The sequence below is a fragment of the Drosophila mojavensis genome, unplaced genomic scaffold, assembly GCF_018153725.1.
Source record: "Drosophila mojavensis isolate 15081-1352.22 unplaced genomic scaffold, ASM1815372v1 contig_136, whole genome shotgun sequence".
NCBI lineage: Eukaryota > Metazoa > Arthropoda > Insecta > Diptera > Drosophilidae > Drosophila > Drosophila mojavensis.
Genome location: NW_025318667.1, coordinates 825,569 through 952,500, shown reverse-complemented (window position 1 = coordinate 952,500; position 126,932 = coordinate 825,569). Strand labels below are relative to the sequence as shown.

Here is a 126,932-nt window from a genome sequence, read left to right as displayed (position 1 = left end):
ACCTCTCTTTCTCTCTCTCTCACTCTCTCTCTCTCTCTCTCTCTCTCTCTCTATCGTACTCTATGGCTTTGATATGCAAATGCGTATCGATTGAATCGTTTGATCCTGTGGTTTGACTTTCTTTAACCCTCGACGGCAATAAGAAACGTTTCAAGCCTCATTCGAAGCGGCTTTCAGGACGGTCGTGGGCGTCTTTTGTTCGAGTTCTTTCAGCACTTACTTCTGCTCTACTGAGTTGTCTTTGAATAAGCCACATCTGAGTTTTGTCTTGCATCGGTAGACTTTGTATTTGATTGATAGAAAATATGATCTCTCTCTCTCTCTGATGATTGGCATAGTTGTAAAATAGATCCTATTGTACCTCTATCCCTATGCTATGATTTCCTTTCTACGTATCCTACTCTTACTAAGATCATTATTCCTTATGCCATCCCGTTGCCAACTCGTAAGCCACGACATAGACAGCTACTCACACACCTTTCACACCGTTCTACACTAATTAGATCGCCTAATTCGATCTTGGGCAACTGCAGAGCAGCACAAAGGAGTTATCGATCGAGCACTGCGAAAAGGAAGTCTAGGCGAGGAGCTAAGCAACTTTGATAAGAATCGATCAGCTACAACAAAGGAACTCTTTGGCTAATATTTCAGCTAGCTCTGCCCAGTCGAAGGAGAAGGCAAAAGGTAAAGGTAAGCCAAAAACTGAATGAAAATCCAATTTCACACGTTGCGCTCGCATTTCGGACAGAAGCAGAGCGGCACAGGACAAAAACTCAATCAGGACGCAGCTCAGGTCTGCCGGGATATGTTCCCGCGCCAAAAATTACAAACCCCGAACTGTGTGCCCGCAAGGCAAGATGTCCCCTGGCAGCCGAAGAATGAAAACAAAACCGAGACGAGCCACAGCCGAAGTTGGCTGAGGCACGAAAAATGCGCACACGTCACCTTGATTAATCGTCTCGTCTTCCTCTCTCTCGCTCTCGCTCTCGCTCTCCCGCTCTCTCTCTCTCTCTCTCTCTCTCTCTCTTGACAAATACAAATAGTTGGCAAAATAGAAAATACCTTCAGCTGGGCGTCGTGAAACTTATCGCGCACGTCGCTTGGGATTAGTCAACTGGGCTCTGTCCCTTGCTCTCTCTCTCTCTCTCTCGCTCTCTGCCGAATCCTGCCCTGCGTCCTTCTGCTCCATTTATTGACAGGCGCAATTGCTGACATTGCCCCGTCTGACATTGATTGAGTTGCCCAACGCTATCTGCAGCGCCCCTTCAGGGCCGATCTCTATCAATTCCCATTTGCCCAGCTGCGTTCGCGCTCTTCTGCAGGATCTTCAGCGGGAATCTGTGCTGAAAAGCGCCTGAAGTGCTGCTCACACTGTGATCTCTTCATTGCGATCCTTATATTATGTTTCCTCTACTGCGATCTGCATGCAATGCCTCTTACACTAAGATATCTGTTATAAGATATCTATACTAAGATCTTTATACTATACTACAACAGCTCTTATGCTACAATGTCGATTCCATGATCCTTATAAAACAATCCTCAATACGATTTCCATATCATGAGCTTGTTCTAGATTCCTATGTCACTCTCTTTATACTAAGATCTCTATTCTAATAGTCTTATATAACGATTCTTATACTACGATCTCCATTGTACGATCTATCAAGTCTAAATCAGTTTCTAACTCAGGAATTCTGCTTTATACCAAGCTCTTAGTCTTGAGTATGATTATATACATATGTTTCCTTAGTTTCGTTTCGTTTCTTTCAAGTATTTAGACATAATACGTATATAGTTTAGTTTCTGTTGCATTTTTGCGCTTGGTCAGCTTCAATTTGGCTGCTGCTGCGGCTGTTGCTGCTGCTTCCGGCACTTAACCCATTTTTCGGTAGCACTTGAACCAATTGCCAGACACTTGAGAACTTGCAAACGCCTTGCCTTGCCACGTGCCACACACACAAAGCACACACACAATACACACACACACACACACACACACACGAACAGAGTGAGACTCCCTCACAAGCGACGACAGCTGTCCCCAGGGCTCGTTTTGTTATTTGCTTGCCCTGCAATACCCTGTACGTTGAGCGAGTGGGCAAGCGGGGTATTCTGCTACATTCTTGATTTTACCGTTCATTGTTTCAGTTATTGAAATCAAAATCGACGACTTATCGAATACCCTATCTCTAAGCAAGAGCAGTAGCTTCAACTATTTCTTATGGAGTCTAAGTAGCTTTAATTGTAAGACAACTAATTATAATCAAAGAGTTTCGCAGGGTATTTGCTAGTCGATCAATCTTCAACAGACGCTTGCTTTTCCTCTATTTTTTTTTGCTCGACTCTCAGTTGTTCCACCTTTTTGGCGCAATTGGTGCAAGGTGTGCGACGACGACGACGCCGACGCCGACGCAAGGATCTGAAGGATCTTTTGCGACTCTTTTATGTGACAAATCAGAGCAGAAGCAGCCGCAGCAGCAGCCGCAGCAGCAGCAGCAGCAGCAGCAGCAGAGGTAGAGGCAACGGCAGCTGCTGTGCCTTAAAGGAAACTCAATTGAGCAAGGCGAGGAGGCGAGGGAGGAAGACGACAACAATGGGCGCGGGCGCATTTGGCTTGAAGGCACATTTAATAGACGATTTAAGGCGAGTCAGCGAGAAGCTAACGACCCACGCATTGCATTGAATTGCATCCTTCAGGAGTCAGGATCTCAGCCAGCTGCCACGGCTGCCGTTCCATATTGCCTTTTGCATAAGTTGGTTCTGGTTGGCTGGCGCTCGAAATGCAGAGCGAGAGCTCGGAAAGTACAGCCGACAGCATGTATCCTGCTAGCGTATCCTGCGAGTCGCACACATTTGTAGCTGGTCGAATGCAAATTTATGCAAATCGTTCACCCACCCAGGCCCTGGCACTGGCACGGCACTACCGGGCCTCTACCTCGGCACAGGTGTGTGATAAACGCCATGTAAATGCCTTGGCAGGATACGAACAGGATATGCACTAGACGCATTCAACAACTGACGGCCCAGCGGAGGGTGGCTCAACGACTTCAACTTTCACGTACCTTACCGTACCTCTACCTCGATCTATGCGCTCGCCTCTACCTCCGCTTAGTCGCCCTTCCGTTTTATGTTTATGAACAAATTGTTGTAGCCTAGATTTCGGTTATGCTACAAATATTACAAATACAAAGGGTTCCCATGCTCCTTCACCTAGTGGCAAGCTGGGCGTATTGGCTTTACTCTATCTACTCTAACTCTGTGTTGGGCATTTTCAGCCCTTCTTCTTCTCCATATTTATCAAGCCGTCAATCAAGTTGCAACCAATCCGCCTCTCCCTTGGTCTACCCATTTATATATACATATATTTACCTCTGCCTGAGGCATGTTCGACTCTCGGTTGTCTATCCTAGACTGTTTGTTCATCCTTCCATTCGTCTTCAAGGCATTTATATTCTTGTTATTTCGAACGAGTATAATGCAGTCGGTTCCTCCTGATCGCATTGTTTCCAATTGTGTTTTATGCTTTTCACAAGTGTATAAATTAAATTGAGGTTAACATAACCTCAACAAGGGGCGAAAAAGCTGTACAGATACTTAAATATGCAAAGTAGGCTTACCCCGCTCTTAATATTCATGCTATATTATATTTATAGCTGCCTATGCGAACCCAGCACTCCATGAAGATATCCTGCCTATGCGAACTCAGCATTCGGTGATAACACCGTGATGAAATCAATATATATCATCTGTAGCATATGTTTGTTGTATAATATTCAGACATTGGAGATCCGAGAGATCTTCATATGAAGACTAACCTCATGTAAGCCCCTAGTTTTTCACGAGATTTGTTTGGGCTTTACGTCTTTTCCTTCGACAACAATTATGCCGCCATTTCAGCTCTTCTTTCACTCTCCCTCTCCCACTCTCTCCCATTTCGATTGACATAATTCACGTTGTTTTTGTTCTTGTTTTTACAATCTTGGCAATTTTATTACGATAAAAAAAAAAAGCATTTTTAATTAGAGATTAAAAGTCTTAGATTGGAATGTGAATTTGGAGAAGGCAATTGAAAGCTTTTAGCAACAATTTCGCTAAATTCAAAGAGCAAAAAAAACAACAGCAAAAAAAATGTGCTAAAATTATTTGAGACAGCCAAAGGTTCAGTTGAATGGAACCAGGTTCACTGCTCCACAAAGAGCTCCTCGTGGAAGGAGAAGCTGAGCCGCCGCTTGGTCGCCACCTCCAGGACGCAGTCACCAAACGGCACCCGCTTCGCCTTATGCTCCAGCTCCAGCTCCATCTCCAGCTCCAGCTCCAGCTCGCAGTCGCTGGTGGAGTTGTGTCCGCTGTCGGGGCTGATGTGCCTCTGGCCAGGAGCTCGGGAGTGCGAGTGTGCGTGGGCGTGGGGATGGGGCAGCTTGTGGGCAGATCGGGCCGCAGCTGCGAGTAGCTTCTGCGCCGAGTGGCGCACGCTGGACGAGATCTTCGTGGCGATCTTCCGTTTGCGCCTCACCACGCGCTGCCTGCGCAGCTGCTGCAGAGAGCGTCGCTTGCCCGCCAGAGACAGAGATGCATCTCCCGCTCCTCCTCCCCCTCCTGCTGCCTGCTGAGGAGAGCGTACTTCCCTCTCTTCGTACACATCCGGATGGGTGGGTGGCTGCCAATACTCGCTCAGGTCGCTGGCCGGATCGAAGGCGGGTCGATAGGTGGGCGAGTGGCTCGTGGAGATGGGCGGGAGTGGAGCGGGCCGGGGGCGAGAGATGTGGCGTAGGCGGGAACGAGGATGGGGATGGGGATGAGGACGGGCGCGAGCACGAGGCGCTGCAGATGGAGCTTTGCGCGTGCTCTCCAGGATGGCATCGATCATGCGCTCCAAGGTGACGTCGCCCATCTGAGTGGAGCTGAGCAACGTCTGGTCAGCAATGGGGGCAACTGCAGGAGCAGCAGCAGATGCAGCAGAAGGAGCAGGAGCAGGAGTAGAGGCAGCTGGCTGCAGGTAGCGCGGCTTCTCGAAGTAGCTGTCCGGGATGCCCATGCCACGGAGTGCGAGCAGCGCTCCTGGAATGATCCTGTTGTCCTGCGTGTCCCGCTGGCTGTCCGCCTGATCCTTGTTCTCCCGGTGGCCGGGCGAGTACTCCGCCTCGAAGGTGGGCAGCGTGCACGCATAGGCAGTCCGCTTCAGGGGGGGCGTGTGCAGGGGCGAGAGGATGTTGCTCAGGTCTCTCAGCAGAGGCGTGCAGCGCGGCGCAGGAGGGGCAGCAGCAGCCGAGGCAGCGGGCAGCGGCGTCGACGTCAATGTGGAGGTCAACTGATTCTCCTTGTCGCCCGCATCTACCTGCATCTGGATGTGGAGCAGCGATTGCCGCTTCGCGTTCAGCTTCATTCGCGAGGCGGCTATGGGGGTGGGCGTGGCAGTTGGCTGGAAATCGCTGTAGCTGCTTATGGCATGGCCTCCAGCTGCCTCTCCCTGGTCTGGCTGAGTCTCCAGGTAGGACAGACGCGGCTGGTTCACAGCCCACTTCAGCATTCTGGCAGCTGTGCGAAAAGTCTGCAAGAAGAAGGAGAAGAGGTAGATGGAACGGGTTAGAGATGCGCAGGAAGGATCAGGCTAGTTAGGCCTGAATTGCCATTGTCTATGAAAGGATGACAGTAGAACAGAAACCCGCTCGACTTGCGAAACAAGTTTCCTTTTTTTTGCAAGGATTCGCAAAAGCTGCAAAGCGGAAAGCGCGCAAAAAACGAACTAAATCGAATGAATGGAGGAAGTTGAGAAATTGGATAGATTCTGCTTCCAGCTGCGCCCCGAGCCGAGCCAGATTTGCTCTGCCCTCGGCCTGTTCTTTGCCATTTGCAATGCGATTCGAGTGGCCGCGCGAAAAGAGCCAAAAACACTTGAGAGTGCGCAAAAGCATTTTGCGCATTTGCCCGCCTCGATTTGCGCTCAAGCGCCCTTCAGATGGAACTCGATAAAAGTAATAAAAATAAAGGGAAAAGACTACAGCATTGCTGAAGCATAAATACCCTAGGCACATCAACTGCTCTAGGGATTACTTGGTGTTCAAATCTAGAAGTTGGGCTACCAATTAATTCGTGGGTTACCTTGAGCTTTAACTAACACGAATATCAAATTTCATCAGGATATCTTCAAGGAGAGCTGAACTGTTATAGGCAACTATATGTGGTATATATGTCGGAATCGATATATAATTTACTTTAAAGTGAAATGTTACACGATGTACCACCTGAATATGTATAGAGAAGTATCTGAAGAAGATTTGTCAACTTTGCATAACTTTGAAAAGTCACCTTTGTCAAATGATCTATATAACATGTTATACGGAGGATCTAACAATTCGAGATTAATGCGAATCGAATATGTGCGTTAGCTCGAGATATATGAAAATATAAACATAGACATTGTTTCGCTCAAAAGAGATCTGATAGACTTGGCTGTTGCTCAGGCATATTCATACCTTTTGATTGCACAAAAAGCACACATAGTCTAGGTGCGCAATATACCTCATTTATACCCTATACTATTGCGAGCCCAAACGAGACGCACGCGCACAATTTGAATGCATTTCGTATTGAAATGAATTAAAAATTGCGATGATTTTTTAATGGGGTGTTTTATAATTAAATTTCTCACAGAACACTTGAGCTGCCTTTTATTACTCTTTACGCTTTGCTCTTGGTCTACTTCATGGTCGAGATATTTAATGCATTTTTAATAGCTAATCACAATGCACTTGTCCTCGTATCTTTACCTTGCTTCAAATATTTTGTTGGTTTCGTAATGGGGGTAGCCCGTTTAGTCGTATATCCAAAATTATTTTCACACAGTCAAAAAAAATTTGTATAATCCGAAAAAAAAATCCGTAGAGTTACAAAAAAAAACTTATATGCCCGCGAAACGAAACGGAACGGAAAACGTTGCAATGCGGAGCAGAGCAAGACGTGCTGTCAGAGCCGCAGACGCAGTGTGACTGATTCTTGCTAAGCACGTCATGTTGCGTGCTCAGCTCTGTCCAGCCAATCAACCACCACCGCAACCCAGGCTCTCTTCATTTTGGAGAGCACTCACTCCCTCTCTCTCTCTCTCTGGCATTCATTTACTGCTGCATTGGCATGTTGGCTGTTGGAATTTGTGGGAGAGCGCGCCAGACGAAAATACACAAATGAACTCCGCTGCAAGGAGTCCAAGTATGAGTGAAGGAGCGAGCGAGAGAGGGAGAGTATTGGAGTGAATGCAGAGCTGCAGTTTGCATATGAAATCCTTAAGAAAACACGCAAATGAACTCGCTGCCCAGAAAGTGTGAGTGTGTGTGAGTGGGAATTGAAGGTGTGAGTGAAGTGCTGCAGTTAGCAATTGAAATTAATTCAATTTGTATGAAATGCCAATTGATTCCAATAACTGTAAAATCGAAGTTCACATTGAATTTTGTGTCTGCTTTGCTATGCCTGAACTTGTGAACATTCATTCATATGTAGAAAGTTGTCAGAGATTCGATTCGTTTTGAGCATTTATATACACAACAAAAATATATAGATTTTTAGTACCGTAATTTTTTACTTCCATAATGGTCTGGCGTCGATACAATCTAGTCTGCGGCCTTTGCCTATGCCTAGCCGAAGTAATAATCTTGCTATGCGTAGTCGTGAAGGACCAAGTCGATAAGCTCATGAGGGAACTGCTGGAGCACGTCCGCGTAAATTGGTGCCCTCCGGTGGTCAAGGAGAAGGAGGACTACTCAACCCAACTCTGGCTAAGCGCCATTGCTATCGGGCTGGCCACCGCTTGGTGGACTCGCAGGAAGCTGGCCGCCCAACTGGACGATGTGATCCAGCGTCAAGCCTTCAACGAGCACATGTACAAATTGCAATGCTATCTGTTGACCAAGTTGCGCAAGGATATCAATCGAATGAAGAAAACGGTAGGCAGGCGCCACAAGCTCACCTGTAAGTCATCAAATCAACCAAATGTCCGATTCACATTCAATTTCTATTTCTATTTCTATTTCAAGTCCGGCATCACAAATTGATCAACAAGTGCAAAGGGCCTTCTCCAGCAAACGCGTGAGCTTTTCAATTCCATCTATGACCTTCTGAAGAGACGACCTTCATTTTCATTTATTTGATCAACACATACAATCTAAATTTTAATCTCAAGTTTATTTCAAGAAAGTACACTACCTAGAGGGACAACGGCAACAATTCCAACAATGTATTATCCATTTCATTCAGCCCATTCGCATTGAATTTCAGCTAGACTCTAGTTTCAACCTATAAATGTTACTACTTAAAGCCATCATTGCGTACATTTCAAGCTAGTCCAACATATGTTACAATGTCAACTGTCACACACCCACTGAACCATCTAATATATTCAATACGAGCATCAAAGTGCATTTTCATTTCCAGCAATCGACTCGATCTATCGATCTATATACTCACATACCAAAGTCTTAGCTTCTAGTGTTTTATGTCTAGGTAATCCCTCCCCGTCTTTAGACCACGCCACTTCACTTCTGCTCGAGACCAAATCAATCAGAGTTCAGTTGCCTATGTAGGGGAGCTTCGATCTACTTCGATTTTTCGGGCTCTAATCCCTTACAGCTGTCCCAGGATCCAGCTAGAGCCATACAATAAACTGGCGCTATCTGACGACTTAAGATTAGCTAAGGAACTGCCCTAGCTCTGTGCCTTACCTACTTTATCGCAATGCCTCTTGCTCCCTCTCCCTCTCCCTCTCCCTCTGTCTATCGCGCTGTGTGAGGGATAAGGAAGAAAATACAAATAAGGAAAAAGGTAGTCAAAAGCGTGAAGCGATTTTTCCATTTTCGCAATTTTTCGGCTATGAGAAATTGCGCAATTGTTGGGCAATTTATTAGCGAACCGATTTGATCCTCTGTCCTAATTTATCTTCCCTGGCTATCTCCCTCCCTCTCTCCCTCTCTCACTCACTCGCAGCGCCTCTCGCTCTCTGAGCAGGGGCGTTTGGAGTGACCAATGCGTTAAATTGGCTTTGATTCAATGCCTGTCACAAGGACAGATTATTGTGAGGATCCTTTTGCTACTGCAGAATAAGAAGAAGAAGAAGCAGAAGAAGAAGAGGCAGCCGAAGCAGCTGCCCCTTGAGACGCGCGCGCGTTCTATGCTTAGAGTCCTGCTCCTACTCCTGCTTGATCATATTATTGATTTATTTCCATTAGCAGTCGCCTCTTTGTTTGTCTTTTCTCCTCTTCTTTTTTATACTCATTCACGAAAGTGAATCAGTATATTGGTTTTGTGCAATGTCCGTCTTGCTGTCCGTCCGTCTGTCCGTCTGTCCGTCTGTCCGTCTGTCCGTCCGTCCATCTGTCCGTCTGTCCGTCTGTCCGTATGAACGCAATCTATTTCGGCGCTATTGAAGCTAGAGACTTGAAATTTGGAACACATACTCGTGTATATCTCCGATTTATAAAGTGTTAAAATTTTCCCGATCCGCCCACTAGGGGCGTGGCAAATCGGAAAATGCATTTTCCGATATACCAGAAATCATGTTAGTTAAAGAGCTAGAAAGCTGAAATTTTGTATGTAGGTCCGCGTCGGCCACCCAAGATCACAAGCTATGGCGGATATATTTCCGCCCATTGAGGGCGTGGCAAATCGGATAAAACTGTATCTCCTAAAGTTGATGATTCCATAAAGTCTAAAAATAAAATTATAAGTCTACGCCCATTAGGGGCGTGGCAAATCGGACCTGAAGATATAGTGATTTTTCGAATTCTGCTATTTTTTTGACACTATTGGTGCCAGAGATCTCAAATTTGATATATATACTCGGGCTGATCACCCAAGACCAAAAAGCTTTGTCGGATATATGTCCGCCCACAGGGGGCGTGGCAAACCGCAAAAGTGTATATCTCCTCAAGTATAATAGCTAAAAGCTTCAAATTTGGATAGTTGAGTTACTGGTAGCCTCCTCTATCGATTCCCCAAAAAAATAATTTTTACGCCTATTTTAAGGGCGTGGCATATCGAAAAATACCCTGTAATTTTCACTTTTTTTTGAGAGTAAGCATTCAAACTTTGCAGATAGGGTACTGTTATCTCGTTCTAAAAACTGACAAAAAATGAGGTGTCTACGCCCAGTAGGGGCGTGGCAAATCGGAAAAGCCTGTATATTCTACAGTATTAGAGCGAAACTTAACTACTAAATTGTTGATGGGATGTGAATGAGTATTCCGCAATCGGTAACGCCCGACTGCAACGTTCTTACTTGTTTTTTTTTGTTATTGACCAATTGCTCAAAACGGGAGCAGCAGCTGCTCAGATTGGAAAAATGATCAAATGGAACAACACTTTGGATTATCGTAATACACGGCTAAGCTCCTCTAGAGGGTAGGTCTACAGCTGGGACAGCTAACGGACATTGAAGCTCCAATGCACTTTGAAGAGTATGCTCGACGAGCATATACCCTGGATTTGGCTGGGATCTGCTATTACACAAATTGCGTGGGCTATTGCTAGAGGTATGCAATGAAATATCATTATCGTTATTATTATTATCATATTTATACTCATAATTTGTATTGTTATTGTCATTGTCATTAGCATTTGTACTGCCACTTTTATTACTATTATCATCAACCTGAGCATTATCTTCAGCATTCCTTAGTCCCTGGAGAGCTCGTAGTTGATCTTTGAAATACTTGTCGCACAATTGAAACTGCAAATAGGAAGCAGTTTGTCGGGCACTTTCACTCGGAACTATTCAATCAACAATGCCTCCGTATGACATCTTCACACAGCACAAAGGAATGTTGACCAAACTGTAGTTTGAGTTGGCGAAAATGCAGAGAGAGGAACGCTTCTCATGGTGGTCTTCATACCGGATATAGATCTGAGATCTTAAGATGCTCAGACTCTACATTTTTCCGCTATCTTTTTTTTAGCTAAAATCCTTTGATGTCCATTCAAGACACAGGAAGAGCCAAGAGTTCTGCTACTAACGTATTTTCTTGATAGCTATCTCAGGCACATTCTCTCGCTCTCTCTTTCTCGCTCTCACTCTCTCTCTCTCTCTGTCACTTTCCTTTTGGGCTCGCACAGCTGTCGCCTTGGCCAATTCTCAGTGTGCTCGCAAAATCTCATAAATTTGCGCTTTTAACAAAAGTTGACGTTGGCGTCGCAGAGACGTCGCCGTCGACGTCGGCAGCGGCATATGCTGAGCCCCTTTGCAACCAATAAATTGCAAAACAATTGCACAATTTTCCACAACATTTTCCATTCCAGCCAGCCAGGCAGCGGCGTCGGCAGCGACGTGTCGACAGCGGCAGAGGCAGAGGCAGCGGCAGCGGCGCTTGTCCCATAAACAATAAACTAAATTGTACAAAGGTTTATACAGAGTGTGCGTCCGTATGTGTGTGTGTTTGTGTATGTGTGTGAGTCTCCGTGTGTGTTTGTTGTCCTTTTCTTGGCGAAAACTCAAAGGTGAAAGGAGCCACACGCTGCGAGAAAGGTAATTGAAAATTATGTTTTGTGGCGTAAGCAGCGCAAAGGAGCAGCAACAGCAGCAGCAGCAGCAGCGGCAGCTGGCTGACACACACACACACACACGAAGACACACATACACTTAGGCATACCTCGCTCGCATGTCTAGAGCCAACTGTGGTTTTCATTGCCAACTGTTTCTGACCACCGAATCGAAGCTGGGCTCTAGTTTAGAATGCCATACTTATAGCGAGTGCTCTATATAGGAAAATATGTATGTGTATGTAGATCATATACATATATGCATATTGCATACGGGATCGTATATTATAATACTACATTAGTATAGGAATTTAACATGTGCTAAATATAAACAAAGATAGATAGAGGAAGACTGACAGAGATAGTGATATTAGCTGTCTACAGAGTATATATGTATATACACCGTTTATATGCATAGGTCTAGTCCTTAATACATACTAATCTATATAATTTTCTATCTATAAGTATATTTTTACACTGATTTAGACCGATTTAAGACATAGTATGTTAAATATACTCATTTTCATATGTAGGTGGGACTATAGTTTTTACACAGATTACAGACCTATTCCAGTTACACTCCCCATACCAGTATATGCCAAAGGAATAACTATTTAATGTAACTAAATATCTCTTAAATTATAAGTTATCCTATGAGAATATAAGCATGGTCAAGAATCCATATATGATAATTAAATATTTATTAATAGCAATTGCTGAATATCTGAATGGGTATTGTTTTTATATTTACTACATTCATATGTATGTATATTATAAAGATCATGTTCCATATTATAGAATGTTCTTTACGAATTTTCTTATATTATTACGTAATTTGTATGTATTTCTGCTTATTTATTTTTATCCACATTTTAATAACAGTTCCCACATTTAAATAACATTCAGTTAAATCCTTGCCCAGAGTATGTCGTTTTTTGTTTGCCCACCCACCAGCTGCATACTTGGCTCGCTGTGAATGCAGTTGCAGCCTGATTGAATGCCTGCGCTCAGTCTGCTCTCAGCTCTGAGCTCTCTCAATAAATTCCTTAGCGCTAGATTCATGCATGCATGCTGCTCTGGTGCTGCGCTCTCTCTAAGCTGCCGGCGCAAGCGTACGCTTGCCTACTCACCCTCTCTCGCACACCCATACTCCTGTTCATTCGTGCTCTCTCTCTGTATGTATGAACGCAACACGTTTCTGTGCTTTGCTGCTTGCGGCGACTGAGTTCATTCAGTTAGTACGCAAACAAACGCCGGTTCGAGTGCACGTGTACGCTTCGATGCCGAGAAACGAAAGCAGAGACCAAATATATACGAAAATAGTGAAATATTTGATAGGCAAAGAATTCGAAATATTTTTTTCTAGTGCTGCAAAATTTCTTGTGAAAAAGGTAAATTGCAAGTGGCAAACAAAGCGAATTCCTCAATCTGAACAGATTTCGCATTCAATTGTGCATATCATAAGAATAAATATAAATTCATTTGCGAGAAGTGGGCGTGGCGCACGCCCCATGGCGCATTCAATTGTACGTGAAAAATGCGAAGGGGTGGGGGAAGTTCATTTTTGCTGCTTCACTGATTTCTTGATTTTTTTTTTGGTCAGCCAAAAAGCTCGCATAACTTGGCCCTTAAATGGGCATATCAATATATATTGTATATATGTACGTATAAATATATATTTCTACATATGTATGTGTATATGCGTATGGATATAACAAGATCGCGAAATTCTCCGCCGAAAAGCGCGCCAAAAAAGAACTCGCCGAACAACTTCGCAGGAGTCGCAAACAAAAGCTAAAAAGCTAAGAAAATAAAGAATGAAGCCCAAAGCGAAGCTGTGCGCTGTAGTCGACTTCCTTATACACTGTTTTACCCTCTTTAACCAATATTAAATACTTGGTACTGAAATGTTTGTTGTAAATCAGAGTTATATGAAATGTCATATAGTAAAATGAAATGAAAATTAAGGTTTAAGTCAAACTAACTGAAGAGAGAGATAAAATTATGATGTAAATCTTTACCCTGTTAGTGTGTTGCATGTAGCTCTATGCCCCACTTTCAGCTTTTGCATAGAGTATTAAAAGGCAGATAGGGTAAGGGCCAGTGGAAGATACAGATATTTATACATACATATATACAAATATATACATATACATATACGTTAATATACATCGATATATTCAGCAATACATACAAATATGTATGTGTATACATATGTGCATATGTATAAGCCTTTAACCAAAATACTAAACCAACAACTTTGTTCGCGCTCTTTACAGACACCCACAACAACAAGAACAACAACGGCATCGGCAACTAGCTGGAGAGCAACAACACCAATTGAAACACCATAAGACTAAGCAGAACCGAAGATGCTGAAGTGGGCTGTCAACCAGCCGCGTCTGTCCTACCTGGAGACTCAGCCAGACCAGGGAGAGGCAGCTGGAGGCCATGCCATAAGCAGCTACAGCGATTTCCAGCCAACTGCCACGCCCACTCCAATAGCCGCCTCGCGCATGAAGCTGAACGTGAACGTGAAGCGGCAATCGCTGCTCCACATCCAGATGCAGGCAGATGCGGGCGACAAGGAGAATCAGTTGACCTCCACATTGACGTCGACGCCGCTGCCCGCTGCCTCGGCTGCTGCTGCCCCTCCTGCGCCGCGCTGCACGCCTCTGCTGAGAGACCTGAGCAACATCCTCTCGCCCCTGCACACGCCCCCTCTGAAGAGGACTGCCTATGCGTGCACGCTGCCCACCTTCGAGGCGGAGTACTCGCCCGGCCACCGGGAGAACAAGGATCAGGCGGACAGCCAGCGGGACACGCAGGACAACAGGATCATTCCAGGAGCGCTGCTCGCACTGCGTGGCATGGGCATCCCGGACAGCTACTTCGAGAAGCCGCGCTACCTGCAGCCAGCTGCCTCTACTCCTGCTCCTGCTCCTTCTGCTGCAGCTGCTGCTGCTCCTGCAGTTGCGCCCATTGCTGACCAGACGTTGCTCAGCTCCACTCAGATGGGCGACGTCACCTTGGAACGCATGATCGATGCCATCCTGGAGAGCACGCGCAAAGCTCCATCTGCAGCGCCTCGTGCTCGCGCCCGTCCTCATCCCCATCCCCATCCTCGTTCCCGCCTACGCCACATCTCTCGCCCCCGCCCCACTCCACTCCCACCCATCTCCACGAGCCACTCGCCCACCTATCGACCCGCCTTCGATCCGGCCAGCGACCTGAGCGAGTATTGGCAGCCACCCACCCATCCGGATGTGTACGAAGAGAGGGAAGTGCGATCACCTCAGCAGGGAGTAGGAGGGGGAGGGGGATCTGGAGCGGGAGATGCATCTCTGTCTCTGGCGGGCAAGCGACGCTCTCTGCAGCAGCTGCGCAGGCAGCGCGTGGTGAGGCGCAAACGGAAGATCGCCACGAAGATCTCGTCCAGCGTGCGCCACTCGGCGCAGAAGCTACTCGCAGCTGCGGCCCGATCTGCCCACAAGCTGCCCCATCCCCACGCCCACGCACACTCGCACTCCCGAGCTCCTGGCCAGAGGCACATCAGCCCCGACAGCGGACACAACTCCACCAGCGACTGCGAGCTGGAGCTGGAGATGGGCGAGGAGCTGGAGGCCTCTTGCCAGCTGGATGGCATTTGGCTGCAGCAGGAGGTGAGAGATACGACCAAGCGGCGTCTGAGCTTCTCGCTGAATGAGCAAAGCTGAGGGAGATATATCTATAGATGGATGGATATATCTGAAATAGAATTCCACTTTTTTTTTTTTTTTTCATAATTTAAGAATTTTTTTTATTAGAAAAATAAATAATTGAATTATCAAAATTTATATAAAAATTCGTTTCGTTTTTAATGAGGCTCTTCCTCCTCTCCGCTTCTTCGTGAATTCCCACGAGTGGAAGGGGCCCATCATAATTTTTATGATCTGGAATTTTGACCACAGGAGAGTCTTGAGCTGAAACCAGCATTAAATGCATAAGTAAACTCTTCAAATGCAGCCAAGCGTAGCGTCTGGCTCTACACGAGTTCCAGTTCCTTGGATGAGGGAGAAGACGAAACCCAGAGACTCGAACCACGGAATTACGAACGGTGAGCCACGGAACCACCAGACACGATTCGAAGTGCAAGTGTTTCCCACAACGTAGTTTCTTTTTGGGTTAATGGGCGTTTTTATGCTTTGATAGCTACTAAGAAATGAGTGGGCTAATAAAGAGAGAGAGTGAGAGTGAGAGAGAGGCAAACAGAGAGAGAGAAAGGGACCCCTATGTCAACCCCATCTAAGCTATCTTTAAAGACAACACAAAATATCAGAATGATATAAGAAAGTGCTCTAGAAGGGCGTATTTGACTTAAAGATACCCTGTACCCAGCGCTATATAAGTCGGATATAGTTGAATAATGGATACCCCGCACCTGCGTCGTCTGTATTTGACTGGAATCTTGCCCGTAGAATGCGTAACAGTGCACAAGTTGAGTATGCCTGACGAGAAGATACCCTATACTCTGCACTTAAGGTACACAGATATTACAGGTTTTCTGTACGCTAGTACAAATACGTGGCGCCATCTATTGCACGTTTTATGCAGCTATTTCATTTGCTCATTCCACATTGATTGTGGAATGTCCAGTTAATGCCATTCCATGGCAGTAGTACGTTTAAGATCCATGCAATGCAAACCCAGAACTGTTCCAAGTTTACGCCGGAACGCATTTAAGGCTCTAAGTCTCTTCTTGCTGTGCGCCAACTCCCGCTGAGCCTGCGGCTACAATTAGGTTCTAATAGAAGAGGAAGAAACTCAGTAAACCCTTTATTGGGCATTTGCATAACTATACGAGAGCTGGTCAAGATCTACTTTGTGGCTATGGCTCATTAGCTGGTCAAGTCCATTGAGCAAAGGGCGTTAAATGAGCTGTCATAACATATGCAAATGCTTAGATAGTTTAGAGAGAGAGAGAGAGAAGGAGATAGGCACAGTCTGTAATCTCCCTTTGCTTAGACTAAGCCAAGACGTTAACACTTTTTTTTTTAACGAAGAAAACTCGCTGAGCTTCCCAGCCTAAGGCGCAGCGAAGCGTATTAAAGAGAGCAGGAGATACAGAAGGAGAGCGAGAGAGAGAATTACAGGTATTTACATGTATTGTTGCTTTGTGCGTTTTGACAGACGCAGAGACAACAAATATGATATGATATGTCTGGGTAGGCTGCCCAAAGGTCAAGCTCTATCGAGAGAGCAGCAGAGATAATGAGTGCGAAAGAGAGAGCGAGAGAGAACGAGCGAGCGAGTGAGAGGGCTACTTACATGTGTTGTTTCTTTGTGCGCTTTGACAGTGCGAACGGACTTCAATAGAGGTCAAGCACAACGAGATATGTAGAGCAGGTATTGCCATCCCTACCTCTCTCTCTCTCTCTCTCTCGCACCCTGTCGCTCTCGTTCTTTCATATCTTAAAGACCTGGCATACCCCTTTCCGGGACAGTGCACCGTTTTAAGGGCCTCGAGTGACCAGCGGACAGTATTTCTTTTTTGCCCCCTTTTGTCGCGGCCAAAATCAGTGAGACTTGACATAAAAAGGTTAGCCATCAAGGGCTTTACGCCTTGTCTTCCGTTTCTTCCAGTGCTCTAATGATGCGCCGTTGTTTTTCCTGTCCTTGTTACAATTTCCCATTTCCCACTTACCCGCTTTTCCGTGCCGTCTCATTTAACAAGCAGCTCTTTAATTTTGTTTTGATTGAATGTGAAATGGAGTCCATCTAGCACAACAGCTCAAAGTCTCTCACAGCACATTGCAGACATAGGTATTGCCCACTCTGAAATCTAGTTCTAGCCTGTGCTCTCATATGTATATATGCCTCCTTTCTAATACTTTAAATTCTGAATTTGAAAAGGGGTTCAAATGTTGTTCCACTTGCTGTAGTCCTACTTTATGGAAGTCTCTCACTCTTTGAATTTGCAGACCTATTCCAGATCTATTCAGAATCTTTAAGCTTCCATTCGAATTGGCTGACATTGTCATTTCCACATCCAAATGAAGCTCAATCTCAACATATTTAGTCTGAAACTCTGATCATTGTCTAAGTCTATGCTGCAGTTCGCATTTCCGCTTGTCTGCTGCCTTTACAGTTAATTGAAACATTTGAGAGTTGAATTGAATTTGAAACGCCCCTACACTTCACACACAACTCCATATATATAGAGAGAGCGTGCAGTTAATAGAGTTCGCATTTGTCTTTGCTAACAATGGAGCGTCTGATCTCTTTGTTGCTCTGCTTGATTTGAAACCAGTTCACAGCTTCATTGAAAAGCCATTTGATGGCACACTTCGATTGTGCGCCAAATGAAAAGTGTAAAATGCGCTGGAAAAGTGGAAATCCAAGTGTATATAGCTGTATATAGGCTCGCCTGTGGGACGGCATAATGGGCCCGCTTAAATGCTGCGCTAAAGTGAGAAAAGTCGATTGACACAGTCGAACGCACCTTTCGACCCGCACTTTTTTTGCACACTTCACTCGGTCCCTGCCCGCTGGCTCCTGGCTTCTGCCTCCTACCTTCTGCTTCCCCTGCCATTTGCTCTTACCCCGGTCTGGACTTGCGTCCTGCGTCCTGCGCGTGCCTCGACGGCGAAACAGTTGCAAAAAATTGTAGTCAAACAATGGACGCTGATCGAGGCGGGCGAGAATACGAACGCAGCACTGAGAGGACTCGGCACTCGGGACTCTGGGGAGCGGGCGTGCTGCGTGTCCTGCATGTCCTGTCAGGAAGTCGAATGTCAGACAAATGTGTAAACATGTGCAAAAAACAACAGCGGAAGAGAGAGGGGAAGAGGGGAAGAGAGGTGTGCTAGACTAATAGTTACCCTATGATGGGTGGATAGAATAAATGAGAAATGAGAGATTTATACTTATATATACCTATATAATACCACCTAAGGTTAACAGAAGCAGCATAGACTGATAGCTAGCTAACAAATACCCTGTAAATACTAAATATGTACAATGTGAAAAAGAAATACATATGCCTATAAACGCATATACAATATATCTGGTTTATCTATCATATTACTCGTAGAATATCGGAAAACTGGTATTGCCAAAGACATGGCTAGAGTATAGCTCAAGAGTAAAAGTAGTACTTCCAAGCGCCAAATACCCTGTAATTTACTACACGTTATGGAATATGCATATAACAGCTATTCAAGTAAAGAATTCTTCAGCTGTGCAATATACCCGCTTGCGCCTGCGATAGCTCTACGGGGCATCTGACAGCAAGCACTCGCAGCCACAAAGACACCTTGACACCGTCGACACGTCGCGTCGCCTCTAGGCTGGCATGTCCTGCGGGTCCTTCCAAGCCATTAGAAGCAGGCGCTAAATATGCATATCCCAATCGCCTCTCTCTTTCTCTCTCTCTCACTCCTTGACTCCCACTGCCTATTTTGAGCCGATCTCTCACGCTCTGCTATACAAGGCTCTAACTAGGCGTATCCTACAAGATGCAAAACTCACCTGTTGGCCGTCCGAGCATGTCCTTTGCCATCAATTTGGAACTGCTAACAACTCAAAAGAGAGAGCGAGAGGCGGGGGAAGGAACAGAAAGAGAAAGAGAGGGCGAGAGAGAGCTGTGCTCTATATAACGTGTTATTTGCAGTGTGCCAGGCCATTCATTAGAACCAATTTTCAATTTCCAATTGCACGACAGCAGGTGCTCAAGACGCATCCACCAACTGAGCCCGAAAAGAAAATTGAACTGAAGCTAAGGAACTGAAATTTTAGCTCAATTACAGCTGAAGTCGATGATAACTTGATATAGAGTCTATAGCGGAGGAGTAATCGAGGCAGTTGAATAGTTTGGCAGAGAGTAACTGTTGTAACTGGTTCAGCATTCAAAGCAACTAGTCAAATGAAGAAGAGCAAATGAGCAAAGATCTTCAAAGGATTTGAGATCAACGAACGAAACGAAACTCATAGCCCATTGCTTTATTGAAATACTCAGTCAGCTCGATTCAGTTTAATATATAATCGAGTTTGTTCCATTAAGTATGGTTCAGCGGAACAAGTTACTTTGACGAACTAGTGAACCAATTTCGAGATCAGTGGACGATAGAATATAAGTATTAACCTTAAGTTCATCAACTCTTCCTCTCTCTATCTTTTACTTCTTGTCTCTACCACACTTTCTCGCTCTATATATATTTATTTAAATCAATCGATCTCTTTCTTTCTTCCTTTTTCTAACCTTCCTATTCTTTTGCTAACTCTCTCTATTAACTCTCTCTCTCTCTCTCTCTTTCTATTTCTCTCTCTCTCTCTCTTTCTGCCATCATTCAAATTTGACATCTTAAACCTTCTATTAAGTATGCACTTCTCTTTCTGTCGTTCACTCTCTCCAGAATATCGTAACTCTTTCCATGGACAAAGGGTCTTTCGGCACAAAGTGTTTCATCTCGCGGAAGATCAATTTGTTGCCTTTGTATTTCAATTTTTTTTTGGTGTTGCGATGCTTTCTTTCCAGGCGTTGGCAATTCCCCCGCCTTCTTCATTTTCCTCTGCTGCTGCTGCATTTCGCGTAAATGCGGAAAATTGCAAATGATTGAAATCTAATCCGATCGCAGCTCATCGAACTCGTCGAACTCGTCGAGCTCATCTTCTCATCCACCTTGACATCATTTAAATTTTTGCGCACTTCAAGAAAGGAAACGAGAAAAGGGTTGCGCAGGGTGTGGGGATGAGATAAGCAGAGCGAGAGGTCGACAAGGGGTGGGGGTACGATTCTGAAGTTGAGTTTAAGCTGTTTTCTTTTCTCTCACGACCCAGGCCGCAAAATCCGAAAGCAAAGGGTTTCTCCAATTTACCTTTTTTGCATTTTCTCTCAATCGCTGTCAAGTGAGCCGCACTTAATGAACCAGACAATGCATATTATTGTCTCGCTCTCTCTCTCTCTCTCTCTTTCTCTATTTATGTCAGTGCCTGTCTTTGATCAGTTTTGCAACTGTTATAATAATATTTGTCACCGACATGACAGCTAAGGGTAGTGCGAAAAAAAGGAGTAGCGGATCAGACATTTCTCCCATCTCCCAGATTTGCATTAATGATATGCAACATTTGTTAGATCATTTCCATCACTCTACAGCTCTTTCATCTCTCGGAAATCCTGTGATGCATGATGATCTAGTAGCGTATGAGAAATGCAATTCGCATTGCATATGCATGAATCAGACGTGGATACCCTGTGGATAAATCTATTTATCATTTGGCACGTCTCAAATTTATGTGAAATTGGAAGAATTCAATCGAATCTGAATATTGCCAGATTAAAATGTATGTGTAGAGTATAAGATATATAAATATAAGTCTGATTAGTTAGGACTAAAAGCTTCTTATATAGCTAGCTTTGATATCTAGAGATCAACTTCAAGATCCACTGGAAAGGAGATATAACGTATGTTATATGAAAATTTTGGAGAATGTTTGACAGACTGATTGACTGCCTATGACTGACCGATTGAAGGACTATCCTAGCTACTAGCTAGCTTTGCTCTTGCCCTCATGGCCTCAGGGAAGAGAATGTCACTTGGAACTAATATTTTGCATGTAGAATCTGAGGCAGCTGTCGGCTCGAGAGGGTGTACGCAGTTAATTTGGGAAAGTTGAAAATCAAATATCATATATATCAACTTACATATCACAACAAAATATATACAGCCAAACAAAAACAAAAACAAAAAGAAAATCAGAATTCTTTTCTTTCTCAATTTCCATTCGCATTTGCATTTTGGATTTCGGATTTGCATTTGGCATCTTGCGTCTTGCATGTCTATTACATGCGCTCACACCTTTCGAGAGCCGAGGGTACAAAGTCAGCCAGGGGCGGGACAGAGCGACAGCTGTCGAACGCAACCAAAGACAGAAGAAATGTGTGTGCGAGATAGAGACAGAGGCAGAGGCAGAGAGAGACAGAGAGTCAGATTCCGTTTTCGACTTCGCTTTTCAGGCACCAGCCCCGAAGACATATGCAAATGTCAATTTATGCAAATTATTCAGGACACACGATCGGGGTAGCGACTCCGTCTTGACTCTACCATCACTCTACCCCCTCTCTCTGTGTCTCTCGAGATCTATTTTTATTATGAATTATTGAGCTATCGACAGTCCAAGCAAAAAGTAAATAAGCTATGGGGTTGACTTGAGATTGAAGGAAGCCCGACTCCCTTTGTCTTATCCGAGCTTGTGTTCTTCCTTGACTTTAGCTCTCTTCTGTCCTAACTTTTCCCATCTCAAATCTACCTCTGTCTTTACCAAGCACTCGCCTTCACGATCTCTCTTTCTCTCTCACACACACACTGTCGTCTCTCCTTTTTCTTTCTCTGCCATTCTTCCTCTTTGTGCCTCTCTCTCTTACAGTTTCTCTCTCTCTTTCTCCGTGTCTCTCTGCCATGCAATATTCAACTGTAGTACTAGTACCCTCTCTCTCCCTCTCTCTCTCTCTCTCTCTCTCCCTCACTACCCTTTATGAATTATTGTAAACCTAAGCGCAAATATAAATTGAACACTGAATTAGCTCGCACAATGTGATTGCGGAAGGCTGCGTAGATATCGATACGCGTGAGGCTTTTTTCTCTTCCGTAGCTTTCTCTCAACTCCCATCGCAAGTGGCTCGGGCGCTGTGACATGTGACATGAGACATGTGACATGACACAGTCGAATGTGCTCACTCGCGATGCAATTACGATAAGTGCGAGAGATAAGGCTTAAAGAGTGGCCTGCACCGCTTAGTGGTAGCGGCCATCGACTACCGGTTGCCAATTAGATGAGTTAGTCGCCCGTTTGATGGGCCCGAAAAATTGAGGAGGACGCCGGTTAAACGTCCACGTGCCAGCTGACAGCCGAGCACGACAACAACAATGAAACACTCGACTAACTTAAATTAACTTACTCTACTCGCTCTTTCTCTCTCCCTCTCTCCTTATTTGACTCTCTTTTACTGTCGCTCTCTTCCCCTTTCTCTCAGATTGTACTCCTCACATTTTACTCCAATCGGCTCTCTCTCTCTCCCTCTTTCTGGGCGTCCATTTCGGGAGATCTCTTGTGAGTGATCAGAAGTTTAGCCTGGTTAGCTCTTTTCCGCGTCTTGAGTCATAATATGGTATACTCGTTTATACATATATCTAGATACTGTGTGCAGCCAGTGGTCTTGCTCGTGCTACTTTTTGAACGAATCCTCCATATATTGATAATATGACGTCGAAGTATGCTCCGTTAGTGAGACCACCGGACGGCATGACTGCTTAACGACTAGAAACCTACGCTCCCTTGGGCGCTTTTCTGAATCTAGTTTTTGCATTCATGTTTTGTATTTTACTTACCTGATGAGCGTTTTGCTTGAGCTGGGATTAGTAAACGGTAAACAACGGCTGCATTAGAACTCGTGTCCTAAATACTGATCTGCATCTATAGATCCAGTATCTAGACACCAAAGGAAAACACCCGCACAGCTGCTTGGGTAGGGGAGGAGATAGGAGAAAGGATTTCCGACACCTTCTTGCACCTTTCATCAGATATAATGCAACATTTGTCGCAATATGAAAGCAAAGGAGGATGAACAAAAAGGAGAAGTTGCTTAGGCAAGGATTAGAATTAGAATATGCCTAGATCAAGATAGAGAGATATGAATGAAAGATGGGCTCATTGAATAGGCGAGGAGTTGAGTCGGGTCAGGTAAGCAAGGTATGCTAATGAGCAGGTAGTTCGGTTCAATAGAGCTCGTAGGCGTTGTTAATCCTTTCGACACCTAATTAGTGCTAGCCACACCTGAAAACGTCTCCCGAGACCCTGTAAATCGGCATTTGTCACAGGCTGCGAGGTTCACAGTTGACAACAATTTAATTTAGATTAAGATCTTCCTTTCAATCTGGTTCATGTGGCATATGACTATGTGTCTCTATAGGGGAACAGACTTAAGATCTAGCTCAAGCTTAGCTGTAAACTGGAACCATTTCCGGAACTGCTGCAACACGAAAAAAAGATGAATCTATTCATAGGTAGAAATTGAGTCAGCAATGGAACAAAACTGGACTCAGTAATAAGTAATAACAATACTGAAAAAAAAAAATTAGTTCTTTAATTATACATATTTATATTCTTTATTGATATAATTTTGGTAGATTACAGCTTATTAATTTTCTGAATGATTGAATTGAGTTTGCGTCGCAAAAGTGGGTTGCTAATATCATTCAATTCCGGACTATCGATTTCCTCCTCGGAACTTGATTCGGAACTATCCTCCCTTTCGAAGCCATATATCTTAATCTTCTTCTTCTTGTTGACCTTGGGCTTTTCCGACTGCTCCTCGTTCGCCTGCTCACTTGGTTGCTTATCATTGCCTTCGGTCTCTTCCTTCTTCTTCTGGGCCAGCGATTCGAGTAGCGCCTTCTTTGCCTCGCGTCGCATCGCCTTGCGCTCCATTCTCGAGAGTCTCGGGCTTTTCTTTTTTAACGTACTCCTTTGCTGCACGCCAAAAGGCTGTACCTCCGCATCAGCTTCATCTTTGTCTGGCTCGCCTGGATTGGCGTTTACCACGTCCCCCTCATTCGCTGCTATTGTACTTTCTGAATTTTCCGAACTTTTTGTTTGATCCCTATTGACATCTATTTTCGATTCGGTTTCACTTACATTGAGCTCTAACCCTGGTTCGCCTGAGCTGGCCTGACTGACTGCATTGTTCTCCATCTGGTTTGCATCCTCCAAAGCCAATTCTATGTCACTGTGAGTGAGCAGCATATTGATTTCAGCATGCTTCGAGGCTGACCCTGGACTGTTCTCATTGATTTCAGTTAATGTAACTCCTTCTGATTGAGATTCCTTCAGCTCTACCGATGTGGCACCCTCTAAGCCTTGCTCCTCGTCGCGTTGCTCTACCTCTACCGACGTAGTACCCTCTGAAGTCGAGCTCAACAGATTTCTCTCTTCCAGCACCTCCTCGCTTTTCTCTAGCTCCTCGTTCTCATCACTGGGTGTTGATTGGTTTGTATTTGAATCCACCTCCTGGCTATGAAACAATGTATGCTCCACTGTCTGTATGAGCTCCATAATTAACGTCTTTACGTTTGAATCCAGGTCCACCACTAGCTCATTGTTTGTGGAGAAGAACGATTGAATTGTCCCAGAATCTACCTCCTCGTTAGCTACCTGATTGGACTCCATCTCTTCAGGATGTGGTTGCATTACTTTCGATTCGTCTTTCGCTAACTCTTCCCAGCTATCAGGGCATGGCACTAAGTTCGATTGAGTTTTCATTGAATCCACCTCCCCGTCCTTGAATCCTTTCTGTAGCTCTACCGATATAGCACCCTCCGTTTCAGCACCTGCTTCAGATACTTCAGTTTTATTCTGCTCCAATTCTAGCGACTGATCGCCACTTTCATCCGGCTTCAAGTCACTTTTCTTGACCTCAGCCGCAGCCGAATCTTCTGTAGATAGGATAGCTTGATTTTTCATAACGTCTTTGGAATCCTTTCCAGCAGCTTCTGTAGCTATTGGCTTTAGGTCCTCAGCTGCTGATTTTCTTTGATTGTATGTCTTATCTGGCTGCCTGATGATCTCTACCGACTGTATAATAATAGGTTCTTTTACTTTTGGGAGAACCTTCGTTGCTTGCTGTGCGCCAACTGTTTTCGATGACTTATTCAATGGAGCAGATTCGGATGATTTCTTTTTCGTCGTCTGACCCTTTTGTTTGGCTTGAGCTTTTGAGTTAGGAGCCTTTGATGCGTTATTACGAGCATGTGCCGCTCGCCCAGATCGATTTTGCTTGGCCGGTGCCAAAACTGGGTTACTCGCTCTGGCTGGAGTAACGCACTTTGAACTCAAATCATCAATTTGATCTTTGACCTGAGCCAACTTGGACTGAACCTTTGTAGAAGATGTCGCCTCGTTTGCTGTTTGTTCTAAATTGCGATGATCAACCTTTGGACTAGGGGGCTGGTACGTCTTTTCTGGAACTACAGGCTTGGGCTCTCTTGGGCTTACTTGCGGCGTACTCTCTGAGGATTTATTGCATGCCGAGGATGACTTTGGAGCATCCCTCGAAATCACTGAAGATGCCCTTAGTAAATCTGTCTTGATAGTCTCTCCATTTACATTCGGGCTGCTCTGACTTGATTTCGCTAATGAGTTTTCGGCTGCGCTCTTCACATTTACAGCAGACTTCTGTTGAGTAGACGACCCTTCGCGCAGACCCTCCGGACCTGATAGATTATAGATGAGTGGAGCAAAGGTCGCTCTTGATTGCGGTTTCTTCGGGCTTGATCTTTCAGCTTGCAGCTGGAATGGCCTTTGGTTCCTACGTGCCAAGAGGTTAGCTTGCTTCTTGGAAATCCTTGGTATGCCCTTTGGCTTCTGAATCTGTTTAGAATTGTCTTGTTTTGCTGTTTTTGAAGCTGGCGAATCTACAGGGCTTTTCTTTGGTTCTGTCTTTCGATTCGGTTGGATCGATGGTTCCTGGGGAGGGCCTTGAGCTGGTTTCGGACTCTCTGGTGTAATGGACTCAGTCTTTGGTTTCACAGCCTGAGACTGAGATACGCTGACTTCAGTGAGTGGCTGTATTAAACTTGAGTCCTGAACAGTTTGGATGTTGTTTCCATTTCCCGGAGCTATGTTAACTATCAAATTATCGGAGTTTTGCGACAACTGTTGCCTGTTGTTTGAGTTGACTTGATTTGAATTTGATGTAGCCTTAGTTGCTTTCACGTTATTTACAGTCAAGGTCTGCTCAGTCTTCAAATGGGAATCGTTTTTTGGAACCCAGGTCTGCTTCGTCTTTGAATGGGAATAGTTTTTTGGAGCCCAGGTCTGCTTAGTCTTTGAATGGAAATCGTTTTTTGGAACCCAGGTTTTCTTAGTCTTTGGATGAAAATCGTTCTTTGGAGCCAAAGTTTGCTCAGTCTTTGAATGGGAATCGTTCTTTGGAGCCAAGGTCTGTTCAGTCTTTGATTGGGAATCGTTCTTTGGAGCCAAAGTTTGCTCAGTCTTTGAATGGGAATCGTTCTTTGGAGTCAAGGTCTGCTCAGTCTTTAGTTGGTGATCATTTTTTGCAGCCAAAGTCTGCTCAGTCTTTGAATGGAAATCGTTCTTTGCAGCCAAAGTCTGCTCAGTCTTTGAATGAAAATCGTTCTTTGGAGCCAAAGTCTGCTCAGTCTTTGAATGGGAATCGTTCTTTGGAGCCAAAGTCTGCTCCGCCTGCAAATGAGAGCCGTTCATTGGAATTTTATCAGCTTTCGCATTATTGTTGGATAGCTGCTGTATTTGCTTGGTGGATTTAAGAATTTCCTTGACGACAAATTCCGGCTTCTCGCGCAATGAACTCTGACCGTGTTTATAACCTGAAAAGTTAGTCCTATAATGTTTTGGTTCGTCTCTCGGTGGCCTAGCTATCGGCATTGGATTGATGGGTTGCATAATGCGACGCGGTGCTCGAAACTGTTCGTACGGACCTTCCGTAGAATTTTCGGTATTATTTTCCATTTTAGGTTCCATTTTGAGCTGCAATTGATTTTCTAGTGTTTGTTCTATTTCCTTGTCCAGCTGATTGTCCATTTTATCCCGTATCTCCTGATGCCAGCGTGTTTCCATGTCGTTGCATTCAGAGAAACGCGATTGACCATTCTCATCGAAAGGCAGAATGCGCGGTTTGAATTGCTCCATTTCGTTTGCTTGAGCAATCTTGGGCTCCGGCTGCAAAGCGAGAAAAGTTTTTAGAGATCGTAATATAACCTATGTATATACTCTAGTCGTACGAATTGGCCGACAAGCTATAAAATAGGCTAAGAATTATGCGAAAAACAGTCACAGCTCAACGATATTTATCGATTAACGTGCGTGATTCATATATATATATATATATAAATCAGCTTAGCAAAAAATCAGCTTAGGCCAGACTTATGTATAGGTATTTGTGCATATACATATATACATATATGGTGCTTCCACTTGAAAAATTTCATAAAAATTTAGTTTATTCACTGCTCTCTGAGTCCATAAATCGCATAATTCTTATAGTATACATGTCTCATGTCTCAAGAAATATCGATATTTATTGGAATATATAAGGAGTTGCAAAAGAAGCATATATACTGTAGATATAACATGTCATACATTTATATATGAATGCGCTTTAACGTATAGTAGACCTCCTGAATCGATATTTATCGATTGAAGAAACGGCTATTGGTAGCCTCTTCTTCAAGCTATGAGTGGTTACGGGGCATACAGGGTGTCCATATATTTACCTGCTCCCGGGCACAAAGATTAGTAGGCTCCATTTGGGCCAGGGGTGGTGCTTGATTGGCAGCCGCTTCATGAGGGACCTTGAGAAAGTGGAAGAGATTTTAAAGAGAGCGGGACAGACACAGATATAGAATGCGAACTCACCTCAGACGGTGGTGCAGCAATGTAGCCGACCGGGTTCGCTGGCTGACTGGCAGGAACAGAGGCCCCGTTGCTGTCCGGTTCAGCCTGCACGTGGGCCTCAGGTGGCGGACCCCCATTTATATAGACATTCTGGGAGAATTCAGATTTGGTCGACTTCTTCTGCTTGTAAATGGTGACCATTAGCTTCTCGTTCGTACGGGTTATGTAGACGTCGCTGGCCACAGCTATGTCGATCTCGAGCAGCTCCGACTCGGCCTCAGCTGGCTGCTTGGCGGACGGTGCGCCCACCACCGGATTGGTGCAGCACGGGTAGCAGCATTGCATGCAGAATCCTGGCTGCTGCTCCACCGACTGGGCTGCTGCTTGTGGTGCTGCCAATTGCGGTGGTGCAGGCGGTGGCGGTAGTGGTGGCAGTGCCGGTGCTGCTTGCCTCGGTTGGCCAGTCCCATCCTGATAGTTGTAGATCTTATAAGGATAATTTGGCTCCACTGGTGGCGCGAGCGCTAAAGCTGGTGCAGCTGCACCTGAATCCTGCGGCATTCGCTGCTGAATTTGTGGATCCATTGGCTGCCGCATCTGCACCTGCAGCGGCTGCTGCATCTGCACCTGCATCGGTGCCTCCTTTAAGGCCTGCACTGCATGTTGGATTGCTGGATCCATTGCCTGTTGCATCCGCATGGACGCCTGCATCGGCGCCTCCTTTAAAGCCTGCTGCTGCATCTGCACCTGCATCGGCGCCTGCATTAGCTGATGCATCGGTGCCTGCATCGGCGACTCCATTGGCGCCTGCCTTGGCTGCGGCATCTGCATCTGCATTTGCTGCTGCATTTGCATATGCATTTGCTGCGGCACCTGCATTGGGTGCTGCATCTGCACCTGCATCGCCTGCTGCACATTGGCAGCTCCAAGCAACTGGCCCCCATTCTGTGGCACTCCATTCGCCTGTGCTCGATTGCCTTGCGGTGCGTTCGGTGGTGCAACGACCAGCTGCATGGGCTGAAAAGTTTGATTGTACGGCTGATAGATGTAGGCCGACTGATTGTCCGGCTGATTGGTCGCTGCAGTTGGCACCATCTGCATCGGCTGCATCGCCTGCATCGGCTGCACCATCTGGCACGGCTGCTGATAGACGACCGGCGGCTGCACCTGAGCCTGTGCCTCCACAGCACCTTCGGCGGAAGCGGCACCTGCATTGCCCTGGTCCGGATTCTCCAGCAACTGAGTTGGCTGACAGAAAAATGACTGCCCTTCATACGTCGCTTGGGGTACCACCGGCACTTGCACGGACACAGGCCCGCCCTCCGCCGGCTGGTACGAGTTGAACGGCTGCGTGGTGTTATTATACCAGACGCCATTATGATACAACCCGTTTGGTGGAAGATTTTGCATATTCATTGCTTCCACTTCCTGCTGCAGAGGCAGCGGCTGCGGCTGCGGTTGCGACTGCGGCTGCGACTGCGGCTGCGGCTGCGGCTGCGACTGCGGCTGCGGCTGCGGTACCACGTGTCCGTGGTAGAGAGCTTGCGATTGCTGTTCCAATTGGTATTTTTGCATGATATTCACGATAAAAACTGAAGAACTGAAGAAATAACCGAATTCTGTAGAAAGCAAAAATTGAGCTACGTTGATTAGACAATTTTTTTTAAATGCTAAGCTTGTTGAAAACTGCAAATGAAAAGCAGAGAACTGACAGCTCTAAAATGAAAATGAATATCGAATGTGCCGTTAACCAGCACTGCAAGCAAAAGTGTTGTCGTGTCCAGGCAAAATCAGCTCCAAGTCATGCATAAAATTACATAACAGATTAACATTGACATTAACCAACACTGGCAAGCAAAGGCATCCGAATATTATTTATAGAAATTCCCAATATAATTTCTTTTGATTTTATATGCACATATCTACATATATATTTATTGAGATCGATAAAATTTTATTTTGGATGTACATAGTTTTAATATTCTAGAATTATTATTCATTAAGCTGAGTTAACATAACATAATACGATACCTGTTCCCCTCCCATTACAGAAGCGCAGCTAACTTCAATTTGCATGCTCACTCTCTGGCCCGCTCACTCCCACTAACGATGCCCATCAAGCTTCTGCTCCGCACGTCATCTGTCTTCCTCACTCACATTGAAGCATTGAGTGATCCAATTAGAATTTTATTTTGCGTGACGCTCTCTCTCATTTAGTCAGAATTGTTAGCGCATTAGCTTTCAATAGTGGCCGTTTTTAGCGGAACTCATGCCGATGCCTACATCGTTGAGACCCAAGCGAACTATTATGCCATATTAATGCACTACAAATCACTTTCTGCCCGTTTTGATGTGAAAGAAATTTGAACAAAGAATCAAGTAAATCTTAGCTCTAAATTAGTTTTTTTTTATCTTTTTTATTTGTTTGCTTCGGGTCAGGACGAAATACGATAAATGTACAAAGCACCAGGACCAGGACCCGGGGCAGGGTCTCGGGCCAGGGGCTAAACGTTTAGTCACATTTGCATATTTAATTGTCAAGAAAATTACAAGAATTTCGAAAAGAAAATCCAAAAGTTTAGACACAAAAATGCGCATTTAGAGCGAAATGAAGGGAAACTATAGAATATTGTTATTGTTGTTGCTGTTGCTGTTCATAAATCTAACCTCGCGACCGCAAAAGCCATTGGCCAAACGAATAAGAAAGGGAGGCCGCTGCAAGGAGGGTTGGCTCCGTCTTCCCTATGCAAATGAGTTTCATAAACGGGACAGCAAATCTTTCTCACTCACACTCGCAGTCTCAGTGCCTGTGGTGTGCGCGTCTCAGCTGGAAGAGTCTGTCAAGCATTTGACAGTTGCTTAGGATCAGGTTCCGATGCAAAACATTAAAATTAATGCATGGCTGCAATTAAATTTGAATAAAATGTTAAGTTTATTGAATCTTACTCGCTCGCTCGCTCTCTGTCATACCCAAACATTAACCCCTTTGCCTTAGGTTTTTTTTCTTATGTAATTCTTAATTGATTGGCCCAAGGCAAAACCTGGCAGGCAGGCAAATAAATTTCCATACTTACATTTTTCCACATGAGGAAACGTACTGCAACACACACATGCACCTATGCCTGTGCCCTACATTTAACACTGATTCTCATTTAGCTGCGCCGCAGCTTTCCCCTTTTACATTCCTTTATCTGCACAGCAAACTTTACTCATGCGCGCTAACGCTCTCTTTAACTCACTCCCACTCACGATGCGCAGCTAGCCTCTCCTTCTCTCCCGATTCGCGCGTAGTTTTCGACTTCCCCTTCAGTTTAGCTTGACAGAAAGATGCTTAGTTGCGCACGCTTTTACTCTCTTCAGCTCGCTCTCACTAACGATGCGCAGCATGCTTCTACTCGCACACTAGCTATCTCCTCTTCACTCCCACTTACGCAGTCCTTCTCTATTCGCCCGCTAATTGGCAACTACGCAGGCAGGCAAGTATTTTAGCAGCTAGTTTCTTATTGATACATTCAGTCGCTCATTCACATGTTCACTTACCACATTAAGCTTCTTCCCACTCATAGCCTCACTCCAATTGGAAGCTCAACTTTTCAATTGGAAAACAGACCGCTAGCTAATCAGAATTTTATTTTGCATTTCTGGTACGTATTTTTCAGACTTTCAATTTGACTTTGATTTGTATGTTACCTCTGCCGAATGGTCGGAATCGCAGGATTTGTCGCAATCACTAGTTGCTGCAACTAAGATTATTCAAAGCAAACAACAGAAAGAAAAGAAAATTTATTATGATTGCAAATATTTTTTGCCATGAGCTACGCAGTGTCGACCGGCAGCTGATCAGCTGATCAGCAGCAGCTGATGACAGATTCAACATAATACATGCATACATAGACGGGCAATGACTTCTGTCCCGATTCTCAACGCCACCAACATTTCTAATGCTCTCAGCATTTGTAGGAGGATAGTGCAACGATCTCTCTCAATCTCATTTGCTTTCTCTCTCTTTTTGTTCATCTATGTACATGTATTTCTCTGTTTTGTTTTTGATCTCTCCCTCTCTCCCACCCTCCCTCTCCGCCCCTCTGCCGCTCTGGTCAGTGAGTGCGTACATTAATCATAAGAACAGGAGCAGTTAGTGGTTGGGTTTATCGCTGTTCAAGGATCTGCTAATGACTCCGTTGTCCGAGTGCAGAAAATCAATTAAATTTATGAAAACCCCTCAACTGTTTACCATGCATCTAATGGGGGGGCAGGAGAGACGTCATTATGCTGCCTGAAGGACCTTCGACAACCCTCAGCCTAATGATAAACTGTCAAAGGCTAGCGTCGAGCACGATGCATATCGCACCACCAGCACCACCAGCAACCACCACCTCGATCAACGACCCACGCGCCCAACACATTAGCACAAAAGTCGATCTGCAAGTTTATGATGGCATATGAAAAATTTGTTTGGCTCTTTTACAGATGTTTTACCGTCGGGTTAATTTCTAATTTTATGACTCTGACATTTCCCTGCTGCCACCCGCGCCACCCCCGTTGACAACTGTCAATTAGGGCTCAGCCAGGAAGTCGAAGCACTTGCAACACGCTCTCAACAGTTATCTGAATGTAATTACAACTGTTCTATTAGAGCGCCTTGCTGCCAGGATCGGCGGATAACGAACACATAGATTTCCATAAGAGTGTATGTATGTGTGCACGTGGTGCCGTTTGCCGTGCGGAATGTGTTCCGGGTACATCGTAGTGCAGTACTTGAACCGACTTTGGGTGTATCACAGTTGTCAAGATTAAATAGCCGTTGCTCTATATAACTAGAGTGTATAACTGGACATCATCATCGAAGGGTCTGCAGTTGCAGGAGCTCCAACTGTAGTCAACTTTATATGGATGATTCTATATACATATCTACTCCTCTAGCTCGACCTTTGACCTCGATCGCACTGCTCGTTCTCACGTCTCTCATTTGCTTTGTACAAAGTCTTCTTTGTTGTTGTTGTTGTTGTTGTTGTTGTTTTCCCGCTCGCTGCACAACACGCCAAAAGTTTTCGCACACTTAAAAAAAAAAAAAAACAAAGATTTATTGGCAAACACACTCACACACACACACACACACACACACACACACACACAGACGCACTCGCACATAAATCTCAATCTGTCTCGAGGAATGCGAATTGTGAAATCGCGCCAAATTTTTAACCACAAATTAGTCAATAAACAATGGCTAAAGCGGTCATGGGTTAATACGTTTCAAATCAATTGCAATCGGGGCAAAGGTTCGCCTGCCTGTTCCCAGCTACATAGACCTCAGCATTGGACCAAAAAGGGTTGCACACACACACACATAGCGTGTTTAAAGCCTTAACCTGAAAATTGCACAGATTTCAAATGGCAAATGCAACGAAGGGAGGAAGGGGGAGGGGATGCCTAAGTCCAAATCAAACTGAAAATGAGCTCAAAGTGAATGAATAATTCGACTATATATCAAATATGTACGCATCTCCTTGTTATAGGCCTCAAAAGGGTTTATTTATAAATTTGTATATTATTTATTGCCGATATAGTAAGGTGTAGCTTCCTATGGGGTGAATAGATAATAGATAACGTTGCAATCTGCAATTGAAACTGATTTCCTGAATGATCTGTATATGTATAAGGAAGATATGATGGATCGATATTGATAAGAATTAGATTTAAATATAGATAGAAAATGCCAATAAGAATATGCTAATGGTAATGCTAATGCTAATGCTAATGCTAATGAAGTTGGCTATGCCAAATCTGTTGCTAAAGCTAATGCTAATCCTAATGCTAATGCTAATGCCACTGCTAACAGCAATGCCAATGGCAATGATACTGGCAATGATAAACGATCAAATTATTTACAACAACAATGATAATGATGGCGATAATGATGATGCCGATGACAACAATTACAGCAATAAATAACAGCTAGCCTTAGCTACCAAATAAATGCAATCCCAACGGAAAGATCTATTTTCCCAGGCTTCAGTGCTTGGGCTACTTTTCGCACAGCCAACGGCAATTAGCGCACACACACATACACATGGACATATTCTAGCAGGCCCTTGGCGAATGTCCGTCCGGCGGCTGAGATTTATGTGACAACTCAATCGCGGGGCCAGGGCTGACCGTAAGGCTGTTTACATCAGAATTTATGTCACGGAATCAATTGTCCGACACGGGGGCAATAAAAACAAGCGCAAGCGAAAAAGGCAAATTCCGGCTCGGTGCTGATCCGCCCTAGGGCCGCTCGACATTTCGACATCTTGCAAGGCGTCCTTAATCCCGGGCACATCGCGCGCTTGCATAATTTTCCAGTTCAGCGGGCCGCTGGCACTGACTGATCGTCGTCCTGTCCGATTGTCCTGCGACGTTGACAATGCATAATGAAGAGGTCAGCGGCGTTTGTTTTGGTTGATCCTGCACGCCAGTCAAAGGATTAACTGGCCCGCAACATGGGCGCGAACTTGCGGTCGCTTCCAGACAGCTGCCGCTGCTACCGCCGCTGCTGCTGCTGCTGTTGTGATATCCTGCTCATCGCTTCGTGCATATAGCATATCCTTTGATTGGGCAACAGGATGCGCAGTGGCTGGCCACAACAATCGTTTGTGCCCAGTCACATCCTGTCGCCCCACATCCTGCGCACGAATGATAAATGAATCGATTTTCCCCTTCACAGCCCACAACATTTCCCACACTGTTGACACAAATCGGGAGCAACTGAGCACAAAGACATTTCTCAGGCATGAAGAATTGACGAAATCCCGAAAATCCTGCAGGACGGGCGAGCAAGGACGCTCTCATACGAAGAGTTTGCCTGGGAGGCAGGAAAGTCAATATCTTACCTTTCGGGAGAGAGTTGGCTAGAAATGTAATATGTATATCTAAGTGATAGTCATATATATACTTCGGAGAGCGATGAGCTAACGAGAGAACGAACATGAACTCTACCCGAACTACCTAGAAGATAGAATGGAAATTGAATCAAAATCTATAAGCAATTTGATAAACTTACAAGTCAAGCCAAAGATGTACATTCCAGCATAGGCGAAGAGACAGATATAGGGCGATATATACATTGACTACGATATGGTATTCAGGTCCTGGTCAACGTTTGCCTCGCCTCACTGGTGAGAGAGCGCGCGCAAGAGAGCAGCTCAGACAGCTTCCAAAGGGTTCTCCAGTCAGTCAAACACAATTAAATCCAATTGTGAAAGGGTCGCAGCGGCTACTTCCGATCTGAGCAGAACAAAAAATATGGAAACCTTTTAATGTTGTTGTTTTTTTTTTTCTGTGATGTGCATTCATGTGCATGTAAATAACTTACATGCAATAAAAATCAACCTTCGTTATGGTACGGGACAGGGGCCAAGGCCAGGCAACAGGGCTAAAGCTAGGGGTTGGGGCAGGAGTAGGGGTAGGGGCAGAGGCAGGGGCAGGGACAGGGGCCAAGACTGCCCGCGGGCTGGTTTCTTCGGTTTGACGGACAGCCTCAACGCACATCGCGATGCAATGTTTTCTTAATTAATTTCCGTTGTTTTCCTTGGCAGTAGCATCCCAAAAATTGACACTCGCTCTACCGCTGCCGAAGTGGATATACTCTAACAGCCTTTAAGCTTGGTATTAAGTGATATATAGTAATTGGACTTTACATACCGAATTCCAAAATGATATTTCTGCGGAGAGCTGCGGTGCCTAGTTGACAGATTTGATTAAATTTGATATATTATATTATATATTTAATAAGTAGCAGGTGCACGTTCTTCCGCATCCGTGTAGGCAGCTGTGATATAGTTGACCCTCCAATGAGTTCGCATAGGTCAGGTCAGCATAAATCGAGCACTCCTTAATAAGGAGTCCTTATGAATGCTATGACACACTTGCTCACATAGCTAACATGCTCACTTGGCAAGGGTATTTGTCCACATGCATATGTATAAAAAAAAAGGGGTCCCGCTATTTTCTCGATTAGCTTACGCGCTGCAGCGGGTCAATGCTCAGGGTAGCGCCTGGCCTAATCCAATTACCGATTGACCGCGCGCTGCTATCGCTGCAAGGGCAGCGAACGCGCCTGCAATGCGTAAGACATCACTGCCGGCGTCGCAGTCGCAGTCGCAGCCGCTGGCTGGCTCTCTGGCTGATGATGACGTCTTCGCTGCAGCCAGACAGCTGTCCTTTGGGTGTTATTTGCTGCCGAGATTTTTCCGCTTTTGGCATTGTTTAGCCGCGCCGCCTGCCTCAACTGTCTCCGTCTCTGTCTCTGCTGCTTCTTCCAGACATTTCTTTAGTTCCGTTTTGTTTTGTTTTCTTTTTTTTTTTGCAGCAGCAACAGCATTTTGGCATGTGCCGTCCTTTGTCTAGCTCTGCAGCTGCTGTCGCCGACGCCTTTGCTGCTGCTGCTGCATTGTTGCGCATTCCGTCTTTTTGTTCAATTTGTGTAAAATGTGCCAATTATGCTGCTTATTACCGTTAGCAATAGAAAACGAAAAACGAAAAACGAACGAGCGACGAGCGAGTGCACCGAAAAATCAAATACAGCTGCGCAACGGCTCGCCCACTCTCTCTCACACACACACATACGCTTGCGCACGCTCATCTTTGCCTGTGAAGCGAACGAGTGTGGAAAGAGAGCGAGAGCGCAGAAAAGCGCAAGCGCAAGCACAGCACTGCCAGCTCACAAAAAAGCTTGCCAAAAACTGTCATGTGCGGCAGCTTGGCAACCCTGGCAGCCACTTTTATTCCGATTGCACACTTTCGGCAAGTATTTAATTATTATGAATTAAAAGCATATCAAATTGTTGGCCAACCTGTACAGTGTGACTAAATGCAGCGGTAAGTACATGAATTGGTTCATGTATAGTTTGTTTAGGCATACAAATGTCAAATGTTGATTAAGCTTCAAAGTACAGATGCAGATGTATGTATATATGTGTGTACTTGCATACATATGTATATTTCGTATGTATGTATGTATGTGTGCATGGCTGTATACACAATATATGTATGTATGTATTTCAGTAATGATTGAACAAATTCTACCTTCCAGTCAGGATCTTAATATTCCATATCTAAAATATTTGACCTTCTGGGTATTCCAGCTGATTTAGTGTATTTATATTTACATATATATATATATATATATACATACATACATATATGCTAGATGACTTCCATATGGCTTGTCTCTGTTTGTTAAGCTCATTCCCATTGCATTTACCCTATTTACAGGTAATCATTAGCTACTTTAAGCAAATTATGTAAATATTTTGTCTTATTTACTCTGCATAACGCCCGAATTGGACAGATCTTAGCAATGGATTATACTAGGAGAAATGATCGCCCAATTTTCTTGAACTTGCACATTTTTTCGATAAGGAAAACTCCCTAATTACAAACAAAAGGGGTATTACGTGTCAGCCCCTCCCCTGCCACCGCCACTCTCGCGCTGCCTTCCCCCTCCTCTTATAATATCGAAGTCTGAAATAAATATTTGAACGGGAGTTTTCATATTTACGCTTGAATTTTCATTGAATTTTCACTGGATTTCCTATTCAACCCCTAGCGGAAAATTTGTTTAAACAACTGTGTAAATACTTTCTCTGCTTTCTCTCTCCATTTGCAGGGGCACAATCAGTTTTTTCATTATTTTGTTCCCAAAATAAAAAAAAAAAATAATGCTAAGCTGGCAATCAAAATACAAACAAAAATTTTAATTCCACCAAAAAAAATGGGAATTTTTTGTGTGAAAGTTTTCTATAGTTTCATTGTTCCGTTTGAAGCACCTGAATGGGCAGTTGCCCCCACCCCCGACACCCTCCCCTACCACATCCCTCACCCCACCTCCTTCTCTTCGATTTGACTTTGTTAAATTGTGCATTTTGCAACACTGTTTTAATCCCTTTTGATTTTCCTCTTTTGTTTTCTCGTTTTAATTTTTTTTTTTTTTTTCAGTTAACGGCAACAGGATTTTGCTTGTTCGCAGTTTGTTGCTCCAAATGACATTTTCCATATCACTGAACAGCTAATTTTCCGATTAGTGTAGAGAAGAGGGGGGAAGAGAAGTAAAGAGAGAGAGAGAGAGAGAGATAGAGAAAGGGGACGAGATGAGTATACAATACAAAAGAGACAAGGAGAAACAGGGAAGAGAGATGAGAGCAGACTGAGAAAGGAAGATAAATAATAGATGAAAGAAGATAAAAGGGAGAATAGAGAAGAAAGAAGGGAGAGAGATGAGGGAGAAGCTAAGATAAGACAGAAGAGACTGTGGAATGAACAGAGAACGCAGACAGGAGAGACAAAAGGGAAGAGAAATGAAATAAGACAAATGAGAGAGAAGAACGAGAACAAATGAGGGAAAAGACTTTAAAGAATTTTGTCGAGTGCTTTTCGTATCGCAGCAGGCGTCTCGTGCGACTGGATTGATGTATTGTGAAATATAAAGATGTGTGAATCGTTTTAGTACTCCGTTAAAATTGTAGCATGTGTATAGTATATATAGAACACTCACATAAAATTTTCAAACTCGATATATGTATATATTTATATTTATATACATTATTTATATTTTGTATCCTGAACCATTTATATTGATAGCGTTATAGCAAGAAGAGTAAGAAGGGGAGAAGCGTGGTGAGGACATGTCCCACAAGACGATGAGGTCCAAGCAGGAGGCCGAGGAGGATGACGCCGACGAGGAGGCCGAGGAAACCAACGGGGAAACCGAAACGGACGTGGATACGGAGACCAAGCCGGAAACCGAATCCGAAGTCTGTTCCATATCCTCCTCCTGTTGCTCCTTTAGGGTCGAAGGCTCCTCGAGCTCCGGCTGCCAGCAGCCGTCTGCTGCTTCCACTGATCTCAGCCTGTTGCTGCGGCTCGAACGGATGACCCAACAGAAGATGACCCTGGAGGAAATAAGAGACCAAAAAATAGAACAAGCCGATGATATTGAGCAATTCGCAGTTGGCGAAACAAATAACTTTAAGTATCGCTGCTACCGCAGTCGATCGGAAATCCCGCTGAGCTACGAGGAGCGGGAGCAGGCACTGGAACTGGAGCGCAAGCAGCTGGTCAAACTGGAGCTGGACAGGAAGCGGGAATGGGATAGGCTGCGGGAGAGGGAGCGAGACCAGGAGCGAATGCGGGGACTGGTGGCGTTGCAGGAGAAGGAGGAGCTGAAACACGATCAGCAATGGGGGCGGGAGAATGACCTGAAAGGGGAGAAAGAGCAAGGACAAAAGGAACAGCACCTGATGCGCAAGCTCGCCGAGGAGCAGGAACAATTGCTGCAGCTGGACCAGTCGGACTATCTATTCCTGGACCTGGAGCAGGAGTCCCAGCAGCAGCTATTCAAACGAAAGCTAGAGCGAAAACAGGATCAATACGAGAGCATGGAACTGAAGGAGCAACTCGATTTGTGGGTAAGAGAATCCGTTGAAGATGTCCAAGAGGCAAAGCAACAGGCTCCACACGTTGACTCCTACCCAAGCGACGATCAGACAGAGAGCAACAATGCTGAAGCTCAGGATGACGATGGAAGTGAGAGTGACAGGGATGAGGATGAGGCTACTGAGATCAGCAGAGATGACGGGGAGACACTGCCCACCACACCATACACCTACGTGAACGAGAGTCCAAGCGACTACCGACCGGGAGGCTACCATCCGGTAAGTGTGGGCGACTCGTTCCAGCAGCGCTACTTCGCCATCAGCAAGCTGGGCTGGGGCCACTACTCGACGGTGTGGCTCTGCTACGACACGGTGCGCAGCTGCTACTGCGCCATCAAGCTGGTGAAGTCGGCGGAGCTGTACGCGGAGTCGGCGCGCCATGAGATTCGCCTGCTCCGGCACATCTCGCAGCTCAGCTGGCACCCGCTGCGCGACCGCCTGGTCAACATGACGGACAACTTCAGCACGAGCGGCGTCAATGGGACGCACCAGTGCCTGGTCTTCGACGTGCTGGGCGACAACATGCTGATGCTCATCCAGCGCAGCTGCTACCAGGGACTGCCGCTATACAACGTCAAGCAGATCGCCTACCAGGTGCTGCAGGGGCTGTACCTGCTGCACGACCAGGGCCAGCTCATCCACACCGACCTCAAGCCGGAGAACGTGCTGCTCGTGGCCGACGAGCTGTCGCTGCGCAGCCAGGCCACGGCGGAGTCCAAGAAGTACCTGGACACACACCAGCGGCAGCTCAGCCTGGCCGACGCGAAGCTGAGCAAGACGGCCAAGCGCCGCCTGCGCACCAAGACCAAGCAGAGCATCAGCTTCTTCCAGGCACATCGCAAGTGGCTGCGCGAGCGCGGCATTGACGACCTGCTGCTGCTGGCCAAGCACGGCCTGCTGACGACCAAGATGGCCCTGGACGCCGTCACAAACCAGCTGCCCTACCTTGCCTACGACGGACCCGTCATATTCTCTGCCGCAGAAGTGCGCCAGCTGCGGCTCAGCCAGGAGCGCTCGAGCGAGGAGCAGGTGGGCGACACCCAAACGTCGAGTCGGGGCAGGAAGCGCCGCTCGAGAATGGCCGAATCTGAGCGCGGCCACAATTCCGGCTCCGGCTCCGCCTCCTCCTACTCCTCTTCGAAGGCAGCCAAGATGCTGCAGAGCAGCACCGAGAAGTTCATGCGCTACGTCCAGAAGTGCATTGAGAACGACGAGAAGGACGAGAAGGAGAAGAGCAACGAATCGCACCACCTGCACAACAAGCGCATGAAGAGCAAGAAGGGCGCCAAGAAGGCAGCGGCTCGGCGCCCAGCCGACCTGCCCGCTGCCACCTCGAGCAGCGGCAAGCTCAACATGGCTATGATCGAGCGCAAGGACCCCGCCTTGGAGCCCTGCAAAGTGAGGGTGGCCATCGCCGACGTGGGCAACGCCTGCTTCGTGGACCAGCATGTCACCGAGGACATACAGACGCGCGAGTACCGCGCCGTCGAGGTCATACTGGGCGCTGGCTACGACACCTCGGCCGATCTCTGGAGCGCCGCCTGCCTCTTCTGGGAGCTGGCCACGGGCGAGTACCTCTTCGAGCCGAACAAGTGGCGCGGCGATGCCAGCCCGGACGAGGTGCACATCGCTAACATAATTGAGACATGCGGGCCCATACCCAGGGAGCTGATTGCCCGTGGCGAATACTCGGCGGAAATCTTCAACTCCAAGGGGGAGCTCTTGAATATTAAGAACTTGGAGCCGCATCCTTTGCATCAGGTCCTGATGGAGCGGTACAACTGGTCGCCGCGCGATGCTCACGAATTTGCCGACTTTTTGAAGCCGATGCTCTGCACAAGTCCCCAACGCCGCATCACGGCCTTTTCGGCCATCAATCATCCTTGGCTGTTGCTCAACGAGGAGGACGAGGCGGAGCAGCAGGACCCAAACGAGAGCCACGCATAGTGCGAAGCAGGGAGGGTGGGCCAAAGGCAAACATACGTTCGTTTCGAAATTCATTGAAAGCTAAATTCAACTTTATACAAGTATAGGGTATATAAGATGTTCATATCATTTTTATTTATTTTTTATACTTTACAAATCAATAATGTTAATTTGAGTCTCAAATTTGAGTGTCCCTTAGTAATTAGGTTAATATCTAAATCATCAGACTTATGCACACACTCAGACCCCCATGCGTTTCTAACTAATTGCATACAAATAAGCCAACAACTTGCAAAATACTATATAATTAGATATGTATTCATTTGTTAGCTTCGAATTTAAATAATAAACAAGAAATGCGCGTCTACGATATGTGAAATCGACTAAGTCTATTGTTATCGATATCGATGTGCTGCATTGCACGATCAGGGTGACCAAAATTATCAAAGAACAAATTTCATGTACTGCACTGCATGATCTGGGCAGCCATATTCTGAAATTATGGACATGGAAACAAACAGATTTACACATTCACACGCTGCACCTAATTTTGGCAGCGCTTAATTCTATTTTTATACATATTTTATACAAGTTGGAGCTTGTTGGTATGATACTTTGTTATTGTTCAGTATTTTTCACGTAATTGAAGTATTTTGCATGCATAAGAATGTGGTCACACTGCGTGTAAAGCTGTGAACTTTGTAACGCTAAATTAGGCGCGAAATGTAAGTGTAAATAAATAAAACATTTAGGATACAAATTCACCAAACAGCTATAATACATGTTACGATATTATAACTTAACAAAAGGGATGTGAATGAATAACTTGTTCTGCGTGTATGTGTGCATTACATAAACCTCATTTTGATAACGCCCAATAAACAACAACAGAGCAGACAACTAATACGAAAATATTTACCGACATGCACACGCACACATACATTCGCAGTCATTGTCATTCAAGGTTGGATTACAACAGGCAGACGGGGCTATGCGCCAAATTTGAACGGAACGGCAGACGGGTGTCGACTGGCTGTTGCGCTTATCACATCAGCTAATACAGATAATATTCTATGAGTGGAAACACTCAGGAATAATAATATTTACAATTGATTAAAATTGCCTGCGTGTGTGTGTGACTTTGCCGCTGATATAAGGCTTTTTGTCAGCAATTAATTCCGGTCTCTATAAAGACTGAGCCGAGCTTTAAGGCAGGTACGCTGCTAAACGCTGAAAAAGAATATTTAAATGCTGTGATGTTGGCTGCTACCGAATTTTTTACAAAAACAAAATATTCATCTACGTTTTGTCATATTATTCGTGTTTCCAAATTTATTTGTAGATAGCTGCTCGCACTGTTTTGCATATGCAACGGCCAAGCGCAATACTGCGCTTTATCGCAACTTGGTCACATTGTTATTAAATGTCGTTAGTCATATTGCTAAACCGCAGCAATTCTTTAACGAGCGCGTTAAGTACATGGCGCAAATTAGTCATTTCAGCAGGAGCAATTACAACAGCAACAGTTGCCCACGGATACCACAACAACCGAGTTCGTGGCTGGCCACAAGTATATAAGCGCTCATATCAGGGGTAAGTGCATTCCCAGCTCATAAATGTGTCAATATACATGTGTAGCAGGTGAAATTTAAATGTATTCAATAATGACAGATTCCGAACAATGGACACACCGCCGGATGTATTTCAAGGGGTGAAGGACCGTTACCTGGGTGTAACGGTCGATGGCAACCAACAGGACATTGCTGACAAAGCACAATTTTGCGAAAAGCTGCACAGTAAATTCTATAAGAGAACTATTCTTCATTCACATTATATATACACTATTTGCAGAATCTTTGGCCTTTTGGCGAGAAAACAAAAATCGTACAATATGGTTTCGCGTTTACAAGAAGCAGGCCGATTGGGTGCCCATTTTGGCTGAAGCAGGCTTCGATTTCCACCACGCCCGCTCAGGTGTCGTCACCATGTACCTGTGGCTACCCAAGGACGAGCCCAGCAACTTGCCCAGCTATGCACATACATTGCTTGGCGTTGGTGGGCTGGTGATAAACGAAAATAACGAAGTGCTGGTCGTTTCCGATAAGCATGCGATAGCAAAGGACATATGGAAGTTGCCTGGCGGCTATGTGGAGCCGAAGGAAAATCTGGTTGACTCCGCCGTGCGTGAAGTCATGGAAGAGACGGGTATACGGACCACATTCCGCTCGATGGTTTGCCTGCGACACTCGCATGGCGGCAATTTTGGATGCTCCGATATTTATGTGATCATTGCCCTGAATCCGCTGAATCTGGAAACCACGCCATGTGAGCGTGAGATCGCTCGTGTCAAGTGGATGCCGCTGGATGAGTACTTTTGCCATCCCCAAGTGCTAGAGGCCAATCGATTGTTCGTGCGTACCTATCTGGATTACCAAAAGCGGGGCCTCGACTTTACCTGCTCTAGCATGGTGCATAGCCTGCTCAAAAAGGAATACAAATTGTATTATGTTGCTCCAGAAAAGGATAGTAACGAGGAAGTGCCAAAACTGTAGTGAAATTATTTCAAAAGTGTTTTTTATTTGTACATAGTTAAATGTATAGATAAATGTAAACCCATTTAGAATTTTAATTAGCTAAACATCGGACTATCGCTTGTGCAGCTAATCGATACATGTGTATGTGCAATGGGCCAAAGGACATTTGGCTTATCACTGCTTCGATACATCGATAACGGTTTGTACCCTAGGAGTTAATGGCAGTGTGTAAAGGAAAAATTAAAGCCATTCATCAATAACATTTTTATCTTATTTATACTGGTCGTTAATTTACAATAAAATTAGAGATAACTATAAATTTGTCTCTTGCCGTAGGTGGTGATCAGAGGCCTGTTAGTTCTGAGAGTGGCCATATGCGGCAGACGACTCGGCTACGTATTAGACCGAGCGGTATGGGTCCATAATAGCGCGAATCCGAGCTATTACTTTTATTATCGCCTTCGATCCAAACACAACCATGAGGCACATAATCTGTGACCATTTTAACTTCAGTCGGCTGCTTTGCCGCCGTTTCGGCCTCTATTGGAGTGGGCTTAAGGGTAGTTATCTTCTCACCAGACACGGCCACAATTCTCTTGCATATATATTGGCTAGCATTAACGGGCGAAACGGCAATTATAATATCGCCAGATTGATACTTGCGCCAATATTTTGACAAACGTTCCGTTAGCAGTACATTATCGGAAAACAGCGTTGGCTCCATCGAAGGACCTTTGCACTAGAACACAATCATGCGTTGATACATACATATGTAAATATATAACATTAGGGATAGATCAGTATTAACTTACCAAAACGAAGTCCCCCACATACTCAAACGTACAATGAGTTATACAAGCATAGGCGATTGTGTAGCGTGCCAGGGTTCGCAACCGCGAGAGTACTGTGTAGCCCATGCCCATCTTCATGATGGCTCCGCTGCACCGCGGTCTCCCTTATTTAATGTAAAATTGTATCAGCTGAGTTTCCGTTGCACCAAAGCATATTTAAAATAAATAAGTAAATATATTTTAAAGTTTTGTGTAACAAATAAAAAATAACAACAAATTGTGGTTGGCTGCTTGCATTACCAGGGCTACACAGCACTGTTCGCCAGCTGTGCCGTGCTCGAACTCTATCGATAGTTTCTACCAGGGCTGCACCTCTTTTGTACCTGCAGCTCTTCTTCCCACTAGGTGTCAAAATTCAAAAATTTATACACATTCGCAATATCGTACGAGTTGAAACAAAAAATGTAAACTCTAAATTTTGCACACACACACAAAACAATAAAAATTCTATTTATTAATCATGTTCAACCACTGACAATCTGTTTCAACTACTGTTTTTTTTTTTTTAATTTCTGTTTTTTTCGATTGTTTTTGACTAATAACGCAGAGAATTTCTACGGATAGTTTATGTAAATATAAATCTACATATATATATATGTATATATAACCAGGTCTCGGTTTGTATTGTAGTTAACCCTTACACATTATATAGTTAAATACATATAGATTAAGATCAAGAGAATTCATTTTAAAAATGGATGACATCAAATTCCAATCATTAACAATATAGGATATAAATACATATATATATATATATATATATATATATATATATATATATATATATATATATATATATATATATATATATATATATATATATATTATATGTATATGTTTTATAACATTAAATTTAACTTAGGCAAATAAATACATATATATAATAAAAATTACAATTCTTGAATCACCGCACGAATTAAAAATGTAAATATATATATGTATATTATATATATGTACATTAAAATAAATATTAGTGCAAATTAAAAAGATTAAATAAAAGCGTCAAATAAAAATTCATCTAGAAATAATTAAATTTTGTTTAGTTATTTGGAATTAACAGTTGTTGCTTCGTACTTTTTAATGGTTTTCTCTTTCGCTGTTTCATTCTTTAGCTTTGGCTGTTTCCCTTTTTGGTTTTTACTCCAACTTTTTGCCAGAGTTTTGGATTTCCGGACTGTGACGTTTCTCTTGGCGCTCGCGAACATCCACAGCTGCCAAATCGATGCCAGCTACGTAGGCGTGCATCACAGAGATCAGAGCCTTCAGTATAGCGAAGGGGCCCGTGAGAAAGGCCAAAATCTTATACAACGAAGCGCCTAATACTGGTGAGAAAAAAATACATGAAAAATCAACGAATAATGAGTTATATAGTCGGGAGTGCCTGACTATATTATTATTATAGAATTACTCAAAGGTCCACTAGTAAAATGCAATAGATAGAGGCAGACGTAGAACAGCTCATTCACGCAGCACATAAAGGTGAGCACATCCTTCTGGTAGTAGATGCGCATCACAAAGTTGTCGTTCACCTTGTGCGAGACGCGTCCAACGACAACGCTCCTGAAATGTCAATGTCATATTATAGTTATAAGAGGATCGCAACTGAATCTACTTCATTTACGTTTGCATATAGAGCCAGTGACAGGCAACATCGATGGCGATTGACAACTGGAACCAGAACATATACTCCGGGTAGAAATTGGCCAGGGTAACAAGCAGGCCCATTGTACCGCATCGATCCGTCAACTGATCCAGCATAGCGCCGAAGCGAGTGCCTGAAAAGAGTAGAAAATTAACCAACGCTTTAGATGAGGCTGAGGTACTGGCGGCTCAGCATGTTGCCTGACTAGGGAATACCTCGCAGTGTTTATTCCTTCATTTCCAAATGATCTCACAAGAAATGAGCGTGAAAGTTAGACAAGCCTATTGAGACTGTATGACTATCAAATCTGTTGTCCGACTTTAAAGGTTAATTCCTTAGATTTAGCAGGTACATTTTATTGAAATAATTCTTCTAAATAGAATATGTATATATTTGCTACCTATACATAGTATATATTTACCGCTAACTTGTTACATACATATACATGTACATGTACTGAGAAGCATACGACAATCTACACATACCCTCTGAGTGGGTAATCGCATTTAACCGTGAAGCACTGTTTCATATCGCTAAGTTAAAAAACTTAAAATGTGGCACCATCCGATATCAAGTTTGGACACGTATGCGGATAAATTGCACAAACAACAACTGGATAAATACATAAATACGTGTCTGAACACTTTGCCGGTCAGTGTCTGAGTCATAAATTCTGTTTGTCTGCTTGATTATTGATGAGGAGTCGAAAGAGATATTGAAGATGCTTTCAGGAACTTACTCTGATTCAAGGCCCGAGCGGCATGTCCATCAACGGCGTCCAGTAGTGCACTAATTATATAACACCAGCCGGCGACCACATAGTTTGTGGACATAAACCAAAACGCAATAATAGCCAAAACGATGCGTGCATAACCTGTAAGAGACAATTTAAGGCAAAACAATGCGAATTACATACACACCCACACACCCACACGCACGCACACACGCACAGACGTAAACAAACAAGTGCAGTCAATTTCCAATCGATAATGTGTCGGTGCGCATGTAGATGGCGCTGTAGGTGACATTGCTGATTGGCCGAGGATGGAAGGGGGCAGGAGGGGGCGTTTAGTGTGTTGCATTTCACAGGCTGCAGCGCCACCAATGCTTGCTAATTGAATTAAACCAACAATAACAAATCTATGCACACATATTTGTTATTGTCTGCTATCTACACACTCACACACACAGACACATCAGCACCCAATGCGTCGCACAGTGGGCACGCAATAAAAATAATTAATTTAAAAAAATGTACATAAAAAATCACTCCAAGAACAGCAAAGTTGTATGCTTCGTGATGCATTTAGCAAAACATCTTCTGCTCAGCTACAATAGCCAGCTTTTTAATTCAATAATTTGTCTATTTGTAAAATGAAATTAAGATTTTGTAAGCGGATAATTGATTACGGCCCATTATACACGACGTCACATTTGTTTACTAAACGGCAACTTACCAATCAGATTTGGTACGAATATAAAAACGTTATCGTGCTCGGCAATGGCCATTGTAGAGACCGTTTAGTCAATATTACTGATAAAATGTTTTATCAAATATATATGCTTTAATTAAATGCGTTGCGGCGCGGTAACGTGGCTTGCGCTGCAATATTTTTCTACGTTCTGTTCTACGACTGTGCAAAAAATGGCGCTGTATGCATGGGCGCAAATCAGCTGGCGGAGCAGTGCTGGCTAATGCTCAACAGCAATGGCACAGAGCAAATGGACAGGTAACACCGCTTAGTGCACAAATTGTATCTTGCGTAGCTTGCGACAGAATTCACGCTTGGATTGTGAACGAACATTGAATTCCGAAATGTACTCATAAAGTCGTTGCGTGGTTACTAATAAATACGATTCCTGGGCATATCAAATGAAATAATCAACAAGTTGTGACGCCACACACGTGTGATAAAAGTCAACCTGTGCCTGCTTTCCATTCTGCATAATTTATCAACGCTTGCTATGTACCATTGTACAGCACTTGCAAGGCTGTTACTATTTTTTGTTTTTCTTTTGACAAGTTAATTTGATACAAAGATCAGAATGTATAATGTATAAGCACTTGAATAATATCTAAAAATCATGGAGAAACTACGCAACAATAACACTGCCAACGCACAGCCGGCAGAGCAACAACAACATCATCATCACCACCACCATCATCACCATCACCATCAACACCAACAACAGCTACAGCTCGACCAATACCCAAAGAATCCAATTGAACAATATCTTCGCGCCTCAACAAAAATAAAGAAAATCGAACGTGTAGTATTCTTCAAGTAAGTGAAACGATGTGAATCCATATGAGCAATTTATAGCGAATAATATGACTTTCACATTTTGGCAGGCGCTTTGCACCAAACGTGGCCGATGTCCAGGCAGACTTCCAGCGTTTGGCCTACAACTTCGAGGAGTCGGGTATCATGCAATATGCGGCCATGTGTCACATTGGCTATGCCAAATGTGAGTCATACGGCGGATCACCTCAGCGCGAGGCTGAGGCATATGTACGTGCCGCACGTGCCTTTCTCTTAGCACACAACGAATTCCGGCAGCTGCACCTGCGAAGCGGTCAGAATGGTTTCCGCGAGGGCGCGCTCCATTGCTACAACAAGGCAGCCGAGCATGTGGCCGACAGTGGAGTCTTCAAAGCAGGAGTGCTGCGCGAGCTGAAGCATCTCAAACGCAAATTGGAACGCACAAGCAGCTTTGCCTCGCCTACTCATCAGATCAACGATCTGGAGATTAGCGCCGAGATGAGTATGCAGCGTGAGGACTACCGCGGCGCTTTGCTTCACTTGGATGACATTGTGGACAACATCTATGAGCGGCGCAAGGCCTCGATGTACGGCGAACTGTTGCGACGCGTCGAAGTGCTGCGTCTTCTATTGCTAGTCCATCTCAACTTGCCGCCAGCACGCCAATCCCCCGCACACATCAAACTGATTGAATACTACTACACACTCGCCCAGTATGAGACTCCATCGCAGCTGATTCACGCCGCCAATCAGCCGACTGAGCGTGCCGGCGCCTCGGTGCCAATACAGCAACAGTATGGCCTGGCGGAGATCGTCTGTGCCTGGGTCGAGCGAAACATGTGTGATCTCAAGCATCTGCTGCGTGACTTTGGCGCCGACAACATTTCGATTAGTCAACAGGAGCGCCAGCTCCTTAAGACTATTTATTCCGAGCTATCAAAGATCTACTAGACCTACCTACCTTTTTCCTACATTCCTTCGTTCATCCGTTCATTATCCTTTCTCTTCCTGCCAGCACACGGACAAAAGCAGCGACAGCTGGTGCATTTATCTCTTCCGTATTATCAGCTGTTCGATCTTATTTGCACATCACATTTTACATTCTTAACTTTTCCAGTTCCTCTTAGCCGTTCCAGAACCGCACTAGTTCGATTTGTTAAGGATCAGCGAGAGCAGCGAGATGTACTAAACAATAGATTTTCAGTTGCGAATTGTTAAAGATCGTTTGTGTTTGAGCAGCCTCCCCTCAAATCTCACCTCACATCACTTCATCTTTTATTACCCATACACTTAGCTATCAGTCAACTCCAACGTTCAACGCCTGGAGCGAACGACGACACACACACTCTCACACACACACAAACAAATTTGTAACATACGAAACGAACAGAAAAATGCAAGTGCAAATTTATAATATATATGTGTGTATATGCATATATATGAATGTGAATATAGATGTATCAAAATATGTATGTATGTATATTAATATAAATATATAGTGTGTAGCATATGCAATATCGAGAGTCTACCAATAAAACTTGTCAACGTGCCTACACGAATAACGCGAACGTATAAACGATATTAGCTTATAGTAGTAATATAATAAATTAATTGTAATATGCATAAAAACAAATAACTATGTATACAACTCTCGAGTACAATAAAGCGAAAGAAAACAGAACATATGGATGTATATTATAACTTTTGTTGTACCTAATATAGAGCTCGTATTTCATTCATTCAAGCGCCATCTATGGCAAAGGTGGGACTGCATACATACAGTAAGCCCCACTGAACTCTGCAATGCGATGAGTTATTGGAAAAAGAGATAAGCCTTTTGTTGAGTATAGTGAGCAGTAAAGTCGTATACCAAATTCCAGTTGTATGGCTTTTCCAGTTCTCAAGATCGCTGAGCTCAAATGGAGGGACGAGGTCACTTTGCTGTTATATATGCTTTATACATTTATACTTTACCGGCTCCACTACATCTGCATGAGCATGAAATGCGCTAAATTCTCTACGTATATCACTTTTATTTTAAACCAATTTTGAGGTTAGAGTTGAATTCGTTTCTCTGTTTTAATTCAAATAAAGATAAATTGGTTGTCTATTGAAAAAAAACACACTTTATTGCTTTATCTGTTTGTTCCATGTTTTGTTTTTATTGAATTTAAATATTTTAGTTGACTTAAATTTTCTGTTTCGCATTGTATTGTATATATGTTTATTGTATATCAATTTATTTTCATTGAACAATTTAGTAAGTTACCTTTTCTTTTTATAGTTATTATGTAGTTATTTTTCACTTTAAATTACTCCTTTAAAAACGCTTCGTTTTATTTTCGTATATATATAAAAAAAAAAACATTTACTGCATTTTAATTCTCTAGCAATTTCCAATTTTATAAACTATCAAAAAAGTTTGATATATATATATATATATATATATATATGTATATATACTTATTTTTAGTTTCAACTTTTGATTTTGGGAAGGGCAGCGGGCAGTAGCAATTTTATTATTGTTTAACTGGTCTTGCAATTTGTTCATAATTATCCAATACATGCACATTATATATATGTATATACATGTGCCTATACATATATATGTATGTTAATGTATGTATATTTTAATATTGTTTACTATATGTTCTTTATTTCTATTTAGTTTAAGCGCTTCAAACAATTTGAAACCTAGCAAAGAAATCGTTTTCAAAATACAAAATAATATATAAATAAAAAAAAAATAAACACTTAAGCCACAGCTTGTTGTGCACAACATGCCAGAGTGAGTGTGGGTGTGTGTGTGTGTGTGTGGCTTAAGATTAAGATCACAAGCATTTGTTGTTGTTTCTATGTTTGTTTTTACTTTCCTTTTGACTCACATTTTATTTAAATTTAAATTGACACAAAAAAACGGAAAAAATTCACCTAAAAATTTGTATGTGTATGTGTAGTGCGTGTGTGTGTCCTGTGTAAACTCAAAAACTAATTTCGCACACAAATTAGGAGATAAAGAGCGAGAGGCGCAGCTGCTGCGAGAGCGAGAACAACGTTTTTCCAGAAGAGTTTTCAAGCTGTATTTCAGAGTGTACGAGTGTGTGTGTTGCATATATATGTATACATATATATGTATGCGTGTGTGGGTGTATGTGTAGCTAACTATTTATTTGCCACCTTGGCCTTCTTCTCGTTCTCGGAGGTAATCTTGTTCTTCAAGTGATCCTTGTAGTCCAAAATGCCACCCTTCCACTTGGTCACCGTCTCCTTCTCACAAACCCAAATCTCTTCAGCAACCTAGAGGAAAGTGGACAAAGAAGCATTAGCATGCTCCTGCTTGCAGTAATCACCATATTGGTATATATACCTGATTGATCAGACGGAAATCGTGACTAACTAGCACCATGCCACCATCGAAATCATTGATAGCATCTGCCAGAGCATCGATGGTCTCCATATCTAAATGATTTGTAGGTTCGTCGAGTAGCAGCAGATGAGGCACCTGCCAGGCCAGCCAGGCAAAGACAACGCGACAACGTTGCCCATCCGAGAGCTGACGTATGGGGCACACCTGCTGCCGTCCAGTCAAGCCATATCGTCCAATTATCTTGCGCATCTCCTCCTTCTCCTTGACATCGGGAAAGGCGCGCATCATATACTCCAATGGACTAGCATCCAGGTCGAGCAGCTCGTGCAGATGCTGATGATAGCGAGCGATGCGTAAATGTGAATTTTTACGTATCATGCCAGATGTGGGCACCAGATCGCCGTAGAGTAGCTTCAGCAGCGTCGACTTGCCAGCTCCGTTGGGGCCTACCAGAGCGAGACGCGTGTCCAAATCAATGCCAAACTCAAGGTTCTTATAGATCCAGGGAGTTTCATCGTTGTATCGGAAGCTGACATTCTAAGGAAGGGGAGAGCATTCAGTACAGAGATCACAAATATATTGCCAATTGACTCACCTGAACCATAATCACAGGTGGCGGCACCTTGCCACATGATGGGAAATAGAAATTGAGCACCTTGTCGTCGGTCACCTTCTCGGTTAAACCTTGGGCAACCATCTTGGCCAGTGTCTTCTCCTTGGATTGTGCTTGCCTCGCCAATTTGGCCGAGCCGTGGCCGAAGCGCGCTATGTAGTTCTTCATGTGTGCAATCTGATCCTGCTCCCAGTTGTATTGCTTCATCTGGTTCTCCAGCAGCTCCATGCGGGTGCGCACAAAAGCCTCATAGTTGCCCGTATAGTATTTCAAGCGTTTGCCCGTCAAGTGAATGATGTTCGTACAGACGCCATTAAGAAAGTCCTGCGAGTGTGAGATGAGCACCAGGATGCGCTTATACGTCTTCAGCTCCTCCTCCAGCCACACGCACGCGTCCAAATCCAAATGGTTTGTCGGCTCGTCCAGCAGCAGCAGATGCGGCTTGACAAATAGAGCGCGCGCCAGCGCAATTCGCATACGCCAACCACCTGAACGAGGGGGAAAAACACAGAGAGAATTAGACATCTTTGCTTCCCTTGGGAGTTGTAGTGACCAAGTGGAAGTGCTATTGTCTAGCCTCATTTCGTCTAGGCGGCAACGTTACAATGGGAAATTTGGCAACATTAGGTTAAATTTAATGATAGATAGGCCGGAATGATTGATGGCTTGGTGAGAACTTAAGCCATAGACTTGAATGAACAACAATCTAGATTGCTTTCTATATGACAGCTCTTGATATATATTGAGGAATAGGAGTCACCTATTAGATCATGCTAAAGTTACTATCACAGCTATGCTGCGATCCTATTACTAATCTATGTATTGTTATATCAAATAAATGCACCAAGTTTAACAAAAATAGCCAAAACAGAAGCTGAGTTCACATGGAAAGTTTCTCTAGAATAGGAGAACTAGTAAAAGATTGAACCATGAATCATCTAGAAGGAATATGCAGAGCTAAGATAACAAATGGATTATAAGTTACAGTAGAATCCGATTATAGCGATAAAATAAAAGTTTGTCTGGACGCTATAAGCGGAGTCGTTATGGCCGGATTCTACTGTATATGTATATTGTCACGAGCAGTTCTTACCAGAGAAATCCTTGGCTTGCTTCTGTTGCATGGCCTTATCGAATCCGAGACCGTGGAGAATGCGAGCTGCCTTGGCCTCGGCCTGATCGGCGGACATATCGTCGAGGCGCTCATAGATATCGATCAACTGCTCTTGGGCATCATCCTCGTCGCTCATGGCCAGCTCCTCGGCCAGTTTCTCCAGCTTGATGCGCTCCTCATCCACCTCCATGACGCACTGCAGCGCACTTTTCGTGCTGGCCGGTATCTCACGCGTCAAATGGAATATATCAATGTGTGGCGGTATGGGCACCTCGCGCCTGCCGAGGACGGCGAGCAGCGATGACTTGCCGCAGCCATTCAGACCGATTAGGCCATAGCGACGACCACAGTTCAGCTCCAACATTGTGTCCTGCAGCAGCTCCGAGCCGAAGAACGTAATTGAAAAGTTGGCAATCTTCACGTCACGTGATCTTGGGTGCACGGCCAGGGAGCCAGTGCAGGATCTAGCCTCGGCACTGATTCTAGCCTCCTCCTCGAGCTTGGCGCACAGTTTCTCCTCCTCGGTCATTTCACGATCGAGGCCGTTGGCATTGCCATTCATCTTCTTTGTGGATGGTATCTGTTGGATTTTCTTGTTGCGCGCATCCTTTTTGCGTTGCGCATCCCGTTTCTTAGCGTCCGACGGCATTTTGATTCTTTTGAAATTTTATCTGTATTTTTTAAGGTTATGTTTACTTTGAATACTTTGAAGTTGCCGAATCGAAATTTGTGTGCGTGTGTGTGTGTGTTGCCTGTATGCCTAAAATGTATTTTATATATCTGTAAATATATATGTGAATGTATATATATTTCCTGTTTGAGCGTGCCTGCGCTCGTGTGTGTGTATGTGAGTGCTGTGAATGACAACAAAAGAAAAACACAGTTGAAACAGCAAAAGTATGAACAACGAATGATTCAATACGCCGATCAGGAACAAGAGCAGCAGATACACAAATGCAATCATATTTCAAATTGAGCGAACTTTGTATATCTATACTTTGTGTAGTATTTAATGCTTCTTGACGACTGTGGAAGTGAAATGACAGTTAGACCTGAATTACGAATTACTTCCACACTGGAACTGGAATGAGTTTCCCACGTAGTGTTGCTAAATGTCATGTCATTAGTGTCAATTATTATCTTCGATAGAGTTGAGGTCTTTGGAATATCTAGATCTTGCGGCAATTCCATCTTTGCCACGCTCCGTGCCTCTTAAGTGTATACGAATTAGAAAGAAAGCCGCCCAGTAAGATTACTTAAATCATAATCGCATATAATAAGGAAACATATTTGTATCATTCCTATTGCGCGTCCCATATCCAGTTTCAATAATATTGAAGAAGAACATGTGAGAAAAGATACAGCGCAAATTTACTGTGCATGCGATTGTGGATGTGGAAAGTATGTAGATGGTACGCTGTCTGGGCTGCAGATGGCGCCACATGCGCACCTTCGGCAGCAACTGTTTCAACAAAGCGCCGAAAAACGGTTCAACAGAAAAAACTTGAAAGCGCAATACGCATCACGATTTGTTCTTATATCTACGTATTAACAAATGACTGATGCTTTTGGATTTTCGTTCTAGCTGTCGCTGAACCACATTTCACCTACATTGCCGCATTTTTTTTTCGCAATGAATCACTTTTGGTCAATGGGAGACGCTGCGCACTCACTCTACAAAATGTGCACAAAGGAATTTCACTGCAGCTGATGATAGTCTGCAGGTGTGCAGTGAAAAGTAGGGGAAAGGAATGAAATTGCAACACACACACGCGCTAGACACTTCTCCTAAACTATTACAGCACACACGCGTACTCACACATACACAAATTATATATGTACATGCGTGTGTATATATCCATATACTGACACATGTGCACATTTATATATGTGTGATGTGCCATTATTGAGTTTTTCACGGTTGGCGTTATATAGCACATCTCACCTTTAAATTTGTTGATAGAAAAATAAAAACTGAACGTGTCACGCAAAAGAATCCAAGCCAATTCGCATTTGTCGGGCTGTTAACGCTGGTCCGGGCTTTTGGGGGCTGCTGCTAGACGACGGGCTGCTGCTTTACAACGGAACAGGAACACACCGAGCACTCACACACCAACAGCAGCTGCGAAAAATGCTGCTACTTTTGCCTTTTACCGTTTTGACCACCGCACACGTGTTACGTTGAAATAATCGAGCACCGTATATCGATGTTTGATTAATAAATATACATATTTTTTTTGTGCGATTCTGTCGAACGAACTATTTTATTTAAATAAATAATAATTTTGATTAACTAGGAAAAGTATCATATAGATTTTTGTACGCCTTTCGAATATATAACAATACATCGATATTCGAAATATCGATATCTTTTAGCATATATGTTAAAATTAATGTTTTTTTATTAATTATCATACGACTGGCTCGCGTGGATGAGCCTTTAACTTTACTATAATTTTTATTCTTAGGAAAAATTAAATATCAGCCGATATATTCAAATTACATTATGGCGGCAAACGATGCGCACTTCTTCTTTAAGATGTGCCATTCACATCACAAGTACGTATTCTTTAAGCGATAGTCCAGGGCTACACATTTATTGTCCATAATTGTGCAGCACTGTTTCTATTTTATGAATTCAAAATGGCGCGCATTGTTTGAGGCGTACAATTGGCTTTGTGTACATTTGTTATTTTGCTCCTTGTAGAACTTCGTGAAACAGTTTTAAACGTTTCGGTTGGCTATAAAAAAAATTCTGTTTAAAATGCTGGAAACCAAGAGCATCGCTGCCTTGGCCTTCAATGAGACGCCACGCAAACGCAAACGTGAAACCAATTGCGCAGCCGCCACCCTTAAATCCGAAGGCGCCGCTGCAGCTGCAGCTGCTGCACCTGGTGTTACAGGAAATGCGTCGTCATGCTTCACCAACGCCGCCTTCAGCTCGACGCCGAAGAAATTGATAGGCCGTCGTCGTTTGGTCAAAGAGAACGAACAACCAAATCCCTTTGCTGCGCATCCGGGACTAGAAATTAAATCTATTGCGGATTTGGCTGCAGTGCAGCAACAGCAAAAAGAGCAGCAGGGACAGCTCTCACTGAATCCCTTTGAGGTAGTGCGTCAGCCCTCAAAGAAGACGAAGCGTGCGCACGCTTGCTTTGAGAATCCGGCTTTGAATCTTGAGTTGCCGGAGCGTCAGTTTAATCCATATGAGGCAAGTGACAGAGCTTTCATACTCTCTTATTTTCCATATTAACCTGAACTCTATTTAAGGTCGTTCGTGCAACTGCCACGCCCACCAAAGGGTTCGTAAACGAGGCCTTGAATTTACGAGGCAACGATGCACCCGCCTCGCTGAATCCCTTTGAGATTCATCGTCGCAGCGACATCTCCAACGCAGCTGGGAATCCAACGGGTGTAGAGAATCCGGCCTTGGTCGAGGAGCCATTGCCCACCAACTTGAAGATAGGTTTGCCATTTACACCGCGACTCAATTGTCGCATCGATTTCCATGGCCTATCGCTGGCTCAGCTCACGCCCAGCAAGCTGCTCGCCGAGAAACTGGTGTTCTCGCCAGTTCCCAAGCAATTGGAGGCGCCAGCCAAACGTTCGCTGGGCGCCATCAGCGAGGAGAGCAGCAGCATGGACATTGGCAAGGAATTGGACCGCTACCAGCTGGAGCTGGAGAATAGCATCAATGAGGCGAAGTTGCGCAAGAATGGATTGCTGCTGGAGACGGAGCAGACAGAGCTGGAACTGGTTTCCAGTGTCGAACAGGGCAGCGAGGAGCGACGCTACGTGTGCACCACACGCAGGCAGACCTTAACAGAGATACTGGAGGCGAATGAGGAGGAGCGTGAGACGGAGCAGCAGTCGAAGGAGAAGCAGCTGGAGCTGCCTCAGCTGGCAGGTGAAGATGTGGCGTATGCTTCTGAGGATTCGGAGGAAGAGCAGGAGCCGGAGGCAGCTGCTGTCGCCGATTTTAAGCCTCCTCCACGCTTCGTACGCTCTTATCGACCCGGTGGAGCAGCTGCAGCCATAGCTGGCAGCAAGGAGTCGCTGCACTCCATAACATCTGCCAGATCCACCAAATCCTTAGAGCTGGACATTCAAAGCAATATACGCAAATCCATCAGGAAGCCGAAACAGCAGGCAGAGCTGCTAGAACAGGAGTCGGAAAAGCAGACACAACTCGAGGGCGATGATGTGGCCTATGCCTCCGAATCGGAGCCAGAGGAAGAGGAGCAGGCTGAGCTTAACTTCAAGGCTCCCACACGCTTCGTACGCTCCTATCGTCCAGCCGCTACGCCTGCAGTTGCAGCTGTAAATGTGGCAGGCAGCAAGGAGTCCTTGCACTCCATTGCATCCAGCAAATCTGCCAAGTCCGAGGAGCTGCATGGTGCGCACGGCGTGCGCAATATGATAAGGAAATCCATTAGAAAGCTTATGCCCAAGCCGCAGGCGGAGCACAAGCAACAATCGGAGCAGGAATCGGACTCATCGGAGAAACCTCATCATAACATCTTAACTAGCATACGCCACAGTCTGCGCCGGCGGCCACAGAAGCCGCAGCCGCAGGCGCCAAATTGCGGCCCACTGGACGTTTCCATTGTGGACAGCAGCGAGCGAACCATGAAGCTACGTTCCACAATTCCCCAAATCGAGTACATGACCATCGATCAGCTAACGAATGAGAAGAAGCACACCCTGCGCAACAGCATCAGGCGCTCTACACGGGATGTGCTGCGACATGTGTTCCACAAGAGTCACGATGCCTACGCGACGGCCAAGTGAGCAGCGGTTGGCGAGAGAGAGCGAGTGGGGAGGGAGCGATAGTGAGAGAGAGATAGATTCCACAAATTCTGGGGAGCTCCCCATAAGGCACAATTGCCAAAGAAGAGATGGAGAGAGAGAGAGAGAGAGAGAGAGACAGGCCACACAAGTATGACTAGTAAGAGAGGGAGAGAGACAGATGGATAGGTTCCACTCGCTTACATACGTAACAAGTTCTACAAGTTCTTTAGCATCCAAAGATTGTCCACAAATGTTTTTTTTTTTTTTTAAATCTATTTTAGTATTAAGTTTTTACTTGAAGCGATCTGGCAACGATGTTTGAAGTGTTTGGTATATGTAAAAAATGCTGACATCAGAGTTTATATATACATATATATTGAGCTAGATGCCTCTGATATTCGTAGATATATTCTTCTTCACTTCTTTCACTATCTGGCAACGCTGTCCCGCTGTAAAACAAGAAATAGCTCTGAAGCACAGTTACAAAGAACTGGCAAGCATCTAGCTGTACTTACACACAGATAAAACACTAAATGCGCTTTTCTGAGATCCACATAAAGTGAGGTTATAAATGATTGATTGATGGAGCTCCTAAGTATTTTTAAAAACAATTCTCGATGTTTTGAATGTTCAAGCAGCGTGTGTTTATTGATCAGCTATAACCAGAAATTCTTATAATTTATATCAAGTGTTCCGTATAATATACATTTATTATATGGTATTTTTTTTAATGATATATATTTCTTTTATATATCTGAGCTTGCCTCTCTTGATATAAACGTATTTCATGCAATTTATTTAAGCAATTTATTATTGACAAATTTTTACAAATCTTGTTCCAGTTTTTATTGGGTAAACCCCTCTTTATAGATAGATATAGATGTTAATTCTACTCTCAATTTAAATGCACGTTTTTTTCTAATATTAAATTTAAGATTTGTTTTTAAATATTTATATATTGCACTTCAATAAAATATGATATTTATTTAATATTTGTGAGGTTATGTATTTCTATCTAATATTGACTTTCTAGTTGGAGCCAATATTGTGAAAAAAAAAACGTTGATTTATTTGTATTCCAGGAATTCGATTTGTTCATTTTTATAGTTTAAGGCGATTACGATTCCATATGACGAAACTATGGTCTAATTTAATGTCTGTTCCTAACTTTGCTAGACTTTTAAAACTCATCGATTCGGTTATTGGTCCTCATATGCAAAAGCCCATGATCGTAATGGCCTTTTAGTGTAAAGTCTGGTAACACCAAGCTCAGGTAAAGCTCCTGAGTTTCTAGTTCAAAGAGCTAAGGATATCTATCTTTGAATTGGAACAGGAAGTACTTTCAATAGGCCTCTTTTGAATCTCAGATGAAATAACATGAATTGTTGAATAGTAGCTTCTCCTAATGTAAGGCGGTATTCCCTAATATTCCCAATATATCTTAAGCAATATTTATCTTTTAAGAGATCCCTTTTCCATCTGAAACAATGAGTAGAGAGTTAACCTATTTTCATATTCTTCCTTTCAAGGGATATCTCGCTTTTAAGGCATGGATTTTAATCTAAAAAGAAGAGATAGGCATATCCTAACCTAATTTAAAGAAATTCGAATATCCTTAAGGAATTCCTCTAGAGCTGGTGTAGAAGGGATCCTATTTGGACAGAGCCATCTCCTTGTCCTTCCTTCATGGCCCCAGAAGAGATCTCTACTGAAGAACCGACGGATCTCTTAGCAAGCTGCAGCTCTACTTGTAGACAGTCTGCAGCAGGGGTCTCCTGCGCTGCTCGGGCGGCTTGTAGGCGTGCTGATAGACGCTGGCCAGCCTCCAGTGCTCCGGATAGCCGCCTTGTCCGGCGCCGCCGCCTTGACTGCGAAACGGCGGCACTAGCGTGTCGATGTCGTAGTTCTTTTTCGCATACGGCTGTCGGGGGCGTGGCACGACCAAAACACGTGCAGCCCCACCCGAGGCAGCTCCGCAGCTCGGCGGGATGCCCACGAAATCGCCGGAGGCATTCAGCTTGGGCATGCCGGCACGAAAGGCCGCCTTGCTCGACAGGCAATGGCCGTGAGCCGAGGGACAGCATCGGGGAGCCGGTGCCACTTTGTGGCACAGGCGACGCGTCGGCCGCCGAGCTGGCTGATCTCGCCTGCAAGCCGGACCCGGGATTTGCGGACAGCCCGTGTGGCAATCGCTGGTGTCCGGTCCGAGATACTTCTCTCGCAGCGCTTGATAGGCTTTATCGCCCAGCATGGGCGAGGACTGATACTGCTTGGCTAGGCGATTCGTTGGCAGTCCAAAGCTAACGCCGCCGGAGTGCCCGCTGGAGTCGAGTAAATTTGGAGCTCGACGACAATGCGAAGCGCTGGACTCCCGCGAGACACTGCGTGCACGCGCAGGCGGTGCGTAGTCGCAGCCGCAGTTCTCCTCCCGAGCCATTGATCGGCCGGCAAAGTCCGTTTTCCGCCGTAGTATGTCCTTGTCGAAAAAGTCCGGTTCACCCATGGTGCTTGTAAATACGCCCGCAGAGCGACCCAGCTCTATGTTGGGCTGCTCTTCTCTAGGCGTTTTGACGCACGTGAACACGGCCGGTCCAGCGGAATCGTTGGAGCCATCTATGTGCCTTGCCAGACGAGGCTCGTCCGCCGGATTGGCAGGCTTGAAGTCCCACCCAATGGCCAGGTCCATGGCGCCCATCTTTTTCGGTGGCGCCGAACCGATTCCACGGAACGGATCTCCGTTCAAGGCTTTGGGTAGAACGCCTCCCGTCTTTGGTCGATAGACTTTCATCTTGGTGCAGTGCGTCGGGCCGGCGTTGTGGGTCTTCACACCAACGCCCGTGGCAATCGGATCGATGTCGAGGGCTAGGCCGCCGTGACCTCCTGTTATTTGGGCCTTGCGAAAGGCCAAGTCAGCGACGCAATCGGGCAACGGCTGATGGTCGAGGTTATCCTGATGCATTCGCTTGGCCAGCTCGAAGTTCGCATACGCTGGCACTACGGGCGACGGACAACGTTCATTCGGCTTCTCCGTAATCGAGTGCAATGGCATCTTACGGCTCAAGTCTGTCTCAGCTGGAGCGGGAGTGGGAGCGGGCACTGGTCTACTTGAGATCAGATCCCTGCCGGGCGAGAAGTCCAACTCGGACGGACCTAGACTCGAGTTCTGGTTCAGTTGACCAGTGTATTTGGCCTGGGCGGCGGCTAGAGCTGGAAATTGTCTGCTCACCTCCTTCGCTCCGGCTCGGTCAAATCGGTCCGCCTCCTCGTCCAAATAGAGACGGCTTAGGGGTAGCTCCCGTTCGGGCGCATTTTGTGGCTTGAGTTTCGCGTCCAGCAGCTGCTGGTGCGAGGGCAGACGATATTCCGGCTCGGTGAGATCTCCGGGCGTATAGCTCAGATCCGGCAGCTTGTAGTTCACACTGCTGCTGGCAACGGCTGCTTGCGACATGATTGAACAAGAGATTCACGTCGGATTTGTACTCTCAATCGATATCAATCAACTAATGTGATGATGAGTGATTGATGAGGGATTATTGGATTACCGATGTGGATGTGGATGAATCATGATAAATGAAATAAGATTGAAGATGATTGATGAATGATTTGATTGAAGGTTGATTATGATGATTGATGATGATTGAATATCTGTCAATGTTTGTACTTTATCAATCGTATTAGGAATGGGTAAATGAGACTGAATAGGCGATTGACGATCGATTGATATCTGATTGATAACCTTAGTTTATTGTTGTAAAGTATAACTATTAATGATTGATGATACTTTATGCTTATTGGCTATCAATCATCGATGATGTATGATTGATATTTTCAATGTGCTAAGTGCTTATCTATACCTGTCTGATTGAATAAGCGGCGGAACTAAGTGCAAGACTAATTAATTGATTGATTGATTGATTAGCCTGTCTGATTTATTGACAAGCTTGTAATCTGATTGATTGACCGATTGACTACGAGCATTGAATTGAAGATGCAAATTTAAAAAATTTATTAAAAGATTTCACGTTCGAATTTGTATGTCAACCAGTTCATCGATTGGAAAGAGAGGAGGATTACTTGGAATGCTTCTTTGATTTTGGCGCCTTGGTGGTGGACTTGGCTGTTGTCTTGTTTTGATTTGGAGCTGAGACAGCGACCTTGGCGTCCTTGGATGCCTCTTTGCTAATGTCCTTGCCGGGCTCCTTAGAATGATCCTTGACAGTTTCTTTAGAAGCTTTATTTGCCTTTGCGTCTTCGGCCCGGTGATTGTTTCGATTGTATTCGAAGGCGGTGACTGGACGCTTCTTTAGCTTCTTTCGATTCCTGGACGAGGCATCGCCAACGCGCGGAATCAACTTTTCATTGGACTATGGGCGTGGATGAGGGTGTGCGGGTGCGTGTGTAGGTGTGCGTTGCAGCTGTGAGCTGATTGATGGTGATTGAGTTAAGCGAGACTCACCTTTGGCACGCACTTGGCGCGTCGGCACTTCATGTGCTGCTTGTTGATTTCAAGTATTTGCTTCAAGCCTTGGCACTTGGTCTGGCACGTGGGCCGCTGCCAGAGCGGATCGTCCTTGAGGCCCAGCGTTTCCCGGTAGCCGCACTGGCGCTTCAGCGCTCGCTGGCAGTTGCACAGATCTCTGGGGTACTTCCAATACTTGTACCTGTTGCTCAGGCAGTTGTTGTAGAGCGTCGCAAAGCTGCGCGTAATGCGCAGAGGCAAATGATACGTGCCGCGGTAGTTGCCCAGGAAATTGCCGTCCCTGCAAGGATGAGAGCTTGAGCATGCTTCCATATTCGATAAATGGACAATTTCGGGTTCGATCTTACCGGGGCGCTGTGGGCAGCAGATGCCCGTCGTTCCCTGCTATGGGCGTCGAGTTGCCCCTCAGATTGCGTGGCAGAGGCGGCGAGAAACGTGGATACTCCCAATTGCAGACGCTCTTTGCTTGAAAGCCGCGCTCGTACTGCTCGAGCGGCAGGGGTAGGGGCAGGGTAAATAGAGCAGAAGATAAAGGTAAAGTAATAATAGGAAAAAGGTTTCATTGAATCGTATAAGTCAGAGGGGGGGGAGATAAAAATAGGAAGTGAGAGAGCCAGAGAGATGAAAAGAAATAGGGAAAAGAGAAATGCAGAAGGAGACGGAGAGAGAGAGAGAATGAACCAATCAATTTACATTCTTGAGTCGAGCTCTATAAGAAATTGCACAGTTCACGAACTCTAGACCTACAAGGATATAAAATGCTTTTGCAAGAGGCCAAGACACCAAAATATGATAAGGTACAATATATACGGACGGACAGATGTCAAGTTCCTTCAATAGAACTGGCATGATGTCCGTCTGTGCGTCACACCCTCCCCTCTTCGTTTCGAAGGTAAGAAGAGACAGCGAGCGATAGAGACAGAGAGAGGGGAGCGGCGTTGCAGTTGGCTCTAAGCCAGTTGAACCTGTCAGCCACCTGTTTCAATTGCCAAGTCCTAAAGCTGTTATTTATGGCCGCTAAGCAAACCAATTGATAAAAAGCCAAAGACCGGACCGGACTGAACTGAGTCGCGCCCTCCCTCCCCTGGCCATGCCCATGCCCGCCCCAGTGGGCGTGTCCCAACCCCCGTGCAACGATTACACGGCGTAATCGTAATCTCCGTGTTGCAACATGTGTAAAAAAGGCATTTCGCCTAATGCCACTTAATGCGTTGTTTGTGCTTCTGTTTCAGTTTCAGTTGCCCTCTCCCACTCGCCCCTTCTCGCTCTCGCTCACGCTCTCTGTTTGTGTTTGCCTTTTTAAACAGACGGCAAACAGAAGCGATAAAAAATGGCTTGGGCTCGGCAAAATTACACGACTACGATATACCCCTCAATAGGATGCAAGCGTAATCTACTCAAGAATGCGAGACAGAGAGAGAGAGAGAGAGAGGGAGAGGGAAAGGGAGAGAGAGAGAGAGGGAGAAAGAGAAGAGTAAAAGAGCTGTTACTTTGTTCAATTATTCATATTATATTATTGACTCCATCTTCCTTTGAACTCATAGTCCGCTCATGCACTTGAATTGCACATACCCCATGTGCCAGCCAGTTGCTAGGGTATCAAGAGACAGCAAATATAGAACCGGAACTGGCAATTGCTGTCGGAGTCAGAGCTAAGACCTACAGCTCTGCCGTGAGCCATGGATCACAGTTGCTGGCGCAATCATTTATCAGCTCAGCTCAGATATCTCGCTCTCGCTCCCGCTCTCGCTCTCTATTTCGGTCTCGCTCTTTTCATCTTTCAGTGAGCAGCTGTTGCTGAGCATGGAGCAAGTGGAGCAGCTGTGGGAGCAGCCATCCAGTTCGTCCTGCTTCCCACGCCAGCTTCATTTCAATCAAGCCGAGGTGGCAAATGCAAATTGCGAATGGTAACACAATACACAAGGCCACGCCCAGCAGCTGCAGCCGCAGCCGCAGCACGTGGCACGCTGTCAACACTTGATGACGGAATGCGACAGGGGCGGGGGGCGGGGGGGCGGGGGCAGGCCTTGATTGAGTGCGTGCGAACCAGAGGGAGATCCACAAACAAAGGAGCTGCACAAAGGTCTCTCATCTTGTTGCGAGGCGTTGCTACTGTAATTAAATTTGCACGGCAATTACACAACACTGGCGTCGCTAGAGGTGGGTGGAGTGGGCAGGGCTGGTCTGGTATGGGGCTATCGATAACAGGACGCAGGACGAAGCGTAAAATACAAATTGATTTTAAACTCAATTAGCAACAATAGGACGAGAGGCGCGACAAAAGACCTCAAGAGCTTAGCTCATTCAGACAGATAACGGGACAATTGAGGCCCACCCCTTTTCACGAGGCAGCCGGAAACCCTTAGCGATGATTTTCATGTGCAGCCCTCTGGGGTGCAATTTATCACATGCCGGATTAGACAGTCAAAAAGCTAGCGAGCTGCACGTGCAGCGTCTGGTGTTTGTGTGGTTCCAACACCAACCAACCAACCACCCACCCACCCACACACACACGCACACACACGCGCACACGTACGAGGCGTGCCTGATGTAACGGCAGGGGGGAGACGGAGAGTGTCTGTAGTGGGCAACACTTAAGCTAATTTCACGCACTGCAGCAATGGCAGCAGCAACAACAGCAGCTTCTCAGCGCACAGTTTTCACAGCCATTTCCACTTTTCCGCAATTTCCCAATCAATTTCAGCCTCGGCTGCTCGTCCAAAACAGCTGTCCACATGTAATTGCAATTGAAATGCCATTAAATACGATTCCCCATAAGAGGGCGCTGCAGATGCAAAAAAAAAAGAAATGTGGACACACACACACGCACACGTATGCACACACACACACACACACACACTAGCAAAAATACTTGTCACTTCGGCTTGACCGTCGCCTGAGCCTTGCGAGTCACACAAATTCCGTTAGACTATTTTGAGCGCGTCTTCTTTGTGCACAGCACAAAAACAAAAGTATTGCAAGAGAATTGGAAAAAATAACTGTAAACAAGTTGCATGGCAATCGGCAATGGTAACCAAGTAAATAAAACTGTCGCTATTTTGGCATAGCTGTCGGCTGCCTGGAAGAGGGAGAGGGAACAGAAGGAGAATATGGGAAAATATGCAAAAGTTGCGTACGCATCACACACACACACACACACTTGCCAACACATGCACATACACATGCATATGCCTGTATGTATGCTACAGCTCAGCTCAGCTGCCAGCCGACAAAGGCGTCGAAAGCGTTTTACTAATCGAGCTGCAGCTCAGGTAGAATTTAATTGATTTTCAACTATTTAAAGTATTTGGAATTGAAAGCTCTCTATATTCAAGCAATACTAAATTAAAAGCTATTTCGCAACTCTTTGCCATATCTAAAATGTTATTTTGATTTTTTTGATTACTTTCGAAATAGTTTTATTCACATGAAGCTGATACTGGAATTTATTAACTATTGTCGCCCTTTATGCCTATGCTCACTATTTATAGAGCCTGGTACTGGGGTGGGGGTACTCTATTGGTATTTTGATTTCTGTGCGGGCTAAACATAGCCCAGATTGAGGACACGCTCACCCGGTTGCCATGTCTATGTCTATGTTGTTATTGTTGGCCTTGTGAAACAGACAAGCCATAAAGCCAGCTACATGTACATACATACATAACTGTATGCAGGACTGGAGTAAACTTAATGCTAGCACATGAAACTACTAGCGAACGTTTGATAGAACATTTCTTGAGAATTTGATAGATCAATTCAAACGTATGCGAGAATGGAGGGCTACAGCTGTAGTCAGATGGCTCACAGGGTATAGACTAGTCGTCATTGCTGAGCCCTCTTGGGGTAACATTAAGCCTAATACCAAAGGAAACTAGATATTCAAGAAACAGGTAAGCAACAACTGTTTTACAGGGTATATACAAGTTACTTCACACTCTTAGCAAAGGAATGAAAGCAAAGATTTGCTGTAAACAAGAGGCAGACTGTCTTCCTTTGACTGGCAACAATTGCCGTACAGGGTATACAATAGTCGTGCACTTCAACTACCCTATTGCCAACTTCATGAATAGCTATCGAGATGAGGGACAGCGGCTTTACAGGGTATATGCTAGTCGAGCTAGCAGTAGCTTTGTCGCTTCCTTCTGTGACTCGTACCAAGCGAATTTCAGTTACGGTCACGGAAATGCAGAAACAGTTAGATGACGTCTGCAATTGGGTCGCTGCCACGCCAGACGAATTTGATAGGTGGCAACGCCGGCGCAACTAAATTGAGGTTAGGCTCGGCTGGCTCACCTGCATCGCACTGAAATTGAACGCCATTTTCGATCTCCTCCCTGCTCTCCTCTTTGTACGGCTTATGAATTTCGAATTTCGAATGCGAACGAAAAGCGGGAAACAAAAATAACGAATCTTCAATGGCTCTAGTTCGAGCTGATGTTAAACTGGAATGAATATATGTTTTTTCTGTTACTTCAAATAATGTGTTGAGCCCAACATACACAAACAAAACCAGACAAATACTCGTATATGTAAACACACACACACACACACACACACGCACACTCGGGCAACGCACACTGCGATTGACAATATATATTTGGGGGAGATTTTATAGATTTTCGGGGGCGTGGCCTGCACTGCGCACAGCAGCCACAGGCACGCGAAGTGGGGCAGCGTGAGAGCGAGAGATGAAGAGTGTGTATGCGCGAGAAAAAGAGATGGAGATGCTGGGGAGTTTGGTTCTGGATTGGGGCTTGGCGCATCTGGCGTATTGCGCGCAGACAGCAAAACAAATGAAAAACTTGACAACGCCAGCTGAGCCACGCAACTTTCCCAAACGGAGTGACTGACTGACCCTGGGATACCCTGTGAATGATGAATTTCGACTTACAATGAGATATTACAAGTGATTTACTGTATGATACCCTGTAATAAGAGGACATCCATATCTCGGATTACATAAGAACTATTCCCATTGATTAGATATGCTTTAAATAGTAGTTAAAGCAAGGAAGCGAATGATTGGATCAGAGATACCCTGTAATGCGTTATATAAACACAAGAAGGTAAATAGATAGAGGAAGGGAGAAGATGTCCATACAAATGTATGTATAGGAGAGAGAGTAAGAGAGCCAGGGTAAGAGAGACAGAGACAGAGGGAGAGAGAGACAGAGAGGGAGAGATAAATAAAAACAGAAGGAAAGAATGAAAGAGTTAGATGAAGATCATGCTGAAATGAAGCGATAGGAATAGGAAAGCAGAGGAGAGAGTAAGCAAAGAACTGGGAGACGGGTGCAGAGGAGCAATATATAGTTTCCAATCCGTTTCGTGAGTAGCCCCCAAAAGTAAACTCGTATGAATGCTGTACAATATATACATAGATACATATAGATAAATTTATTGCTGGACTTGGATATATAAGCAAATATCACGTATTACACATATAGCTATAATCTATGAAAAAAAAACACGAATTTACACTTTGCCTAAGATCGAGTTGAGTCGATGGACTAGAATAGATATACATATTTATATATATAGATAGATAGTGGTAGGTATATGCATGTCGGAACTCTGGTTAGTTAGTTGTATGGGTAGGAGGTGGGAGAAGAGGAGGAGGAGGAGGCGGAGGCGGAGCTGGGGGAGTAGGTGGAGCTGTTGTTGAGAAACATGGCGCCTGGCAACTGGCTGCAGCTGGAGGCGTTGGCGGTATCTCAGGGCGTCTCGAGCACATGATTCAGATACGCTATGTAGCAGATGGCCAGCTTGAGGATCTCGATCTTGGACAGCTTCTTGTCCGGCGGCAGCGTGGGCAGCAGCTTGCGCAGCTCCGCGAAGGACACGTTGAAGGCCTCCACCCGTATCCTTTCGCGCGTCGCATGCGCCGTTCGATACTTGAGCGTGGCGCGGCGTCGCCGACGACGCTCCTCCCTGGACAGGCCCACCAGCTCGGAGGGATCCAGGTGGGTGATGGGCGTGGTGCGACGCCGCGGCGCCGGCGTTGGCGGCGGCCCGGGCAGCGCCGGCTGTGCCGCCGTCTCGCACGCAATCCGCGCCTGATACCGCTGGTCGATGTCCAGCGTCGTGCTCGCCGCGTAGTCCTCGCTAGCGACATGCCCCAGCCCATGGCCGTTCGATATGTTCGCACTGCTGTTGCCCGACGCCAAGTCGTCGTCCTGATCCATATAGTAGCGACTCAGTGAGATGCTCTGCGGCGGCCCGGGTGCCAAGTGTGCCATATCGTAAACCATATTTAGACGATGCTCCTAATCCCAATCCCGATGCTGCTGCACCTCGGCTGACCACTGTTTGGGGTTAAGAGAAAGATCACATGCTGTCAAGTTCAAGTTCAAATTTCGATGGTATAGAGAGGAAGGCATATAAAGAGTGAACTATTCCCTAGAGAGCTATTGGCTCTCGATATAAGCACCAAGCTCCAATAGTAGTTAAGCGTCTCGAGGGTAACTATAATCCTATAATGCATATGTCTTTCGAGAGTCCAAATACCAGCTATGATGTCTTTGGCGTTTTTAGTTTTCGAGTTAACTCAGGAAAACCAAGTCTGAAGGGCTTTGAAAAGACTTCTCTTGAGAAGGTGTGCTCCTAGCCGATTGAAATATGTAATTTTTCGAAAAAGGAATTATTCTTTACATCAAGCGCCCACATACCAAGTGTGATATCTCTAGGTCTACAACTTCTCGAGTTAACTCAAAAGAGCTGTACTAAAAGTAGGTTATTTCCAATTGATATAAGCCCCAGTAGAGCCTAATGCCTATCTGAATTTTCTAGCTCCAATAGTTCTTGATTTGCGCTTGGAGACGTCAATCTCAAAATCGATTTTTATCGATGTTAAGCAAATGATAATCGATAGCAATAGACGGTATTTGTATTCCAGAAGAAGAGCTTTGGTCTCAAAATCCAGAACTACTAATCGATAAATAAAGCGATAAATACAAACATCTGAATCTCGATGAGTCTGATGATGATGCACAGGAATATGTCTTATATATAGTTAGATGAAACGCTGCTTAAATCGAATCAGGTGTACAGATATATGCACATATATACCTATACACGTACACATACATATATGTATATGTATTTGTTGGCGCTATCTCAAGCACTGCTTGATTAAGAATGTTTGCATTGGCTCTCCGCCCACAGACACGCCCACGTAGCAAATAACAGTTGCATTATTTATAGAATTATGCTGTGGGCGTCCGAAGGGTGTGTGTGCATCAGTCAACCCCTTTAGGGAACCCTTTCTGGTCACGTGTTTTGTTTGCGTTTGCTATTATATTATATTTATTGTGAATATTATTATGTTTACTTATTATCGACATTGTTGCTGCTGCTCTTCGGGTTTTTATTTGCGACATATTTTCACACCTACACAAATAACGACGGAACAATTGTCACGTTTGCATTTATTGTGGCCCGCGGGAGTTGAGGCGGTGTTCGGAGTTCGAGCTTCGAACCCCTTTTTGATTTTGCTGTTTAATGCGCTTTGCGAATCCTAAGAACTCGTTTAGGGCGGCAATTGTACTCCAGAGATCAAAACACGCACTTAAAAATAATATTTAACTAGAACAAAAACCAGCTTGGACACTAATTCGAAGTGGATCAACTTTTACTTACAAGATTCGCAATCAGACACACGAACTGAATTCGAGATTTGTGTTTCAGTTTTTATGCCGATGTCCTGCGCCCGCAAAGCTTTCGATACGAACTGAGTCGCTGTGCGGATGCTGCAGCATCCTTTATAGTCAGCAGCCGTTTGAGCCAAGCAACCCCCGTTTGTATGGCCGGGCGGCAGCCAATGGCAAGCGCTGCATACAAAGCCACTAGCCAATCAGCGTAACAAAATGGCGACGATTATGCTAATCATATAACTGTAACTCCCCATTAAAATGCAGCCCGAAACAATATAAGAGATATGTATGTATATATATAAGGAAAATGTCACAAAAAGTTGTCATACAAAAATCATTTTATATTTTTTATAGTTATGTAAAATATATAATTTCATTAACATTTCATATTCATTTACACTTCATTTGAAGGCTAGCGAGAAGAGCAGAAAGCTGAAGCTGAACTTTTCCTATAATATTGTTTACCTAACACAAGAAAGAATAGCTCAACAAAATGCTCAACTGTGCAATTTTGAAGGAAAGAATAACCGTTACAGATAGTCAATATATCAATCGGTGCCTGAATAGCTTTATTATCGAAACGTCTAGTGATATACTTAACTATCGCCTGAATTCTTACAGCACTGTTTGGCATCTAACTATCGATAGCTTCAAATGAAATTGCGTGTATGTGTGAATGGCGATATTGCGCGGCAGCCCTGGCAGGCTTTCATAACCAAGCAGCTGCTGTTTTCTTTAATTTATTTGATAATTAACAAATTTGTTAAATAAAATGAACACATTGCGCCTATTACAGCCGGTGCAGCTCAGCCTGAGGCTTGAGCGCAGCTATGGCAAGCACAACAAAAAGTTCCTGTACAAAGATGGCAAAAAATACGAGAATATTATTTACTATCCCAGGTGAGCTGCGAAACCCGGCCCGATAAAAAGTATTCTTAAAATGAAATGCTAAACTTTGTATAGAACGCCCGACCATCAAGATCCACCAATCGAACCGGCCAAGCTATTTCGCGTGCAGCGCATCAAGCCCGTCAAGGGTAATCCCTACTGGGAGAAGCGCCTACTCAAAGACTTGGGCTTGGACGGCAAGCAAAGCGATTTCACCGTGGTTAAAAATATTCCCGAAAATAATGCCCGGCTATGGAAGATAAAGCACTTGATCAAAGTCTCCCCAGTGACATTCCCCTACGGCGAACCAACTAAACAGGACATCAAGCACACGATACTCAAAGAGAACGGCGAGTGTCTGGTGACCAAGCAAATCGGAGCAGTGGAACAGCGCAGCGAGGCACGCGCGGAATTCGACCAACAGCCCAAACGATTGGACACGGACCTGCTGCGAAAGGATGCGCGACTCAAGTGGCTAAATCCCTGGTAACAATAGGTTCATTTAAATGTAATAATATGTAAAAGATGAAAGTTATTAAACGCGCGGGAAGTAAGTAGAGCTCAGAACAGTCTTTCAATGCTAGCGTTTCACATGCCTGTCTATTTCACTGCCCCTAGCTCGTGCTGGGAGTGCTCAGGAAACCAAGTGTACGTTGCAGGTATTCAAGTAAAATATTCCTAGCTTTATATATCGTACGCTTTCGAGCAGTGCTCAGGCTACCAAACCTACAAACCTACAAAATAGATACCCATGAAGTGAGATGTTTCCAAGCGCTATAACGAATTTGATGCACGGGATCTCTGGTCGTATTCAAAATACCCACCCTAAGGAGAAGTTATCCAAGATAATCGTAATCGTTAAAACTCTCGAGTTGGTGAGTTTTACAGGATTCCATCCCTTTTAATATATATATATATATATATAAAATAAAATAAAAGTACTTTCAAGTCCTGTTGTCATAGACAACAATGGCGACCTTCTTCTCGATCGTCTTGCAACCGGATGTGACGAACATGCTATGCTTGGGATCGTAGGTAACGGCATTATTGACAACTAGTTGAATATCTTTCAGTGTGGGTTTATATCTGTGGCGTTGAAACTCGGCCTCCACGCACTGGATGATGTGGGCCTTCTCGAGGGCCAAGAAGGGAACATAGTGATCGATGACATGCGCCTCGATCATGTTCGTCTTCTTCAAGCCGCCCTCCATGTTGTACGCAGACAGCTCTAGCATCTTCTCGAAATCGGAGAGTTTCGTATCCTCGCGGCGTTTGCCACTCTTCATAAGCCGGACCAAGTGGTCGGAGATTTCGATGCCCGCCGTATTTGATAGGAATATAAATATGGCTTTCGTATAATCGGCATCGCCCTTATTGGCTGCATAGTCAATGAAGGATGTGAGCGTGTCGAAAACGCCAATCGGCATCTTGTCCACCTCATCGAATATGAAGAGTGAGCGCGGGCATTGCTTGATGCTTTGCCGTACCTCATTATTGATGCGCTCCTTGTACTCGTTCAGGCGACCCGGATGTGCAAAATCCGCCCGGCCCAAAAATTTGTGCACATATTTGCTCTTGGTTCCCTCTAGGTAAAGAGCTTCTGCTATCTTATCAGCCACAAAGCTCTTTCCCGTGCCCGGCGTTCCATGGAAGCTCATAACTAACGGCTTCCGGGACGGATTCGTCGATTGTAAATGGCCCGAAAGGGCAGAAACAACATATTGCTGCACTATATGTTGGCCATAGAGCGTGCGAGACAATGACTGCTTTAATTCTGAAAATGCATCTGTTATCCACAAAGTTACATTTCCAATCAATCGACTTACTCTCTATATCGCCCGGCACGCTGCGTTCGTCACAGCACTCGGCAAACTTGCAATAAAAAAAATTGCTCGCGCCAAAAATGCCGGTAACTATTGCGGTGCCTGTAATCGCTGATATTGGCTCAATGCCATTAACTGTGCCGCTTCCAGTTATTGCAATAATTAGCAATATGTATATACATTTTGTACATTTATTTGCTTTGTGTGCAGTCATTGAACGCTATTAGACTTTAGACTTGGGTAGCTCATGAGTGAGTGAGCCAAAATGAATGGCTCACTAAACTGAGCCACTGAGCTAGCTCCTTCAATATGGCTCATTTTGGCGCACTAGCTCGTTTTGGTTCACCCGCTCATTTTGGCTCACTAGCTCGTTTTGGCTCACTCGCTCATTTTGGTTAATTTTGCTTGCGATCACTATCGGCTCATGAGCTATCAGCAAGTGAGCCAGTGAGCCAAATGAGTGAGTTGGCTCACTTCACAAAAAAGAGCGAGTGAGCCGGTTCACCTCTATGAGCTTTCACCCAAGTATAAACGCTATTATATTCTAATTTGCATAGATCACAATACCGATTACAACAGCTACGATATCGATATACATCACGACTTTTTATAAATAAAGAATTTATTTTATTGGCAATATATAAAGAGTATATACTAAGTTGTGTTTTTTGCTTTCAATTAAAATCATATTTAATTAAGTAATAATCATTTAGTCAATTTGTACTGTTTAATAAAAATTTAAAATTTAGGACAAACTTGCTGATGTGCCTTGTTGCAGTAAGTACTAAAATTTTTTTAAAAGTTCACATACAACTATCGATACTATTATGATTAATGCCCGGCTATCGAAAATCTAATAGTTCGACTACTTCATTTTCAAATTGCAATCGATAAGTGCAAAGAAAAAAGTAAACAAGCGTCGTCGTTGCAGTTTGTATTAGCATCACATAGAATTTAAACATTTTTCCAGCAACTTGCCGTTGGTAAATAACGCTTTTAAAAATGATGGCGCAAAAGCAGGTGCTGCAGGAGTCCTTCCAAGGCCAGGGCCAGAGCATTGAGACAACAAAATCGGCAATTACGAAAATGTTGGTTCGCACCGAAAGATTTCAAACGCGCGTACGCAAGCATATTGATGAGAATTATACAGAATTCATGCCCAATCATACATCGCCCGATATCTTTCTGGAGAAAGCGACCATACTAGGCGACGAAATCAACGAGCTGCTGGCCACCGTTGGTGAGGAGGGTCTAGCCGCCTTAAACGACGCCAGCGCTGAGCTGGCAAAGAGCAGCAAAGATCTGCGGGAAATATTGCTGGAGCTGCGTGTCAGCGAGCATATATTGAAGCTGGACGATCTATTTCAGTGTGTCGAAGAGGCGAAGGCCAATAAAGACTGCCTAGTCGTGTTCGACCTGATGGGCAAACTGCGCAGCCTGATCTACAGCGACTCCACAGACTCTGCCGATGTAGCGCCCGAGGTGGAGCGACTGTTCCAGACATTGGATTGCTACGAATCCATTAAAGTCAAGTACCATGTGCAGGCGCATTTGCTGCAGCAGAACCTGCAGGAGCGGTTCGATCACCTGGTGCAACTGAATTGCAAAACGTTTCCCAATTCGAAATGCGTTACTCTGCTCATTAGCAAGGACGAGGCGCAGCTGCAGGACATTGTGAGTGCCTTGTTCCAGGAACGCTACAATCCCGCCAAGCTGTGCAATTTTCTGCTGGAGCACTGTATAGAGCCGCTGATACTAAAGCCCGTTTCGGTTGAATACAACGAAGCGGCCAAGGATGACAGTCACATACAACTAACGCTCTCGTATTCCATCAAGGATCAGGACGCCGCGTCGGCTCTGCTGCGGCCCAATTACAAGGACGTCTTTGATCATTTCCGCCTGCTGCTGCAGACACTGAGTGGCATCAATAGCAACCTCAACGGCACTCAGCATGTCTTCACTGTTATCGGCGATCAGGTTAAGGACCGCATGCTCCAGCTGCTCGTCGAGGAGTGCCTGATACCCGCTGTCCCGGAAACAATGGATGAATACAATAGCTCCACTCTATGCGCAGATGTTTTACAGTTCGAACATCTCCTGGCGGATTCATATCTCATCAATCCAGAGGTGGACTGTGCTCTGACCGAGTTCACCAAGGAGTTCGATACATACTATCGGAATCGCCTCTCAGCCCGTGTCCTGGCCACAGCTCGCGAGATAATACAGCGTGATCTGCAGGATATGGTGCTGGTGGCTCCGAACAATCTATCTGCTAATGTGGCCAGTGATCCGTTTCTGTTCCCTCGCTGCATGATCTCCAAGAGCGCCCAGGTAAGCATCAACCAACTTTCCGTACATCTGTAATCCGTTGGCTGCCCATTCTCTAATTAAGCTCTGCCTCCCGTTCATTAGCTCGCTCCTTCCCCTGTGCCTGCTTCACTTCAACTATCCCTCGCTCCGTCCATCCGTCCGTCTCTCTCTGAGTGCATCTACCAGCCCATTTTGCTCCTTATCCGCACGCCCGTTTCTCTTTCGGCTGTCATTCTCATTCATCTATCCTATGTCCTTCATCCGTCAATCTTCCACTTATGCTATCAATCTGTCTATCTATCCGTATTCCCCCCAACCCATCCATCCATCACCCTAACTCCCGTTCGTTCGGTTATCTTTCTGACTCTTCGTCGTCCGTCCCTCTCTTCCGTCTGTCTAAAGCCATTGGGAAGATCGTGCTAAGGCTGTAATTCTGCAGTTCTAGACCTAGGATGCCGTATTGTAGAGCTTTCACTGAAGTAGTTCAATAATTAAGTCGAGCTCGTATTCCTAATTATTCGCGTATAATGAAAGCAAATCTCTTTCCCATTGATAGGATTTTGTGAAGCTGATGGATCGCGTGCTGCGCCAGCCAACGGATAAGACAGCAGAATCGACGCCCGATCCATTGGCCGGAGTTGTTGCCCAGCTGCTGGAGACGTACATCGACGAGGTGCCCAAGGTGCATAAGAAGCTGCTGCAGAGCATTCCCCAGCAATCGGCGCTGTTCCACAACAATTGCCAATACCTGACGCATTGGGTGGCGCAGCACGCCAACAACGGCATCGAAAGCTATCCCTCGCTGGTCAAGATGCTTCAGTCCACGGCCACCAAGCACTTGCGGGTTCAGCTCAACTATCAGCAGTCTATATTGATGGATATCATGAGCGGATTCGGTGGGTCTTCATATTGTTTCTCCTACGTAGACTGTACATATGGGAAAAGGCAGTTAGGAGGCGTGCCAGAACATATATAGAATATATAGAAGTCCTATTCTGACCTCAGCGATCTCGAAGTCAGAAACTTGAAATATTGATGAGACGATTAGACAGAGACAAGAAATCTACCCATATCTATGCAGATACTCCAAGCGATTTCCTAGAGTAAAGAGAACATTTGTAGTGCATGAATGCATGGAGTAGGGGGCTGTAAAGAGAGGGTGGCGCATGTGCTCTGGATTGGGGTGAGGGGATTTGCGAGTCGGTCACACTCCTACTAATTAATGCCTCTTCTCGCCCTTTGACAGAATTTGAGAATCCGCATACCCTGGGCTCGACGCCGTTGCGACTGGTGCGCCAGTGCCTGCGCCAGCTGGAGCTGCTGAAGAACGTGTGGCAGCAGGTGCTGCCGGAGAACGTCTACAACAGCAGCTTCTGCGAGCTGCTGAATGCGTTTGTCAACGAGCTGGTGCAGCGGGTGTTTACGCTACGCGACATTTCGGCGACGATGGCCAGCGAGCTGAGCGACCTGATCGACGTGGTGCTGGAGAAGGGGCCGCTGCTGTACCAGGATAAGCATGAGGTGCTGCAGGTGCGCAGCTGGCAGAAGCTGCAGCAGCTGAAGACCATGATGAACGCCTCGCTCAAGGAGTTTACCGAACTCTGGTGCGATGGCGCCGGCCCGCTGACGGCCAATTACCAGGCGAATGAGATCAAGCACTTGATACGCGCCCTCTTCCAGGACACGGACCGGCGCGCCAAGGCCATCACGCAGATCGTTTAACGCCATTTGCAAATATATATATATACATTTCAAATTGCTTTACACTTAATTAAACTCTTTATTACCAAACCGTAGTCTATCTCTTAGCCGATCTGAGCTCATCGCATTTCGTGCTTGGCCTGCAGCATGAGCGGACGCAGCTGCTCCAGCAACAGTCGATGATCTCGGCCATGTGTTACGTTCAGGATGCGCTGCGCCTCCTGCAGGTGCTGCAAGGCCTGCTTGTAGTTGCGCTCGTACAGCTCGATCTTGCCCAGCTTTAGCTGGAGCAGGCCCAGCAAGGGATTCCATTCCCCGTGGTATTTAGCAAAGCCTGGCAGCAGCTGCCTTCCATAGTCCAATGCCTCTGTCCACTTGCCCACCTGGATCGATGCCTCGAAGGCGGCATCGAGTGTCTTCACGTGCCAAACGTTTAAGGGATGCAGGATGCCACGATGCTTGGCCAGGCATACCTTGCAGACGTCCAGATCTGGAAGGGAACAGAGTGTGCATAGTATGAGGAGTGTATATAGCGCATAGTCCGGCCGCTTCGTCCACTTACAGGCCACCTCCTTCATGGAGTCCAAGCTGGACTGCGTCAGCGCCATCACCTCGCTGTAGTCGGTGCGAAGCTGTTCCGACACGGGCGTTCCGCAGCTCTCACATTTATCCAATTGTATATTGACGCTAGCGTCGCAGCTGCCATTCGGACAAACGGCTGCGGTCATTTCGTGCATCTCCTGCGGATCGATGCACTTGCTGCACACGCAGAGGAAATAGTAATGCTCCTTTAGATCTGCCCGCCGCTGCTCGGGCGTGTTGAGCAGATCGATGTAGCTTATGTAGATCTTGGACCAATCCAAGCACGGCAGGTCCTCAATGGCGTGCACGTGCAGCTCGTTGCCCTCGAACGTGGCCACCGCATTCGGCTGGCAGCTGTGATCTGTTATGGAGACGCCCAGATAAATGCCAGTCGCTATCGAATTCATCTCTGCATCCAGGATGTTGAAGCCGTTCGTGATGAGCTGTACGATGAATGAGAGAGCAAATAATATCACAATAAGTTTACTAAACTTGACGTCACATTTCAAATCAGCCTTAGCATGAGATAGAGGGGGACGCACATATTGTTTAGAGCAGTGCAGCCATATGAGTAGCTGAGTAGCTTTTGCTGCTGCCGCTCACTCACACTTACACGACCATAAATACTCATCAGCTCATTCATGTTGGGCACCAGACTTCCAGTTAGACTTCCTTTTCCGCTCTCCGCCATCATATCCGTGAGCACAGCATGCAACGATTCCAAATGCTCAATGCGCTTCGGGTCGTTCTTAATCTCCGCATAGTCTGCAAATCGGAAAATATTAAACGAAGCCTATATACAAATATGTATTCTATATGAATTGCCACTCACGTGACATTAGATCGCGGAATTTGCGAGATCCGTGCTCCGTGTAGTAGCCTCTTTCCAGATCGCCGCCGTGCTCCAGACGCAATATAAGCCGGCAGAGCATCCTCGCCGCGTCGGGCACAATGCGCGGCAGCGCACGCTTGAGGAACAGGCACTCGTGCTTGTGGATGGACCAAGCCTGTTGCTGGCAGCTGCGATTGCAGTAGGAGACATAACGGCAGTTGGAGCACTTCAGCACCTTTGTCCTGTGCAAGCAGTATTATATTCTATTTCATTATTCCACTCTAAAATCCCATTACAACTCACGCTTCCAGGCAATTATCGCAGCGTTCCAGTCGATATTTCGACTTGAGCACGTACGCAAATGGCTTTTCAGTCAAAATTCGCGTGCCGCGTTTTATGGCCAGTTTCGACGAGGACTCCATAGTGAACACACCTGTGGACCTGCCAGCAAGCAGCAGATCAAAAATATTGCATTTTGCTATATTCAAATTTGAAATGCTTTAGCGGCACCTATTTTCTAAATTTAGCGCACGGCACAAACAAAACACAATTTACGCAAGCAGAACAGAATGCTGCTCGCTATTAGTCGACCCAGCGATACCCTGCAGAGCGAGCAACACGATATGCGCTCCATGGAGTGCAGCGCTCTTTTTCTGTGAGATATGCTCGCCCTCTTGTCTGCGATCAAGGGTAATTGACATACTGTATATGCATATTCTTAAAAAACATCATTAGTAATATGTATTGCCATAAATCCGAGAATAGCATCAAATGGCATATGCGCACCTTTGCCTAAATGCGACTTAAAATAAACATAGTTTATATTAAAAATAAACGTGGGGCGTACACATTTACATGCCAATCAAGCCAACACGAAAATATTGTTTATGAGAGAGTGCGTGCTGGAGTGCCGTTATTGATGTCCTCGGCCGTGCCACTCTCTGAGCGCGTTGCTCACATATTTGTGACGTCACATCTGTTGCTCTTAGGCTCTCACTCTCTCTTTCTCAGCGAGCTGCGGCATAAAAACATTCTCTGGTAACACTGTTCGCAGTATTCGTGACGTTAAACCCGCGCATGTAAATAAACGACCTGCATAGCATAAAAATATATTCATTTCAATTTCCTTTTCAATTTTTGTTTATTTTTTTGTGTTTTTAGCAAACTTATAGCTTAGATACCATGTACTATTTATTTGTAACACATGCGGTATGCTCCAGGGTCTCTATAAGTGGTAGTTATTCAAAATATAAAAAAAGCAAATTACAGTATTCTTCACGTTTCTGCTTAACTTTCCCGGCAGCCTTGCCCTTTCACACACATACACACGTCGCACACACGCACACATCGTCGTCTTGCCCCCTTTTAGTTGTTCTGTGGCTTTGACCACTCCACACTCAGGATCAAGTGATCGTAGCCGTGACCGTTCAGGATTTCGATGGCCGCTGCCGCATCCTTGCGCTGTTTGAAGTGAACGTAGGCGAAACCTTTGCAGAGGCCGGTGTTCTTATCGCGGGCCAGGTACATCTTGCTCTGTGGACCGATCTTCTTGACCAGCTCCTCGAGATCCGCTTCGGTCATGGACTCGGATAAGTTAGAAATGCGAATGGCAGCCGTATCGTCGCGTCCACGCATACCCATACCGCCCTTTTGGCTATCCTTGAGGAATGGTGGCACGTACTTTCCAGATTTGGGGGCATCCACGGCTGCCGATGCAGCAGCTGCCGCCTTCTTCTCCATGAGATTGGTGTCCATAGCGGTGCCTTTGTAGGGACAGTTGACGGACCAATGCTCGCCATTGCAAATACGACATTTGGCAATGTTCTTGGTGGGGTCGAGCAACGGATCGTTGGCCTTCTCATCCTCCTTGGAGTTGAGGAACTGCATTATAATCTCTTCAGAAACCATTGTTGTTTGAGAATTGGGGCCGGGTTTGTCGTTCTTCGAATCACCAAATTTCGTCCAGGTGCGACGCTTGGCGACAGTTTTCGGCACGACCTGTTTGGATATTTTGTAAGTGCGCACCACTTTCGTTTTCTTATCGTCCTTATTGTATTTGTATTCGGTCACGTATTTATGGCCATTCTCAATCGTTTCGGTTGTTGGTGGCAAGCCTCCATAGTCGAGCTCCACCTCATCGGCCCAACTGGATTTGATTGTTTCAACGCCCGGCATCTGTAAGTATTAACATTAATATACGTTTCTATGTCTTAGCCAGCATCGTTCTGTGTCAATTAACCTTGTTTTGCTATGCAATTGGACAACGAAAATTTAATACAAAATTTCGCCACGAGTTTGCAGATTGCGTCCGCACCACGAAAAGAGCCAGTTAGGGATGCAAGTTGATTGTCGATGAGTATTTATCGCACAGCAAGCTGACTTGCAACAATTCATCGTCAAACCGCACGGCTGTGATGTCATCGCGCTGGCTGCTCAGTTGCTCAATTACGAAGATATGATTATTTATGCGACAAATGAAATAATAATTGATTATTGTAAAATGCCAATCTCATATAATAAACTAGTCCGGCTGCGCAGATACCGATAAGTGGTAACTAAAGTAACGAATACATTAATATCGATATACAAGTAATTTGAAATGAAATAAACTTGCGATATTAGCCAGCGATATGTGATGAGTAACCAATTTCATTTCACGAAGATGGCGCTAAATTTGAAATACAAACAACTTACGATATTCGCCGCTGAGTAAGAGAAACATATACATATATAGTTTTGTAGTATAATCTTTATTGACAATAGAATTTAGAGCTCATCAATGGAGTTACTCGTAGGTATAAAGCACAGTATACATATATATAGATATATATGTCTATATTTCTTTTATGTTTATGAATGTAAGTATTGTATATAAATATATATTGTATATTTGTTTGTGTATCGTGTATGTATATATATATAGAATATATATATATGAATATTTATGCGTATTATTTTTAATTGCTTAGCTTAAAGCACAGATAATTTTGATATGAGAATATGATTGAGCCACGCAATCAAGTGGAGCAATGGTGAGAGAGAGAGAGAGGGAGACATTGAGAGAGAGAAAGAAAGTCTGGATAATGTTTGATAAAAAAGGCTAAAAAAGTATTGAAGACTGAAAGATATAGATGAAAGTATACAATGACGCCTACGAATTTGACTGATATCGATGAATCCTAATTAAAAAGAAAAATAGTCCTTACTAGCTGCAATATCGACAAAATGGGCGCTGAATTTAAAGAAATAAAATATATGACTAGAATGGGGGATGGAGCGAGGGATGGGATGCGGTTGGGACTATCTAATGAAAGACATCCATAAAGGGAAAATAAGCTTGCTCCGGCTCCAGGAGATCAACTAGGAAGCATACTGTGCCAGCGACTCCCTCGTAAAGGCTGTGCGGTCGATCAGGAACGCGCGCACGTTGCTTAAATTCCGCATTAGTTAAGAGTTCCATAAATTTGTGAGCACGGTACAGGTACTTCATTTCGTTGGTCAAGCGGAAGAGGAGAAGGAAGACGTAGCCATTGCCGGCTACGCCATGGCAAATGCCCGGTCCCTTGCGCAAAAATCCCTTCTTCCATACCAAATCCGCGGCGCGACGCAGTGATATAATATATTTGTCCTCTTTGAAGATTAGATAGGCTTTGGCTATCACGTAGACAGCACCGGGTGCACCATGACACCAATGCACGAGACGCTTATCCCGGCCCGAACGCAAGTCCTCCAGAGCCACCGGGAAGTTGCCTTCAGCATCCTGCAATTCCAGGAAGAAGTCAATCGAGCGCTTGATGTCCCGCAGTTCGGCGGCGGGCGCCGATATGGGAACCGTACGGAACCACGGACTATCCAAGAGCATGTGCAAAATGGCGCAAAGGCCATGAGCAGCGCCCAGATACTCTGTGCCATGGTATTGATACATCAATGGTAACGGAGAGTTATTCAGCTTGCTATACTCCCGCCCGCTGTGGATGATCAGCTGGCAAATGGAGATGAGGTCATCATCCGTAATTTTCTTCTCCGGCAGCACGTCGTTGAGCCAGTAGCAGCCAGATAGATAGCCAGCGCGTCCAACTAGCACCTCATCACAACCATATTTTGTATGCATGAACTCCTTGCTCGATGGGATGCCAGACTTAAAGTTGGCCAAGTCCATGGAGAGTTCCTCCGTATTCTTTGTCTCCTGGGATATGGCAGCGGAGACGGCATAGATGCCGGCGTTGCCACAGAGAAACGAATATCGCTCGGCTGATCTTTTCTTGTAGCGTTGGGCGTTCACTTTGGCATTGCGTATGAAGGCAGCCGCATGCTCCAAAGCCGGATAGAGATCACGGGTCTGCTCACAGCTATTCAACTTCCAGAACATGTAGGCAATGCCAGCATTGCCCACATACAAGTCGCCGCGATTGTCCTCTTCGTCGCTATTGGGATGACAATGCTCCAATATGGCATCCACATAGGTGCATATCAATGTCTTAATGTGCTCCTCATCAGTGGCAAAGGGCGTATTTTCACCGCCGGCGAAATCAGCAAACGGATTCTTCAGATAACGCCGCTCCATTTCAAGACTCAAGTTATCGTCGGTCTCCACTTTGTCTTCTACTTTTCCCTTTTGCGTTATTTTCAGTTCGGCGACTGCTGCTGCTGCTGCTGTCGCGGCTGCAAAAGCAGAGAAGAAAAGCAAAACACTTTTGTTATCGTAAATCGATTTGCCGTTTGCCGGCTGCTGCGTACCTGACGCAGGGCGCGGCCCCCGCCGGCTGCCGGCGTTTGCTTTGTCTAGGACTCGTACTTACCCGTTGTGTCTTTAGCTTTGCCCCTGTTCCAAGCGGTTGTATTATAGCATCGACGGGAACGTACCTGAAACACGTTTATGCACTTAATGAAACGCAATAAATGTATATAATATTTATATATATATGTATATACAAATATATATATTTAGTTTTTAGATGTATTATCGCGTAAAAAATGATTTGTGTTTTGTTTAATTATTAGTTTGCAAGTGCTCACATATATATCCTATTTAAATAATAAAGTTTTGTCACACATTTGACACTGTTGCCAAAGCCAAGCAGTTTGTAAGCTCTTAAATCCTTTTTAATTGTCTTCTGTACAGGTTTGTTATCGTATTATCCTGCCGACGTATATATATCGTTTAATATACAATTCATGCGATAGTTAATCGTTGTGCGATATGTTATGTGTCTACATAATTTAAAAAAAGTTAAACTGCAGTCACATATATCATATATATGTATTATATAGACGTTTTTAAAGTAGTAAATAATAATGTTAAGCAATTATTAAAATAATAACAAATAGTTATGCTGCTGTACCACTGGCATCAGTTTAATCGATAGGCAATGCACTAACATCGATTGTGACACTGTCGCCCGGTCGCGCACATCACTACTTATTTACCAATTTATAGAAATTAACATAGGTATTTACTTTTTCTAGGCTTTGTAGCCTGTAAGCTTTATTTATTTGTTTACATATATATCATTATTATATCACAACTGTATTTGCTTGAAATTATTTACGATGGTTAAGTCCCATGATGGTCGCAATTCTTATGAATATATTCAAAACATCCATATAGATAGACATAGAGCTGAAATGTAGAATGAAATGAATCTCGAGCATCACAGGAAACTAAAGGATTTATACTTACGCATTAATCGGATCGAAGGGTGCATATGCATACTCTGGGTACACCTCAGCCCTGCGCACCAACAGCTGCGTATCGTAGAGCAGGAAGCCGCTGAAGAGAATCAGTCCGCCGTATAGCGACATCGAGGCCAAGCCTGGAAGCAAATCGAGCAGAAGGATTAGCATAAGCTTTATATCATATATATGTACATATATATGATTTAATAAAACTCAATTACTTACCAGCGCCTAGCATGGTCGTTGGCGGCAGCCACATTGATGCCAAGGATGAGGCGAAGACAAGGCCCAAGCCAATGGCCAATGGACCACCCATATACAAGAATTTATCATTCGGTGCACAAGTTGCGATCGTCGACAAGCCACCGGCAATGCCGCCCGTGTAGAGAGCTGCGCGCGTTAGTATCGGTCCACCGAGGAAACATAATGGGGCTATCATAGCACCCAATAGAGCGCAATGCACGGCCCAGGCCAAGTGCTTTGGCCCCAACCCCTTCTCATACTGAATGGAGCGTGTGACAGCTCCACTGCCAATGACCAAAGCAAACGAAGCTAGTGTCCACTACGGTAAACATATACATACATATAGATATCTGTGTGTGTGTGTATGAGTGGGTGTGTGTACGGTGTTTGACTTACCACAAAGCCACCGCGCGAGGCCAGTGAGAGGAGACGAGGCGAGCGGAAGACTGCAGCAGCAGAGGCTGCAGTTAGCAAGCAGGAGCCACCAAAGAAAGCGTATGTCGATTGTATGCGCTCCTTCACATATTGCGGCCACATTCTACACATGAAGGGAGAGAGAAAGAGAAGTCATAAGTTCGCAAAACCTTAATTAATATGTAACAATGCACAGCTCTCTCAGAAGAGAAGAAACGGGACATTCGCATCACACATGCACAACTTTGAGAGAGCAGTGCGATTGCTCGAGCGGTAAAGAGAAAATGAGAGAGAGTGATCATCTTGGCTTATAATCTGTGAAGTACCGTTCCTCGCTGAGAGCGCAATGGAATGAGAGCGTGGGGGTGGGTGGGCTTTGTTCTAGATTGTGCTTTAATGATTTAGAGGAGGTCTAGATCTTTCTCGCTCTCTCTCTCTCTCTCGCTCTCTCTGTTTTGTAAGATGCACTATATTAGATCAGGTAATCATTGACAATGCCTCCAGCAGAGAAGCATAAATATGTATGTACATGTATGTATGCATACGTATGTATATTTTAATGTATTTTAAGGAATGCCTACTCACATGGCGTTGTCCGCAATGCTTGTGTGCTTGCCCATGCCGATGCCGTAGTAGCAAAGGGCGCCCAGGCCGACAGCAGCGGCTCCCGCAGCTGCTCCCTTGCCCAATGAAAAAGCTGGAAGAAAACACAGTTTAGTTACAGCGGTAATTGGTAGGCAAGCACTTACCATTGGCACTTGGTGGGCCCATTAGCTTCTCCTTGAGCGTCGGTTGACTGCGTACTGGAGCCCGCTCCACAATTACGGGATTGCGTGGGGGGCGCACTGGACCCCGTGCATAGTTGCGAACTAAACTAAGATTCAGTTTCGAGGATTTGGCCAGCAATTGGCAGCTCGATGGAGCTTTCGACAATGCAAGTCGCAGCAACATTTTCTTGTTGTGATGAAATTCGCAGTTGATTGTTAAAGTTGAATTCGCTTGTGCCAAAAATTAATTTACACACGTTTTTGCTGTTTTTCGATGAAACAAATTTAGTTAGCGAGCGTAACTGACGCAAAACTTCTATGTATTTTGAAATATTTCTAGAATTTCCTACTTACGAACAATAGTCACTTCGATAATTTACAATGTTGACTTGTTGCTATCGATATAAGCACGATGATCAGCTGTGTGTTACAATATATATCGTTTAAAATGCATACTCTAGTTGGCAACGCGATATTTTAAATTTCAAATTAATAATAATCGTCGTAATCATTAAATATATATATAGTATGTATTTAGGTTTTTATTCTTAATTTTTACCATATCTGCTTATTAGTGGCTGAAGTGTAAATAATAATGTAACATGTTTTGACTGGTCGTTGCAACAATCGATAGGCAAATCGTTGGTGGAAAAGTATAACAGCACCGTCTTATAAAAAATGCCGCCATTGCAGTTGAATTCAAATTTCAGTTAATGCAATTTCGTTATGCTCAAGACATATATATTTGGAACACGTAACAATACAATGCGACACAGATAATTTTTAACGACTAACTACGGCCTAATTGATCACACTACAAATTCACACTATAAACACGCATATGCATATATACATAGATATGTATATACATATATAGATATATAACGTTTGCTCATACTGAATATTTTCGAACAGTTGGCTGAACGGTTGGCCTCTCTGGTAAATTGGGTGCTAGACGATCCTTGTTTATGATAATCACCTCGGTCAGATGCGATTTGCGCAAATTGCCAGCATGATCATACGTGTTCGTTTGCTCCAGCTCCCCCTCGGGATTCGATGTGAACGTTTTGCATTCGTATAGGGGACAACATTTCGGATAGACCGAATCGGTTTCAGTGGGCGGCAGCTCATGACAGTCCCCCTTCAAGCCGACCGGCACTTTACAGCTGTAACGGTTAATAAAGAATGACAGTGAAAATGATGTACAGAATATCAGTGCATGTGATTGGTCAGCCAATCGCCACTCTCTCTGAGTCTCGTTCTCTCTATCGCTTACTCACGTATCCTCCCATACCCGAAGTGTGCCCAGACATTGCACTCGCACACATTGCCCCGGACGTGTGAACACTTCTCCCACATACAGCTGCCTGCCTGTCAGCGTATCCCGGCAGTACTGTTGACTGTAACGGTAACTAGCTGCCAGAGGCACCAAAATGGAATGAGTGAAGAGCACAGCTATATACACGGATCATCCGTCCATACTTACATGGATACTGCGGCATTGCCCGGCTGCCGGCTACGAAGATGAATCCTATTAACAACAATTTAGCAGACTCCATTTTTTTTTCTCGATTATTTTTGTTTGCCTGATTCGTTGCGACGTTTGCAAAGTTTAGTGCGCAACTGATTCCAAGCAAATGTATTTAATCTCTATCAATGGTTCCTCCACATGGATTGTCTCTATCTTCATATGTATCTGTGTGTGTGTGTGTGTGTGTAATCACATTTACTCAGAGCATTTACGCGCTTTCTCTACTGGGAATTTAACAATATTTTGTATGTATATGGAATGTGTTGATGCTTTTCTATATGGCATGCTTATCGCTCAGTCCGCAGCGCAGAAAAGATCGAAATTCAAATGTTGATGGCATGACCAGGCGCTACCCTGTAGAGCGTCACAAAGATATGGTGTTAATGAGTTGGGACTGTGAGGTGGTTGCACAAGTCTTTATATATACATTGGCATATCTCTAAGATGGGCGTGTCTTCCTACAATTCCCGAATGGGTTCCTCAATGAATCTCTCTAAGATGACCAAATCTCTCTGCTTTCCCAATGAGTCCCTCTTAATCTCAGTCGGCTCTGCTCCGCGTGGCCATAATTTTCTGTCCCTCCCTCTCCCTCTCTCTCTATCTCTGTGTATGTCTGTCTTTTTGTCTATTTGTGTGTCTCTTTGTCTATCTCTTTCCCTTTATCTTAATTTTTCCGTTCTTTGACTTTGTGTCTGTGTCTGTCTCTTGATTTTTTCTTTTTATCGCACATTTGTTCTATCCCTTTCTCTATATCTATTGGTCTTTCCGATTCCCCCTTTTTCTATCCCTATGCCCTATATATATATTTTTTTCTATTTTTTCTCAGTCTCTCTCTCTCTCTCTGTCTGTCTCTCCATACCATAGGACCTGCTCAGACCAATGTCGTCAGCAGTCGATATACCTTTCATGCTTTTTCACGAAAAATGGCAAACTAATTGATGTTTACGAAAACGTACCTATATATGTACATACATACATAGAATACACATGTGCATGGGCAAACGCATGCGTATGTGTGTGCTCTTTGATGTTAAATTTTAAGACATTGTTTATAAATAATTTGTTTCACTTTGTAGACTGCGCCTGACCAATACCAAGCGAGCTGTGTGGGGCACTGGGCCACAGCAGATGAATCATGCTTTCATGCTTATACAACCAAGTGAGGGAGAAAGAGGGGGCAAGGGAGAGAGAGAGAAAGAGAGAGAGAGATACGCGCTGAAGAAGATAGTGAAAGAGAGAAAGAGAGAGTGAGAGATGATGCGAATTTTATCCTAAGATTTACTATGATTGCTCCATCAACGATTAGGCTTGACTCTTCCTCAATCACCTCGCTACGATCCTTTCAGTCGATGCCTTCAGTGTTCTAGATAGAACACCGGATAGTTAGCCCTAAACTATTGCTTGATGGATGGAACCTACCTATCTTCCAAACTGATTGAGTGATGTATGTTGATTGATGGTGATGATATATGGCCCGATTGATTTAATTATTTGATTAAGCTAAAGTTGAGCTGTGAGGACGTGATTGATTGACTGACCAATAGTCTGACCAACTGACCGACTTATTGATTGACTGCAGTAGAAATAGAATCAGCTGAAAATCAGTTCAGGTATTTCGCTTCCACTCGCTATTCGAGTGAGTCCCCTATTTCGAGCACAATTGACAATTTGAACCTTTCACACAAATCCATTCGGCGATTAGCTGTTGCTGCTGCTGTTGCTCAATCTAATCAATTGCCCAGACAGATAACCTTTGACACGGCAAAGCGAAAAAAAAAACGCTCGAAATTTCCGCCGCACTTGCAATTTCCTGCACAAATCAAATCACGTATAAAAAGTGTGTGCATTCCTAGCCAAAAGGTTTTCGAACGGAAACGGAAATGGAAATTGTCAAGCACAAATTCCTAATAGCCCTATCAAGTGCTGCGCTGCTTGATTGACGCATCAGCCAGCAGAATGTTGCTTACTTTTCAGCGCTTTCCCCATTTCGTTCTGATTTTATTCATTGTATACTTTCGCTGTAAATACTCGGAGCTTTTACAAGAGGGACTACCGACTGTTAAATACCCTATACAGTTTTTGTGGATGCGCAAAAACACCGTTTACTTCAAGTCAATGCACATTGATTGATCAATCAATATATATGTATAGCATATATTAAAACTCCTTTGACTTCAGTAGAAGCACTACTCAATCAAATCAATATATTTTCGTCATACATCAGTAATATATTAGTTATACTATAGCCATACAACAATTATATATCTGAGAAACATCATACATCAGTCATACATCAATCATCTATCAGTCATACATCAGTAATATATTAGTCCTACAATAGCCTGCATCAATTATATATATAAGAAATACCATACATTATTCATACATCAGTCATCTATCAGTCATACATCAGTCATCCATCAGTCATACGTCAGTATTATATTAGTCATACAATAGCTATACATCAGTTATATATCTGAAAAACATCATACATCAGTCATCTATCAGAAATACATCAGATATTCGACAGCCTTACATCAATTCTTCAGTCGTATATCATTCGTACGTCAATCATACATCAGTAATATAACAGCCATACATCAATCATGTATCTGGCATACTTCAATCATACATTACTCATACATCAGGCAGGCATTAGTCATCATTAATCTATAATGAGAGACTGATTGATCAGTCTTTGATTGATTGATTGAACATGTGCCATAAGAGGAAAGTTTTGTATTCATCAGCGAGTGAATGACTGCTGACTGATTGAGACTGATTGCCTGAATGACTGACCAATAAATTGACGAGCCAACTCTCGACCAATCAAGTTTATAAATGACTGACAGGCTGATCGATAGACGAGCAATGGCTAGAATCGAATAGATCGATAGCACTGACTATTAATGCCCAAGTACATGAGTTTCTTCGCAGCACTTGCAATAGACTGCCAATAATTAGCCGAGAATGTCAAATCACTTGCCATTAATTGACGCAGACAGCGAATAGTCCACCTAATCGTTGCTACAGCTCGCTGTTAGTTTCCACACGAACTGCGCGAGCTGCATAAATTGTCGCCGAAAGCTGTTCGAGAAAGAGGTGTAAAGCGAAATTTGGGAATTGCTTTTTATGAAACCCAACTCTCCCTCTCTCTCTCTGTCTCCCTCTCTCTCTCTCGCGCTCTTGCTCTCTCCTCTCTGGATGAGGCTGGCGTTGATCGTTGTTTGCTGTTTGTTGATCGTTGAGCGTCTTTGGCTTGGGGTTGTTTTTGTTTTTTGTTTTTTTTTTTTTTTTGGAGCCGTCGCCGTTTGCCGGTTTCATCAGTTAAGCGACGATCGCGGCACGGTTAAGTACGTAGCGCACTATAGATATAAAGATATATAGATATATATAGATATCTAAACTTAAGCCGATACAGATACAGATACAGATACAGATACAGATACAGATACAGATACAGATACAGATACAGATACAGATACAGATACAGATACAGATACAGATACAGATACAGATACAGATACAGATACAGATACAGATACAGATACAGATACAGATACAGATACAGATACAGATACAGATACAGATACAGATACAGATACAGATACAGATACAGATACAGATACAGATACAGATACAGATACAGATACAGATACAGATACAGATACAGATACAGATACAGATACAGATACAGATACAGATACAGATACAGATACAGATACAGATACAGATACAGATACAGATACAGATACAGATACAGATACAGATACAGATACAGATACAGATACAGATACAGATACAGATACAGATACAGATACAGATACAGATACAGATACAGATACAGATACAGATACAGATACGCTTAGGGATGCTGAAGGGCTTGCCATCAATTGCAATTAAGCTGCTCAAATCAATTACGCGCATTAACAGCAAATTGAATTAAAGCGCGTGAACAACAACAACAACAACGAGATTCAACTATAGCAACAACTACAACATAAAGTGCTTGTTCGTCTCGGAGCTTGAATGTGATAAAAAAAAAGCATAAACAAAAATGCGAAATGTGCATAAACAAAAAATGAGAATTGAAAATAAAAAACAAGAATCAAGTGTAACAATCGAATTCGTAAATAATTAATTAATAACGGCATTTGCATAAAAAGTCATTTCGAATTGGATTTGTTGTTGTCCTTTTTAATTCTTTTTCTGTTTTTGTGTGTGTGTTTTTTTTTTTTAAATAATTATCCTCAGAGCCTCGATGGCGGTTAATTAGTGATAAATATTTATATATAGATGGAAATATGTGTGAGCGCGTGCTGAAGGGGTATATCGATTTCTAACTGCGCGACATGGCTACTTCCACGGAGTGTGTGTATACATGTGTTCCAGATCTACTTCAGTTGAGTGGGATAGTTAACCTTCTCGGCTCTAGCCGTCTCTCTGCTTGCTCATCTTCTGTCCTGCTCTGGTGCCTCTGTTAGTCCATATCGCACTATGTCTCTCTTTCCATCAGTCTCTCTGTCTGTCCGCCCGATCTTCCATAAAATCGCATAATTTTTGGCTTAAAGTCATCGATAACTTCGCTGATTAATAAAAAATCGATAAAAATCGATTGCAAATTTGATATAGTTAACTGTATAGAGCATATGCGTTGCTTAATTATATTTCTGATTCCTCGCTTTGCGACGCAAGGGTATCTGCTAGTCGTGCATAGCTCACTGTGAGATTCTTAGTGTCCTTAAGTCCTTTTTATGTTGTAATTCAGTGGTTCCAGGGCCTAGAGTCTTGCGGTCAATTAGTGTTAATGTAAACATAAATATATCTACATATATCACTGTTTTTTTTCCTCCTGCTCTATGTGGAACATTTGTTGACTTTATTAACGACCCATCAATTGTGTTCGGCTGGTCATTCACTGTGGAGCATATTAGTTGCGTGCAATGCTGTCTGTTTGTTTCATCATCCATAGCCTCACATGTTCCGTTCGTCTGTCCGTCCGTTTTATTCGTCTCGTCGCCTGTTCCTCCCAGTTTGCATATCCATTCGTATCTTGGCCTGTCAGTCCATTCGTTTTATTCCTTCCCATCTTTTTGTTCAATCGTTTGTCTTTCCGTCCGTCCGTCCGTCCATTTTTTTCTTTCCGTTGCTCCATTGTATTTTCGTACTTCTGTCCGTTCATTTGTCATTTCTTCCGTCATGCCTTCTTTCCCACTATCCGTCCGTTCGTCCGTTAGCCCATGCCTCTCCGTCTCCGTCCCTCTCTCAGTCTCTTTCTTTATTCGTCTCGCCTGTGCTCGAACTCGAGCCTACGCCGCGACGCAGCGAGCCACTTTTGATCACTAAATTATTAATGGGATTCTACAAAGTAGATGTGAAATGCTGCTGAATAATTAAATTGCTTAATATGCCAAAGTGGGACTCGCACCTTTGAGCTTTGTGAATCGCTATTTCTGGCCTGAGCTCGTTACTTCCATTCGACTTGAACAAGTAGATCAACTATATACATACATACATATATCTATACGTATCTGAGGTATTCCCTATAAGCATATCGATTTGAATTGTGCCCGCACATTGAACCCTTCGCCCATTGCTGTGAGCTTATTATAATGAACATGATATGCTAATTTCCCTTTTTTGTCGATACCGATGCGAATTCCAATAAGAAACAACGCGATTCTTATTGGATTTTTGGATTTGGTTTTATATTTTTGTTATTTCGTTTTACAATTTCAGGCAAAATGTAAATTGCAAAGCGTCGATCGAAGTTTTTTGAACAAATCCAGAAATCGGAAACCAGCTCAGACACACACACACACACACACACACACATACACATAGTAACACTCACTTACAGAGGTGTAGGTCGGGCTTTTGTTTTATTTGTATGTGTTTCAATGAATATTTCGCATGGAAATTGTTGCAAATTGTTGACTATGGTTGGCCAAAATGATGCGGCAACAGCAACAACAACAGCAGCAGCACAGCAGCAACAGCAGTTGCTAGAAGAGTTACCGCTTCTGCAGCAGCACAAAGAGCAGCAACAGCAGCAACATCCGAATCTCAATCAGAATCTCGAGAGGCAACAGAATCAGCAACAGCAGCAACAGTTGCTGGAGCAGCAACAGTTGCTGGAGCAGCAACATACACTGAAGCAGCAACAGGCGCTACAACAGCAGCAGCGGCAATATCTGGAACAGCAGCAACAAACGCTTAAGCAGCAGCAGCAGCTGTTGAAGCAGCAACAGCAGCAACAACAACAGTTGCTGTTACAGCAGCAACAGCAGCAGCCGCGACGCTTTAGCTTTAGCTTCAATGTTAAGATTGCTGTGAATGTCAACACGAAAATGTTGGCAAATCAGGAGCGAGCCAAGCAGGAGCTAGAGCATCAGCAACACCAGCAACAGCAGCAACAGCAACAACAGCAACAGCAACAGCTGCAGCAGCAACAACTCAAGCAACAAGAATTGCTACGATCTCGTTCCCATGGCAATTGCTATGGGCAAAGCCTGTTGCAGCTAATCCGCGGCAGCTTCTCGTGCAGCCGCAACGGCAACATCGCCACCATGTTGCTGGGGCACCTGCTTGTGCTGCTGCTGTTGCTCTCGCTATGCTGCACCGTTTGCTGTCGCTCGCAGCAACAGTTCGGCTTCACGCCAGCAACACCGACCACGGCAGCAACAGTTGCTGTGATACCACTCGCCCAGGCGAACATGCGACCCACCCTGGACAGCGATGTGGTTGAGAAGGTCGCCGTCTGGGCCAAGCACTTGGGCGCCTCACCACCCAGCGTCGCTGAGGGCATTGTCATCAGCAGCGTTGTTCGAGCGCCAGTTCACACGGAGACGCGCGAGCAGCAACAGCAGCAGCAGCGACAGCAGCAGCAGCAGCAACAGCAGCAGCAGCAGCAACAGCAACAGCAGCATGAGAGCAATGCAGGCATCGATGAGCGAATCGTTCTGGAACACGTTACCCGCGACTGCGTTCAGCGTTGCATTGTAGAGGTGAGTCGAAACTTCTGGCACGATGAATATAACTAGGTCTATTATAGAATCGAGGGTCCGATTATCAGCAGCTGCCAGCTTATGTAAGCATAGTCAGAGGAGCTTGAGAGACTTGAGACTTGAGACTAGAAAGATCCGAGTGATGAAATTTGATTTGCTGTAAGATCTAAAACTCAGGGCTCTCCCCTAGATCATTAAAGGCGGGGTGCTTCAAGTGCCCAAGAATGAAAACCCTCTGAGATTTAATCGAAGACATCTCTACCCAACCCAAGAGGGTTCTCTGATCTACTACTGAGAAAAGTAAAGTTTCTGGGTGACAGTTCGCCTCTTGTTTGCCCTCAACCCAATGAAAATGTGATAAGTTTCGACAAAATGAATCGATATATATATATCGATTATATATAGATTCATTATCTATTATATATCGATTCATTTTGTCAAGGTCTATCACATACATACACATATTCATGATTAGGAACGAGCTGATCTATATGGCTACGGCTCTATTTTCAAGGAATGCTCTTCTCGCTTACTGTAACTTATCCTCCTGATAGAGCTAATGTTACCTATGCTATCCACCTCTTTCCCTCTCACTCTCCACTTGCAGCTAATCTAATATTAACTCCAAAGAGAGCATTGCGTGATCGAATAGAGTCTATCTTTTGTCAATGAGTAGCTGAAAGCCAACATCAGCTACGTTTAGTCACATGTCACGAAGCCTATTGAAATCGGGGCTTTAATTAAGCGATCTACGTGATCTACATACTTGATCTATGTGATCTATGTAATATCACCCCCTCTCTCGTCCCCTCATTTCTTTATTTATTGTCAAGTTACTTGATTATAGCTTGTAGTTCGCATCGCTTGTCATGTCAAAGGGGCACTTAAATCAGCGGCATCTACAATTTAGATGCTAAATGGAACGATTATTTGTATCTATCTCAGCTTTTGTATCTGAATCTGAAACTGTATTTGTGCATGCATGTGCAACAGGAACTGCAACTAATCTGTATCTGTATCTGTATCTGTATCTGTATCTGTATCTGTATCTGTATCTGTATCTGTATCTGTATCTGTATCTGTATCTGTATCTGTATCTGTATCTGTATCTGTATCTGTATCTGTATCTGTATCTGTATCTGTATCTGTATCTGTATCTGTATCTGTATCTGTATCTGTATCTGTATCTGTATCTGTATCTGTATCTGTATCTGTATCTGTATCTGTATCTGTATCTGTATCTGTATCTGTATCTGTATCTGTATCTGTATCTGTATCTGTATCTGTATCTGTATCTGTATCTGTATCTGTATCTGTATCTGTATCTCTAACTGTAACAAAAATATTTGGGTTACCTGCCAAATTGATGGTAATTTGCATGAATGCACATTGTGTGGGCTGCTTCCTCGAATGTTCTCTGGATCTGTCTTCGCTCTATGTGAAACTTGCCTGTTGTTGTTGCTCCAGATGGGGACAGCTAGTTGTGTTTATTAATTGCCCAAAACCAAAATAAATAAATAGAAATTGTTAGAAATGGAAACAAATTGAAAATATATTTCATCATCTTTAGTTATATATATATAAATAGAGAGAGAGAGAGAGAGAGAGAGAGAGAGAAACCAAATTGATGTTGTAGTGCTGCTTTTAATTAGTTTCTCGGTGAACTCGACTCGTCTGTTCACGTATCTGGCATAATTAAAAATGTACTTAAGTGGTCTTTGTTTTTTCTACTTTATATTTGTAATTTATGTTTGTTTTTTACAATTGTTGCCATCATTATTCAATTATCGCTCTGAAATGCCCGATAGATGGCGCCATATAGCAGTAGACAGTTGCTATATCCAATCTTTTCTCATTGTGCTTTTATCATTATCGATAATCTATTGATATGTAATCTAACATCTCTGACATTTCAGCCTCTCATTATTCTCACTTTTCACATTCCTTTTCGCATCCTTCAGACATCGCTTTTCATCTTCCTCCCTCTCTCTCTCTCTCTCTCTCTCTCTCTCTCTCTTATGTTTGCTAATCGATAACTGCTTATCGATTAAGCTGAGAATGCAAACAGCTGTCAGAGCATTCAATTAGACACTAGTTAGGGCTAGAGTGCGCTAATTAAGCGCTACACATTTCACACTCACTCAACACTCGGCAATTCCCATTTCACTGCTCGTAAAGCCCATGCCCCATTGCCTCGACCGAGACCCATTTAAAGAGAGAGAGAGAGTGAGGGCAATGCAATCGAAAGCCCCATCTCGATGTCAGTTTGGCTTAATTAAAGCTAATCAGGCAGCCTAATTGCTGTAAATGCTGTACGAACTGAGATTCAAACACGGATTGGGAATTTGAGATGCTCTCGCACTCTTTCTCTCTCTCTCTCTCTCTCTCTCCCTCTCCCCGCTCTCTTTGCTTATCGGGAATGTCCCTAGTAGGTCTGTAAATTGTTGCTTATCGCTTGGCTGCTTTAATTGCCTCAGCTGCAGCTGCCTAGGCAGCTCTAGAGGGGCTGCCGAATAGATTGGATCGCAGCGCAAATATCTAGCTCTACGAAAGAATCACTCGACGCGATGATGATGCTGATGATGCTGATGCTGCTGATGATTCTGTGCAAAATGCTCAGCCAATTTATTTAGCTTTTCGGACTGCAGCGTAATAAATCAGCAAGAGTATGTGTGACCGACTAGCAGATACCCTTGGCCCCTTGGCCCCTTGACACCACATTGAACTATGCTTAACCGGTTTTCAGTTTAGAGTTGCCTTAATGAAATCAATGTTATGGGAAAGATATGAAGAAAATTAAATATTTTGTATTTTTTTACTTGTATAGTAAGTTTAATATTTCGAATTCTAAAGGAAGTTGAGTTATATCAAATTAGCAAAAATAGCTCTTGAAGACCTCGACTTCTGCTCAAAGAAACCAGTCTTTAAAGTGATATCTAATTCATCTACTATTAGATATCATATGATGATATGGATTATCACTGAGGACTTTATCGTATTTCTCTAAATTTTAGATCATTTGAGATAGGCTTTTCATATTTAGATACCAGATGTGTCTCCAATGCTCTGCTCTCTTCAATATACCCGCTTTGGTTAAATGTGAAGAGTGTTTTTCACTAACAACAGCAACAAATGGTGTCAATAACACACACACATATACACTTCGGCAGCAATAGCTGTGTGTGTGAGTGTGTGTGTATGTTAGTCAGTCAATCACTCAGTCAGTCAGTCAGTCAGTCAGTCAGTCAGTCAGTCAGTTAATGTAATAGAAATTGTACAACAAAAGACGCTGCAATGACGACATGAAAGTCCCCCTCCAATGCCAATTAGCTAGCAGCTCGCCCTACATGCCACGCCCGCCCACTCGACGCCACCCCCTTACATCTTTCATCTCACACACACACACGCATACAGAGAGAGACGCATGCACACACACACACACAGTCACTGTGAACAGTTTGTGAAAAAGCCAATCAAGCTAAATTAATAAAATATTACGTAGAATTCTAAATTAAATTGACGCGTGTGCAAGAATAAAGAAACACAAACATACCCACACACACACACACACATACATTAATGCATGTATGTATATGTGTGTGTGTGTATATAGAAATGTGTAAATTGTGCAACTGCATGCGATAATTTGAAGCTTAAAGGCAATTCGAAATTCGAATCATTGAAACGAAAGCCGAAATGGGAAATTGGAATTGAAAATGGAACTGGAGGGGGAGGTGGAGGGGGACTTGGAGAAGGAGATAGTGCTAAGGATAGAGAGCGAGAGAGAGAGAGCGAGAAAGAGAGATAGAGTTAGAGAGAACAAGAATGGGGAAGAGAGAGAGAGAGAGAGGAAAAGATTCATACCAACTAGAAGTTCTCTGACAGAGATAAAGAGAGGGTTATAAAAGAGAGAGATTCATATTGAAGAAAGAGAGAGAGAGAGAGAAATATTTAGAAAAAATATAATATATATATATATATATATATATATAATATAATATTTAGAGAAAAAGAGAGATAATATTGAATGAAAGTTCGCTAAGGCGCTGAAAGAGAGAGAAGGTTATAGTAATTCTGACTAAATTGAAAAGAAAAGGGAAAAAGGCAGACGGCGAGAAGAGAGAGAGAAAAGGAAATTGAGACAGACTCAGGGCGAGGGACTCGTTCACTTAGAGAAAGCCAGAAAGAAGAGAGAACTATTGAGATATTCTGAATAAAACACAAACATATCGTACAAGTCATACAGAGCAGAAGCAGGGGCAGGGGCAGAGTCTGAGGCAGACATTGACGTAGAAACAAAGAGCGAGCGAGAAATTGAATTGTCTATTCAAGTAAGTCGAGCATTGTCTGCCTGGACTTAATTTGTGTCCAGTTCAGCTATGAGTAAGAACTACATTTTGCTAGCCCAATGGAGGCTCTCTTGCTGCTTCTTCTTCTGCTGGTGTGCCCCACTGGAGATCCGTTCTATTCATGCTAATGCACAGCTCCATTATGTAGCACTAGGTTAAGCAACTTTTGCACGTCTCTTGTTGACCTTCGATGCGAACAAAATGTTTTTTCTTTATTTCTTTTGGCTAATTATCAATGCAGATTTATTTCGAACAGAGCAGAGATCAAAGATGCACGTGCTCTAAGCAGAAAAGAGCGGGAGAGAAAGAGCGAGAGGCAGAGAGGGGGAGGGTGAGGGAGAGGGCAGTCTGAAACTCGTTTGGCGTGACGCACGTTAAATGTTGAGTTGGTCAAATAGATTTGTGCATTTTTAATAGACAGAAATTCTCAGTTATCGAGTTGAAAGCCAGCGAATCAACAAATTGCGAATACCCAGTGCAAGGTGTGTGAGTGGGTATATTGACAGCTGAGTGGGTGGAGTTTGTCTACAATATGCTAAAATGTATCCAGCTTACGTTTACTTACTCTCCATGCTTTACATAGATATCGCTACAGTTTCTATTTATATTACATTCAATCCGAGCTAATCTACCTCGCTTCGGCGTACTCACCTATTACAGGGTATCTTAATTAAGCTTTTTATTGTAGATAGAGGACAAGTTTTAAAGGTCACAAGCTGGTTAAGTGCACTACCTCTCACGCTATCTCTCCATCTCCCTCTCTCTCCCTCTCTCTCTCGCAGCCCTTCTCTTTGTTTACTTGCTCCCCTCTTTCATTCGCTTTCTTCAGCAATTGCCTTTCTCCACGCTGTGGCATTGTGTGAATGCGAATGCGAATGCACTGACATTGAATTGAATATTCTTCCCACGGCCAAGCATCCCCTACACTGTCCTACGCCGCGTCGACACTCTCCTACATCAGCACTTCCGCTGTCGCTCTTTATTGATGTTTCATTTCTCTTTTTCCAGGAGGATCTATTTCTTGACGAATTTGGCATTAAGTGCGATAAGGCCGACAACAGCGACAAGTGCTACAAAACTCGCGTAAGTCAACACCTGCCCCTTGCCACGCCCCCTCGTCCCCTTGCCCCCTCGCCACTGCGTAAGCGGTGTCGAGTGTAGCCCTGACCAAAGGCCGCAAAGCCCCGTAATTCGAAACCTGCTTTCGACTGACCCACAAAAGAAAGACGAAAATCGAAAATCGAATCAATTCCCAGTAAATGAAGCCGAGCACCCCGAAATTCCCAGACAAAGAGTGTAATTGCAGAGCCAGCAAAATGAACGACAGACAGATACTCTATCATATACATAAGCAATATACATACATACATCCATACATATGTATATGCATACATATGTTGTGCAGCATGAAAACGATTTCTTACGTCTGTTCTCCGATTGCAAGTTGGTTGACAAATTGAACGACTGGCAGATGCCCTATAATATACATAAATAAACGATTTCAGTGCATATGCAACAAATTTGCTTCAGAGTTTCATGGGATCTTTCTTTAACTGTTTCCCATTAAGCCATTATAAAAAATTGTGAACGACTAGCAGATACCCTATCTCGTACATAGACAATGCATAGTGTAGTTTTTATGAAAAATGCTTTTAAGCCAATGCTTATGCCTATTTTACGAGAAAGCGAATTAAACAATATGATGACCGACTGTGGGATACCCTTTACTATGCATAATCAAGGCATATTTGAACGAATACCCCTTCCTCAAGCAGACAGACCAGAGACATCAGCCAGCTTTCCCATAAATGTAAAGTATACGAGCAAGTCTACTTCTGCTAAGAACTGAAAACACATTTGAAGTCGAAGCCGCTTCACGGCTCACATTTGTATTTAAACTTAACCGCAAGCTCTTAGTGGTTGGTGCTGATTGAGTTACCCCATGGGGGCTGAGCAAGGAGTATCACGATATCCTGGCCACAGTGGGAACTAGTTGCACACCAGTTCGAAGTGCATGATACGCGCCCAGTCGTACTCCCGCTCCAGGCAGCTCAAGAACCCATTGAACATCAGGTGCAAGCCCATAAATCGACTCGACCTGCACTTCGAGGCGAGGTACTTGATCCCGATCTTCTGTGTGTTTTTTACCTTGCAGCAATCCATCTCAGCTCAGGCTAGACTAGACTAGAGTTTTCCGGGGATTTCTTAGGGCGCATACGTATGCCACTCACCTATTGAGAACACGAAATTTTTCGATTACGACAAATTAAAAGATCACAAAAATATATAATAAGCAAACAATTGTAATGGGCATCTAGAAATGCTTTGAAGTGAACAGCAAAGCCAGTTTGAACGGCTGAAATTTGTTGAGCAGACGGGTATACGATTAGTGTAGAGTAGTATTAGTACTGTCTTGAAAAGGAGTCCATATATAGAGTCATTGACTGGGTGGGTAGTAGTTCTTTGAAAGACCTGAGCTCAAGCAGTAGTTATCATATGTGAGAGATATTCTTAGGTTGTCAGTAGCCTACGAGAAACATGATCCAGCGCTCAAAGCTCTTCCTTCCCATAGACTTTTACTATTTCTGCTGCTTCTACTTAAGACTTGTAGTAGTCTTTCCTCACATAGACTTTTACATTCGCTGATCAGAACATTCATAATTCATATCTTTCTCTCCCTCTCTCTCTCTCTCTCTCTCTCTCTCTCTCTATCTCTTTGCAGTGCACCAAGGGCTGTGCGCAATGGTATCGAGCACTCAAGGACATCGAGCCCTGCCAGGAGGCCTGCGTAAGTGACTATCTCTCTCTCTCACTTACTCTCTCTCTCTCTCTCTCTCTCTCTCTCTCTCTCTCTCTCTCTCTCTCTCTCTCTCTCTCTCTGTACATCTCTCGTCCTATCTAAATCTCTATTTCTCGCTGCTCTAGGCCTCCACGCAGTTCTATCCCTACGATTTGCCCTGCATTGGCGCCTGCGAGACGTCACAGCGGGACTATTGGCATCTGCAGCGCTTGGCCATGGCCAAGCTGGTTGAGTCGACGCAGCCGCAGCTGCTGGAGCCATCGAGCGACTCGGGCGCTTTGACCATCAAGTGGAGCATTCAGTTTCCGGAGAACTTCTTGGCCAGTCGGCCCTTCAACATACAATATCAGCAATTGGATCAGCTGACGGAGCTGGCCTGGCATAATCTGGCCGACTACGACTGCGATGAGTACTACGTGTGTGAGATACTCGAGGCGCTAATTCCCTACTCGCGCTACAGGGTAAGTTGCGAGCAGCCACACAGACAGGCAGAGAGAGACGGTGTGCCATTGATAATGCTTGTTGGCTGGGATAGGTCCTGATTGGGTTGGAGATCTCATGTAGTCAGGCTCAGAGCTGAAGGCCACCCTTAACGAAGCCCCAAATCTAAAACTGAGAAGGAGAGGCCTCCAGTGGGCTTAGCGTAGACGGCAGTACACAAACGGTAGATACCTAATATACCCACCCACGACTATACATATTTAAAGAAGATAACATGATTGGGATGGAGATCTCATGTAGTCAGGCTCAGAGTTGATCTATAAATGAGAAGGAGAGGCCTCTAGTGGGCTTAGCGTCTAGTACACAAACGGTAAAGACCTAATATACCCACCCACGACTATGCATACAATATATAAAGATATATATGATTTTATGCTCTCAAATTCTTCTATGCAGAATGAAATATAAGTGAGAAAGAGTCATAGATATGTGTGTAAGAATGCAGAAGGTGCCACTAAGCTCTACCGAGTAGACAGATATTGCTCTAAAGCAATATATCCGCTTTGTACCGGATGGAGAGGATGTTAAGAGCCGTCTCTGCCGTAATAGGAATAACTTATGGAGGGAAAACTTGTTGTACACTAAGAGCTTATATACCCGTTTTAGCGCTGTTGATTTGTCAATTTAGAGCTGATCTACTGAGAAGCTTTACTCTTCCAATAATTTATGCCTTACTCCCCTCCCTCTCTCTCCCTCTCTCACTTTAGTTTCGCTTTGAGCTGCCTTTTGGCGAGGGCAGTTCGGATGTTCTCTACTCGCCAGCCACGCCCATCTATGAAACGCCCATCGAAGGAGCACCCATCTCGGCGCCAAGCATTGAATCGGTGCTGGCGCTGGACGAGCATCACGTGGCCCTTCACTGGCGTCCCGGCCGCTACAGCAATGCCCCGCTCGAGGGCTACAAGCTGCAGCTGAGTGGCGGCAGCAACGACAGTCGCGAGCAGGTGAGTCCAAGTCCAGCTGCAGGTGTCCAGATACACATCAATATCTCTTCTGCCTCAGCTGCTGCCCGCTCAGCGCACGAGCTGCATCCTCGGCCAGCTGCAGCCGCTGACCAACTACTCGCTGTCGCTGAGCATGATCAACAAACAGGGCCAGGGACCCTCGGCCGTGGCTGCGATTCAGACGAAGCCACCGCTGGAGCCGCAGCAGCTGCTGAGTGTGCTGCTGGCCAGCAGGCGGCAAGTCGTCTGGCAATCCCTTGAGCCGGCGGGTGAGACGCGCGTCGTCTACCGCTCCAACCAGCAGACGAACATCAGCGACTTGGCCTGGTCGCAGCGCGAACAGCGACTCTGGCTACTCGACTCGCTAGGACAGCTGCACAGGTGAGTGATTGATGGGGGCAATACCCAACTGTACACTGCGCTAGCCTCGGCTAGGAGCCATGTAGCTTAAACGTGTTTAGCTCCGATTTGGTTGGATCTTCAGGATCGTCAGTTCATCAATCAATTATAAGATATATCTACAAAAATCATCAGTTAATTGATAAACTAGACCATCAATCAGGTTCATCATTTAATCAATCAAGCGATTAACCGTCAATCAATCAAGCTGGTTGATTCAACAATCAGGCGTTCAATCTATAAATCGTCCAGACAATAATATCCTCATAGATAGAGCAGAGTCTACCTTAGGTCAGTCTATCAGTCGGTCAATCAATCAGTGAGTATTTCAATTACCCTGTCAATCATTTAGGTAGTTTGACAAACATAATTATGCTATGGTGTACTCTGAAAATCAGTAAGTCAATCAAGCAGTTAATCAATCTGCAGTCAATCAATGATTCAAGTCAACTCAGTCAGCCTATCTCTCATTCAAGCAGTTATACAATCAATCAATCGTACTCTCTATTCTCACAGTTAGCTATCAATCAGTCAGCAATCAATTATCAGTCATTCAATCATAGCAGACAGTTTAACATATATGTATGTAGATATCCCTTTGATTTCCAAGAATCCATCAGTCATGAAATGGTTCAAATCCTCTTCCTTTTTCGCAGTCAATTACTGGATGAGCCGGCGACTAGCTCGGCGCGAGCCTTGCACCTGCAGCTGCCCGGCAATTGGACAGCGCGAAAGGTGAGCCTGGACTGGCTGCGGCAGCGACTGTACTTGGCAGCGGAGGCAGGAGACGGTGCGGAGTACGAACTGTTTAGCTGCTCGACGGAAGGAGACGACGTGCAGCAGTTGAACGCACAGCTGGGCGAGACGGTGCAGCAGCTGGAGGTGGATGCACTGAATGGCTGGCTCTTCTGGTCGGACGGGGAGTCGCTGCATCGCCTGGACTTGAGCAGCAAGGCTAAGGTGCGAGTGGTCCCGGCCCAAACGAGGCTGGGCAACTTTGTGCTGGAGCCGCAGCGTTGGCTGCTTCACGTGCTGCTCCTAGAGGAGCAGCAGCTGCTGGAGCTGAGCTACGACGGCAGCTACAAGCAGCTGAGGCCGCTGAGGGACGAGAACTGGCTGAGCTTCGCGCTGAGCGTCGATCAGAAGCAGCTGCTGCTGATCAACGACAGCAAACTGGAGATGCAGAGCAAGACCAGCAGCTGGACGATGCAGCGCGACGAGCAGGAGCTGCTGCAGGAGGCAATCTTCGAGACCGTGGCCCTGGAGCGACGTCGCCAGCCCCTGGCCCTGGAGCCGGCCCAGCCGCAGCAGCTGCGCGCCATGCTCGGCGCTCAGGCGGCCAAGATCAGCTGGCAGCCACCGGCCCTCAACCCCTACCAGACCTTGTCCGTGGCCAACTTCAGCTACGAGCTCGAGGTGCTCGACGTGGGTAGCCAGAGCGCGTACAACATACGGAATATCCGGCAGCTGAGCTTCGGCCTGGAGCGCCTGCAGCCGAACAATCTCTACCAGCTGCGCGTGCGGGCCATCAACCAGGCCGGCTGGGCGGGCGAGTGGACACAGCAGATCGCGACGCGCAGCTGGCCCCTGGGCGAGCACCGCCTGCGCTGGGCCACGCGCCAGGGCCGGCTCTACATGAGCAACGAGCTGGGCGAGCAGCTGAAGGCTTTGCCCGCCAAGCTCGCCCCTGCGCCCAGTCCCCTCGTCCTGGTCAACGAGAGCGTGGCCTACTACGTCAGCGAGCAGACCCTGTACTGCGTGCACCGGCTGGAGCCCCAGCTGAGCTGCGGCTCCCTGAACCGCCTGCAGCAGGTCAGCTCCGTGGCCTACGACTGGCGTGGCGGCATGCTCTACTGGACGGACCTGGCGCGCAACATGGTGCAGCGCATGGACCCGCTGACGGGCGAGCGGGAGCTGCTGCCCGTCTTTGGGGCTAGGCAGCTGGCCCTGGATGCGGAGCACGGCCAGCTGTACTACTCGAGCGAGGCGCACTTGGCCAGTCGCACGCTGAACACCCAGCAGGAGCTGGAGTTCTACCACGTCAACGGCCTCACCGGACGCATCCGCAACTTCTGCCTGGACCTGCAGCACCGTTATCTCTACTGGCTGGTCGAGGGCTCCAGCTCCGGCTCCGGTTCCGGTTCCGGTTCCGGCTCGAGCTCTCAGCTGTTGGTCTATCGCAGCGCGCTGTCCATGGACCGCAGCCTGGAGCTGCTGACGACGCTGAGCTCGATCGACGCCCTGCCCCACACGCTGCAGCACTTCCAGCCCTTGAACGCCCTGGCCTGGATCGCCGCCGACGGCAGCGCGGCGCACCTGCTGCGCTTGGACGAGAGCTCGAGGGGCACGCAGCCGCTGCAGCCGCTCGGCCTGCGTCTCAATGCATCGCTGACTGCGCTGCAGCTGCTGAGCGACAAGGCGCACCCCAGCCCGGACCAGAGCGTGCGCCCGCTGCCCGTGGCCGCGGAGAGCGTGCGCATCGAGCCGGGCGGGCACTGGAACGACTTCCGGCTGCGCTGGCAGCCCACGCACACGGCCGGCAACCACAGCATCAGCTACAAGCTGCTGCTGGAGCAGGGCGGCGAGCGGGTGCTCAGCCTGGAGCTGGCCACGGCCTTCGCGCGCATCACGCAGCTCTCGCAGGCCATGCTGCCGCTGAGGGTCAGCCTGACGCCGCACTCGGCCTGGCGCGCTGGACCCACCACTCGGCTGACGCTGGCGACGCCCTTGGCCGCGCCCACGCAGCCCCGCAGGCTGCGCGTCTTTGTGGAGCGGCGCGCCCAGGCGCTGCAGACTGGCGTCAACATCAGCGCGCTGCTGCGCTGGGACGTGCCCGAGGAGGAGCAGCAGACGACGCTGCAGTACCGCATCAGCTGCTGGCACGGCGCCGACCTCCACGCCGAGCTGCTGCTCAACCAGACGCAGCTGGAGGCGCGCATTGGCCAGCTGCAGCCGGACGAGACGTACCGCTTCCAGGTGCAGGCCCAGCAGTCGACAGCGGCCACAAGCCACACGCTGCACATTGCGCCGGAGCTGCAGGCGGTGCCCCGGCTGCTCTACGCCAATGCTGAGCACATCGGGGAGTTCGACTTGGACCTGGCCAGACGCCAGCAGCTGGTCTACACGGCGAACCCCGTCGAGCACCTGGTCACCATCGAGGGCGAGCGGCGCCTGCTCTGGGTGAACGAGCACGTGGAGCTGCTCAGCCACGTGCCGGGCCAGGTCCCAGCCAAGCTGGCCCGCATGCGCGCCGAGGTGCTCGCCCTGACCGTCGACTGGGTGCAGCGCGTCGTCTACTGGGCCGAGCTGGACCAGCTGTCGGCGGTCGACCGGCTGCCCGCTGCCTGCATCTACCGGCTCGACCTGTGCCGCTTCGAGGCGCGCATTTTGCCGGGCGAAAGGCTGTGGTGCACGCCGCGCGGGGAGCTCCTGCGGGACCTGATGGCGCTGCCCCATGCGCGCGCTCTCATCTGGCTGCAGCACTCGCTGAACGAGCGCAACGGCACCTTGAGGGGTCGCAGCCTAGCCAACGAGACGGACCTGCATTTCCAGGGCCTCACGCAGTCGCTGTGGCGCCTCTTCGAGGGCAGCCAGCAGCCGTCGGAGGAGACCGTCAACCTGGTCGACGATTTGGGCAGGCTGTGCATCTACCACATCCATCGCCAGCTCTGCACGCCCAGCTCCCTGAGCGCCCAGCTCAACCTGCTGAACGAGAACATCCTGCAGCTGGCCCAGGACTCTGGCTATCTCTACGCCCTGCGCAATGGCAGTCTGCGCGCCTTCGGCCGACGGCGCCAGCAGCTGGAGTACCTGCTGCCCTTGAGCTTTGATGAGGTGCGCCTGCTGCGTTCCTACAACTACCAGGCCTACCCCGACCGGCACTGCCTGCTGCTGCCCGCCTCCTGGAGCGGCCAGCACGAGCTCTTGGCCTCCAGCTGCGACGAAACCAATTGCACCCTGCAGCTGCCCCACCTCACAGCTGCCCCGGACTGCCGCCTGCCCATACCCGGACTGGGCTACCAGCTCAACTTGACGGCGAGCCAGAGCAACTCCAGTGAGCTGCGTTCGTTCAAGGGCTTCGCCGGCCAATCACTGAGCATTGCCGGCCTGAAGCCCTTCCACAGCTACGAGCTGGGCGTGTCGTTGAGCAGCTACTACCAGACCGTCTTGAAGCTCGAGCCGCTGCTGGTGCTGCCGAAGCTGCGGCTGCGCACTGCGCCCGCCACGCCGACGGCCCCTCGGAACTTCAGCGCCAGGGCCTTGAGTCCCAATGAGCTGGAAGTGAGCTGGCTGGCGCCACTGCAGCTGCGCAGCGAGAGCGTCTACTACACGCTGCACTGGCAGCTGATAGAGGAGGAGCACCAGGAGGATGAGCAAGCGGGAGATGTGTGGGGCAGCCTTGAGGAGGACAAGGACAAGGACAAGGACAAGGACAAGGATATGGGAAATCAGGCAGGGAGCAATCAACAGACTGACGAAGCAGTACATCAGCAAGGCAAGAAAGCAAAGGCTCAATCAGTGACTCCCGCGGCAGTGGATGAAGCAAACGAGCAAACAGGCAAGGACACAGATCAATCGTTGGTCAATCAGGGGGAACAATCATTCATCAATGCAGACGCGGGTGAGGCAGATACTGATCGGAATCAGACGGCGATCAACCCACCGCAGCAGCTGCGCCTGGAGCAAGCTGGTGTGCAGCGATTGACCCAGCTTCAGCCTGGCCGCCTCTACCAGCTCTGGCTGCACGCCCATGCCACGCCCACGAAGTTCAACGGCACCAAACCCATATTGATTCGCAGCTACCAGAAGCTGCCGCCCTTGCAGCTAGTCGAGCTGAGCGCCTACTCCCTGACTCTGGCCTGGGCGGGCACCAGCGACGCCATCAGCTCGCTGATCCTCGAGTGCCAGTCGCTGAACAGCGAGCAGCTGAAGTTCAACGTAATCGCCAACTACACCTTGATGAAGCTGTCGTCGCTGCAGCCCAAGACGCGCTACTCCTGCCGCCTCGCCATAAGCTATGCCAGCACGCCAGCCGGCTCGGTTTACTATACGGCAAGCCAGGTGTTCGAGACGCTGAGCGATGCGCCCAGTGCGCCAGGACGACCGCAGCTGGAGCACATAGCGGGGGAAGTGTTCCGGGTCAGCTGGGCGCCCGCCTCCGAGAATGGTTTACCCATAATGCTCTACAATCTGGAGGCGCTGCAGGCGCGTCGTCCAAGTCGTCGTCGGAGACGGCGCGAGACCTCCCTCGCCACGCTGCCATGGGCAGAGGAGCCGCAGGTCATCGAGGATCAGTGGCTGGACCTCTGCAACACCACCGAGCTGAGCTGCATTGTGCGCGACCTGCACTCGCGTCGCCTTCTACTGTTCCGCGTCAGGGCCAGGAACCGCCTCCATGGCTGGGGACCCTTCAGCGAGGACAGCGAACGCATTGCGGAGCCCTTCGTCTCGCCCGAGAAGCGCGGCTCGCTGGTCCTGGCCATCATTGCTCCAGCGGCCATTGTGTCCAGCTGTGTGCTGGCCCTTGTGCTCGTGCGCAAAGGTAAGCTCAATCATGTTCATCAATCGCCAAGCAAGTCAGTTGGCTTTACCAGCTTGCTCGATCTTCAATCAGTCGATTTGTGGATTAGACAAGCAATGTACAACGTTCAATCATTTAATTCATGTCAAGGTCAAGTTAGTCAATCAATAAATCAAGCGATTGTCAATCATCAATCCATCTTCAAGCTAATTACAACACTCAATCATTTCATTCATCGCGAGACCAAGTCAGTTTATTAATCAATCAATCGATTGTCAATCATGAATAATAAATCAGTAATCAATCAATCTCCGACTATCATAAATCATGCCAACTATCTCGTATTCCTCTCTATACATATCCATCTATATATACATACATACATATATACTTATGTATAAATGAATCAATCAATATTCAATCATTTAATTTCACAGTACAAAAACGTCGCCAGCGAGCCAAAAAGCTGCTCCAGCAGAGCCGCCCCAGCATTTGGAGCAACTTGTCGACGCTGCAGACGCAGCAGCAGCTGATGGCAGCGCGCAATCGCACGTTCTCGATGACGCTGAGCGACGCGGACATTGCGCTGCTGCCGCAGATCAGCTGGAGTCGACTGACGCTGCTGCGCTTTCTGGGCAGCGGCGCCTTTGGCGAGGTGTACGAGGGCCAGCTGCAGGGCGAAGACGAGGCGCAGCCGCAGCGTGTGGCCATCAAGGTGAGTGTTTAGAGCTGGTTCACCTACCTCAGGCCCAAACTGAAGCACCGTCCCCATCCACTTGCAGAGTCTGCGCAAGGGCGCCAGCGAGTTTGCAGAGCTGCTGCAGGAGGCGCAGCTGATGAGCAACTTCAAGCACGAGAATATCGTTTGCCTGATTGGCATCTGCTTCGACAGCGATACCATTTCGCTGATCATGGAGCACATGGAGGCGGGAGATCTGCTCAGCTACTTGCGTGCGGCTCGGCCCAATTCACAGGTGAGCGGATTGAGCCTAATTGCCAATTATCAAACACCTTGTTTACCTTACTCAAACTGTAATTACAATTGGTTCAATTGAACAATAGGAAGATAAAGGATAGACACAAATACATACATACATATGCCGTCTCTGTCATATTTACACAATCGTTTGCCTGTGCTTCTCTCATAACCTTCTTCTTATACATAGTACATGTACACATGTATTACATATTATGTATGTATGCATCTCTGCTACGACTCTCATTCGCTCTCTCTTCTCTTTTACTTTTGTAAGCAGCTTAGCTCGACTCTTAAAATACGCTTTGAGAGCTATCAATGCTATAAAAACAAATCTTTACCTTCACTGCATCAAATATTCTGACCAATAATTTTTAAAAGCAATATTACGTTTAATAAACATACACTCAATTGCAAAACTCGCCATGTCATAGTAATAGAGTAGGGTATTCATATTTCGACACACATATTTAAGCAGAGTGCATTAAGCTTTCTATGTATGTATGTATATGTGTGCACAGCCAAAATAACATATTTGGTGTATACAGATTTAAATTGCTTACTGCTCATGACGTCATAGCTTGCCCATATTTTCTGTATAATGTTATTCAACTTAACAGACTGAAAACAATTTTATAATATTCTCCCTAATAAAATGTCCCGTTCTTATGCACTCGCTCAACGCATAAAAGCTTTTGTACCATAACAGAAATCAGACTCTCTAATGTGGCGTCACAATTTCTGCTGTCGACGCGCGCTTTGCGTAACCTTTTGCACTTGAAGCCATGCGCTAACCAAAATCAAGAGAGAGAGACAGAGAGAGGGAGAGAGAGTAGCCACATTGCCTTATCTCTTTTCTTTGCATAGTGTCGAGTGAAGCTCGAAGACGATCAAAGAAGAGAACGAAAACGAAACCGTTTTCTATGCGCTCTCGCGTTGCTCTTTGCAATTGCGTGTTGTTGTTTTAGTTTTTGCTTAAAACCGTTAATGTAGCCGAAAATAGAATTTGTGTGCGAGAGAGATGCCATCTTAGTTTGAATGCATTTAAAGCAGGAAATGACTGATACTGATGTGCCGTTGCTTGCAGGAATCGCCGAAGCGCAAATTAGAGTTTGAGGATCTGCTGAACATGTGCCTGGACGTGGCCAATGGCTGCAGCTATCTGGAGGACATGCACTTCGTGCATCGCGACCTCGCTTGCCGCAATTGCCTGGTGTCCGATGGGGCAGCGATTGGCGGGCGACGCATCGTGAAAATTGGGGATTTCGGGCTGGCACGCGACATCTACAAGAGCGACTACTACCGCAAGGAGGGCGAGGGCCTGCTGCCCGTGCGCTGGATGGCACTCGAGAGTCTCGTCGACGGCCTCTTCAGCACCCAGTCGGACGTGTGGGCGTTCGGTGTGCTCTGCTGGGAGATACTCACGCTCGGCCAGCAGCCGTATGCGGCGCGCAACAATTTCGAGGTGCTCGCCCACGTCAAGGAGGGCGGCCGACTGCAGCAGCCGGAGCAATGTCCCGACAAACTGTAAGTGCCAGCCATATTTCAATGGTGCCCGCTCGGCGCCTGCAAAGGGGTATATTCGCTTCATGCATCTCGATTCTATTCACAGTTACGCGCTGCTCCTGCAATGCTGGCGCTCAGAGCCCTGGGAGCGGCCCAGCTTCAGGCGCTGTCACAGCGTGCTGCAGACGCTCAGCATGGATATGCCCATCATGGAGCTGGACGCGCAGGCTTTGTTGCACAGTTGCAATGGCAAGCCAGAGGCCAAGGTGCGCTTCGACGATGCGCCCGAGCGCCTCTCGCTGCAGATGGACACCAAGGATACGCAGGCACATGTCAGCATACACACTCAGACGCCCACACACACCCCCACAGCCACGCGGGCGCACACACACGCACTTCCGCACACACAGACAGCAGAGAGTGGACAGCTGTATGCGAATGAAAGCGTCTCGCGGCTCTGAAATGCGGCTCAATCGCGCCTCGAATTGATTGAGCATTTGCTTTGGCGTGTGCACTCAGCCATGCCACGCCCACTTGCCAAAAACAATATACAGCCCGCCCACATGCCGGGGCTGCGATAGGCAATTAAGTTTCTTTTTTTTTTTCTGTACTGAAAAATTAGCCAAAACGAAACAAATGTTTTTATTTTTTTTTTGTGTCTAGTGTATAACATATGCATATACATACATATATCTATTTTTTTTAGTAGTTTACACATATGACATATTTTACGGTATTCTGTAACGATTTCGCAATAAATATTATATACGAAATACATTTTATATAAATGAATTTGCAAGCCAAGCCCATCTATGAGCTGGATCTCGAAAGGCTTAGCTGCGATTCCGTCATGTTTATCTGTACAACTGTCAAAGCAGGGGCTACAATGTTGGTAAGCCATATGCATATACATATGTACATATGTATATATATTCTCAATCTTATCTTTAGATTAGGCTTGAATATCATTCGAATGCAAACAAAACTCAGCCCCGCTGTCTCTCCCTTACTCACTCTCCCTCACTATCTCTCTCTCTCTCTCTCGCTGTATCTTTCTGTCTCTATCTGCAGCTCGGCCAAGTAAATGACAAATCGGCTTTGAGAGCAATTAGATATCGTGTCTTAGCCATTCGATTTGGACTCCCATTCGGACACGTGCCGCGGCTTATTTTAATTTCATTAAAATTTTTGCTCATTTATAGCTTGGACAAAGTTTTCTATACGATATTTTATTTCCTTTCTCCTTCGCTTGGCGCATTTTTCCTCATTGTTTTGCTACCCTATTAAATGTGTATGTAGTGAGTATATTGGTTTAGTGCATCACTATGCAACAATTGTTAAAAGCTTCAACTTCACGTGCTATATATCGATAAATATCGATAAATATACTTTAAAAACGGGTGAATGCTAATCTGGGTTCATTCAGTACCGTTTGGGGAACCATAAGACCCAGCGTGGTTAAACTGTTGTGATTTGTTATCAAAGCTGAAATCGATTACAGGGCATCTTACAGTCGAATATTCTGTATCTCAGAACTTTAACCTATTTGTTCATTGTGTGCGGGAAAATGTTGTAAGTTTGTGTAGAATGGCTCGAGATTTTTACCCATTCAAATTAAATGTAACTTTGAGCAAAACTTTGAACAATGGCTACTGAGATCGCTACCTCTCTGTCTCACCTTTAGTGTACATTATGTGTATCTCTCTCTCACTCTCTCTCTCTTTAATTCCCTCAAAGCTCGCTCCTTACTCCTTCACTTTCTTTTATCACCTTTTAAAGGTACTTTAGACAACAAGTTCGCAACAATACAAATACGCACACACATACATATACACACACATTTTGATTATATTTCAAACATCTCCAGTTGCAGGTCCATCCATCCACCCGTCTGTCCAACCGTCCGTCCCCTCGCTGAATTTTCATCTCTCCCCAAACGATTTGCGTGAACTTTTCCATATGGTTCTCATTGAATTTCACAAATGTTGCTTGGCTACCAGAGGGGGACGAGGGCGGCGGCGGTGCAGGCTGGCTGTCTGACGGGGGCGTGGTCGCTGTTTGTGCCGCCCAAATAACAAATTGTAAATAGCTGCGCATAAATCGATTACCGTCGTCGCGTCTCCATCGTTTTCCTTCCCTGTTTGGAGTGGAGCATAAATAAAGCATTTTTAATATGCGCGTAAGCAGTTTTTCTTTTGCATACCCTAGACATTGGCAGCGGGCATATCGGCGTGATAGGGCAGGTGGGAAGGAAAAAAGGAGAGATAGAGAGAGATCTATATTACCCATTTGCATTATATAAGGAAACGTTACTTCAAACTTCCTTTATCTATCTATAGGGTATCTACTAGTTGAGTGAGTTATATAGTGTGTTTTGTTAGCATAGATGTCAACTCCCTCAGCTAAACCTTATCTGTCTATCTATATCTATGTATAACAAGTTATATGCCTACAGGGTATCTGCTAGTCGAGCACATCATATGCACAGCTATAGGTTCTGCATTTTCATTTGCCCTCTTTCTTGCTCCTCTTAACATTTCTCGTGATGTAGTTATCTTTTTATCCACAAGTTCTTGCCCAACAGGGCATTGCCAAGTCGCGCATACCCCATGCAAAAGCATCTTCACTTCTGCTCCTATTTTTTTGCGTGCGACATAGACGCCTCGCGTTGACTTGCCATTGATTTCGCTTGTTGGTTTTTCGCTCTGCTTTGGGACTTAGACTATAATATCGCGTATAGGATAGGCGTGCCTCCGCCATGCCCCTCCAGCCACCTGCTGGCACCGCCTGCCCTTACTTTGAGCTTTTGAGCAAGGATTTAATTTTATTACCTTGGTGCGTCTCCTGTTGACTTATTATGCTGATATGATTAAGTGGTTACGCGAGAGCTACTTGAAGTTTGGTTTCGGCTCGAGCCAGGAATGATGATAGGCAGGGGGATGGGGATGGGGGACTGGAGGCTATAGAGAAGTTGACTCAAGGGCTGGCGGTGGGCTTTTAAGATTAGGTTGGAGCCAAAATAGCGGAGAGCTTAGCTGGGCTGCCTACAAAAATGAAATTGGCTTTTGATTAAAAGGGAAGAAATAAATATGGAGCGAACATTTAGCTTTATCTAAACGAGCTCTTACTTATTGTTATCGCTATCGATCACCAGTTATCGATATATGACCGTTTATCATTCAGCCATGTGCGCTGACGGCTTCAGACCCATCTCTAACATGTAGCCAGCAAATGTTATCGTTTATCGTTTATCGACCCGCTGCAAACTTGTATTTAGCTGCACGTGTGGCTGGTTATTAAATTTCATTTTGATTTTTATTGAATTTAATTTTTCGCCAACTTTTTGTTCAAGCTGCGTTGCTCTGGATGAAGATATTGCCACACCCACACACACACACACCTTTCTATCCGAGGACAGAGCGAAGCTGAGGAAGAGGAAGAGAATGAAGTGGAGCTAGCAGCAGCAGCACTTAAAAATTTGTTGCCCTCAACTCTGGCAACAATTGATTGAAATTAGATGAGCTTTTCATAATACACAACTTACCTGTAGGTGTAGCTAAGCAGGTGTGCGTATGTGTGAGTGTGTGTGTGTGTGTGTGTGTGTGTGCATGTCCTTGTGCGTTTTTCCATTAAGATTCACTCCAGCCACCACTGCCTCCGCCCCCTCCCAGTTCCATCTACAGTTCCAGGCGGGCGTGGAAAAAACTTGGTCTAGTTCTTAGATCCTGGCGTCGAAGACAACGCTAATATCCTTTTTGCCGTCTGCCGGCTGTTCGCTGCCAAATTGGTTATTAAAAGAGTCAACTAGTTGCGGCTCAGAGCAAAGCCATAAATAAATTGAGTGCTGGTTAGGCCAAGGTAACTACCTCGAGGGGAGATGCCAACGATTTAACTTGAACAACTTTAAGAGTTTCCACTTCTCTCTCTCTCTCTCTCTCTCTCTCTCTCTCTCTCTCTTTCTTTGGAGTTTATTTGAAATTTTAGCAAACTTTTCCTTGCCCCGCCCCCAATTACCCAGCCCTTGAGCCAAAATTGTGCGCACATATGTACGTTGGCTCTGCTCTACGCATTTTCCATAAGCTACTCTCATTGCCACGCCCCTAGCCCCCGTCGAAAGGCGGCTTTGTGCAAATACCTCGGCAAGTTTAGGGCGCAGAGGCTTATAAAGAACTTGGCAGTGCGCAACAATTTCGCATGGCCAGAGTGCACTTATTTTTGGCAGCAAGCATCAATCATCATCTAAATGCATGAGCACAAACCGCAGAGCTGGCATGCCCGACTGTGGAATACCCTGTAGGAGTTGGAAAGTGTGTAAAAGCTGCATGGCGTTGCGTTATTAATTTCGTAATGAATCTCTTCAAATGAATTGTATTAAAATGGCTGAGGCGCCTATGCCTGACTAGAGTATACCCTGTCAAATCTGTATTTGTCTCTGTGTGATATTAACATGTGCATCGTCTCACTAAAAATACCCTGTAACAATTTGCAAAGCTGCCGAAATGGAGATCATTCATGCAGACCAATTTCTTGCTTCTACTTGACTGTGCATGAATACCCTGTACAAGTTTGAAAAGCTCTTGAATCCGAATAGGCTTTGCCTGTTCAAACCATTTCCTTTATGGTTTATATTTAAGATTGATTACAAGTGTCAATTATCGCATGCATAAGTGCTCTAATCGGCAGTTCCAGACTATAAAATACCCTGGAAATTGGTTTATTCAATTATCGCATGCAGAAGTGCTCTAATCGGCAGTTCCAGACTATAAAATACCCTGGAAATTGGTTTATTTATAATTTTAGAAAAACTTGCTCTAGATGTGGACTGAAAGCTGTCTTCATAGTACATAATACCCTGTAAGTGTTCAACTCAAACCTCTCCAACTTGCTTAACTAACTATTTTATTAGTCTGTTAAATGGACGAGCTCAATAAATCTATTAATGAGTGCTGGAAAAATCAGCTCCCAATAATGAGACACTGCAGAGCATAGGGAAGACAAAGGCGCAATTGTGGAGTGTGAGTGAGTCATAGATATAGGGGAAACGGGTCAAGGGGGAGGGACTGGGAAAGGACTGAAAGAGGGTGGGAGGCGGCAGGTTTATCTCAAGTCCAAATATGTTGGCTATTTCACATAAAGCTGCTTAGCCATGCGATAAGCTGTCGAACTGATTGGGCTAATTTGCGCAGTTACAAAGGACTGAAGAGGGCGGGACGAAGACCGGGGCGAGGACGAAGACGTTGGTGGGGGGAAGCATTCCCCTCAAGAGCAAGAAAAGAAAGAGGCAACAAATTCTCGCGATATTTTCGCTGCACGCGCATCTTAAGCTTTGACACTGCCCGCCCTTTGGGTGGCATTTGGATAGAGGCAGTCCCCCATTTTCCATCCCCCGCCCTCTCTCGCTCGCCATCTCCCTTTGCCCATGCTCCGATTCCCCAATGCTCAGTTCGCAATCTGCGAATCTGCGACTGGGACGCAGCTTCATTATTTCGCACTAATTAACGTTTTGCGACAAAAGGTGCGCTTATTTATTTTATTTTATTTATTTTTTTTTATTTTATTTTTATTTCTTAAACAATACCCTGCAGCCAGCTGGATTGTGGGGAGTATTGCAAATAGGATGGCATTCAAGAAAATATCCATTAAATAATTAAATTGCTTTCAATCTGTTGTTAAACTGAATGGTTGATTGATAAATTGATTGACTCTTAGTCTAATAGATTGACTGACTGATTAACAGAGCAATTGATTGAATGGATTCTTTACTGTGTGGTAGCAAATCGATCGACTTGGTAATAGGTGATTGATAAGCTGACTATTTTACTGATTGATTGACTGTAAGATTACAGATTACTGATTGAGCTGGCTGAATCACTAGTTGATTGACTGACTGATGGCTAGTTAATTGATTGCCTGATTGACAAATGACTGCTTAATGCCAGATTGATTGACTGATAGATGGACTAGTGACTGATCGGCTGATTGACTGATTGATCAACCGGTAAGGTTGACTGCATGCCTACCTAGCACACTATATGATGAGCTGATGATTGATCTATTGAGTGACTCATCACTATGCAGATCAATTGACTAATATATTGTCCCACCGATCTAGCTTGCCGATGGTTGATTGATCGATATCTTCATATGTGACACATAGAGACTGAGTCGAGAGTAGTTGCCAGTCGTTCAGGCCTGAGCTGCAAGTGCCATCCAGTTGCATCTACAGCTAGTGCCTCGATTGCAGTTGGCGTCACTTCAGAGGGGGCTTGGAGCATGTGGGGCGCGTTAATTGCTGTTTATGAGCGGGCTGGCCCAGTAATTAAACAATTTCTTTTCTGCTGCGAGTCAAGGGAGCCCAGTATTAAAAAGCTCCAAGTATCACATGGCTATATAAAGTCTCTGTGTGTATGTTTTTTCATGTATGTTTATGTGGAGTAAAAAAAAAGAATAGTTGCTTGATTCGATATACAAAGTGGGATAATGTACAAAATAAATTAGCATAGCTTGTTTGCCGGTGCGGGCGACAAATGGAATTTGAAATGAGTTCCGGATGGATCCCAGATGGCTGCCTTATGTTATGGATCATCTACGCTCCCTCGGCAGCATTCCGTTCAATGTAGAAGGGCACTCCGTCCGGCCTTTTGCACTTGTAGCGCAGCAGGCAGCACTCCGGGAAGGGCTTCGACGGATAGATGCGTTCGCCTCGATTGCATTTATCGATGCGAAGTTTGCCGCAGCTGCAGACGGATAGAGAGGAACAGAGAGGACCAAGATGGAAAGAGAAAGAGAATCATAATAAATAGATTAGATATACATATATAAGAGATTACATCATGAGAGATTAAAGTTGGTTAATATGCGTACGATGGAAACTTTAAGACTCTAATCAGACTTGATTGATAATATTTAATTCATTTCATTTCTTGATTGATACTGATTGACAATGAATGATCGAGGATGATGCTCCAAAATTTCTTTTATTTATTAGCTATGCCGGCTACGCGAATTCAAAGTGGATCTATGAGACATTGAACATTACAAGTTCCTAAAATGAATTGTATGAATTTGATCAATTGATTAATTGATTGAACTACATTGATTAACTGGACCAGTTTTTAATTGAAGCGCCTTCAATTAGTTGATTAATTTTCTGGCCTTCATTTCAACTGGCTCGAAAAAGAATATTTCAGCTCCATTGCCGTCTCGTTCTAATGCACGACGAAAATACATTCTGTTAATAGGCCTAGATGATATTGTAACTGGATGGAAATGATGTAATCGTGTCTCACAAATATTGAAGAGTTTTAATTAGAATATATGGAGTATGTACTACATAGCTCTGTTTGGCCTATCTTTCTATCTATCTCTTTCCATAAGTATTTAAAGTTGTGTCTTACTTCCTATACCATTGGCCTTCATGGGAACTCAAGCGATTCAGAAATGAGTTTATCGAAAATAAAGCTGAATAAACAGTGAAGTCTCCCAGATATATTCAGAGTTCTCTCTATGGACATATGATATATGGTACATATGGAGTATAGAATATATATTTATATATAGATAAATATATATGTATATCTATGTAGTAGTTAGTTTCCTTTTCTTATACTTCCTATATCATCTCTCTCTCTCTCTCTTGCTTAATCTAAAAAATTTCAGCTGAAAAGCTGTGACATATCCAAGCCTGGATTTTCGTATGCTAGCATATGGGGAAAATCTGTTGGCTATATAAGTAGTCTTCAATTGTAAAGTTTTTTTTTTGTGTGTTACCCTTTAGATAATCTTGAGAGCCTCTTGGCCCCATTTTCCTTTCGCATGTGCTTAGATTCTTTAAGAGAATGATATCAAACTTATCTCAATTGAAAAAAAATGGAAAAAAAAAAATCTCGATGGTTCCACATTTTGGTTCTTTTTCTTATACCACTGATTCGATGAGTTCTTCGAGTGCACTTCGAGTCTCTTTTCTTGTATCTCTGGATAGATAAGCTGAACGGGTTAAGCTATGTTGGCAGGCATATGGAAGACTTTTATCTTTCCTTCTTTCTTCCTTCTGCTACATGTTTCTTCTACATATACATATACTCGTTCCAGAGGAGTTTCAGTGTCTGCTAATTATTAATCAGAAGTCTGCTCTAAGCTCAATTCACAATGTTTTGACGATGCCTAATGCGCCGTCAGCCCCTTTCTTATCTGTGCGAAACATTTCGAATGTTTGTGTTTAGCTTGGTGTGAGTTACTGTGTGTGTGAGTGCGTGTGTATGTCAGGGTGTGTGAGTGTGCGTATTTGGCCCTGGCCAGACTCACCCCTCGATAAGTATGGAGCCATCCGCATTGCAAGTAAGCCGCTGACAGGGCGGAATGCCGTTGTTGATGCCCTCCGGCAGCAAATCGCCACGATAAATGCATTTGCCGGGATTAGCTAAACAGAGAGAGAGAGAGAGAGTGAGTGAATGAGTGAGAGAGAGTGTGGTTAGCTCAGGTAGAGCAACGCTCGTTCGCACCTTCGTCGATGGGTATGATAGCTCGGTAGCCCTCTGTTTTCGTAGCCAGCTGCAGGAGCAGCATGAGCCAGAGGCTTGTGAAGATCAGGCCGCTGCTGCGGCATCGATTGCTGGGACTGCTGCCTCTCGGCTTGGTGGAACGTTGCTCAGGCATTGCGACGCGTTTGTCGTTCGAAATGGCACTGGCGGCGACTGCTGGCTGACTCGCTTGTTCCACTTGGGCAACGGCTATCGAAATTTGTCATCGTCAATCGACATCGGCATCAGCATTTCTATTGTTGTTGTTCTTGCTGCCGCTGCTGCGAGTGACTTGGCTTTTGGCTTAGATTCATCAATTGGTTTGTTTTCGCCGCACCCTAACCACGGGGGGCGTCTCTGGCTGCTGATGCAGCGTGATACGCTCAGCTGGGCTGAGGTCCCAGCGGGAGGCATTCATCCGTGAATTGAGACGGAAACGTAAACATTTCCAGAAAAATAGTTCCAGAAAGATTCTTTTGTCTGCACAAATAAGGCAAGCGATGCACAAGTGGCATTCAATAAGTCAGCCAATCTTTCCCTCAATCAAGCCTATGGTTAATCAATCAATCAGATGGTTCGTTTTGGGTCTATAGTATGGCATTTATTCAATTACTCAGTCAAACAGTCTGTCGATCCATCAACATCAGCTAAACAATTTTCAGTCAATCAATCAATCAATTACCTCGCTGAGAATGTCATAGTTACGATGATTGAGTGCTCATTCCGTCAATCTTTTGACTTTATTAGCATTCACCTAATCAATCAGCTAGGCTAGCATGCAATCAATATGCTTCACTTTAAGGCTACGGCTAAACATCAATCAATCAATCAAGTAGTCCTTCAGTCAGTCAGTGAAAGTTATAAAAATGTATATTAATCCGAGTATTGCTTCTTCTTCAGCTAATCATTTCTTTGCGAAGCAGACTTTTCATTGCTCTTGTGATTGATTGATTGATGATACCTGCGCTTCACTTATTCCATAGGGTATTCGCTGTGCTGCTTCCAACTTGCTGTTCATTTGTTTGTTTTTGCTTTTTTGTGTTGATTATTATGTATTACTATTTAATTGAAGACGCTGCTGACAGCAACGCCCGCCACGCCCGCCCACGCCCCTTGCCCCAACACGCCTGCTTTGCGGGTCAGCGAGTTTATCACGCAGAAGCTCTCACTGTCTCTCTCTCTCTCTCTCTCGTTCTTTCGTTGTCTCATCATTTACAATTCGAGCTGTTGCTTTGCCACTGGGAATTTGTTATGTTTGTTTGGTAGTGTTTTTTATGTATTTTTTTTTAAAGAATTAAGCTGAGTATTTGTGTCGACATCCAATTGAAAGAGCTTCCGCTGCGATCGAACTTTGGCATCGGCTCTTTAACTATATATATAAATGTATAAGTTGAGTACTTAGCTGAGCTTAAAGTTAGACACATTTAATAGAGCTTGAACAGGGCAGCTTTCGAAAGCTCTTGACGGGTCTGCTCGACTAAACGATGCCACTGAGCCGGCGATTGCAAAATGCATTTGGAGCGATATGAAAATGGACCAAGGCCCTAGAGTTTGTGTGGAATGGGAAAGGTAGAATACGACTCAATGCTTATCGATTTCAAATTTGATTTGTATTACTCATAGATCTAAAAATTTGGAATACTTAACACAGCATATAGAGTATCAATATGATACTCAAAGTAGAAGTAGTAGTCGTAGTAGTCAAACGAAAAGTATCCATATTTAAACAGAACTTAAGCAATAGCTTATCAATATATCGATTGTTAATTGAAAACATTTTATACTTCAATATATAAGAGGCATTCATATTGAATATATGAATCGGAAGTAATGAAAATTCTGATATTGTAAAATCTCTGTCCTATCGATAAATATCGATATCACCTACGCTGAGTGCTGCTGGCATTCAGCATAGTTTTAGTCTTAGCTAATAGATAGTAGTATTAATATACTTAAATCAGCCATCGATAACACTTATCGATATACCGCATGAACCCCAAGTCGTTGCTGCTGTAAAGTTGCTCAAGTTTTTCCTATTGTAAATTAATGAAATGCATTCGCTCGGGTTAAGCCAACTGGCAGGGAGACTCGCACATCCGACACACGCACAGACAAGTGTTGCGGCAAGTTGTGCAATTGAATAGACATGTCAAGGAGAGAGCGAGAGAGAGCGAGAGAGAGCGAGAGAGAGAGAGAGAGAGAGAGAGAGAGAGAGGGAGTGTGGGTGTGTAGAAAGTTGAGCTGCGAAGAAAATTGAAGCAAATGTTTATCCTGCTGGCTATTAAATTTTTAATCAAGTTAAAGTGTTGCCAAACACTTCATTCAGCCCGTCAGACACACACACACACACACACACAGGGTGCTCCTTTGAGTGTGTGTAAGACATGCATCGCCTGTGTTTGGGCTGCGTGTTAGTTATGCATTCATTCATTCATACAGTTAGACATTCATTCAGCGACCTTCATTTCGTTTCATTGCGCTTTCTTGCAACTTGGCCGTTGCATATGCCACGCCTCCCCTATGTAGTACTTCGCCCCTTCTGCCACTACCTTTGCCACATCTTTTTATGACTTCATGAATTCACTTGTTCACTCCGGCTCCTGCTCTGGCTTTGGCTTTGGCTTCGGGTCTAGCTCTGGCTTCTGCTTCCACAATTGTGGTAAATTAAATGCAAATAAATTGTCAACTGCAGTTAAATAAATTTTTAATTTATTACACAGTGGATGCCAGTGTCTCTGGCTGTGACTGTCATTGTGACTCTCCCAGTGACTGCGACTGTGACTATGACTGTGCACTAAAGTTTTGATGGGCTCGCCTTGAGGTGTAACTGCACATGCGGCAGATTGCCAGTTATTCGCTCATAAAGTCAGGAAACTCATGTGGAATGCAGCTGCAGACTGAGTAGCCTTGCTTAGTTGATCGATAGCATGTGCTATCGATAAATGTCTATGGCTGATATGCACATAAAACTCATTGTGTTGCTTTGCCAGCAAACAAGAATATCGATAAATGGTTATCAATGAGATATGCACTATTTAGGGGTAAACGTTGTTAATAGGTGCTATCGATAATTTGTGATATCGATTAACCGTTATAATACTCATTGCCATTAATGAACTTACACTACTACCACCGAGCATGAAATGACAGCGATAAACTGTTATCGATTAATATGTGTCTGCTAAATGTATCGAAATAGCATGGTATATCGAATGATTCTCGGTAATATTGTTCAGCAATACTTGTTTATCGTAATATCGATTAAGACAAACGAAAATCCATATGAATGTACACTTATCGATAATCACAAAAGTCAACCATCGACATCAATTTAAATTATCGATGTATGACCATGCCTTAATTTAGTGAGATCTAAATTAAGAAACACACATTCCCGAGTGCGTTGACTGCGAGCCTCAGTTCGTAGCCGCTTGGCTCAGCCAGAGAGCAAAGAGAGAGATAGAGAGAGATAGTGGGAGAGCGATAGAGATAGAGTGTGGGAGAGGGACGATGCTAAGCTAATTCACAGTTGATTATCTAAATTAGCAAAATGAGTGACAGGCAAAACAGGCAAACGAGAAACGAGTGAGAAACGCAAAGCGCGCAGCCGAAAGACGAAAATACTCGCTCACTCAAATTGAATAGGTTGATGAATGAGGACCGAAAACAAAATATATATACATGCTATATATGTTGCTATATAGCAACAGCCCGAGAGTCGGGTATGAACGACTGACACTACCTCTCGAGCAGGAGGGTGCAAATTGTAGACTTCGTATTGATATAATGAGCGGAAGTTGTACTCCAGCTGGGATTGTATATGTCCAATTGGACCTACATAGTCTAATTGGGCAAGATTTTCTCTTGGCAACACGAAGTCTTTGGTAAGCTTCTCTTTTCCCTCATCCGGCTGTGACTTAAATGGAAAGCAAAATCAATCTACCCCATGCCTATGCCACATGCTTGCGGGGTATTTATAATGCTCGCACAAAAACAGAGCGTATAGAGAGGTAAAATAAAAGAGAAAAAACATGGAAAAGAATCAAATGAAAATAGAGACGGGCAAAGCCGCACAACCGTGGAGCAGCTCAGCAGTTGGGGAGCCAAAACAAATTCACTTTTTCAGACAATGTATTCAGTGCAGGGGCGACATTCGCAGCAGCAACGAAAGCGACAGCCATAGCACACATACACACACACACACACACACACATAGCGTCGCACACACACACATACATATATATATATAGTCGCGCACACTCACACGCACACCTGCACACACACACACACACAAACACACACATAGACAGGGGGCGCCACCTGAAGAAAGTGCAGCCAGGCTTTGTCATCGGCTTCGAGCTAGAAACAAGAAACGTCAACGGCTCCGCCCAGAGCAAATCAAATCGCATCAAATCGCATCAAATCGAATCGAGCCGCGCGCGCCACGCCCCTAGTAGAAAGGGAAATATGGGCAGAGTGCTGAGCTACGTCTTCATAGTCAGCTCGCTGATATTGTGGTACCTGCTGCTCTTTGGCAGCTCGAGCGCGGGCGTCGAGGCCACCAACGGCCACGGAATGCAGTTGGAGGGACGCGACTTTCATCACCATGGCGGCAGCCATCACATAAGACGTAAGTGCCAGCACCACATCCCTCCGCTTCACTCCACTCCACTCCATTCTACTCCACACTACTCCACTCTACTCCCGTGCAGGCAACATCAATCACTGCTGGCGCCGCTACGATGGCTACAATCTACAGAACACCATTGTCAACAAGAAGGAGCAGCTGAAGAAACCATATGGCATTCTGTGCAACTTCAAGTGCACCTGGTTCTTTACAATCAGGTAAGCAATCGATACTCTGACCACCCCCAGCCCCAGCACCAATGTCCGTCATTGACCACCTAATCCCCCCTCCCTCATGCCACTAACTATTTGAGATGAAAACGTGACAAGTGAAACGCTTTATAAGGAAATAGTGTCATATGCGATGGTTATCGATATCAATATATCGATTCTACAGAAAGTGCTATAGAGAGCGATCGATATAAATATTTTTTGTGAAGAATTATTCTTAGCTTGTGCTGTATTTCATTCAATTTTGCATAAGACTCGTAAGACTTTTCAATTACAGCCAACAAGAGACTTATCGATTGTTATCGATGGACATTTGCGTTTAATTTACAGTGATACAAATCGTTCTTTCTGTGTTAAAGCCTTAACACTTTTTATTCAATCGATCGACATTTATTATCGATCTTTTTATATAAGTCTGTCTGAAATTTAAGATGAGTCCCATCTATAATTTGGATATATGATGAGAAGCCTGATGCAATGCATGTGTATTAGATACTCATTCGAAAGCCGTTCAGCTCCCAGATCTACGAGTCAAGCACAATTTAAATTATATTTTCTTCCAGCTTTAAGTAGCTCACGCGTGTCACGACCTGCTGTCCTGGCTAGAGGGCCATAACTAGCTTAGCTCCTTTACAATTGCTACTTTTTGCTTCGCAAAGCGAAATTCAATTTCTATTTTATAATATTGCTTCATACCTCTTTTACTCACGCTCTCTTCTCTTTCTCCTTCCCTGGTTCTGCCTCTGCCTCCTTCTCGTTCTCGTTGCAGTTATCCCACTTGCGAATTCATCTACGACTACAAGTTATCCTGCGTTTTGTTCACTTCACTGCCCGACTGCACGAACGTCAAGTGCACGCTCTTAAACTATTTCAGCTAGACAAAAGGCAAATACCGAGTGCCGACCGGGTGTATGCGCACTCACATGCAGCTCTCTATATACATATATATATAGCTAATTATTGTATTTCTAGTTCAAAGTGCTCCTTAATCTTAACTTTTTTTTTCTTTTTTTTTTTTTTTAAGTTAACTTTTATGCTTAAAATAAATTTTAGTTAATTTTATATGAATTACGTACAGAGTGGAAAAAAATACGTTCATATTTAAAAAACTTCGTGTTTGTGTTTTATTTATAGTCCAAGATTTAAAGTTTGGAAAAATTTACAAAACTAAAGTTTCTAGAAGAGTTCGGCAGAATTTAATTAATTTCAGATTATATTTCTAATGGTATACCATAATTTGGGTATAGTTTATTGTAGATATGTTTCATATATTTGTCAGTTCGATGGAGAATGTGACGAGATCCAAACAGATTTAGTAGATGAATCGTAGCAGCTTGGTTAACTCGGTTTCTGAGTGCTGATATGCCAGATATCTCAGTTTTCTAGAGATTTCCCTATATCTAGAGAATACGAATAAGTTTCCGTAGTAGGCAGATCAAATGGGTATCTATAAACATCATCAGATATGCTAAATATCTCTGTTTTCTAGAGATCTCTCGACATCTAGAGAACACGAATAAGTTTCCGTAGTAGGCAGATCAAATGGGTATCCATAAACATCATCAGTATCTGAGTCTGTGCACACTATATACTCATCCAAGGCGTATGTATTGGAATAGAATTAAGTATATGTACGTATATATGAAGAATGACAGCTATAATTATATCAGATCTCCTTAATAGATATGTGTGAATCCATCTATGTCCCAGGGCGCCATTTGCAGGTGCATCGCATCTATTCAATTTTCCAATTGAATGTGAGTGCGTTGCATGTTTACAGCGTGCCTCAGTTAAAGCTGATGTTTGAGTGTGTGAATTGATTCGCAGCGATTCGATTGTTGATTCAGTTCGGGACCTGTGAATACTGCGAGTGCAGCCTGAATGGTGGCAGCAACAGCCAACAGGAACAACAACGAGAACAAGAACAATCCTTGATAACTACAGCGACGTGTCTAGCATCGCAATATAGCTAGCGGATTGCGTATACGCCACGTGTGCTGCGTGCACTCATTCACTCCAGCAAGCGCGCACACAGACACACAGACACACAGACACACACACACGCACGCACGCAGAGCACACACATTCACTTCGCAGCTGAGTGGCCCATTAAAGTTGCACTCTGAGCTCTTTTCTAGTTTTTCTTCC

The 126,932-nt window shown here is 44.9% G+C and overlaps 25 protein-coding genes and 1 long non-coding RNA gene across 32 annotated transcripts; 11 read left to right on the top strand and 15 right to left on the bottom strand.

Annotated features, from left to right (window-relative positions):
- Positions 1–3,967: 3,967 nt before the first annotated feature.
- On the bottom strand, positions 3,968–6,991 carry LOC6585668. The gene is made up of 2 exons (XM_032732855.2): positions 6,771–6,991; positions 3,968–5,551 (listed from the first exon to the last, which is right to left on the bottom strand). Exon 2 carries the CDS (start codon positions 5,528–5,530, stop codon positions 4,184–4,186), a length of 1,347 nt encoding a protein of 448 aa, XP_032588746.1. The 5' UTR covers positions 5,531–5,551; positions 6,771–6,991; the 3' UTR covers positions 3,968–4,183.
- A 485-nt stretch (positions 6,992–7,476) lies between these two features.
- Positions 7,477–8,406, top strand: LOC6585669. Its single transcript, XM_002011261.4, has 2 exons — positions 7,477–7,962; positions 8,028–8,406. Exons 1-2 carry the CDS (start codon positions 7,584–7,586, stop codon positions 8,081–8,083), a joined length of 435 nt encoding a protein of 144 aa, XP_002011297.2. The 5' UTR covers positions 7,477–7,583; the 3' UTR covers positions 8,084–8,406.
- A 4,352-nt stretch (positions 8,407–12,758) lies between these two features.
- LOC6585670 lies at positions 12,759–15,299 on the top strand. Its single transcript, XM_015160984.3, has 2 exons — positions 12,759–12,911; positions 13,800–15,299. Exon 2 carries the CDS (start codon positions 13,893–13,895, stop codon positions 15,234–15,236), a length of 1,344 nt encoding a protein of 447 aa, XP_015016470.1. The 5' UTR covers positions 12,759–12,911; positions 13,800–13,892; the 3' UTR covers positions 15,237–15,299.
- An 8,323-nt stretch (positions 15,300–23,622) lies between these two features.
- LOC6585671 (putative RNA exonuclease pqe-1) lies at positions 23,623–29,651 on the bottom strand. Its single transcript, XM_002011263.4, has 3 exons — positions 27,949–29,651; positions 27,807–27,884; positions 23,623–27,252 (listed from the first exon to the last, which is right to left on the bottom strand). Exons 1-3 carry the CDS (start codon positions 29,500–29,502, stop codon positions 23,686–23,688), a joined length of 5,199 nt encoding a protein of 1,732 aa, XP_002011299.3. The 5' UTR covers positions 29,503–29,651; the 3' UTR covers positions 23,623–23,685.
- A 7,049-nt stretch (positions 29,652–36,700) lies between these two features.
- LOC6585672 (SRSF protein kinase 2) lies at positions 36,701–41,709 on the top strand. The gene is made up of 2 exons (XM_002011264.3): positions 36,701–36,789; positions 38,551–41,709. Exon 2 carries the CDS (start codon positions 38,595–38,597, stop codon positions 41,349–41,351), a length of 2,757 nt encoding a protein of 918 aa, XP_002011300.1. The 5' UTR covers positions 36,701–36,789; positions 38,551–38,594; the 3' UTR covers positions 41,352–41,709.
- A 256-nt stretch (positions 41,710–41,965) lies between these two features.
- LOC6585673 (nucleoside diphosphate-linked moiety X motif 6) lies at positions 41,966–44,137 on the top strand. 2 transcript variants are annotated; one of them, XM_015160985.3, is made up of 4 exons: positions 41,966–42,055; positions 42,673–42,923; positions 43,002–43,126; positions 43,182–44,137. In XM_015160985.3, the coding sequence occupies exons 2-4, from the start codon at positions 42,754–42,756 to the stop codon at positions 43,880–43,882; spliced, it is 996 nt and encodes a 331-aa protein (XP_015016471.1). In that variant the 5' UTR covers positions 41,966–42,055; positions 42,673–42,753; the 3' UTR covers positions 43,883–44,137. The 2 variants fall into 2 exon arrangements, with proteins under 2 accessions (XP_015016471.1, XP_043864930.1); XM_044008995.1 differs by lacking the exon at positions 41,966–42,055 and having other exon boundaries at positions 42,621–42,923.
- On the bottom strand, positions 44,114–45,427 carry LOC6585674 (mitochondrial inner membrane protease subunit 1). Of its 2 annotated transcripts, XM_002011266.4 has the most exons (3): positions 44,956–45,427; positions 44,677–44,844; positions 44,114–44,603 (listed from the first exon to the last, which is right to left on the bottom strand). In XM_002011266.4, exons 2-3 carry the CDS (start codon positions 44,791–44,793, stop codon positions 44,208–44,210), a joined length of 513 nt encoding a protein of 170 aa, XP_002011302.1. In that variant the 5' UTR covers positions 44,794–44,844; positions 44,956–45,427; the 3' UTR covers positions 44,114–44,207. The 2 variants fall into 2 exon arrangements, with proteins under 2 accessions (XP_002011302.1, XP_032588655.1); XM_032732764.2 differs by having other exon boundaries at positions 44,677–45,426.
- A 301-nt stretch (positions 45,428–45,728) lies between these two features.
- Positions 45,729–47,991, bottom strand: LOC6585675 (CDP-diacylglycerol--inositol 3-phosphatidyltransferase). The gene is made up of 5 exons (XM_002011267.4): positions 47,815–47,991; positions 47,097–47,231; positions 46,337–46,490; positions 46,124–46,275; positions 45,729–46,037 (listed from the first exon to the last, which is right to left on the bottom strand). The coding sequence occupies exons 1-5, from the start codon at positions 47,864–47,866 to the stop codon at positions 45,853–45,855; spliced, it is 678 nt and encodes a 225-aa protein (XP_002011303.1). The 5' UTR covers positions 47,867–47,991; the 3' UTR covers positions 45,729–45,852.
- A 108-nt stretch (positions 47,992–48,099) lies between these two features.
- LOC6585676 lies at positions 48,100–50,302 on the top strand. Its single transcript, XM_002011268.4, has 2 exons — positions 48,100–48,642; positions 48,711–50,302. Exons 1-2 carry the CDS (start codon positions 48,443–48,445, stop codon positions 49,570–49,572), a joined length of 1,062 nt encoding a protein of 353 aa, XP_002011304.1. The 5' UTR covers positions 48,100–48,442; the 3' UTR covers positions 49,573–50,302.
- A 955-nt stretch (positions 50,303–51,257) lies between these two features.
- LOC6585677 (ATP-binding cassette sub-family F member 2) lies at positions 51,258–55,912 on the bottom strand. Of its 3 annotated transcripts, none has more exons than XM_002011269.4 (5): positions 55,661–55,912; positions 53,695–54,386; positions 52,584–53,089; positions 51,989–52,525; positions 51,258–51,918 (listed from the first exon to the last, which is right to left on the bottom strand). In XM_002011269.4, exons 2-5 carry the CDS (start codon positions 54,362–54,364, stop codon positions 51,784–51,786), a joined length of 1,848 nt encoding a protein of 615 aa, XP_002011305.2. In that variant the 5' UTR covers positions 54,365–54,386; positions 55,661–55,912; the 3' UTR covers positions 51,258–51,783. The 3 variants fall into 3 exon arrangements, with proteins under 3 accessions (XP_002011305.2, XP_043862926.1, XP_015016472.2); XM_044006991.1 differs by having other exon boundaries at positions 53,695–54,495; positions 55,661–55,911; XM_015160986.3 differs by having other exon boundaries at positions 53,695–54,475; positions 55,661–55,911.
- On the top strand, positions 54,785–55,847 carry LOC116804584. Its single transcript, XR_004364579.2, has 2 exons — positions 54,785–54,961; positions 55,301–55,847. It is a non-coding gene; the product is annotated as an uncharacterized LOC116804584 (long non-coding RNA).
- A 435-nt stretch (positions 55,913–56,347) lies between the features above and the next one.
- Positions 56,348–58,647, top strand: LOC6585678. The gene is made up of 2 exons (XM_002011270.4): positions 56,348–56,926; positions 56,986–58,647. Exons 1-2 carry the CDS (start codon positions 56,480–56,482, stop codon positions 58,504–58,506), a joined length of 1,968 nt encoding a protein of 655 aa, XP_002011306.1. The 5' UTR covers positions 56,348–56,479; the 3' UTR covers positions 58,507–58,647.
- Positions 58,648–59,554: 907 nt separating this feature from the next.
- On the bottom strand, positions 59,555–62,024 carry LOC6585679. The gene has a single exon (XM_002011271.3). The coding sequence runs from the start codon at positions 61,952–61,954 to the stop codon at positions 60,251–60,253; it is 1,704 nt and encodes a 567-aa protein (XP_002011307.1). The 5' UTR covers positions 61,955–62,024; the 3' UTR covers positions 59,555–60,250.
- A 464-nt stretch (positions 62,025–62,488) lies between these two features.
- On the bottom strand, positions 62,489–67,525 carry LOC6585680 (protein Flattop homolog). Its single transcript, XM_044011540.1, has 4 exons — positions 67,280–67,525; positions 63,334–63,470; positions 62,963–63,266; positions 62,489–62,870 (listed from the first exon to the last, which is right to left on the bottom strand). The coding sequence occupies exons 1-4, from the start codon at positions 67,304–67,306 to the stop codon at positions 62,577–62,579; spliced, it is 762 nt and encodes a 253-aa protein (XP_043867475.1). The 5' UTR covers positions 67,307–67,525; the 3' UTR covers positions 62,489–62,576.
- A 1,092-nt stretch (positions 67,526–68,617) lies between these two features.
- On the bottom strand, positions 68,618–70,741 carry LOC6585681 (helix-loop-helix protein 1). Of its 2 annotated transcripts, XM_044011441.1 has the most exons (3): positions 70,625–70,741; positions 70,317–70,552; positions 68,618–69,291 (listed from the first exon to the last, which is right to left on the bottom strand). In XM_044011441.1, exon 3 carries the CDS (start codon positions 69,235–69,237, stop codon positions 68,701–68,703), a length of 537 nt encoding a protein of 178 aa, XP_043867376.1. In that variant the 5' UTR covers positions 69,238–69,291; positions 70,317–70,552; positions 70,625–70,741; the 3' UTR covers positions 68,618–68,700. The 2 variants fall into 2 exon arrangements, with proteins under 2 accessions (XP_043867376.1, XP_002011309.3); XM_002011273.4 differs by lacking the exon at positions 70,317–70,552 and having other exon boundaries at positions 70,625–70,731.
- Positions 70,742–71,313: 572 nt separating this feature from the next.
- LOC6585682 (39S ribosomal protein L30, mitochondrial) lies at positions 71,314–72,085 on the top strand. Its single transcript, XM_002011274.4, has 2 exons — positions 71,314–71,538; positions 71,602–72,085. The coding sequence occupies exons 1-2, from the start codon at positions 71,411–71,413 to the stop codon at positions 72,014–72,016; spliced, it is 543 nt and encodes a 180-aa protein (XP_002011310.1). The 5' UTR covers positions 71,314–71,410; the 3' UTR covers positions 72,017–72,085.
- A 317-nt stretch (positions 72,086–72,402) lies between these two features.
- On the bottom strand, positions 72,403–73,622 carry LOC6585683 (torsin-like protein). The gene is made up of 2 exons (XM_002011275.4): positions 73,353–73,622; positions 72,403–73,300 (listed from the first exon to the last, which is right to left on the bottom strand). The coding sequence occupies exons 1-2, from the start codon at positions 73,561–73,563 to the stop codon at positions 72,471–72,473; spliced, it is 1,041 nt and encodes a 346-aa protein (XP_002011311.2). The 5' UTR covers positions 73,564–73,622; the 3' UTR covers positions 72,403–72,470.
- A 608-nt stretch (positions 73,623–74,230) lies between these two features.
- Positions 74,231–77,450, top strand: LOC6585684 (centromere/kinetochore protein zw10). The gene is made up of 3 exons (XM_002011276.4): positions 74,231–75,680; positions 76,216–76,555; positions 76,906–77,450. The coding sequence occupies exons 1-3, from the start codon at positions 74,352–74,354 to the stop codon at positions 77,379–77,381; spliced, it is 2,145 nt and encodes a 714-aa protein (XP_002011312.1). The 5' UTR covers positions 74,231–74,351; the 3' UTR covers positions 77,382–77,450.
- LOC6585685 (histone-lysine N-methyltransferase SMYD3) lies at positions 77,416–79,350 on the bottom strand. The gene is made up of 5 exons (XM_002011277.4): positions 79,078–79,350; positions 78,775–79,016; positions 78,556–78,707; positions 77,923–78,385; positions 77,416–77,850 (listed from the first exon to the last, which is right to left on the bottom strand). Exons 1-5 carry the CDS (start codon positions 79,194–79,196, stop codon positions 77,480–77,482), a joined length of 1,347 nt encoding a protein of 448 aa, XP_002011313.1. The 5' UTR covers positions 79,197–79,350; the 3' UTR covers positions 77,416–77,479.
- Positions 79,351–79,896: 546 nt separating this feature from the next.
- Positions 79,897–81,123, bottom strand: LOC6585686 (eukaryotic translation initiation factor 3 subunit G-1). Its single transcript, XM_002011278.4, has 2 exons — positions 81,014–81,123; positions 79,897–80,949 (listed from the first exon to the last, which is right to left on the bottom strand). Exon 2 carries the CDS (start codon positions 80,947–80,949, stop codon positions 80,140–80,142), a length of 810 nt encoding a protein of 269 aa, XP_002011314.1. The 5' UTR covers positions 81,014–81,123; the 3' UTR covers positions 79,897–80,139.
- Positions 81,124–81,705: 582 nt separating this feature from the next.
- On the bottom strand, positions 81,706–83,926 carry LOC6585687 (lanC-like protein 3 homolog). The gene is made up of 3 exons (XM_032732769.2): positions 83,791–83,926; positions 83,574–83,637; positions 81,706–83,436 (listed from the first exon to the last, which is right to left on the bottom strand). Exon 3 carries the CDS (start codon positions 83,336–83,338, stop codon positions 82,079–82,081), a length of 1,260 nt encoding a protein of 419 aa, XP_032588660.1. The 5' UTR covers positions 83,339–83,436; positions 83,574–83,637; positions 83,791–83,926; the 3' UTR covers positions 81,706–82,078.
- Positions 83,927–84,226: 300 nt separating this feature from the next.
- Positions 84,227–86,307, bottom strand: LOC6585688 (growth hormone-inducible transmembrane protein). Of its 2 annotated transcripts, XM_015160987.3 has the most exons (7): positions 86,229–86,307; positions 85,857–86,138; positions 85,693–85,804; positions 85,090–85,231; positions 84,676–85,012; positions 84,455–84,587; positions 84,227–84,394 (listed from the first exon to the last, which is right to left on the bottom strand). In XM_015160987.3, the coding sequence occupies exons 2-7, from the start codon at positions 86,056–86,058 to the stop codon at positions 84,316–84,318; spliced, it is 1,005 nt and encodes a 334-aa protein (XP_015016473.1). In that variant the 5' UTR covers positions 86,059–86,138; positions 86,229–86,307; the 3' UTR covers positions 84,227–84,315. The 2 variants fall into 2 exon arrangements, with proteins under 2 accessions (XP_015016473.1, XP_002011316.1); XM_002011280.4 differs by lacking the exon at positions 86,229–86,307 and having other exon boundaries at positions 85,857–86,221.
- A 281-nt stretch (positions 86,308–86,588) lies between these two features.
- LOC6585689 lies at positions 86,589–87,502 on the bottom strand. The gene is made up of 3 exons (XM_002011281.4): positions 87,361–87,502; positions 87,155–87,290; positions 86,589–87,040 (listed from the first exon to the last, which is right to left on the bottom strand). The coding sequence occupies exons 1-3, from the start codon at positions 87,431–87,433 to the stop codon at positions 86,767–86,769; spliced, it is 483 nt and encodes a 160-aa protein (XP_002011317.2). The 5' UTR covers positions 87,434–87,502; the 3' UTR covers positions 86,589–86,766.
- Positions 87,503–91,515: 4,013 nt separating this feature from the next.
- Positions 91,516–112,185, top strand: LOC6585690 (protein sevenless). Its single transcript, XM_044007291.1, has 13 exons — positions 91,516–91,534; positions 93,145–93,581; positions 93,630–94,412; positions 99,770–99,844; positions 101,484–101,549; positions 101,687–102,022; positions 102,770–103,006; positions 103,065–103,387; positions 104,062–108,947; positions 109,364–109,641; positions 109,709–109,900; positions 110,990–111,429; positions 111,515–112,185. The coding sequence occupies exons 2-13, from the start codon at positions 93,306–93,308 to the stop codon at positions 111,867–111,869; spliced, it is 8,247 nt and encodes a 2,748-aa protein (XP_043863226.1). The 5' UTR covers positions 91,516–91,534; positions 93,145–93,305; the 3' UTR covers positions 111,870–112,185.
- Positions 112,186–117,814: 5,629 nt separating this feature from the next.
- LOC6585691 lies at positions 117,815–120,116 on the bottom strand. The gene is made up of 3 exons (XM_002011283.4): positions 119,910–120,116; positions 119,713–119,827; positions 117,815–118,145 (listed from the first exon to the last, which is right to left on the bottom strand). The coding sequence occupies exons 1-3, from the start codon at positions 120,061–120,063 to the stop codon at positions 117,995–117,997; spliced, it is 420 nt and encodes a 139-aa protein (XP_002011319.1). The 5' UTR covers positions 120,064–120,116; the 3' UTR covers positions 117,815–117,994.
- Positions 120,117–124,162: 4,046 nt separating this feature from the next.
- LOC6585692 lies at positions 124,163–125,813 on the top strand. Its single transcript, XM_002011284.4, has 3 exons — positions 124,163–124,557; positions 124,640–124,772; positions 125,554–125,813. Exons 1-3 carry the CDS (start codon positions 124,395–124,397, stop codon positions 125,660–125,662), a joined length of 405 nt encoding a protein of 134 aa, XP_002011320.1. The 5' UTR covers positions 124,163–124,394; the 3' UTR covers positions 125,663–125,813.
- The last annotated feature ends 1,119 nt before the right edge of the window (positions 125,814–126,932 follow it).

Coding starts and splice junctions, on each gene's coding strand:
- LOC6585668 (XM_032732855.2), bottom strand. CDS start 5,530: ATGCTGAAGTGGGCTGTGAACCAGCCGCGTCTGTCCTACCTGGAGACT.
- LOC6585669 (XM_002011261.4), top strand. CDS start 7,584: ATGGTCTGGCGTCGATACAATCTAGTCTGCGGCCTTTGCCTATGCCTA. Junction 7,963..8,027: donor CAGGCGCCACAAGCTCACCT/GTAAGTCATCAA, acceptor TTCTATTTCAAG/TCCGGCATCACAAATTGATC.
- LOC6585670 (XM_015160984.3), top strand. CDS start 13,893: ATGCTGAAGTGGGCTGTCAACCAGCCGCGTCTGTCCTACCTGGAGACT.
- LOC6585671 (XM_002011263.4), bottom strand. CDS start 29,502: ATGCAAAAATACCAATTGGAACAGCAATCGCAAGCTCTCTACCACGGA. Junction 27,885..27,948: donor TTGCTGCACCACCGTCTGAG/GTGAGTTCGCAT, acceptor CACTTTCTCAAG/GTCCCTCATGAAGCGGCTGC. Junction 27,253..27,806: donor ATCTTTGTGCCCGGGAGCAG/GTAAATATATGG, acceptor CTCGCTTTGCAG/CCGGAGCCCAAGATTGCTCA.
- LOC6585672 (XM_002011264.3), top strand. CDS start 38,595: ATGTCCCACAAGACGATGAGGTCCAAGCAGGAGGCCGAGGAGGATGAC.
- LOC6585673 (XM_015160985.3), top strand. CDS start 42,754: ATGTCGTTAGTCATATTGCTAAACCGCAGCAATTCTTTAACGAGCGCG. Junction 42,924..43,001: donor TATAAGCGCTCATATCAGGG/GTAAGTGCATTC, acceptor CAATAATGACAG/ATTCCGAACAATGGACACAC. Junction 43,127..43,181: donor ATTTTGCGAAAAGCTGCACA/GTAAATTCTATA, acceptor CACTATTTGCAG/AATCTTTGGCCTTTTGGCGA.
- LOC6585674 (XM_002011266.4), bottom strand. CDS start 44,793: ATGAAGATGGGCATGGGCTACACAGTACTCTCGCGGTTGCGAACCCTG. Junction 44,604..44,676: donor ATGTGGGGGACTTCGTTTTG/GTAAGTTAATAC, acceptor ATTGTGTTCTAG/TGCAAAGGTCCTTCGATGGA.
- LOC6585675 (XM_002011267.4), bottom strand. CDS start 47,866: ATGGCCATTGCCGAGCACGATAACGTTTTTATATTCGTACCAAATCTG. Junction 47,232..47,814: donor ATTCGTACCAAATCTGATTG/GTAAGTTGCCGT, acceptor TGTCTCTTACAG/GTTATGCACGCATCGTTTTG. Junction 46,038..46,123: donor TTTTACTAGTGGACCTTTGA/GTAATTCTATAA, acceptor TTTTCTCACCAG/TATTAGGCGCTTCGTTGTAT.
- LOC6585676 (XM_002011268.4), top strand. CDS start 48,443: ATGGAGAAACTACGCAACAATAACACTGCCAACGCACAGCCGGCAGAG. Junction 48,643..48,710: donor GAACGTGTAGTATTCTTCAA/GTAAGTGAAACG, acceptor ACATTTTGGCAG/GCGCTTTGCACCAAACGTGG.
- LOC6585677 (XM_002011269.4), bottom strand. CDS start 54,364: ATGCCGTCGGACGCTAAGAAACGGGATGCGCAACGCAAAAAGGATGCG. Junction 53,090..53,694: donor GCAAGCCAAGGATTTCTCTG/GTAAGAACTGCT, acceptor CCCCTCGTTCAG/GTGGTTGGCGTATGCGAATT. Junction 51,919..51,988: donor ATTTCCGTCTGATCAATCAG/GTATATATACCA, acceptor ACTTTCCTCTAG/GTTGCTGAAGAGATTTGGGT.
- LOC6585678 (XM_002011270.4), top strand. CDS start 56,480: ATGCTGGAAACCAAGAGCATCGCTGCCTTGGCCTTCAATGAGACGCCA. Junction 56,927..56,985: donor GTCAGTTTAATCCATATGAG/GCAAGTGACAGA, acceptor ACTCTATTTAAG/GTCGTTCGTGCAACTGCCAC.
- LOC6585679 (XM_002011271.3), bottom strand. CDS start 61,954: ATGTCGCAAGCAGCCGTTGCCAGCAGCAGTGTGAACTACAAGCTGCCG.
- LOC6585680 (XM_044011540.1), bottom strand. CDS start 67,306: ATGGCGTTCAATTTCAGTGCGATGCAG. Junction 63,471..67,279: donor TCAATTTCAGTGCGATGCAG/GTGAGCCAGCCG, acceptor CCGCTCGAGCAG/TACGAGCGCGGCTTTCAAGC. Junction 63,267..63,333: donor CTGCTGCCCACAGCGCCCCG/GTAAGATCGAAC, acceptor TCATCCTTGCAG/GGACGGCAATTTCCTGGGCA.
- LOC6585681 (XM_044011441.1), bottom strand. CDS start 69,237: ATGGTTTACGATATGGCACACTTGGCACCCGGGCCGCCGCAGAGCATC.
- LOC6585682 (XM_002011274.4), top strand. CDS start 71,411: ATGAACACATTGCGCCTATTACAGCCGGTGCAGCTCAGCCTGAGGCTT. Junction 71,539..71,601: donor AATATTATTTACTATCCCAG/GTGAGCTGCGAA, acceptor AACTTTGTATAG/AACGCCCGACCATCAAGATC.
- LOC6585683 (XM_002011275.4), bottom strand. CDS start 73,563: ATGACTGCACACAAAGCAAATAAATGTACAAAATGTATATACATATTG. Junction 73,301..73,352: donor CGTGCCGGGCGATATAGAGA/GTAAGTCGATTG, acceptor ATGCATTTTCAG/AATTAAAGCAGTCATTGTCT.
- LOC6585684 (XM_002011276.4), top strand. CDS start 74,352: ATGATGGCGCAAAAGCAGGTGCTGCAGGAGTCCTTCCAAGGCCAGGGC. Junction 75,681..76,215: donor TGATCTCCAAGAGCGCCCAG/GTAAGCATCAAC, acceptor TCCCATTGATAG/GATTTTGTGAAGCTGATGGA. Junction 76,556..76,905: donor GGATATCATGAGCGGATTCG/GTGGGTCTTCAT, acceptor GCCCTTTGACAG/AATTTGAGAATCCGCATACC.
- LOC6585685 (XM_002011277.4), bottom strand. CDS start 79,196: ATGGAGTCCTCGTCGAAACTGGCCATAAAACGCGGCACGCGAATTTTG. Junction 78,708..78,774: donor ATTCCGCGATCTAATGTCAC/GTGAGTGGCAAT, acceptor TCCGATTTGCAG/ACTATGCGGAGATTAAGAAC. Junction 78,386..78,555: donor TGATGAGTATTTATGGTCGT/GTAAGTGTGAGT, acceptor TTCATCGTACAG/CTCATCACGAACGGCTTCAA.
- LOC6585686 (XM_002011278.4), bottom strand. CDS start 80,949: ATGCCGGGCGTTGAAACAATCAAATCCAGTTGGGCCGATGAGGTGGAG.
- LOC6585687 (XM_032732769.2), bottom strand. CDS start 83,338: ATGGAGCGGCGTTATCTGAAGAATCCGTTTGCTGATTTCGCCGGCGGT.
- LOC6585688 (XM_015160987.3), bottom strand. CDS start 86,058: ATGTTGCTGCGACTTGCATTGTCGAAAGCTCCATCGAGCTGCCAATTG. Junction 85,232..85,692: donor AGCATTGCGGACAACGCCAT/GTGAGTAGGCAT, acceptor CTTCATGTGTAG/AATGTGGCCGCAATATGTGA. Junction 84,588..84,675: donor AACGACCATGCTAGGCGCTG/GTAAGTAATTGA, acceptor ATTTGCTTCCAG/GCTTGGCCTCGATGTCGCTA.
- LOC6585689 (XM_002011281.4), bottom strand. CDS start 87,433: ATGGAGTCTGCTAAATTGTTGTTAATAGGATTCATCTTCGTAGCCGGC. Junction 87,291..87,360: donor GGCAATGCCGCAGTATCCAT/GTAAGTATGGAC, acceptor TGCCTCTGGCAG/CTAGTTACCGTTACAGTCAA. Junction 87,041..87,154: donor CTTCGGGTATGGGAGGATAC/GTGAGTAAGCGA, acceptor TAACCGTTACAG/CTGTAAAGTGCCGGTCGGCT.
- LOC6585690 (XM_044007291.1), top strand. CDS start 93,306: ATGAATATTTCGCATGGAAATTGTTGCAAATTGTTGACTATGGTTGGC. Junction 103,007..103,064: donor GCAACGACAGTCGCGAGCAG/GTGAGTCCAAGT, acceptor CTTCTGCCTCAG/CTGCTGCCCGCTCAGCGCAC. Junction 109,642..109,708: donor CGCAGCGTGTGGCCATCAAG/GTGAGTGTTTAG, acceptor ATCCACTTGCAG/AGTCTGCGCAAGGGCGCCAG.
- LOC6585691 (XM_002011283.4), bottom strand. CDS start 120,063: ATGCCTGAGCAACGTTCCACCAAGCCGAGAGGCAGCAGTCCCAGCAAT. Junction 119,828..119,909: donor TATCATACCCATCGACGAAG/GTGCGAACGAGC, acceptor CTCTCTGTTTAG/CTAATCCCGGCAAATGCATT. Junction 118,146..119,712: donor GGCTCCATACTTATCGAGGG/GTGAGTCTGGCC, acceptor ATCCGTCTGCAG/CTGCGGCAAACTTCGCATCG.
- LOC6585692 (XM_002011284.4), top strand. CDS start 124,395: ATGGGCAGAGTGCTGAGCTACGTCTTCATAGTCAGCTCGCTGATATTG. Junction 124,558..124,639: donor CGGCAGCCATCACATAAGAC/GTAAGTGCCAGC, acceptor ACTCCCGTGCAG/GCAACATCAATCACTGCTGG. Junction 124,773..125,553: donor ACCTGGTTCTTTACAATCAG/GTAAGCAATCGA, acceptor TTCTCGTTGCAG/TTATCCCACTTGCGAATTCA.